The sequence below is a fragment of the Ixodes scapularis genome, unplaced genomic scaffold (genome assembly GCF_016920785.2).
Source record: "Ixodes scapularis isolate PalLabHiFi unplaced genomic scaffold, ASM1692078v2 PGA_scaffold3__209_contigs__length_174095766, whole genome shotgun sequence".
Lineage (NCBI taxonomy): Eukaryota > Metazoa > Arthropoda > Arachnida > Ixodida > Ixodidae > Ixodes > Ixodes scapularis.
The window spans coordinates 106,249,725-106,357,534 of record NW_024609868.1 but is presented as its reverse complement, the minus strand read 5'-3'; the positions used below and the strand labels follow the sequence as shown (position 1 = coordinate 106,357,534).

Genomic DNA, 107,810 nt, shown 5'->3' with positions numbered 1-107,810 from the left:
GGTCAAAACTTAAAATCAAACTCGACGTTTAGTGATTTATACAGCGTTAGGTCGGTCTGCCAGTAGGGGCGACACTGGTTTACACTCTAGATGAGCAATTTCGCCAGTGCAGTACGACTGCTAACCTGAGGTCTTTAACGTGCTCACGCAGTAGTGATACACGATCGCACGCCGGTACGATTCTCATCCAGATCGAAACGGGCAGGGGTGGGGCTCGAACCCAGGATCCCTGGGTTCTGCAGCGCGAGTTTTCGCTCCATGCGCGTCAAGCTGGGTGTACGCTTTAGCCCACTTAGTGTTTCACATAGCATAGTTTTGTCTTGGCATTGGCAAATTTAAGGGCACGCCGAAGCGCCAAAAAAGTTACAACTAACCCTGTTCACAATTTTATCATCATTTTGATTCGATGTCGACTTTTCATTAAACGTAAAGCCGAGGTATTTATAATGGTATACAAATTTTATATTTTATTTCCGTTCGCAGGGTAATTAACATGCAGGGAATTTTTCCCATGTTTTGGTAATTGTTGGTGTTTTCTCATAACTTATTTCATTTGCAATCGATTAGACAATTCTTCAATCTGCAGTAGGGCATATTTAAGATTTATTTTATCCTAGGGGGACACTATTTCCGAATAAATCACACAGTAATCTGCAAAAAGCTTCGCTGGTACACGTATGTCTTTTGCGATATCATCCATAAATATAAGACAAAATGTTGACCAAGTACTGATCCTCGTGGTACCCTCAAGTGACAGGAAGGTGATTAGAGGATATACCATTAATTACGACGTGCGGAGTCCCTTCAGATAAGTAGGTAGCAGTTCAGTTTATTAGTTGGTCATTTTAAAAAGATAAATTGAAAAAGGCTCGAGGCGAAAGTTTGAGGAATGAAACTCAATCAAAACCTTTAGAAAAGTGTGGAAATATCACATATAGTTGTTCTCGCTCGTTTATTGTAGTAGCGAACGAGCGCACGACTTCTGTTAACTGGGTGACATTGGAGGGGGCTTTTCTGAAGCCGTGTTGGAATTCGACCAGAATATTATTTGTTTCGAGATATTCTGTCATATGCCCAAATATTATATGTTCAAGTAGATTGTAGCAGGTACTAGGTATGTTTATATTTCGTGTTTTTTTTTGCGATAGCCAGATTTATAAATAATGAATATTTTCTCTCTTTTACAATACATGGGTAAAACATTATATTCGAGAGAAACTGCAATATTATGTGTAAATATTTTGACATCCACCCTACATACCACCATCTCAGGGTTTACAAGATGTCGATTGATTACCAGCTCGCCTGCACTCTCTCACTGCGTAAAATCTTGTTAAGCAAACGGGGGGGGGGGGGGGGGGGGGGGGGGCAGGACTTTTGTTAGGGTCTAGGAGATTCAGTAATTTGAAAAATGTCGACTTTAAGATTTCACCATCTTGAATCCCAGGGGAGAGAATGTCTTCAAACTCGTGCAGCTGACTACTGTCTTTTGTGATACTGATTTACCAATACAATTTACCACATAAATCTTTGGCAAATACATAGTAAGTTAAAGTTTCTAAATGATTGGGTCCAAAGTTGCTTCCTCAATGTCATTCACCGCTGTACGCTCTAACCATTTGGAAAATCGTCAAACGGAGATCTAATATCCGAAAGAGTGTCGCTTAAAGAGACTTACGTCATTGGCGCTGTTCCTATGCATTATAATGTACGAGGTAGTCGGCGGAAAAAACTAGCCGCAGTTTTTCTCATCTCAAAAACCAATATGTTTATTGGCAGATGGCCAAGCTTTGTCACGATGTAGTCCTTGCGGTTGGGAAACCTTTTCAAAACGTACAATTGCCGGAGTAATACCTCTGTTTTACGAAGACATAAGAGGCCTTAAAAAAAATCCTTACAGAATCTGCGAACCCACACAGGTTGATGGGAACGCGTAAAGTGGAAGTCGCGAGCTGATCTGCCGAAACTTGGAACGACATTCACGAACACCTTAGCATCCGTTAAGTCAGATTATAAAACTGTTGCACGCGAAAAATCTGTTTTCAGCTGAGTTTCGCACATGACGCTGACGTAGATGGCTAAGTGCAGAAGGCAGACATGAAACAACTCTTTACGCTAAGCTACAGGTGTGCACAGGGTAAGTGGGAAGGGGGGGGGGGGCAGTGGGGGCATTGACTTTCCTAAGTGTAATGACCAAGGTTTCATTTTTCTTGTCTATGCTTATTTTGGGATTCGTTCTGCTGATCCCTGAAAAATATTTTCGATAGCTACACCGGCGTTTCATCGGTTACAACAAAGAATGGAAGCTTTTTTTGGGAGGTACTTTGTTCCCACTTTTTCTTTCCGCAAGATAAAAAGACTCTTTCCAAAGGTCAGAGCCGTCTTGTGGCAGTCCCAAAAGCTCCAATATTGTCACTCTAATGGCGGTGATAGGAGAGCATGCTCGGCTTGCACCCTCAATTTCGTGAATTGAGGGTGATGTAAAAGGACCAACATCTTTTCTCATTTCTGCTCTATGTTTTGAACGCGTTTGCTTCCGGCATGGAGAAGCTGTGTAGTGCCGCCATTAAATCGTCGGGTTTGGCTTTGCACAGGGTGGGTAAACGGACTTTCGGGAACAGTCTATATGGCCTCAATCCCTAGCCGGCTACAACGTTATTTTTTAATCTTTGGTTACATGTCAACGCCTAAATTTACTTTACCTCAAAGGCTATATACTACGTTCACCTTAAGGCCCGTTCACACAGTTGCGTTCGGAGCGACCACTACGCTTACGAACGAATGCAACCGGTTGGGACGACGAGTTACCATAGCAACGAAGCGCCAAACGGTCGTTTTGTTTTGGTTCGTTCGCAACGCAAGGAGTTGAGCCGGGCTCAACTTTTTTGTTACGTTAAGGAACGACGGGAGTGACAGACCAATCGCAGGTCGAGGAGCTCGATCGCGCGCGTTGCATGCCGGTCGTCCCAGGCTCCTTCTATTTGCAAACATGGCGTCGGTGGTGATCGTCGAGATGGACGGCGTGGTGGACGCTCATCGTTCCCCGTAAAAGCACTATCCTTGACTGTAAATTTTCGTCGTGGGTCGTTATGATAACCCAGCACGTACTAGAAGGGAAGATTCACCTACTCGTGCGGCGATCTCGTGGCGGCACTCCAAGACAGCAGAAACGCCCGTGCCGTCGTGTTTGCTTACTTCGACTACAGTGGTGCTTTCTTAGCATATGTGTCCTCGAACATCGACCGGATTTCTTTTTTGGAGCATTCCATGCTTGTGCTCAAGTTCAAGGTATTACTGGTGCGTACCGTATAAAGGATGCGAGTTTTCATACGTTTTCATCACCCGAGAAAGGTGAATAGTGTAAACAATCCTGAACGCTCGCAACCGTGTATCTGATCACAAAATTATATTTCTGCATCGCTATATCGCTGCGAAAATTACATCGTCTTTTATGATCGTAGAAAAGGCGTGTGGCGAGATTTGTACTGTTGGCAAAGTCGTGTATTAAAGTCGTGATCGTGCAAGACGGCGTACTGCATCGTTTCCGTTTTCTAATGCGCTACCCTGCAAGCGTATCCTGAAAACAAAAACAAAAAACGTTTAGGTCATTGTAGACGGTCTGTCTATTTTCTGTTACGCAAGTGAGTGGCAGAGCGTCCCTTTCTTTTTAGAGGCACCGCTGAAATAGCTGGCGGTGGCGGGGAGGCGGTCGCCGTGCTGCCGACCCGCTGCGCTTGTGGCAGTGGTTGCAGGAGTGTACGCCCGGCGCAGAGCGGTCGTTCCGGTCGCTCTGGTCACAACAGACGCAGTCGTGGATAACGAGTTTGTTGCAGATGTCAGAGCCAGCTTTTACACAGATATTGTAGGCGCACAGCGGATCTTCGTGTCTGTTCGCCGTAGTCGAAACCTCCGGCTGCTCCGGTGAGGAGTCTGAGGACCTCGTGTCGGGTAGGAAACCGTCCGCCATGTTGGTAAGCGTAGTTGGGTTGCTTACTATTGGCTAGGAGCAAGAGCTGAAGCTTGTTTCTCATTGGCTATTGGTTCGTGTGGTTGCATGCGGTTGCATGTGTGTGTGCACGTCGCGCACAGTTGTCGTTGAAGTCGCAGCGGTTGCATTCGTTCGTAAGCATAGTGGTCGCTCCGAACGCAAGTGTGTGAACGGGCCTTTACGTCCAGAGACAGCCGACGCTACGTGCTGATGGGACGTATCAGACAGAGTGAAAATCGCACCATCAAGGACTTCGACATGTTTCTGTACGTATTCTACAACGGCTGCTCGATCTGAAACACAAACTTGCGGTCAGCCAAATGCGTCGCAAACGGTTAGACGTGCCTAGTACCCCGGGCGACCACCGCGGCGCTGCCGGTCGATGACAGCTAAACAATGTCAGCTGCCGGGGTGGTTGCGCTCTCAGGGGTCAATCACCGGCATTGGTTGGTTTGTTTCGTATCACCGGCTCTGGTTAGTTTGTTCCGCAATATCTCTCCGCGCATCATTAGGAAGTTTTAGTTGACCGTTTTGGCTCTCCCGCTACGCTATCCGTAATCTGCTAGGACTTCCGCTATATGTCCCGTAGCGGAGCCACGTTTTCGTGTATTCGTAGTGCGTTTGCAATCCTCTCAATCTGCTACCGGATTATAGCGTTGCGAGAATCTAACACGACACCACAATCGTATCTTTCAGACACTAAAGCTTACGTGAAATAATTTTTTATAGAGGAATGCTGTGTAATCGCCTACTAATGTCGTTATCTTTATCTAGATATGATATTTATTTCTTAGTTGATTAAAGTTCCCAACTGTGCTTCTTTTATAATTAAACGCAACTGATAGTCAAGCAAACCAAAGCGATCTAATCTAAGTGAAGCCAGACAAGCGGTAAGAAGCCGTCCCTCGGACGCCGCCGGCGTGTTTTGAACGTGCCTCTCGTTATTGAGCGCCGCAGAGTCTTCTCCGGCCCACCGGTTCTGTGGAATCTCAGCTGCCGTGAGATCGAGGACACTTAATTGTTACTCTAAGAACTTTCTAGCCGATGGTTGAAGTCTGAGCGCGCCTTGCTGGATATAGACCGGCTAGAGGACGAAGTGTTTAGGAGCATGTTTAGGTTCCGGAAGGAACATACCGGAGAGCTTTACCGTGCTCTTCTGATGGCGGAGACCATCACGTCGGCGAAAGGGGTCAATGTTGAGAGCGAAGAAGTCTTGTATTACCAGTGTCAGACAACGTCACAAAAAGGTCTTTTCCTCTAAAGGTGCTTTCCACTAAAGGCCTTTTCTCTCAAGAAGATGCTGCCACACGACCGAGAAAATTACACTTACCAGTGATGTTTACTAATTTGGGGGTGACTAGTAACAGAGAAAAACGAAAGTATAAATATTATTACAATATCTAATAAGGTGGTGAACTGGGCGAGTTGGTTGACGTTATACATGATCGGGAAAACAGACAAGAAAACGCGGTCTACGAAGAAGAACAAACATGACAAGACATTGCTGCTCTCGCAACTGAATAATTTTAATGAAGGAAACAAATACAATGAGTCAGGTAGTAAACGGGTAGCAATCTAAATTACTGATACGCTTCACGTTGACCGAGTGCGGGCCTTTGCTTGTGTGCAATATTTTAAGATACTGTTTGTTTTTTTTTGCCTTTTTTTCCTTCACTGAAATTCTTCAGCTCCGAGTACAGCACTGTCATAGCACGTTTGCTCTCAGTAGTCCGCGTTTTCTGTGCTGTTTTCCACATTACCCTACATTACAATAATATGTTTATTTTTGTAAAGTTATTTATTTGTTACATTCAATTGTTAGAAAAAGTTTTAAACGCGTAGTATGTAAAAAAGATAAGTTACCAGTCAACCATAATCAGTCCATAATCGCTTAATTTTTTTTTTTTTTAGTATCAACAAGGGCATATATATGATAGTTCTCTTCTGTTCTTCAAATCAGGCGTCGCCGACGCGCAGCCGCTGGAGTAGTATCTCGGAGCATTTGGGTGTATTGCAGGGGTATACCTATGATAGGGAGATCATACTCCTCAAGAGGTGAAAACGGTACACCAATGAAAATGGTAGGGGGAGGGAAAGGGAAAGAAGGGGGCAAAGCGAGGAATGCAGAAGCTCTGCTATTATTCAGTTCACGATGAAGGACACTTTTCTAGGGCTTTTTATTGAGTAGCTGAGTACACAAGTGCCTTTCTCATCCAATCTGCAAAACATAAGCATGCCAAATATTCTAATAATATAAGAAATCGCCCTGTACACGTCTGTGCGAACAAAACTCGTTGGCAAGTGCAGCCACAGAAGCTAAAAGTAGTACTCTGTTGGAGAAAGCTAACTTAAAGTTTTAGTTTCTGATATACCGTCACAAGTAATAATTTTGCTTTTCTTACACTTACCTGGTTTGTGACTTTGTAAGCAAGTTCCCACGAAAACGGGACATTCGGTTATAGTCAGGCAAACTGACAGGACGGTAGAAATGAATCTCTAAAACAGAAATTTTCCGTCCAAAACAAAACGTCTGGTCACGCTAACCTAGGAATTCTTTTCGGGGAAAAGGGTTGGGGGGGGGGGGGGGGGAGGGGGATGCATTTTTAATGTTGGCTACCCTTGTTTTTATAATGTGGAGCACATTGCAGACATCATTTATTTATTTATTTAAAGAGGGAGGGGAAGAGGAGTCGTTGAACATGGTGACTATCCGTCTGAGCAGGCACAGGTGGGATAAGTCTCTTTGGTGCCACAGTGCTGGTGCTTCATGTCTCGGACAAGCTCTTAGTTGTAATCGAAGCCTCGAAGAGTACAGAGAAAGTATGTATTGAAATTATCTAGCAGCGGTACACACAGGTTTTTCCAACAAAATATGCTGATAAAAATCAGTAAAACTAAGCTGTCCCAGACACTGGGACAGAGTAGGGTTTCAGGGTCATCACCCGTGGGCAGTGAACATGAACTGAGCCCCATGCTTGTACCCTTCAAACTTTGAAATTTCTGGACGGCATCGAGAAGCTAAAACCTCTGCTTGGACAATACTAGCTCCTAGCAACGTCTCTTAATTGCAAGCACCAGTATGTGACAGAGCACATGGAACTATGATAAAATATGTGCCATAATCTAGGGTCACACCACACATAGTCTCCGTCAAAATATTCTTTGGGTTAACAGGGGGGGGGGGGGGGGGGCGGAGGGTGCAAGTTTGAAAAGGGCGGTCAGTGAAGTTGCCCAAAAATGAGCTACTAAAAAGTCTCTTGCTGTCATCACAGACTTCTCATAGCGTTCTGCGGCACGTGTTGGCAACTAAAAGCTATGGTGATTCTGCTTCACTTGGCATATTTATGAAATTTATCTGGAACCTCTTTGAAGTACAGAAGCAGTGTCCCAATTTAAATACCGTAAACACTCGATGGTTGTTAATGAGAAACTTTTGAGTGGAACTGTATTACCACTGAGTGGAAGCATTGTGTAGCCTCACATTGATTACTCCTTGTATTTTCCCTGTAGGTATAGTGTAATCCTGCTGGCCATCGTTGATCATCTATATGCGTTTCGGTATATGAGCGAGGGCTCACCGAAGAGGTGCCACGACTCCCCCGTTTACCGCCATTCAAGGCTGTCTGAACTTCTCAGCGGGCTCCAGGTACAGACACCAATGGTCGTGAATGGGACTGCTGTGCCACCCATCGTGCTGTGCGACCAGGAGTTTCCGTTCAGTCAAAACCCGATAAAGTCGTTCCCCCATGACACGGTTCTGACACTATCACAAGCGGGCTTTAATTACTACTTTTAAAGGCTAGACGCGTTATAAAGAATGCCTTCGGCCGAATGGAGGCAAGATTTCGTTGTATTATGAAGAGAACTGACGCAAAAATAGAAAATGTGAACACTCTCGTCCGTACCTTCTGTGTCCTACACAACATCTGTGAGCGGTTGAATGACCCCGTGAACCCGCAAAGCCTGAAGTACACGCTTCAGAAAATAAGGAAGGTATGTACCAACCAGCCAGCCCATACTACAACTGTGGAGGAGCCGAGCGGCCCCGCTGTGCGTGCAACTCTAGTTAATTACTTCGCCACACACTCAGAACTTGGTTTCCGTCAGTAACGGGTGATCTCCCATCACTTTAAGCAACCCAGCTGCTGTAAAAAAGAACATGTTGTAAAGACTCCAATCTGTAACACGTAGACTTTAGTGCATGCCTTGCGTCATGAACACTACTCAGAAAAGTTTGGCTCCCTAATACACATTAGTAATGACCCTCTTTTTCTGGTACACTGGGCAATGTAAACATTGCCTCTACAACCAGTGTCTGCTAATATGTTAAAAACATGCATATACCCAGGCAGCACAAGGTGTTGGTCTAATATTGGAAGAAAGAGTAAAGGCAAAACAAGGTCCAATGATGGTCCACTTCAGCCCATCTGCTCCCAATAATGTCTATGCCATTATATAGAATCTTCAGTGATGGCCCAGCTTCTCCAATGACCAACCAATATTGGAAGCACATTGGCATAAAATGGGCAATCTTGGCCTGTCAGTTCCATTAGCTTGCGAATATTGGATGAACACTGGCAAAACATGGGCAACGTTGTTCTGTTCTGTTCAACTGTCATGTTCTTACGTATAATGGGGTATTTATTGGACTGCTAACTTTGTAGTGCGTTTGACACTGGTAAGCTGAAGAGGGAGGCCAGCGGTTGGACTCGTTAGATCTTCCCAAAACCTACAAAAAAAGTACACTGAAATTTTTTTGTGTATTTCTACACTTCGTGTTACCTTAAGGCTGATGTCCCACGGAGGTCATCCCACAAATGACCCCGAGAGGTCATCCCACAAATGACCCCCAGAGGTCTTGATCAAGCTTAAAATTTGACCCCTAGAAGGCGACACCGCTCCTTGTGGCAGTGTGGCCGAATATCTCTGGTGTGGCAAGTTGCACGTTCACCGCGTGCTCTTGCCCACGCCACGCGGTGCCAGTGCAGCCTGCACTCCTTTTCAGCTTCAGTCCAGACACAGCCGATGCTACAAGCGCAAGCTCCGGGCTTTCAGCGTTTCTACCAAACACGCGCGCTCGTGCAATGGAAGCACTGTTCAGGGCCATATGCTCGTGCTTGTAGCATCGGCTGAATCTGGACCTAAGCTGAAACAAAGCATAGTTTGCTCGGCTGCTAAACAAAACAAGCTAGGCCAGGCAGGTTATCTATTAGCGGCGAGATGTTTTGGTGGCGCCCTCCTATGGTTCCCCTTTGTGACGTCATTACCTTGCAAAGAACAAGTTCGATGGTGTTTGTAAATAGCACGGTGGAAGCCTGAAATCATAGCGCTCTCAAAGCAACACTGCCAACACCGTCGAAATTAAAGCTCTTTCATTCCTCTTATTTCCGTCGATGGTATACCCTTTCCGACGTCATAGTCAGCTTTTGAGCCAATCGTGGTAGGCCGACCACAGCGACGCTTTCGGTCGCGCACGTCGCTAATTGGAGGATACCAAGCTGGGTGACTTTTATTCTCTAATACGGGCTTCTGATCCGTGGTGCACTAATTTATACGTGCTTCTGTGCAAGACATCACGAAGTGCGAAAATGATATTTCGTCTTAACTTGCTAATTTTTTATAAATAAAAAAATATAAAGAAAATACTTGGCATAAGCATTTAGCTTGCCCTCTCTTTCAAGACACAGGTTGACTACGACGTCTACTAGAAGCGTAGTGACGCTTGGCGATTGACTTATCTGATCAATACGATAGCAATTGAAAAGCGACTAGATATTACACAATACTGCTGCAATGAACAAAACGTTAGGGCTCAAACTAAGTGGGGAGGGTTGCACATATTTTAAGACAAAACTTCGAGACTGGAGGAAAAACGAAGTACTTCGTCTGTTCTGTCGTCCTTTGTTTTTTTTCTTAGTCCTAAGGTTTTCTTAAAAACTTCGGTTTCGCAGGAAGGTGCCGCATAGTGGTGAAATTAAAGTGCCTACACCAAAATTGTGACTGCGGACAACTGTACTTCTTGAGGTGCAGGCCAAGTTAGGTAGTTTGAGTATATCGTTCCGATATCTCCGATAAGTATCGGAGATACGTATTTTAATAAATAAAATTAAAATTAATTTAAAATAAAAAAAACGACTTAGGGAGGGTTTCGCCCATGCGCCGCCCTTTTCATAGCGCACTCCGCGGGGAAGGGGTTTATTAGAGCCTTTACCTGAGCCTTAGATTTGAGCCACTATATGACTAGCTGTTTGTTGCCTTACCGTGAGGCCCAGTCACTGCAGTTTGGACATTACACTCTCCGCAAGTTTTTCACGAGTAAAGTAATTTTAAAACTGAAAATATCAAATTCCCGCACGATCGCAGACAAAGCAGAACGGGCGCGATTGGAATACGGGAACATTAAAAAATGCCTGTTTGTTTATCTTGGAGTGAAGGGTAAGGAATTTCCGTTGGTCGTTGCTCTGATATGTAGTTCAATATTTGCACGTTTCATGGTGTGGGAACATAGCAGGCAGCATTGAATAGCTTATTTATAGGAACTGAGCGTCTTCGAGAACTTGTTTGTGACCATTGTGACGCACTTCTCGCTTTTTGTTTTCGCAAGGCTAGCTGTGATTCACTACAAGAACGAGGAAAAAGAGCGAAGAAATATTTGAGACAAGAATCCAATGCGTCAGGGGCAGAATCAACACCCCTTTTACTGAACTGCGCAACCTCGAATTCCATACACCTTTCAAAAGATGGCGCAAGCGCGCATCGTCTGCAAACACATAAGTCTCTTTTAATATTTAGGACAATAAGTATGCTTTAAAAAAATTACAATCATATAAAGTCATTTAAATTAAGACCAGAAGAGCTCTAATTGAAGAATCGTTGTTTAAATAGCTGTCCTCTTTCCTGAAACCTGTTTCTTGCTTACAGGGTGCAGCTTGAAAATAATCCCGTGATTTAAAACTATTTTAAACAAATTTGAATATGAATTCAACGAAACCAGCCTTAGAGAGAACCAGCACAATACCTTTAGCATACAATTAAAACAAAATGAGATGAGATGCCATAACGCTATCGGCAAAAACTCAGAACGCGTGAGGGAAATTGTTTCAGATTTTATCACAATACAGTGGTGTTTAAAAAATGTTAATATGTTTACCAGAAGCATGCCCTTAAATGAAACTGCTGCATTTTGATGTGAAACTGAGTTACCACACTTCAAAATCGCATAAAAAATTCGCTTTTTGAATAAATATTAAAAACAAACATTGTCAGTGTACTAATTAAGAAAAAAACGTAAGTACAAAACCGTACGTCTTTTTCATCTATCCAATAAAAAAATAAGAACGCGATTTGAATGTCTTACAAGTCTAGAAACTTGGAATACGTAGAGGTATGACTGGAAATATCAAAACTAGCCCCTTTTTTTCCTCTATTAATGTGCGTTAAGTTTGGAAAAATGCATGTCACATTCTGCACTGAGACAGTGATAATAAATTTGCCATTTATTTTCAAGAAAAGAAAACGAAATACGTGGCACGCGCACGGACGCAACGTTTGCACCGTAAAAAGGAGCGTTAGCACAGCTACCACCAGTAACATGGTTGGTGCCGTTGGGACCGCCGCCTTAAGCCCAGACACAGCCGATGCTACGAGCTGATGCGACCGATCAGATAGAGTTAAAAGGCCACCATCATGGCCTTCGCCCTCTTTCTGTGTCTATTATATTATCGCGTAACAAATCACGAACAAAAAGGCCCAGTGACTTGCGCTTTTGACGCTGCTTTATTAGTCTCATTAGCTCATAGCGTCGGCTGTGTCTGGACTTAAGCTTAAACAAGGTATATGCGTCTATTCAATGATTATTATACTCATTCCACATACCTTCAAAATTTTGCCTGTCTTTTCCCCATGCGAAAAGTCCTACTTTAAGAAAACCCCAACGCCTGCGCCCTTTACTTTGTCCCCATGTCGAAAACCGCTGCTGCCAAAAATACCCTGTACCATCAATTAATAAATAAAAAAACTAACGCAAAAAAAACGTGCATTAGTTTCCAATGCGAAAGCATTAACTATCCCATGGAGTGAATTTGCGTTATCAGCTTTTGAAGCCGCGCCAAACGGCGCCTAAATCCCCCTGTCCCATGGGCGAAGGCTGTCTTCTGTAGGAGCCATTCCATTGGCTTGCGCGCGGCGTAGTTCCAAGGAACGCCACCCTACAGAAAAGCCCTCTCCGATGCGGCGCAGCGGCCCGGCCGCGTATTGTTAACGCGCAGGCGATACACACCCTAGCAACGGCACTCACGCCGGATTGGCTGGCTCGTGGAAATTGATGCTGCAGCCGTCAACATAGACAGCGGTCACGAGTTTCCGAAGTGGACCCGGGTTTGATCCACAGAGTGGGCTTACTTTTTTTTTTCTTTAATATTTGAATTTGTCCAGGCATTTGGCGATATTAACGACAATACTTTTTTACGATTAACACTGAAAAAAAAAAATCACGAATGTTCTCGACGAAACTTTGCTGGACTAAATGGTATGGAGACTCTATTTCCGGGAAACAGAGGGGCTTGGGTTGCGGATGAAAGCCGCGAAGCGGCGTGTACGGGGGGCTAAGTGGATTAATCGTTTTTTTTAATTAGCAGCCGCATACTGTCGCCGCGAAGTGGCGTGAAAGCAGGCCGGAAGGGGGGGGGGGGATTAGCGCGCTCCCGATTGATACACCCGCCGTCCGAATTCGATATTTAAGTTTCCGTACGTGTCCGAGGAGTCAATCTGGCGTCAGCGTCGCTGCTGAGGCGTCTATCGCCTGCGCTATAAAAATATGCCGGCCCCGGCCAACGATAAGCGGGAACGGCCGGCCGCAGAGCCAGTAGAGCCCGCCCGGGCAGACTCCGGAAGGGCTACGCGGCCGAGCTCAGCGCGGCGCGCAACTTGCAGGAATTCGCTACGTATACGAATGATTTCGCATTCGAAACTGAATTTGTGCATAATTGACGCGACACCAAGTCAGGTGACGTCATTTTCCCCGCTACATTTAGCGGGGAAACTGAATTGGTGTTGAGTTCACACGACATAACTTTTCCCGCTAAATTTAACGCAGTTACGCCGACGCCGACGTCAATAAAGTTGGAAACGGGCGCCTAAGAGCAGCACTCTAAAAGCGATGAGTTTTTACGAGACGACAATAATCGAGTTCCAAGCCCAAGATTAGGCTAACTACCGAACGGAAGTAGTCTGGCTTCCAAGCTAATTGTTACTCTCGTTAGGATTAATCATAACCTATTAAATATATCTGAAAATATGGCACACAAAAGTGAGTGTTTAATCAATAAAAATTGGGACCGACATTTAGCTTGAAGGTCCTCTAATGCGTGAAATGCTGTGAAACACCCGGAAAGCAACGTCACCTAGGGTTATCTCGGAGGGGCTGCTAGGAGGGCAAGGGGTGGAGAGGGGAAGGGAAAGAGGAAAGGAGAGGGGAGAAAGAGGGGGTGAGGGAATTGGGGTGTCGCGTGACGAATAGTTTCATGCTAAACTTAGCGAGGAGACTGAGAGCAGGACAGGTCGCGTGACATCGGTTTCTCCCGCTAAATTTGCATGGGAAACCGGATTGGTTTTTAGGGCGCAAAACGGGTATTTTACCTTTAAATTTAGCGGCTAACTAAATTGGTGTATGGGGTAGGTGACGTCAATTTCCCACCTAAGTTAGCGGGGAAACTGAATTGATATTTTGGGAACAAGACGTGAATTTTACTACTCAATTTAGCGGGGAAGCAGAGTGGACGAATAGGCCACGTACCGACAATCTCACCAAAGTGTATATATAGGTCACGCGACGCCCCTTCCCTTTAAATTTAGTGAAAAATGCACGGACAGACGGATAGACGGACGGACAGACAAAATTTTTGGAATTAAGGGCAGCGCTCACAAACATTTCCTGCTAAAAAAGAAAAAAAAAAGTTATATAGGGTAGTATATATATCGAACTCTATGGTACCCTCGCCGGGGCCCCATAAAGGGGGCGGGGGTTAACATATGAAATCAAGTTACATCTGTTTAATTTCATTTCGAACATATATAAAAAAAAAGACGAGATTGAGACGAGTGCCGTCTTCACGACGTATTTATCACGCTCGGCGGACATGAAATCACGGAATAATCCTCATGGTAAGCTGGCTGATAGGGTAAATCCGTTAATTAACTTTTTAGTTATTGATTTTTTGTGGTTACGTCGAAATTACTACTAGAGGCGTGGCCCCTTGAAATACTTTGGAAAAAACTAACCCGTTTTTTAGATATTAATTTGTAAATTTTCAAGTTATTTGGCCCGATTAACATACTGCACCCAAAAAGAGCACCGCAAGCCCTGTCCACAACGACGCTTAGAGTAGTAACGTAGTTGCTTTAGTTACGTCGTCTCTTGTGTCATTGGCGCACCCACCAAAGACGCGCTGCCGAGACAGTGACGACTAGGTGACTTGTGAGCAACTGAAAAAAAAAAAAAAATCCGCCTGGTCCTGGTTAGCTCAGTTGTAAATAGCCGTCCTTTTACAATAAAAAAAAATGTCCTGGTTAGCTCAGTCGGTAGAGCGCTCCCCTGGGAATGGAGATGTCCCTGGTTCGATACCAGTACCAGGCGGATTTTTTCGGTCGTGCACCAGTGCGCAAGCTGTGTTTGGAAATTTGTGTTTGTCCTTTGTCGTCCTTGTTCCCCTTCTCCAGCGATTATTTTCGGTAGGTCGTTGATCAAATAATACTTAGAAAAACTATTACATTTTCGCAACTTTATAATTGGTTTGACCTCAAGTTGTAATTTCCGTCAATACTGCTATTGCAATTAACATACCAATAGAACCAATATTTAAAGAGTTAATCAACAAATTGTGTTAATTAGGTAACTTACCATGATGATTATTCCCTGGGCAAATGTCCACCGAGCCTAGAATACACATAGAACACGGCATTCGTCTAACTCTCACCTTATTTTTTAAAGTATATATATATATATATATATATATATATATATATATATATATATATATATATATATATATATATATATATAAAGTAATGAAGTCGCACTTCGAAACGTTGGACGTTTCGGCCTGACTCAGGCCGAAACGTCGACTCACTGAATGCTTTAAAACTCCAACAACGTTTCGAAGTGCGACTTCATTACTTTATAGTCTTCGGCATCCTACGCTATATTTTCTCTCTCTCTCTCTCTATATATATATATATGCTTGTTGGAATCAAAGTCGAACACCCGTATATGATTGCTCAATACTTGCGATTAACAAAACAACTCACTGAAGAACGAGAAGCAAATAGTTTTAAACAAAAAAAAAATATGTCACGTGGTGCAGTACGTTAAAGCTGAAGTATCTGTAGTTTTGATAACTTTGGCCCTCATGTATAAGTTGATGAACAAAATCGCTCGCACTATGATGGGAGAGTTCAGAAGACTATATAGCGGGAAGAGAACAAGCAGTGCTCGGAAAAACGGTGAGACGTGAAGACCAGAGTCAACTGTGGGGAGCGCGGTCCCAAAAGACGCTAAGTTCGCGCTACACTCCTGCTAGAGCGCTATCTTCAACATGGGTTTATTTCAGAGACGCGGTCGAGGTGCCCTCGAGGCGCAATCGGGGCACAATATGCTTACGAGGTTCATTTTTGCAACATAACCGCGTCGTAGGACACCATCTATGCTGTGTTACAAATGGCTTTTCCCCGGTTACTACGATTAAGGGGCGAAGGGTTTTGTTGTAGTATGTACTACCAGCCCAACAACATGCATTGCTGATATGTCTTTCATTTGTTTAACACTCAAACCTCCAACATTGTTTTCGCATTTTATGCTGTGAGAAAGATATTGGGCAACCTCAAAATTAGACCATGTCCGCAAATTGGAGAAGGCACTCTCATGTCAAATTCGTTGCTTTAAACGCGTAGATAGTACTGCGAAGAAAATCGAATAAACAATAAAAAGAACAAAAACAAAGGTATCAAAATGCCATCTACGTTTCTTAATCTGTAGAATATGCTCGACTACGTGTTTTTTTTTCTGTTCAGAATTCGTTTTTATTGCGAGATTGATCTGCAGATTTAGTATGGAAGTAAAAGACTTAGAAAACGGCGCATTTCAATATTTTATTTACCTAAATAGAAAGACATATATGCCGTGTTGTATTTTGAATTTAAGAACACCAACAACAATAGAAACAACAAAACAACAAACTCAACAACGACAGCAAATAAAACAGACCAGAACATCATGTCTATTGGAAAATAAGCATAAATGACAAGATATATCACCAGATGAGGTATTGCTCCGATTACAAATAAAGGCACAAAAAGACGCGACACGAGAAAAAAAAACACTAAAATTAGAAGGCTTTACGATTCGTACACCGAGAAAGCATTACATGAATTACGGCATCTTTTGGAATATTTTGTATGATATTTTGACTTGAGAAGTTTTTTTATGCACACGTGCCACAGGACTTGAACAATATTCCTCTTTACTTTCTCGCTTTCATGAACGACTTAATGTACTACATTAAATACTCTCAGGTACTTATGTTTGCAGACGTTTGTACTTTTCTGCGGGGCGATGTTCGTCCAGTACAATGGTGCAGTTCAAACAGCCTTCTTTTTTAACCACCATAAAACTGAAGACCTGTTACTGTCAAAAACGTTTCGAACTTTATTCGTTCTCTATGCTCTAAGAAATAAAACCATGATTGCATTCCGACCACACTGGTGGGGAGTCTAGAGATTTTTGTGAACGTTTAAATTATATTCGCTCCGATATAAGAATTATTAATATCTACTCTGTAAGCCTGTCTTCACCTACGCTAGAAATGATATCCGCGAACTATAACACTTAGTCTTCATTGTTGTTGTTTGAGTCTGTACCCCATGTGAGACACTACTCATAAGCACTCGAGACTAGAATTCGCATCTGCTGCATGGGACTTCATTTCTGTTTCAGGACGTGAAAGCATTAAACACTTAGAAAAGCGTTTTCTGCACATCATCTACGGCAGACATTTTGACAACATTATTATTATGATCACAATTATGGACACAAGTTAAGCGAATTCGAAACTAACAGTAAAGCGGAGAGCTGGTCAAAAATTGAGTTCGTGAAAACAGTGGCCGAGATTGTCTAATCGGTTAAGACGTCCACCCGGATAGGCGAAGGTTGCGGCTTCGAAACCCGCTCCGGGCTCCAAATTTTTGCCAGCTCTTTTTGCCTTTCCCTGCGTCTAACTTTAATGTATAACCAATCACTCTCTCCCCTCTTCGTTTATATATATATATTATATTATATTATATATATATATATATATATATATATATATATATATATATATATATATTTATTTATTAATTTATTTATTTATAGGTGTGTGCGTCTGGAATGTTAGGTACTGGAGTAAGTTATATGACTGTTCGTTCAGTAGCCGCACTTGTTTTGTGTTGACTTTCGAATCTTAGCAACGATATCCAGAAATGACTTAGGAATTTCACATAGACCTTCATAGCGAGTTAATACCGCATTTCGCAAAGTATGAATTAGCCCCTGGCAACGTCAAGCTGCTTCTCTCCACTTTTTGTCTAGGTCTAGGTGCACCTTTGGCCTCAAGGCCTTAAACAAAACGATTGATTGATTAAGTTAATAATGTTTAACACGCACTTTACACACCTATAAAATTTTTGAAGATTAATTACTGCAATAAAACCGTTATTTACCACACTGAGGGAACTTCGATATAGGTAAATGCACTTAACCTTCACAATGGTTTACAAGCAATTTCTTTAATTTTTTTTTCATTTGTGCCTTTGAAGTTTAGGTCTTTAAAGCCCATTCGGGATGTACACCATCCTTAGCCCGAGGCATATCAAACGAATTTACACTATCTACAGAAGATAGCACTCTCGGCGCATATTTTACTTATGGACGGAAACATGAAAATAAAAGTCACCTAGACAAAAGTCACCTAGAGAAGCTTGTGAGACAAGCTATGTAAAGAACATAAAAGTAACGACCAAAATACATCACAGCTAACCAAACTTGTTTATCATTCTTTTAAAATAGCGAGTTTAGCTATGAAGCATCGCTATAAGGTATAAGCACACAAGAACTTAACACAATCTTGGTTTTATATGTAAGCAAAAATGGTGGCTTGTGGCATCCGGTATTGAAATTATACTTTACTACCATTGGTAACTTGTAATGGAGTCTATAGCTCACATAACCAAGATTAAACTACAGTTGACATCATCTAACCAAACACTTGTTCCTAAAATGTGCTTACACATCACATAGTTTTAAAGATGAAATATGGATGTAAATACTAGTGAGCACATTCCTTAACAAATCTAATAAACCCTAAGCATGATCAGTTTAATGATGAACACTCAATTTAGTTTCGCGCAGTAAATACTAAAGCTGGCGTGCAGCTTACCTGCAGGAAGACCAGTGTAAGTCTGGCTCGTATTTTAGAAAATACTTCAGCAAACAACCTTGGCGGATTCAAAATCGGGCTACAAATAGCACATTGTCTACACTGAATAGAGTACGAAGGTTTCCAGCACGTCACATTAAAACATTTCAATGACTGCCTACATTTCCGTACCACAAAGCTACAGGCGATCAAAATATTAAATATTATACAATCAGAATAGGACTCATAATACACACTTATGTATACGGAGTGTTTAATTTTAATTCGAGCACATTATTACAAACAACATTATAAAGGGTGCATTAATGCAGTTTGTGCAGGTGAGTTATCTGACCAGCGGGACATTACCTAGGCGGATAATTTTTACGGGAAGTAGAAGAATCAACTAAAAGTTTTAAATGAACTTTTTAGGTAGCAAAAATAAACATAGGGTTTTATTTTATTTATTTATTTTGAAATACTTCCAGTTTCCATTCAAAACATTTGTAGGGTGGTTACAAGGTAAAATACAAGTTACGTAGTTTGTAGTCCAATTAGAAACTTGCTGAGCGTCATCGTAAACCACTAAATCAGTCTGTAGTAGATAAATAATTGGGGTTGTGTAGATATTTGTACAGCGTGTAGTTGGTCAGCCATTTCAGAGTTGTGACGAGTCACTCGTTGTAGATGAGCAATTTAGCCAGTGCAGTACAACCGCTAGACTGGGGTCTCTAACGTGCACCACACAATGGTGATACACGACCGCACTCCGGTACGATGCTCATCCAGGTTGAACCCAGGATCCCTGGGTTCTGCAGCGCGAGCTTTCGCTCCATGTGCTCCGAGCTGGTGTGCGCTAGCCCACTCGGCCACCGATACCCCTCTGAGTAAAATCACTTGAAGCACATGGGAAGCGAGTGGGCACCAAAATTAGCCATTCATATAGCAGGCGTATAGGTGGGGGTGGGTAGATGCGGTGTGTTTGATTATGAGCCGAGTTTCCCCACCTCCAGCTTTGCGCCTGATGCGCGAGTGGTACATTTGGTGCACCATCGCGTTTCCCGCGTGGTTCAAGTCATTCTAAAATAGACTGATTTAGTGGTTTTCGTTGACGCTCAGAAAGTTTCTAGTTGACATGATATGTCTATTTTCATTTATTAAAAAGGCTTTTGAGAAATTTTAGGGAATTATTTGACGTGTGAAAAATAACCTCCTTCATAATGTCCGCGTGGTGGTATAACTCACCTGCGCAAAACGCATTGATGCACTCTTCATTAAGTTTTTTACTGAATATTTTTGAATTAAAATCAAATACTCTGTGTATGAAGCATGCAGGAAAGAGAGCCCAGCATTTCGTTGGAACATTGCCAACAAACCACTTTGTGACATTTGTCTCCGGTGTACCACCAAAGGCGAAGGAACATCACATTTGCAGACGCTTTACATACTTTTTTGCACCACAGTCACATTATATCACATCGCTGTCCACACTAAAATAACCGCGGCTCTCATATTGCCAGTGTCTGTGACAGTGCGCCATTGGAATGTTCTTGAATGCCGTCAAAAGCACCACAATATGTGCCTTGAGTTAATCCTGTAATGCCGTAGGAATGCCCTTGGAATGTCCGTGAATATCCTTGCAATACCCTTGCAATGCCATTAGAGTAGGTACGCTTGTTCTCTGTTATCTCAAAACACAAATCAATGACAACAGCACGAAAGTTTGTTCCCGGAATTTCAAAGACTCCAAACAAAGAGAAGTCATCGCTGTTGGAGGAGAGTCATCTCCTTCAACCCTTTCTTTTTCGTTCTTAACCGGAGAAAAATTCTTGTCATCTGCACCCCGTTGTCATAGGTGTTTCATTCGCAACGGCCTGCGCCTCAATGAAGAGAGCTTTCGAGCATATTTTAGCGATTTTCAATGCGTAATAAACCTGAATGAGTCGCAAATTTAGAGTCGCATATCTTGCAATATCGGTTTGTTACGAGAATTACATGAAGTGAAACAGTTTTGAAGTTCGGCCACCCTGAAATTACCAATATAAACGAATACCTTTGTTATATTTGATACAAATATTGAAAGTTGAATAAATAATTAGAAAAGGACAGCAACGATACGCCTTGAACTTATTGTCAGCCCGGAAACATAACCTAACTGCGAAAACGGAGTTCTCGTGAATCTATAGATTCCTTTTACTAACTTTTTTAATATGTAAACCTTATCTTGGCACGCACTGTTTAACACCCAATTTAAAAATACAACAAAACACAGTAGTCGTTTCGCTTCGAACAAAGGGGGGGGGGGGGGGGGGGGAGAATCTCATTTTTTACCTTAGAAACTAAGTCTTTACCAAGACCAGCATACAAATAAAAGCCCCCAAGCACTAAACCTAATTGTGATTTGGTAAGACCATCACAAATGAGATGTAACGTCGAGTGAGGCGGCCCCAGTGAGTTCAGCTGCGGTGAAAAACGGAACTCTCCAAGAAACTAAATCTTTGCTTCGTAGCCTCCGCGTCGAGTGAAGTCATCCCTCACTTGCGGCCCAGAAGGGCCTTCTCGAGCGCCAGTACGGGAGCCTCGAAGAGCAAGGACAGCACGAAGGAAATGCCGTAACTGAGAGTCACGTTGCCTAGGGTGAAGTAAGTCTGCAAGAAACAGAACAAAAATAGTCTTCACCGGCAAGAAACACATAATCGAGTGTGGTACTCAAAGCAAAAACTATGAATCAACTCATATACGCATCGCGGAACTTCAAGGCGATGGCACTCACAATGAAGATGGGCAAGTGAGAAGTTTCACTCTTTATAAAGACTGAATTCGGCGGATTCTCGTGCCTAAAAGGTATCAGCTCGCGTATAAAAATAAGGTTGTTTATAGATCTGTTTAATATTGAAAAAGAATAATAGCCCAGTTTGGAAGGAAATCAGCCGAGCGACACAATCAAGCCGCTTTGGTGAACGAGTCAACTACGCCTGAGGGCTTCACCAACCCAGAAGTATGTTAAATGGAAATAAAGTATTTTGTCGTTTTAGAAAAGCAATAACCCTGCATGCAGATAGGTTAGGTTTGTAGCGTGTGCGCCTCCGCCAGCGCAAAAAGTGGGTGGGTTGAACAGAAGCGCGTTCGTTGCCCAAGACGTTCGCTTCACCGCCCTAAGATCCCTTTGGATCGTCCCATAAGGCGGTGTCGTAGGATTTTCGGTAGAGACTGACTCACGAGTAGGAACGGTGAGAAGTCGAACGCTTCTTCGCGTGAACCGTAGAAGATCGCCATAACGACGGGATGGATGATGTAGGCGGAATACGTCAGTCTGCTCAGGGGCATCAAGGCACCGAACGAGAGCAGCTTGGTTACCACTCCTGCAGAAAGTTGAGGCGAACCGAAAGTTAACAGAAACCAACTGTTATTGACATCAAAATCATTATAATATTATTATTTATATTCTGTTTTTCCCCGAAAACCCATTGGTGTATCAGCAATAAAGATTGGCATCGCTGTACAACGGCAAGAAACGAAGAAAAAAACATTAAACATCCTTAGTTACTGAGAGTTGTTATAAAAGTATAATTAGGAACATTTCCTGCACAAATAATCTTTGGCCGTTTGAGATGTCATACGGATTAAGACTCAAAAGGCAGCGCTGTACGGGGTGTCAAGTGACAATAAAGAGCAACACAGATGATCAAGTGACAATCACGATAACATTAGGGATAACAAGATAATTTTAATGTGCCTAGAGATAGTTGCTTTCACTTTTACCTGCTAAAGTTACTGCCTTACGCCTATATTTTGACATTGAATATGCACATATGCGCGGGAGTCATAAATATACATTGAAGGCTTTACTAGGAAACGGCTAATGCTTTGGATGGTGAATGGACAGGAGCGGAGGGGATCCAATGCTAATGCCAGATAAATAAATCTTTGGACACTGAATTATGTAAAAAAAACCATGCAATTAACCTTCATTTATATATTTATTTATTTAATTTAGTTTTATTTTATTATACGTGCTCAAAATAACCATGCAGGTCTCTTCTTTGGTGCACAAATATATAAATATGAACAGAAAAAGAAAAAGAAAACAATATTGCAGGTTTCAAACACTTTAACTTGGAAAAATCTTGGGCGCGTGTTAGAACCGAGTTATGGCTTTTGTCACCCTCACCAATGTCTGAGATGCTTAGAATCATAATCTGTGTTTTTCCTTGGAATTGCGTGCATTAGCTAACTCTTTCGAGGTTGTAGCCAGCAGTAACAAAAATCATATTTTTACACAAGCACCGAGTCTGCGAAAGGGCGTGCGCCATTAAATTGCAAGAGCTTGTTTGCCATGGCTTGAGTTGCTCCCTCTCTCCTCTTTCATCCCTTTCTCCCTCTTTCTCCCCCTCTATCTCTTTCCCTCTCCCTCTTTCTCTTTTTCTGTCACTCTCCCTCTCTTTCTCTTGCTCTTTTTATGAAATCCAGGCTCTTTACACAGAGCAATCGACCACAGCGCTCGCGTTAGCAAACTGACCTCCGTATCCGGCGACGGACGCGATCACGATCCAAGAGAGGCCGGCGGCCCACAGGGTGCGACTGAGAGCTCCATACACGACTGCCCAGCCCAAGGATGGCAGTGCCTGGCCCGTATTGGCGGGCCACATGGCGTAAAGCACGCCGAGCATCACGAACCCGCACAGCGACCAGCCCAGCCACACGTACGCCTTCAAGAGAAAATGACCACCTTCAGCAGGGATGCAGCCTGTCCACTGCAGGGACCTTTTAGAAAAGCCACTCTATTTTTTAGTAATTGATTAACTTGAAGGAAAATTTCAGCTTTAGAAACTAGGAACACACAAAAAAGGCATGGGAGTCCAATTCACCGCAAAGCATACAAAAAAGTCCATTACTCCGATGTACGGAATAATCCTGACAGATGATAAACCCAGACAAAAGCAATTTCACTTAAAATTATTTCTTGTGCCGGAAACGGACCACAAGAAACGAGTTCACTCTTAGGAAATACCACTTTTCTAAGTAAGAGCGCAATTATCTCTCCACGTACACCGCGGAATGTGCACGCGTGGGCATTTTTGGATGAGATATGACGACAGACAAAATTACAGCAACGGGAGGTGCTACAATAATGGGTTGGAATGTTTCCTACTTTACACGAGCATACTGGCAGTGACCCAAGTATACTATAGCACGCAACGCCGGTGATCCAAAGCCTTTCTTGTCAAAGAAAAACGAGAGAAAAACCCAGTCATGCTCAGTAGTTGTTTGCACAATCAACACTAGAGAAAGATGCGGCACTGCTGGCACTTTGACCCTCCCAATGGCCCAAAACACATCTAGCTACGTCTCTTGCACTAGAAATCAAAATAAAAAGCCGATTCTCCTAGTGAACTTTGAAGACCCGTAAATTCCAGTCTTTGAACATTCACGGGGCTAGCGAGCATAGAGCGAACGTTGCCCGGTGGCACTCAATGCAGCGAACGAAGCTGCTCCGCTTGTTGGCGGTTCCGCTGCTTGTAAGCAAAGTAGGTTTAGAGGGGAAAAAAAAGAAAAGCCCAGGGCAAGGCAAGCATACACATATAAGTATAATGCGATCAAGTACCCTTACCGTGGACTAACAGCGAAGGATACCCCTAAGTACGTAGGATGAACATTTTACACGTCTTGAGGAGATACGCATCTCCATCGCAGCTCCGGTTCATCATAGGAAACGTCCAAGTCACTTCTCATCCGTTCACCAACTTTTGAAAAACTCGAAACAAGACTTGTAACAACACCGCGTTTGTCTGATATTATAACTTTCTCAGTGCTGTTGCCTAACGTGGCACGATCACTTGCCTGCTGCAGGAAGGGTGCGTAATGGCGCGTTTACACGTGCGGATTTGAGGGCGGATCTGTGCAGGCAGAAGGTGGATAAAATAGGGAGGGCCAAATCGTCTTGTCGCTTCTGGAAAATCCGGAATATGGGTCCCCGACTGATCCGGCTTTTGCGTCAGCGACAAGTTTATATCGCCATTGAGCTCACATTTTCCGCTAGCGCGTATCCGCCCGCGAATCCGCAAGTGTAAACGCGCCATGAAAGACGAAAATAAAATTTAGGAGTAACCGGTCATGCGAATTGGTGTTCAGTCATCGAGCACTCAGCTTTCCGCGATCGTTCCACGCGCTACGCCACTCTTCACAATTCAGTGGAGTCACGCGGCGACCACTCCGCCGGCTTCAGATTTCCCAAGCGGCACACAATGAAATTCGTGTCAATTTGCTAATTTGCAATCCGCTTAGAGAACGGGGGCCGAGACAACATCTGTTATACTTTGTTTCCGCTCAAGTCCAGAAACAGCCGACACTTCGAGCTACTGGGACCAAGCAAACATCGTCAAAAGTGCTACTCGGTAGGCCTTTTCTGTGTATGATTGGTTCAGCGATGATAAAACACCGCCTCGGCTGCTCCGAGGCAAACCGCCAGTCTACGGATCCCCAGGTGGCGGGTTCGTATCCCTGCACGCAATAAGACGGAAGCTGATAGTGGAGAAGGCGCCGTGTAATCGAGCTTTCGGTTGCACGTCAAAAGTTCTCCAGGTGGTCCAGATTAATCCCCAGTCCTCCGCGGAGGCTTTAAGATTCCCCGTCGTTCGTTCGGCACGTACAAGACGCGTGGCAAACACTCAGATGGTACGCTTTTTGACACTCTCTGCATGGTCCCATCAGCTCGTAGCCTCGGATGTATCTGAACTTAAGCCGAAACGTAGCACAACATAGATCCCCGCAGTGCTGAAATTTCTACTTCACATATTGGATCCGACAGCGCGGGTGACAGATTGAACGCGATTACTGCGTCAGCGCTAAGCTTGGATACGTGCTCTCACTGATGGAAAACGAGCCCACGTTGAATGACCCGGCACTCAGGCCCAATTTATGCCCCGCTCCTCTAATCGCAGAAGTCAAAAATGCCGTGCTAAGGCCTTGTTCCGTTACATTTCAAGTCCTGCCGCAGCCGACGATCCGAAGAAGCAGGCGGCGCCAAAAGCGCATCCTGCAGGTGCTCGTTGTCTTTCCGGGCTTGCAACCACCGGTTAAACCAATCACGCACACAAAACAAAAAGCGGAGGATCGCGGTGCATTTACAGTGTGTGAACGGCTGAGTAGGTAACAGAGGTTTAGGGAACCGTTTTTTTTTTTTTCACATCCGACACGGTACGATATGCGCCCTCCGGTACTCACTGCCCATGCGTGAGTCTTCTGCGGTACCGCGTGCGCAGTTCGTACCGGAGGGCCCATTGTACCGTGTCGGATGGGCAAAAACAGCTCCCTAAAACTCCCTTTTAGAGAGTTTTAGTAAACCGTTCTTGTAGGTCCGATATGGTACGATGGGCCCTCCGGTACGAACTGCGCATGCGCGAGTGTTCAGCGTTTACGCATGCGCAGTTCGTACCGGAGGGCCCATCGCACTGTATCGGATGTTGAGAACCCTTCCCTAAAACTCTTTAATAGAGAGATTAGGGACCCATTTTCGCACATCCGATAAGGTACGATAAGCCGTCCGGTACGAACTGTGCATGTGAGTTTCTTCGGCAGTTGCGCATGCGGAGTACGTGCCGGAGGGCTCATCGTACCGTATCGTGTGTGACAAAACGGTTCCCTAAAACTCTCTAATAACAAACGCACAAATACGATAAGTGCCGTGGCGATGCTCTTTTGCCACTGCTTGATTGGCTCCATCGGATCGTGGCGTACGCATGCGGTCGCACTTCTACGATGGGCAAGTTTGTTTAATCTCTGCGCAGCTCGTGCGTGTGACAGCATAAAATGCTATTTTAACGTCCCTCCACATCTAAAAATGTTGCCCATCCGTGCATTTCCAGCTAAATTCAGCGGGGAAATTGACGTCACGTGACAGACACACCAATTGAGTCTCCCCGTCACGTGAACTATCCACCAATGTAATTTCCCCACTAAATTTGGCGGAAAATTTGACGTCACGTGACCCGACGTCACCTCGCCTTTTCTTTATGTATATTGTAAACTTTATATACGGTTTGAGTTCGTCAAATGTAAGCGCCTTATCGGGTGTCCCTCAAGGATCTGTCCTCGGTCCCCTTCTTTTTTTCGATATACATAAATGATTTAGCTGTGTATATTTCTAGTCGCGTCAGACTATATGCCGATGATTGCTGTGTCTACAGCGACATCCCATGTGAGGACGACTCTGAGCTTTTGAACAATGACCTTATCTCTATTTGATTGTGGTGCCAAACATGGAAGATGATTCTAAACTTTAACAAATGCAATCTAGTCAGGTTTACTAACAAATGACGATCTCTGCTGACAGAATATTTCGTTGGTCACGATCTTATCGGTTGCTCCAAAATATAAGCACTTCGGAGTTCTCTTTTCCAGCGAACTATACTGGAACACTCATGCTAATTATCTGTCCTCTAAGGCTAGCCGCACGTGAAACTTTCTCAAACGTAACTTTAGGAAGGCACCCACAAAACTCAAAGAAACTTTATATATGGCAAACGTGCGTCCGAATTTAGACTATGCTTGCACCACGTGCGATATTTACATCAAGACAAGTATAGATGAGCTCGAACGTAAACAGCGACGTGCAGCGCGGTTTGTGTCAGGCGATTATGATTTCTCGAAAAGCTCGTCTGTTATAGGTAATGAATTATGGTGGCGTTCGCTTGCAGACCGCTGAATGTATCTTAGACTGGCCTTATTTTATAACATATTTATTCACAATAATGGCATTGGTAAAGCACAGTACATAAAAGAACCAACCTATGCGTCTCCCCGTAGAGTTCACCCTATGAAAGTTCGCGAATACAGGTGCAGAATAAACATATTTAAGTATAGTTTTTTTTCCCCTGTGCAGTGCACGATTAGAGCAACTTACCAGCTGAAATCGTCTCTGCACCACATTTCTGATTTTTACAACCATACAAATTTTCTGTTAAATTAGTTATCTTTGTTTGCTGTTAACCTTTTGTTTATCGACTTTTCTTGGTGTTTCTGTTGTAAACTTGCTGTGGTGTTTATACATATTTTGGTGTTGTGATCATTGTGAATCATCCCGCATCACACAGCCCTCTGTTTCTCGACATGTACTTTGCATTTGTGTAAATTTTCTACTGTCTTCCCCCTTACAATAATGCCCTAGCAAGGGCGCTGTGCGTAACCGAATAAATAAATAAATAAATAAATTGATGCCACGCCACCTATACTAGACAAGACTGTTTTAACCAGTGTCTCATCTGCTCTACGGGCGCCACTGTGTTTGTTTATGCTGACGCCATGACAAAATAGAGGGGCTGGGCTTTTTTACAGACTCTTCTTTTTTTGTTTTTTTTTTAGAAACCAGTGCACATGTTGCCGAGCAAGAACATCAGAAATGCGTAGCCACGAAGCTCCAAGAACCGCACCAATGACAAGAGTGCCGCAAAAAGCAAAAATATTGTTTTATGCGCAACTTCTCCCGTCACAAGAGCCTGCGTTGGAGATTAATTTTCACACTTTCTATCTCAGGGGGCTAAAATTTCGGGCACTGGGGTCTATATAGCCTTCGAAACAACTTAAAATGATCATTTCTCAAATCCGTATTTCTTGCTATATGCAAACGCAAAGGTCGCTGGAAATTTTTTTTTTTTTTGGTTTGGCCTCCAGATGCGCCTAAAGTCCCTCGATAATTATTTTACAATTTACGACAACAAGAACAAACTACAAAGCACATTCGACTGTAATAAAATGGAGTCATTCAGTTCAAATTTCAGCTGCTCGCCACCATTCGCTTCCTAAAAAAAACCTGCCACGCCGTCGCGCAGTCGGCGTTTCAAAGAATGTCGCTACTTGTAGGAATCTCTTCTTAGGGACTTTAGATGCGATTACGTGTCTTTGTTTCCACGCCGATCTAAGCCAATGACTACGCACGAGGGACTGCCACGTCGTCGCGCGTTATCTGCGCGTTCTTCTTATTACCTGTTGATCGGCGTGCACATCCGTGCTTTCCGATGCGCGGGAGGCGCCTTTCGGAACACTTGATTTCCGTATCGTGAAGCAGAGTGTGCGGCCAGCAAGTTCGTCTACTCCTTGCGCCCCCGGTGCGTTTGTTTAGCCTCGGAATGCGCACGCGAGCCTTTGGTTCTCCAGGGTCTCAAGAACAAAGGCGAGGTCTTGACTGCGTCGTCATGGCGCGTTAACGGCGGGTTCTCTGTATTACCCTTCGATTGGCGTGCCCCCCCTTGCGTTCCGCTGCACGCCAAGGACTCATAATGGGATACTTGCTCACCGTACAGGAGCCCTAATCTGGACACTTGGCGAGAAAGTCGGCGAGAAATTTGGCGGCCGTGATTGGTCAATGCCGCACTTGACCTTGGCGCCGGCCTATCAGAGCCGCCGGATACCTCGCCGACTAGTTCGCACAGTGTCCAGATTAGGGCCCCAGATCTTTTAGGGCATTACCGAACACGACTGATCGGCGTCTCGAGATGCACCTTCGTTTGTTCTTCTCAGCTATCGCTCTAGTAAGGCTACACTAAGCGCCATCTTAATATGTTAAATGACTCTTAGTATGTCATTTCAGACGACAGCACGCACAGATATCAACTGTGCATGCCCAAGATGCGCGAGCGCACGCAATTCATCAGGTTTGACTAAACTGGGTGCATATTAAAAAAAAAAAAAAAAAACCTAATGGAGTTTTTTGTGTTTTTTTTACTTCGATAGTTGTTTTGTGTAGCTGGCATAACAAGGCGTAGTGTATTTTTCGCTATATTGCCAGCTCCTCGACAAAAATCGCCCTCCGCTCTCGGAATTCGATCCTAGGTTCACTGCGTGTGTAGCGGGCGTGTTACCACAGAGGCTAGCTTCCGCCCCAGGTTTGACAATCCTATCCATATACGGAATTTGTGGAAAAATAGAACATGCGCTTGTGAGCCCGTGTTGTGCCCCTATATAACCGCAGTTCCTGTGAAGTCGCGATGGAAAATACTTCCCCATTTTTTATTTAATTACAAATTTCATCGGTGTTAATTGTTGAAATTAAAAGCCCTGGCAAGGTGGCGCAGACTGCCGCCCGATTGAAAGTGTTCAGCCATATTCATCCATCCACTACCACGTCGTAGTAAGGCATGTGCATTACGTCATCTTTAGGGGATTCCAGAGAACGCCCAAGATGCAAACGCGCTGAAACTTGGCGAGAGCACGGCGCAAAGCAGCAGACGCGGGTGTCTAAGCGTAGTCGCCTTGCTATCGTCGCTGTTGTGCAACGCTGAAAGATGCGCTTGCGACAACATTAAGGAGTTTTAGGGAACTGTTTGCGCACATTCGGCACAGTAAGATGGGCCCTCCGGTCTGCGTAGATCGTCATGACTGCACCGTAAATCAAGACAGGACTGCACCTCTTTTTAAATTATTAAAAAAAAAAAAATAAGCCAAAACAAAGAGTATATTTGATTCGTCATCACATCCTTTTTATACAAGTTAAACGATTTCAGCTGGCTTTTTTTTATCAAGTCCTAACCAACGTGTACTGTACTAAACATATTTGAAAATTAGTCCGCTTTATTTGGAGTAGGAGGGGGTGGAACGGAGGCTGCCACCCAGAGTTAAGAAAATAGAACGCATTTCCTATATCCAACAAAACATTACTTTTCTTTGTTTTAAATTTTCACTACAAAAAAGTGAGCGTGATATAAATAAGGCGTGAGCATGGCTTGGTGGTTTTGGTATTTGCTGGAATCGTAGGCTTACCCTTTTGATGATGACGGCTCCCTGGGTGACGTGAATGAAATAGCCAACTAACATTCCAACCAGGAATGGCCCGATGCGACAATATGGCTTGATGTAGACGTCCCTCATGTAGTCGTTCATTTTTTCGATAGGCCTAGAAAAAAAAATTGCGTCGCTCAGTCTCAGTCTAACCTGCTGAACTCGTTTATTGAATTTAATACTTAATATAACACACGGTCCTATCTTTCCCAACGCTAGCGTGCCGTAACTATACGAAGCGTTCTTCCGAAGCATTTTTAGCGTCAGCGCCGAGCAGTGTTCACGTTCTCGCAAATGCCCTTCGCCTGCTCTATATTCACAAACAGGAGGAGATCGGCTAAAAAACTTTCATTTGGCTCGCCTCCGACGCTGGCTTGGTATCTCCGATAAAGCTTCGGCTTCTCGTTAGCCTTGGACGTGTACGAGCTGTAAAGCATGGCTAACGTAAACACCCCGGTGAAAAATCTTATATGTATGACATTTCTCGGTCAAATAAACGCATGTGATCAAATAATATCATATAAGAACATAAAATAACTCCATAAGAAAATATAAGAACTATATGATATTATATGAGAAGAGCTGAAAAACGTCTTGTGCAATTTTATATTGTTCTTATAAGGTTCTTGTGTGATCCTATGTCATCTTATTTAATCATTTCCGCTTATTGCACGAAGACATTTCTTATACATAGAAGAGTTTTCACTAGGGAATGCGCATGCTGGAGGCAGACCAATTATACTCCGTGTAGTGCGTCCCGACCTGTTCAGGAAGAGGGAAATGAGGAACGGGGAATCCCAGCCCTTCTCAACCGTTCCTCTTTTCCGCCCTCTTGAACAGGTTGGCATGCGCTCTCTCCCCCGCAGCTTTCGTCGTACTGCACGGTTTTAGTGAGACGGAGGATAGACAAGGCGCAATGCCGTCTTCATCTAGTAGGTCACTATTCATCAATGAAACGCTGGGCAGCCGTTGATGATAGCAGTGTAGCCATATCGGCGTCTCTAGGCACCGTCACTACGTTTGGCCGTACGGGCCGAAAGTTTGTTTTCCTGGGTTTGTCCCCCTCGTGTTGACTGTAGCGTAATTTGAAGTGTGCCAATGAAAGGCCTGCTACATTTACCCTTTCCTTTTTGTTCCTGTGAATTTCCCATTTTTCTCCCTCTGGCACATTTTTTTTTTATCTTCCCCAGAATTAGTCTGATGGTTATTTTTTCAAGGTTTCTTTTAGTGTCATTTTTGTGAGTAGTAACATTTTGTACCATTCCTCAAGTACGGCAAGGAAATTCATTTTAATTTTGTTTTCAGCCTCTTTCATCTTTTTTCTCTAAGAGGAATCGGGTTCTTGGCTCAAACAACCGGAGATGCAGAGCGAGTCTCTAAAAAGTACAACCATACTGACTGTGGCATTTATTTTCTGTCTAAATAAGAAATCACTCATTGTTAACCTAAGTGTGGAGGCTTGTTCCTTTCTTTTAATTGCTCACAGCTGCGTAATATATATTTTCGATAACGCTCTGGAAGTTGAATAAGGTGCACTCTTCGTCTCACCGGACAAAGATTTGCATATAGGGGGGGAGGCGGTAGTAGCTAATTGTTGGTCACCCACTGTACGCCTCCGGAACTAGCACGCATGAGCAGCAGAGAAACGAGCACATGCCGGAACCATGCCGGAACCATGCCGGTTCTATGCAAGTAATGCACTTGAAGGTTGGTAAATCCCCTAGTTTATTTTCCCTTCCCACAAAAAACAATAAAAGTCGTTCCTTTAAAACAAAATCTTCAAACATTTAACATTGTCAGAATCCAAATACCAAGTGGTTGTCAGCTTTTTCTCTGATAAGAATAATAAAAACCAAACAGTCATGTTAAGTCTGTGGGAGCCACTTCACCTGCAACTTTCCAGCAGATAATGTTTTTTTTTTTTTTTTTTTTACACTGACAGTTGAGAAAACTTTTTTACTTTGTGCATTCAACTGTTTGAACAGTGATAAATGTTAGTGATTTATGAGCTTACACGATGGCACTTATGTACGGGAAGGCAGGGTAATCGTTGAGGGCCGTAAGGACAGCGGTGGTCGCCACTGAGGCCAGGAAAAGTACAGAGGCCAGTCCTACTGCCCATCGAGGTCTCCTGAAAGAAAAATACAAGAGAGATGGTAAACCTCTTGTTCTAAGACACTACGCAGTAGTTGCGGTAATAGAAGTGGCATAGATGGTATGGTATTTTAATAATTCAGCTTGCTCCAATTGGGGTGTGAAGTAGTTTTAACGGTAGATAAACTACTAACATTTGATTTTTCTGCCCTTTATTGGCTTAAAATACATTAGCCTTCAAGCGAACAGGTGGGCTATGTATTGCATATAACAACAAAGTAAAAAATATAGTTTGCTGTGGACATTGTGCTCGACTATCTTATAAAAAAAAAAAAATCAGGCTGTTTTGTTTTTTTAATGAGAAAACAACCTAATTTATGAAGGTATTATTGTGAGACACAAGTTTTTATTAGTTCGTGCCGCAATGTCGTTGCCACTACGTTCCAAATGCCAAGTTTCCCTTTCAGCAACCACTAAAAAGAAGAAAAAATATTGTTTGCAAGTCTCATAGTAAATATTGATAAATTAAAAAAATTGCACGGCATCACAATCTGTGCTAGGAGAAGGTTGCCTAATCCCTGTTTGTGTGACTCAACATTCCGTGGTGTCAAAATGCCAGGTCACCCAGTCTTTGGTAGAGAAGGGCTGGCCATATATTGCTCTCGGCGAAACCTACCCTCTTTTCTACTCCTCCAAGAGTGGCATCGCGCATTACAAACCACATATATGACAAGTTGGTCCGCATTTTAGTCCCCATCGCGGGCTCGCTGTGTATAGTCTGCAGGGTTTCTATAGTGACAGAATATTTTAGTAGCTTCAAGGAGATGAAATCCCAAATGTTGTATCTCTGGGAACTCTCACAATAGCGCCGAACTGATAAATCCGGCGTCAGTTCACGAGACCAGGAAATTCTCTTCAGTTTCAGATGGGTCGTCCCCGTGATGTATTTGACAAGGTGAAATAATTGTCTCCGCAGTTTCCAAATACCTTATTTGTGCTAAAACAGATACAGGCACCAGGATCGTCATCTGCTTCATGAAATATCGGACATCTGAAAAAACCCTTCGTTTTTACTATTTTTGTCTACATCAGCAAAAGCTAAGCTCCTGTTTTGGGGGAGTAGTACCTCGCAATGTGTACTTTACCCGCGGCATTACGTCAGGGCTCGACCGCAAGCAACGTGTTGCCCTTTGGTACATAAAAATGGTATCGCAATAACTTAATTCTAGCAGCAGGGCATGGCTCTTGAAGCTCAAGCTATAGACTACAATTCTTTTACTTTTAAGCTCGCGGCCATATTTTTCCGACTGGGACGCCGCCCGGCCGGCATTTCGTGTGGACTTCGGTTTAGTAGTCATTTCGCTGTTTTCGCTGGCGTTAACATGGTGTTAAAACCACACACGACAAAAAGACAAACGGCACGCCGAAAGAAATAAATCAGGCTATGCGCACTGCGGCGTACCACCTAGACTTTCGTAATCCCCTGCGCCTCAAGCGTCGCCCCGTGTTGAGAGAAGAGCGCCGCTCGTGTGTGTCAGCGAGTCCCCCAAAGAATCTGGTTATGCAGTAATCACATGCGCCACTTTTTCGTCATCCCGCACCAAAGATTTTCTTCGGCAAGGGCTCTTCGCCGCACACGTTGTTCAAGTGAGGGGAAGCCAACCTCGCACTATTCATTAGTCTTACCTGTAGAGTAGGTATATGATGATCGGCGAAATAAGATAGAATTGAAAATCTACTGCAGAAAACCAGGTGTGGTTCAAACACTGAAACAAAACAAAAAAAGAATGATTACGTCACCTGGTTACTTAGCATGCCTACCACGCAAGTTGGGATATGTGACTGCTTACGATAAAGTCTATAATGTATGCGGCAAGCAAGTTCGCTTGCATCCCGCGCACCTCGTGTGTTCTTTTACCCCCCCCCCCCTCCCCTTATTAGATCCACGTGCGTTTGTCCCCCCCCCCCCCCCCTCAACCAATGACGGCGTGAGCTCGGCTGTTTCGCCAGTGCGCGTTCTCTAGGCGTTATCTGTGTTGCCATTTGGTTGGTGGGCACCTCTTTGCATTACGATGCACCAAAGACGCATATTAGAACACTCGCAGTATAATAATTTTACATTAGAAAGGCTTTCCTTCTCTAAGTTTTTGAAGGATTATAGCGGTGTGGTAAAAACAATATATTTTCAAGACCAATTCAATGTGATGATATACACTGCTGTCTGCCGTCACCCTTGCGCGAAAAAACGAACATCGGGAAAACACTTCAAGTAGGTCTACTACGCGGTCAGGGAGACTGCACCTAACGGTGTCGGAGCTGGGTACTGAGCTCGGTGACGAATCGAACCCTACTCACCATCTGCGGTGTGTGAATGAAGTTCTGCAGGTAAACGAGGTTGATCCACCAGTTTGCCTTGCACGTCTCGTCGTACGTCGAGATTGTTTCCCTCCACCGTGGCCCGTCGCCGAAATAAGGGAGCAGCGTGGCACAAACAGCGACCACGATCATCATGAGTGGAGTCATCCTGTCGGGAGAGTAAGACAGAGAGTAAAGATGAAGAACAAATAAAAATGACGAAGTTGAACGTGAGCACATTGGTCGCAATCGGACGTTGCTGAGAATATAAATACAAGGACGGACAAAAATACACATCGTTTATGTAGAAAAATCTGTTCTCCGTCTTTATGTTTACACTTTAAGTATTTTTATATGAAACAATTGGTCACACGCTTGTTGTTTTGACATTATTTATTTATAACTCCCAGTCTATTAATATGTATACATTTTTAAAGAGCACAACAAAGCGCGGAAGTCAACAGAATCTCGAAGCAAGGGCTCAAAAACGAACCTGCTAATAAGCCTCTCAACAGCAGTACATTTGCCGCAAATGCACTTAGCTACAACGTTAGCTTTATCAGGACTAAAGGGATTAGCCCCGTTACAGCTGAGGCTCTTCGTGAACTATCTTTAATTTTATTGTTTGCCAGAGGGTCTCTCTTTGAGGCGTGTATTCTCTTGATCTATAAATTTATAAACGTACCTTCATAAAATTCCCGGTCCCGTCAAGCATGTAGCCTATCGGTGGTATTGTAACATTTATCTCATTCCATCAGTAATGCTCACTCGTCGGCACATTTTAATTATATTCATATCTCTACATATTTACAGCTATGCGTATATAACGTGAGCTTTAATAGTCGACCAAACTTATTGAATCATTAAGAGAAAAAAAAACGACCCTTCAGGGTGACATTCCTCAAAATACCCATCTAACTATTTCAAATTGTCTCGCTAAAAGCTTACCATAAAACCATCTTACTTCACAAAACAAAATTATTTCAATTATGCGTTAATATCCTAACATTGAATTTGAGCATATAAAGACTGAATATAAAAACCTAATATTATAAGTAGTGCTATTGTTTGTGAAGGCACATTAAGCCTGTACACGTGTCCTTTCTAAACCTGCTCTAATGAGCATTTTTCAAAGTGTCAATAACGTAAAGCCTCCAACTGTTTTTTCCTCTGAGAGAGGTAGATTGGCACACAACCAAAACGTTTACATATTGCGATTATTTGAGCAGCGACATGACGATCTGCCTTTGAAATTTCGCGGTTATACAGGGTGTCACAACAGAACATTTACGCGGTCTTTTTTACCACAGAAATAAACTAGGCATCGCCGAACGCTCATTCTCCGCCCAAAGGTAGAGCTAGAGGTCACAACCAGATGCCAAAGTTTCAGCCCGATCCGATAACTTAATCAAAAGTTATAAGTGATTTTCTGAAAGTTTCAATGGGAAAAGGGAGCCCATTTTTGCCCGTTTTCGGTTTCTGGTGCCATAGAGCCCCACGTGTTTGAAAACTCCGTCGGCCACCATTTTTCCATTGAAATTTACAGAAAATCACTTATAACTTTTGATTAAGTTATCGGATCGGGCTGAAACTTTGGCATCTGGCTGTGACCTCCAGCGCTACCTTTGGGCGGAGAATGAGAGTTCGGCGACACTTAGCTTATTTTTGCGGTAAAAATACCGTGTAAATTTTATTTTGTGACACCCTGTAGATCAATGCCGAAAAGGCAAATAGAGCTGTTGCAGTCGCCTGGAGTATTGGAAGTGTATCGCACGAAAAGGTTCATTGGCCATACGTAGATAAAATCAGTACCCCTCCTATACTTAAGACCATGTCACACGCGAGTGCCACAATGCCCGCTTAGAGACTGTATTTGTATGCATCCCTGCTGAGAGGTGGCGCTGCATCTCAGCTGTTCTGCTCGTGGTTCTGGTTCTGCTTTGTGCGAGGGCGTTCTCAGCTCACGTTCACTCAAAGCGGGAGCGGCGTTCCCGTGAGCTGTAAGCATTTTCCAGAGTAGCGTATAGTTCCTTTTTGATATCAATTGTGTCCGACTGATATAAGCAAACATTTGTAAGGTAACACGATGATTTACTGTTGCGTACCGGTTTGTAAATCATAACGGGGAAAAGCGATGTGTGTGTTAGCTTCCACTAATTCCCCGCCACCGCGATAGGGGACAAATGTATGAAGGCCATTATTCGCAAAGGTTATTATCTCTTTTCTTTTATTTAGCTGAGACTGGGGCGAGAAACCTAGAAAACATCAAACGTAGAAGAGAAAAAATAATTGCGCGAAGATCAAACGACGTGACACAATTAGACAGCGACAGCAATGTCGTGATGTGTTTGCCAGCTAAATTTAGCGTGGAAACTGAATTGATGCACAGGTCGCGTGATTAACTTTTTTCGCTAAATTTAACGAGGAGCCAAAATTCGTTTGTAGGTCCCGTGACGTCAGATTAGGTGACATCAATTCTCCCTCCAAATTTAGCGGGGAAACTGAATTGGTTCATAGGTCACATGACATCCATTTTCACGCTAAATTTAGCAAATGAACAATAAGTGAATAGGTCACGTGACGTAAATTTTTTCTGCTAAATTTAGCAGATGAACTGAATAAGTGATTAGCTCACGTGATGTAACTTTTTTCTGCTAAATTTAGCGGAAAACCTGAATTTTTCTGTAGGTCCCATGACGTCTTGTCACGTGATATCAATTTTCCCGCCAAACTTAGCGGGGTAACTGAATTGACAGGTACGTACTGCGACGCTGTAGCCCGAGCGAGTGCACGCCGATGTAGCGGTTGTGCTTGTTTGTGCGGTTCCTTAGGACCCAGGTCAACATAACGAGTCTTTTTGATATCGGAACGACGATGCGTGTGTAGCTGTGAGGCACGAAAATGGAAAAGCAGCCAAATGCGATCCCGTGTTCTGTGTGAGTGCACTCAATCGACGGGGGCTTCGGAGGAACGACTCGCCGGTAGCCACTCGCCGATCACCCACAGTGTGAACGTCGGTGGTCGCTTGTCGCACGTCGCTCGCGCGACTGTCGCTAGTCGCCAGTGTGAACGCGCCTGGCAGCGACTTTACTTTCAAATTTCCTACAGTGCATGAAATGCGTTATAGCCTATAGGGAATTGGCGAGGCAATTGATGTGTCGCGTTATGTGTATTTTCCCGATAAATATAGCAAAGAAACTGTGTTGTTGTTTAGGCCAGGTGACGTCAAGTCGCGGGACGCCGATTTTTCCCGCTACATTTAGCGGGGAAACTGGATTGATGTCTAGGTCACAAGATGTTAATTTTCCCGCGTAATTTAGCGGCTAACTGAATTGTTGTGTAGGTCACGTTGCGTGAATTTCCCGCTAAATTTGGCGGGGAAACTGAATTAATGTTCTGGCCATAAGGCGTAAATTTCCCGCTCAATTTGGCGGGGAAACTGAATTAATGTTCTGGCCATAAGGCGTAAATTTTCCGCTCAATTTGGCATGGAATCTTAGTAGACATATAGGTCGCGTGCCGTCAATTTTCCTAAGCTACGTAGGACACGTGACGCCACTTTTACGCCAGATCTAGCGGGGAAACTGAATTGGTGTATAGATCACGTGGCGTAAATATTTTCACTTAATTTAGCGAGAAAACTGAATCGGTCTTTATATCCCGTAACGTCAGGTCACGTGACACCAATTTTCCCGCAAAGTTTAGCTGAGAAACTGAATTCGTGTATAGGTCTCGCGGCATCTTAATTGCCCCGCTACACTTAGCGGGATACGCACAGACGGAGGGAAAACAGTTTGGGTCGGGGTAGCGTAAAAGAGCATTTCATACACAAAAAAAAAGAGGTGACAGGTAAACAAATATTTTTTTTTCCTTTTTACGGGGTGTATTGAGAGCAGTGTCCTTCACTACATGGATTCGGGTTAAAGAATGGGCAACATAAAACATATATAAGTTGGGACCGCGCCGAACGCGCACAAGTCCATCGCCCCAAAGTACAGGGTGTCACAAAAACAAAATTGCAGTTTTTTTTTTTTCTTTTTTTGAAAAAATAAATTAGGCATCGCCGAACGCTCATTCTCCGCCCAAAAGGTACCGCTAGAGGGAGGTCACAACCAGATGCCAAAGTTTCAGCCCGATCCGATACCTTATTCAAAAGTTATGATTTTCTGAAAATTTCAATGCGAAAATGGCGGACGACGGAGTTCTCGAATACATGGGGCTCTATGGCACCAGAAACCAAAAACTGGCAAAAATGGGCTCCATTTTCTGATTGAAATTTTCAGAAAATCACTTATAACTTTTGAATAAGGTATCGGATCGGGCTGAAACTTTGGCATCTGGTTGTGACCTCTAGCTCTACCTTTGGGCGGAAAATGAGCGTTCGGCGATGCCTAGTTTATTTTTGCAGTAAAAAAAAAAAAAAAAAAAAAAGAAAGAAACAAGGCTGTTATTATAGAGAAGGTCGTGGGTAAAATAATCCTTCATATCAAAACCAAAAATGGAAAAGATTGCCACGCGAGGTTCTGGCTCAAGGATTTTCTATAAACTTCCCCCTGGAATCTTCAAGGTCTTCTCGACCCTTAAATAACCACCTCCCAAAAATATAATCCTTTCTATTTTCCTTTGCGATTCGCGAACGAATATGTAAAGAACATAACAAATTTGCTTACGCGACTCAACCCCAATATCTCGCGCGTAAGAGGCAGATATAGCCACCGGAGACGAGCGTTTAGAGGCTTCCGCCAGAAATATCCCCATGACGTCACAGGGAACTCGCGAGGTTTCTTGTGTCTCGTGTGCGCACCGCAAGTAGGCTGTCCTCCTTGCAGCGACAGAAAGAAACACACACAAAAAAGGCGGGGCCGTGTGTCTGCGGTGCTTCGCGGAAGACTAGGTCAAAACGTGATCACCAGTGCTTGTCCTCTATAAATAATCGCGTCTTGTTATTCAGAGCAAAACATCGCTCCCTCTCCCTCATCCGGAGTCTCTTTCGCACAGATTAGTTCAGCACGTCACCACCACTGTTAAAGGGGTTATGGCACGGCAGAAATAAAATGAGATAACAATACTGCTAGATCCAATGTATGTTCACATTTTTTTTTTTAATATGGCAGGATAGTTGCCCGGGTAAATCGATTCTTGTGCGGGACACTCGGATCCACCACATACAGGAAGGCTGTCGTGTTTAGTGGGTCTGTGACGTCATACACCCAACGCACGGCGTCCCATTTCACACACACGCAGACTTGGCTCTCTTGGCGTCTCGCTCTTCAGCTTCCTCGTGTTCCTACCAGGCTTAGGTAGCACGGGGACTCAAGATGCTCAAGTCTATGTCATCGCTCGCTTCTTCGGAGTTTTCGACACTTATCGCAGTAGCGATGACAGTGATTGTTATCGAGAGATGCTGGAAGCTTGTCGTTTTGATTTCCATTTTCTGGCGACTACCTCCAGCGACGACGATAGGATGGTCACAGACAAACTCGCCGTCATCCGCGACGATCTCACACGTGCATGCAGGGTGGAGGATCAAAGGGCAAAGGAGCCAGAGCGACAGTAGACTCTCAGAAATTGCGGTGTATTGGATATGCCCCTTGTCCAATATGTAACACAACAAAACAACAATTTGACGTTCAGTTCATCGACGTTGTAACGACGATACCAATTTTCACGAGCGGCTTGATATCCGAGCGATACAACTTATTAAAATAGCTAATGTACGCTAATGCACGAGTAGCTCGAGGACGCTTTTCATGTCATGCATCCACAGATAAATCGTCATCCCTGAATGCGTGAATTAGGCGATCCATAGTCGCTAACGACCTTTCTATACTATTTCCTTCTGTCAATATTTTTAATGCTTAGATGCCTTACGCACTTTCATAGTCCCTCTCAAAATTTTCGAATATCTTCTTGGGGAATGCAGAGAGACACCCGTGTTTGAGCTACTCAACTGTGGACGGAATACTGAGTGATCATAAGTCGCAGCTCTCAAAACTTTTTTGGAGTACGTTAGCAATAGAGTTATACTGTGTCATGCATAGGTTTTAGGGTTTGATAAAACAAAAAGGATATCACCTAAACATCCAGACTAGCAGACGACACGGAAGTGCAATGTGGCGCAACGAGCGCCGGAGGAGAGTTATCTTGGCGTCAGCGTACATGACAGTTTCCCGAGGGACGTGACAGGCGGCTATTAGAGTACCGCGCGCAACGGGGAGCTCCGTTTCAGTTCACATTGGCCGCGATAGTATATTCCATTTGAAGCATAATCTACCAGTTTACTTTTTGTGCCATAATCACTTTAAGGTATCTCCTCTCTCCTTCGCTCCTTCCTACCGTGAGGCGTTGCAAAAGAAGTGGCACATCCAGCGAGTGCCTCGTCCCGCGACCCGAACGTGAGCGCGATAAGGAGAGGATTAGGGCACATGTAGCGTCTCACTGTCCCGCGACCGCAAATGCCTACGATGAGAAGAAAGGGAGGTCATATCTACCTCACGCTCCTGTGAACACGTTTTGAAATGACGTTTGGAATATTTCTCCCGAAGCAGACATGTGCGTGACGCGATACTTGCACTTAGATGCCTTTTTTTTTTTTGTCACGAAGTAAATACCTATTTACTTTTTGACAGATCAAGCGATTTCACGTATTCGCAATATATTTTTTTAAGTAGCGAGCAACGACATTCGGTTACTTCTGGAGGGAAACGTGCACTACACATGTATTCCCAACGTGGTGCTCACCCCAGCTGGCGGAAGTAAGAAATGGAGCACAAAAAGGTATCTGCGAGGTTTGTCAGTATCGTCACGGTTGTCCCCGAATAAACGGGTTAGAAGCAAGGAATTATTGCAGGCGACAAATATTGGAAGCGGCTACTGACTCATAAAAGTGACATATTTAAAGTAAGGAAAAAATAACGCGTTAATTTTAAGCTGACTTAACGCATCTCCTTTGAATCACAGAAACGAGTAACGTACTTATTACTTTTCTGAGTAACGAGTGACATGGTAAAGCAACGTGACGTTGTAAACAAAACAGGCCATCAGGGCATTCGGGTTAGACAACTAGTGTTGGATAGTGAAATGTCACCGTCTATAGCGTCTAATATAAAAGGGGAGGAGGGGACGTTTGGAAGATTACGCTTGAAACATTCGCTAATGCATTTTTCGACAACACATTAAATTGCGGTAGCTTTTTTACTTTGTCTGCACAAAGGTGGAAGAAGGGAGAGGTATGTCGGAACAAATGGGGTCGAAACTCCACTCGGACTTCGCGCGTCTTCCGGCGGTGCACTGTGGGGTTGGGGATCGGCACGCAGGAGTGGTCGCGTGCCATGTGGCATTGAAAATGTGTGCGCGGATAAGGACGGTTGCTCGAGACAGCGTATTGCTGCGCCATCACACGGTATTTGTAAAAAAATGGAGAGCCAACCTTGGAGATTCTTGCTCCATGGAGAGGTGGTGCCGTTCAGACACATCCATCTTTTTTCAACATGGTCTGCACCATGACAGGGGTATTTATGGACGGTGGATACTTTTTTGGAATGTGTGCTATTGGTCTTTTCGCATATAACGTAGGTAAAAAGGAGGAGTTAATCGCGCGCGCTTATTTGGATATCATAAAAAATATATTGCACATATAATTTTATATTATAACACTTAAAATCTTACTTTGGAATCTAAGTTCCACCCTCAGTGTAGCACTTTCCTAGTGGGTGTTAATCTATTTAGCTAGTGCCACCTCAAATCAGCTTGTATATATCTTCTACCTTTGTCTAGCACCAAATAACATTGTCCACTCTGCTATACCTTATAGTATTATTTCGCTTTAATTTGTATAATTTTTGTCAGTGAGTAAACCTCATTTTTGTATTCAACTTGTCTTATGAAAGTACAAAATCAAACATAATAATAGCAATTATTATGGATAATAATAGCGCGGTTATTCATGTATGTGACACAACTTAATATTTCCTTTTCACTCTTATACACGGATATTTGATGGGTAGGAACACACACACAAAAAAGGCCTATTCCCACCAGCCGTCACCTTAAATCAAATCAATAAAAGAAACGTACATACTTCCCTTATTTAAACTCGCTAAGGCGTATTTAGGAGAAAAATTCGGCAGAAAACGTATTATTCTTTTACTAATCTTTGTGTCCACCCCGCAGAACAAAACAATTCTTGCCGTGCACAATATATCGACGCTCTTGTAAGCATCGTAAGAAGTTGAGAATGTACCAAAAGCACTTACCTCCAGTACCGATGCGTGTAGAAGGTAAACCAGTTTACTTTTCCTCCTCCAGACACCATGGCCTTCAACGTCACGTACACGACGAGAACGCCACTGCAGAACGGAGGTAGAGGATTTGAGTTAGCTTTCATCATGTTAATCCCCTCCCCCTCCTTCCCTCCCTCCCCTCCCCCCCCCCCAAAAAAAAAGAAGAAAGAAAAATAGCAATTGATTATTTTATTAAGTTGTTTGGTATTGTTTCAAGAATTTTAAAGGTTTTATGAAACGATATTGGGTTGGAATGTTCATCACTTGGTCCTAGTGTGGCCCAATATATTGGCACGGACCTCCACTGATTCAGACGCTTCTTGGTCGCGGTTAAATTGAGAGGATAAAAAGGGACTATTTCCTTCAATCTTGCCTTCGCAAAGCTTGATGACATAATGTGCGGTCGAAACCACCTGCCTTACGACAGTCGAAAGCGGCTCATGGATTGGACACGAGAATTGCCCGAGCACTCGACTTCAGCTCGTAACAATCAATGCCACGGCGGACACTCGGGCGCTAATACATTTGTTTCATAGTCACGTTTAAGGCCTTCAAAACAAACTCCTTCGGACAATCGGCGAACCGGCTCGCGATCTCTGCTCTGCGCGTGCCAAACTGCTGCGCCGTTTCGCCGATTCCTAAGAGCAGTTCGTTCTGAATGCCTTCAACGTCTCCAGAAAGTAGGTGTTTAGGTGAATACCGACTACCTATAATTATTATATTCTCCTTGAGCCGCTATGCGGTTTCCAAGTCTCAGAATAATTTACTTCTGTTTCTTCCAAGTTAGCATGCACATACATATACTGACAACTTAAGGAACGCAGGGCCTCCCATGTCTTGAGCCTCTCATTACTGTTTCTCAGCCAATGAGAACGCAGCAATACGCGGCAAAAACACTAAAAAAAAATGGCTAAAAAAATGCGAACAAAATGAGTTACGTTTTTTCGTGTGTTTTTTGTTTTGTTTCTTAAGCTGGCAGTGACAACGAAGATGAATGAATGCACGCGACCGAGAATATTAACGATGCATGAGAATGCTTCACACTCTAGGTTGTGAAATAAGTCTATGTCTACAGTAATAGAAGGCAGGTGTGTTTTTACACGTTGAAGCTGAAGCAGTCTGTCAGTTTATTAAACATTCCATACAGTATTTCGTTTTGGAATATATTTACTATAAAATATGATCTATTTCGAAGCTTCTTTTCTTTTAAGTTAAAGGGGCTACGACTCTATGACAACCAACCTGATAAAAAAGAAAGTATCCACTGTGAAGGTGCCGTTGGCCAAACCTTGGCTAAGAATGTCTGTTGGCACAATCTTGAGATCGTTCGCGTTTCCTGAGAAGTGAAGAAAAGCGACACATGACATTCAGATATTTCCTCACATATAATCGCCTGAAAAAAAAAGAAGAAAAAAAATGTTTGCAATTACAGTTTTGGGCGCCATTCATTAGAGCGGAGACACCTTAAACTATTTTCATCAATATACTCTTCCCACTTAATAACCATTTTCGATGTGTGGGAGACTATTCTTTCTTGAATGTTCGTCAAGGGTACTGGCCCCCAAAAGTACATAGAATAACATTTAACCCGTTCAGCAATTTTATATGTAACTTTGTTTTCGCAGATATGCAGAATCATCTGTTCTAACGGAGGCGCAGGCTAAGCGTCTCACATCTCAAATATAGAAGACTTTACTGTTACATTGAGCTTACTATATGTGAGCCAGGTGGACGCAAATGAGTAAGAGTGTCCCAAAATGATCCAGCCCATGCTGAAGAATTTTAGGCCGTGAAAAATCTGGATGGATTCCTTCTGCGTCCCGCCCGTGCTCAAGAGCTTGCTTCCATTCGCCCTCAGCGAGAACGAGACCAGAACGTGGCCGAGCTGGCTTCCTGCATTAGAAGCAGAACAAGACACCCAAAGTCAATTGTGTCTTCCCAGAAAGCCGCAGTCATTAGGTGAAAATAAATCTTGAAAGAAACAATGAGCTTTGGCGTACTAGCTTGTGAATATTTTTTTAGAAAATGTGAAAAATCCCATTCGCATGCTACTCAGTATGATATAGGGCTCAAGGATCATAATATAAATACAAAGAACTCTAACAGAACTGGATAACGGAAGTCGGCAAGGAACTGTTAGGGGTTACCGAAAGTGTATCGCGAATTCACTGCCAAATTTAGCGGGAAAATTGAATTGGTGTATGCTCATTCACCACTTGGGGTTTCCCCGCGAACAGCGAACGCAACTGCACATAGCACCCAAATTTCACAATTTACGTGTCTTCGTTTTAAAACACCGCCATCTTACTTGCCATGTACATTATTAGAGGGATGTATTGATTATAATTTATAAAAGACACAATTTAGCCTGGTATCGTATATGTTAAAACATAAAAACAGAGAAAACGAGTGAGATGTTTACGAAAGTCTCCATGGCTACGTTTACATGGATGCGACAGCAGCGCATCGGATCCAGTTAGCGAATCGGATCCACTTCAACCACTGTGTTTACATGGGTTCGGACCGACCAGTGGCGGCACCTCGTGTCAAAGGATCACAACGCAAACCTCGTGACCTTCCGATCGTTTCCGAGGTTTCCGGTTTGCCAAGCGGCATGCAACGCAACGCTCACGCTTGACCCCTCGCTCGAGCACTCGATTCGATCCGCTAGCGTATACGTGGAGAGTCTCGATTCGGATTAACCATCTCAAACCACCCCGTTTAGTGGATCGGATTGGATCGGATCCAATCCGATCCCAGCTGTTTACATGGACCGATTCGACTCGCTAACTGGATCCGATGCGCTGCAGTCACATCCATGTAAACGAAGCCTATAGCGCACTCCCATCATTGCTAAATGGGATCATGTGGTATCTCCTTGTTTTGCATTTTTAATTATTTATGTTCAAGCAGCGCAGGTACATTCTAGTTTGTAGTTTATTTTATGCTCGCTAAACATACTACGGGGCGCGTCCATTGCACTCACGTTTGTGTTCTCCGTCGTCTACAAGCCCCTCGTTGGAGGCCATGGTAATGTTGACACTCTGGGAGGACGTTGGCCTTTTCCAAGTCCCCTTGGAAGCACTCAGCAGGTCGTACGTCGTGCCCACAGCCGCCAGCATCACGAAGAGAAGAATAACTCCACTGTGAGGTTAAGGACGGTGCAGGTTATTAATCACAGCATTCTATGCCGGCGATGCATCCAAATATTCAGGAGCAAAAACAAAGTACGTCGCGGAAGCCGCTCAAAGGTCCTCGGTTCAATAGAACCTATTCGCTCGGCTTGAAGCAATGCTTCACAGGAGGTGAAATCACCTTCTGATCATGACTGCTATGGTCAAGGAACACCGAACGAATAAGACACAAGTGGAACGAGGGACAACGTACACTTTCTTTCAACTAGCATAAGCACAATAAAGCCTCAGCGATCTTGTTTGTATTCACACTTAACAGTAAAAAACGGAAAGAAAAAGACACACGAAAAGAGTTAGAGAGGAAAAAGATACATGAAAAGAAAAAAATAATATCTTGAAAATTAAAAAAAAAAGAATGAGAAGATTAAAAGAAAGAATGAATTGGAAGGTAAAACCTGCTTCTACAACACACCTTTCCAAAAAAAAAAAAAAAAACGCTCCTAGGCCTTTGCCATGTTGCTGACGCCGATGCGTCAGCAACAAAACAAGCAAAAAAACCCTATTAAATAGAAAAAAAGTTTAATATTACTAAAAGCAAAAAATCGCAGACATTGAGTTATTTCTTATTGATTAATACGCTGATAACTTTTTCAAAAGGAAATAGACTGTTTCAAAATCTGTGTTTTTTTTTTTGTTTTTTTTTAATAAACGCTCCTGGTTGGTTTGGTCAGTGCTACCACAACCTAGTGCCCCATGCTATGCTCGAAAACTCAAAAGTGCTGTCCTCTGCTTCTTAAAGTACTAATATTTGCAACATTATATATAGCTAACTTGCTCAATAAATACATCATCATATTTGAAAATAAACTAGGACCAGTAAATACGGCTACTGGTCCTGTTACAAAAAAAAAAAAGAAACTGCCGTCATATGCCTTCCTGTTCGCACAGTGCTCTAAGGTAACTGATAATGAATTAGGGTGGCGATGCAGGCGAGTTGATTAATGACTTAAGAAATTCGGAACAGCGCACAAAAAAGACGAGGACAACGAGAGTAGAGCACAGGACGAGCGCTGATACTGTCCATAAGGTAATTGGCGCATCATGCATTTTTATCTGCTTTTTTTTTCGTGATGGCAAGGCCTGCCTGCTTGTCTACGTTAAGGCTGAAGATGTATACGAGGTGTGACGCACCGATATACTTTCGTGACGACATCTATTCGGCGAGAAAACGAAACTATTATGGCAGGATTCCTCAGCTTATAAGACAACTCTGAAACGGAATTTCGTCCGTGTCGACGTCAAACAATATATGGCTTAAATTACGAGGAATTTCTTACTGTGAATGAACATCAAAACGGCTCTCTTTTGCTAAATCTTCGAGGAGTTTATTCGCATTGCAGTCCGGTGCCGGTAGTCCTACGGCGATATGAAAGTGCAGGAGGAGTAAGAAGTGCTTGCTCACGTGACAGCCATGGCGGCCTCATCCGAGCTATAGGCACCACTAGGAACTGAGCATGTGGAGTCGACCGCACTGGCACCCTCCACCAACATCTGCACAGCTGGGGAAGAATCGAGAGGTGTGTAATGATTACCTTGCACCAAGTTTGATCTTCCATCTTGAAATGTTTAGAACCAAAACAGCGCTATAGCCTAATTCCTTGTCAGTAGACCCGGAGTCATCTAGGCCGCGAGAGCTTGATTGATGGACGGAGATTGGTACCGCCCAAGACAGGGCCATTTAAAGGACGACCTTGAAAATATTTTAAAGCCAGGCTAAGCAACACCTCGTAGATAGCAAGGCCGCAGTGCAGGAGTTTTACGTCACCTAAGGTGGGCCAGCGCGGGTCACTGACCACACACTAGTGCTGCGGCAGCGTTCTGCTGGGACTGAAGTTCAATGGGAAACAAACAAGAGGCTCAGCTGAACACTGGTGCAGCGGTTGTTTCTAATGTGTGACCCGTGCTGGTCCCGTGCTGGCCTCCGGTTCGTGACGTAGAAATTCAAGCACTAAGGCCTTTAGTAAAAGAGCCGGTGGGGTGAAAATCTTTCGCCACACTTTTTCCTCGACCTTTTTCCATTGGTTAGGTGACAGTAAATATCCCTTCAGTGGCTAGTCCTAGTGGAGGAGTTTTCTACAAGGAATGAATAGGGTTATCACCATGAGTGTGCGAATAAAGCCAGTAATCGAGCAGCGTATAGTCGTTCCTAAATTCAACCGTGTAAATAGTGCCGTTGTTTGGTAGTTATTCCTTGAGCTGGCGGACGCTGTGGATGGTTTGATTCGATCCGCTCCGCGCTCACCCCGAACTAACTTTTGCCACCATTGGGCGAGGAGAAACAAAGACGGAAAGTACAAAATATGACGAGAAAATCTTGATTATTAAGGATAAATACTTTACTAGGGGACTAGATCTTACTCCGTAAAAATTCAATAGCTTTGGCGCCGACAGCTTTTGTACTGAAGGAACTGTTGGCCGCACGCAACTTCGCTGCTTTCCCTTTTTAACTAAAAGGGGCGGCTGCCACCCCCTACCGTCGTGCACAACTTTCGACACAACGAAGACAGCCGTCTCTGTTGTCCTTTCAAATTCGGTATACAGGTGCGTCGACGGGAACCCTCCCTAGTCGCAGCGCGAAAGCGCGACAGCGTGGACGGCGTCGAAGCGGGCTGACCCCACCGATAGGGTATGGTTTGGTGCTGTACGCGCGCTCTCTAATGCAAATGAGGGGAGTAGAATGTATTTTCCTAGTAAATTATTTTAATTACCGATAAATAGTAACTTCGTTTTTATCATCTTCGCGACGACCGACGTCCGTGATTGCGTCTACCTGCGGAGAGACAAGGTTCCGAGTGGGCTTTAAAATCTGACACATATGAGTGCCAGAACTACGTTTGTACTGTAACAATTCCGATCAATAAAGAACACAAAGAAGGAGCGGTGCCATAAGGAACAAAACAATGCTGGTGAGAGAACACGTGACCGTCGATGGTATTGCCCCCTCACCTTGACCGACCAGACTGGTAATGTCTTCGGAGGAGCAGGTTGACGGTACGCACAATCCGAACCTGAGGTTCTGGCCGCTGGCGAGCACCTGCTGCCATATGTACTCCGGGATCCCCTGTAAAAGAGACATTGGTTCACTTTTTTTGTTTTGTTAAAAAGCCTCTCATATGATTAAAAGCTCCCAGCATCGGCTGCATAGGCTCCTAATGTAACGGTTGATAGGAATGAGGTACGCCATGTCAGCGGATGTCGACAGAACATACATAGAACGAAAGTTCCATACGGAGAGTACAAATGTTTAGTTAATAAATATGTTTAGATGTAGGAAGGCTACTTGAAAAAAAAAAAATAACAAGAGTTCTCACTGGTGTCATATTTTCCCTCTCGTTCTAATATCTCACCAGGGCCGCAGCAACAGACCACCGTTATGTCACAAAGCCCGTAACTGGTACATATATTGCATCACCTCCCCCCCCCCCCCCCCTCCAAATATCAGCTGCAAGATGGCTGCGCTCACTGAAACAAAGTAAAAAGTGGAAGTGCGTCGTGTTATGAGGTCTTAGCGACTAAAGGGCACTTCACCAGCAGAAATTCATCGTCAACTTCTTCAGGTCAACGGTACAAATGGCATGCCACGGAAGCATGACAAAAATAGCAAAAACATAAAATAAAAAAAACGCCTGAGTACACCGAGCCAACAGCACGCGTGCGTTGTAATGGCGCGTCCAGTGGGAGGTATAGAAGCATTATCCCTAGAACCACAAAGTAACACCTAGTAATGTTCATATTTTCGGAGCATTGAGGAAGCACCAAGGTCTTAAAGCTGGCCAAATTACATTACTTATTTCCTTCACGCATACTATTTAAATGTCATTTAAATACACTACAAAGCACCACAAAGTAAACTTAATTAAATCCAATTACAAATTACTGAAGAAAAGCAATGACATTACTTTTCAATTGCATTTTATGTGGGAAACTTCTGTGAACTCTCATCCTGCGCTTATACCTAATCATCTCTTGAATGGTACATTCTGACCAGTGAAGCGAATGCGGTGTTTGTTCGTAGTATCTGGGAATACAATCCGCTCCAGCGCACCTATAGTTCTTGTGAAGGCTCTTTGATTTGATGGCACCTTTACGCAGCCAGCAATGTCCTCTTGCTTTACTGCAGGGGTGACCAAACCGCGGCTCGCGAGCCGAATGTGGCTTTTTGCTGGTCCATGTGCGGCTCGCGGATCCCTCGTAAGGGGACACCCCCCCCCCCCCCCCCCTCCTTTTCGCCCGTTTTCCGCGTTTTCCCAGGCAAAAAAAGAAAAAAAGAAAGGATTTCAGAATAAAGCACACTGCAGCTTGGAGTTTGACAGCCTTATACTCCCATACGTACAGTCGTACAGCCTTCCTTGTGCCCCCATACGTACAGTCAGACTCTGAACAAAAATTAAATTTGCGCCCTCCCCCCCCCCCCCCCCCCCCCCCCCGCGGCTCTTGCAAGTTCCCTGGTTTTGTTTTCGGCTCCTAGGCCAGGCCAGCCTGGCCACCCCTGCTATACTGTGTTAACTTTTGAACCCTGAACTCTCTTCAACACTGTAACTTGTGCTCATAAAGAAGGGGCGATGATAAAACTTATGGCAGGAGCCCCATCAAGAAAGAAGCTTCAGAATGGTTTCGGGAACCAAAATTCTTGTATCAATTTGCTATTTCTTTTTTTTTTTCCCCTCCGGAGAATATTATTGTCTGTGTGAGTGTTCGCGCTGACTATTCCGGGCATATAATAACCACTTATACTTATTCTTCAAGGTGTGCCTTTCCAGTATCCGATTCTTGTTTTTTGTTTTGTTTTCCCCTCCTACAAGTCCCTGGGAGCAGTATCATTAAAAACAATTACCCTTCATTTTTGTAGTTGCATAAAATATGCCTAAAGTCAGAAAGTAATTAAGGAATTTAAATAAAATGACTGCCCAAAAACAATTAATTATATTACTGAATTACCTACGCGAAAAAGGTAATACATTACAGTATTCATTACTGCCAAAATTAATTCATTTATTGTAATTCCATGTTTAATTTTATTATTGCCACCTCCGCTGGGTGGTAGGCGTCTCACAAGCGATACTGAAGTTCAGCAAGCTGTGTTGCCGTGGTTTCGGGGTCTTGACGCAGACTTCTTCCTCGCCTGCATCTATGCCTTGGCGTACCGTTTGAACAAATGTTTGGACAATGGCGTTGACTATGTTAACAAGTAATGTGTACCAGTGCTATACTAATGTTGATTTGCATATCTGCTTGCGGAATAAAGTTTGTCCATGAGAGTGCTCGATACATTACTTTTTGAATTAGCATTACATCTCCACGTTAAAGGCGCAGTTTAAAAAAAATTGGGTCGAATAGACCCTTTTGATTCATGCGCACAATGTATGGTCGGTGACAGTTTAAGGGCACCAGGGGAAACTTCTCCCACACCCTGCCCTTTTCACTTTAGCAGAGCAAACGCCGAAAAGGAGGTCGCATTCTCTCCAGCATTGGCTGCACTAAAGTGGAAAGGGGTGGGAGAAGCTTTTAATTCACTCTTAACTTGTCAGTGACTATACTTAATAGCCACTGTGGCAATTATCCGAGTCTGCTATGGTTCGGGTACGTGTCTAAGGGTGTATTAGGCACGAGGGTTGCGTCATCATTCGGCGTAAACTCGGCTCGGCTCGTATCAAAAACGAGTACTGCGTGAGCGCTCGGCCAGGACTCAAATCTAATTACACGCTTCGTGCCCAAGCAATGGCGACCGCCAATGTTGCTCACTGAATTAAAAAAAAAAAGCGTATTGCAGTCGGATCTGGCTCTGAAATTCGACCACCAAAAGCTCTCCAGAATAAATTGAGACAAGAAGCCGCATTCGTGGATTTCTAATGTTGAGGCTACCGAAGGGCATGCAATATACTAGAGCAGGGGGTCGGTAACCGGGTGCCCGTGAGGCAGTTTTATGACACCAGAAATTTACCCCCCTCCCCATCCGTTCCCTTACCCTTCCCTTCTGCCGCTTCCTTAGTCAGACTCGGGGACCACAGGGCAATTTCGGCCTCAAATGGGCGGGCTGGGTAGTATCGCGTAGCAAATGTATCGCGATAATATATACTTTCGGGTAACTCTCTTTGTGCATGGGGATACATTAAAATTGTATTTGTATCTCATTAGTGAAATGCATTTACAGTTTGTCGCCTGCACTGCGATAGTCTGCCAAGCTGATAGGTATCTGGTTAAACACATTGTTGAAAATAAACTACGTTTTTACGATAAGCTACAACCACTTTTTAGATCGATGGGTCTCAAGCTTTGTAACATGAACCCGGTACTTAACCAGGAGGAAATCATTAAACGAAACCACGATATATTGCGAACAGTCACTAAAAGGCGAGCACTGCGATTGGAGTTTCTTGTATGTATGTATCTGTATTTTGTGATACGTCTTCTCCGTTTCTACAGAAACATAGCAAGGATATCCCGTTACGTCAAAAGCAAATGTCTCTGTGTATTTCGTCCTTAAAATACATCTATCTCAGTGCATTTTTTTAGGAAATACTTTTTTGAGTATCGCTGCCCAGTCCTGAAATGGGGAAAGACAGGAACAAGGAGCACTTCCATTTGGCGTTGGCTGGTACTTGGGAAGAGAACGTCTTCACTCCCTGTTTGCATTATTTTTTGTACCTCCCCTTCTGTTCCCCGACCTGCTAGTGGGCGCCGCCATTTTGGTGCTTGGTGCCGAGCAGCCGCAACTGTCGATCGTCGCAATTCAGAAATGCGATTTCCTCAGCTTTTGATTCGGTGTTAGAACGCTCAGGTGATATCGTTTTGCTCTGTCGCAAACTGTTGCATTTCTAGGAAACAGAAACTTGTTTTCTGCGATTTCAGACAGTTTTAAATAATTGGTAATTATGATTTTAAGCACCAAGATGGCTGCAGTGTCGTTACTCTGAAGCGTTGCTTATTTAGTGGCTCTAGTCTCGATTGGACGGCCAAAACCGACCCAAGAAATATGCAGTCACTACTGACCTTGGGTGGCGTCTTTTGTGCTTTTTCCAGGCTGACCGTCGACAGACAGTAGCGGCTGGAAAATTGTTCAGGACGGGACACATTACGTGCAGGTGAGCGGCTGTCGGGGAGCGCTCTCAAGCACTCGGTATGGAATCCCAGGAAAGTCAGACTCCCTGTTAGGATGCCACTTTCCACTTTTCCTGTGCTGTCCCACACTGGAAAGAAAGAACGAATGTTAACAAGAAATTTTTTTTTTAAAGTGCAAGCGAGATGTTGTATATTCAACATGACGGTAAACTTTCAATTCAAACAAGCAGCTGAATTTCGTAAGTTTTCGCTTCTCATTTTGTTTCTGTATCGCTTATTGTTTGTGGTCTCTTTTTTACTTGTATTGGGGGGCAACCATTATGATCATGCTGAAAGAAGGTTTCTTAGGTTATTCTAGCATTAAAGATTTACGTGATCAATGGAGATGCCAAGAAGCCACAGTGAATGAGAGGTAGGTGAAACATTGGTAGCTTGTTTTTTATTTTTAAAATCCATAGGTGTTTTAGTATATTAGGAAAAAAATATTATGTTGCCAAAGCAGCACTAAAACCCCGTAAATTTTGCACAAGGGAAAAAGCAGGAATATGGCAGCTAGAATCAAAACATTTGTTAAAGAGCTCCGCTAGCAACGGTCCCCTCTGAAACAAAATGCGTGGGCTCAAGTCGAACTCGCGTGGACAGAGAATGTGCCCAGGTGATTCCCATGGTCACGTCACGCGGCCAAGTGGTCATCATGACGTAATCACATTATTACATGACCAGGTCACGTGACGTCACCTTGTTACGTGATTCCGTGATGTCCCGTGACCGTGTGGTCTCAAATTCACGATCCTTTATTGATGCTACGGCTCATATTCGAATAGCCCCCCCCCCCCCCTTTTCACTATTGAAGCCAGCATACGTGCTTTTTCCCTTAAAGATAGTCCTGCGAGAAAGTAGACAGCGCGCTGAGAACGAGCCGTATTTGCGTCACCCAAGAATTGTGTGCGCTTCGTAAATGACAATACTCAGCCTCCAAATGCTGCATATTGTACAATTGAGACACTAAAGAAATCAAATTAAACTATTCCCTCCCGCCGTTCTCTTCTGCACACCATAGACCTCGCCCCATCGAATATTCAACCGATTAAAACTTTAAAAGCGTTTTTACAATTTAGGATGGAAGCACATCACCTGCGATGTTAATCAATCTGTCAAAGATAAATGCACCTGCACAAAAAAAGAAAAACGAAAAAGAAAAACAATCAAGAAGCCATTGCTCTGTCGTCAACAGAGAAATCGACTAACTTCATTATTTTGTACCTATCATATTATAGTTAAAATCTGAACGCCCCTCGCAAAAATTATGTAACTAATTGAATGAACGTTGATACAGCCGGAAAGGAGGGTATACTACAAGACAGTTCTCTTTCAGTAAGCCATACTCCCGAAAACGTTTTCTTGCACTTCATTTCCAGCCTTGAGTTTCCAGGCTTTATGCAATACAATCTTGTTCACTAAACGCAAAAAAAAAAAAAAAAAACTTTTTTTTTAAATTTTTTAATCCTACTCTGACACTTTTGAGAGAGAGAGCAGTTTTCTGCACCTTCAATACTTCGTCTTGTTGCGTCCTTATCTACTGCTTGAGGTTAAGAAAAGTAGGACGAGCTCACCCAGTAAAGCTCTACACTTTTTCCACTTCAGCAGAGGACGCTAGAGAGGAGGCGAGTGCACTCACCTTTTCTGTCACGTTCGTTCTCCTAAAGTAGAAAGTGTAGATGAGCTTGCAGGATGAACTTGTCCTGCTTTCCTTAACTGACATCAGAGTATAATAATACGTTTGAATTGTGAGCCGTGATGATTCCCTGGGGACAAGATACCATATCTAAATTATTTATACACGCAAGAAATATTAAGCCGCCTAAAGAAATTGACCGCTTGTGAGTACCATGCTGCACATTTAATTTTGGAAAGTTATGTAAGTGTGGCATATTGATGCCGTTTAACCGAATCGTTTTTATTCGTTTTTGGCTAATTCCAGGAGTGCTGTATTTTGTTCTGAGCTTTTCAGGCCTAGGTGCCTAGAGTTCTTTAACATCGAAAGGCATTCGGCGTTTATGTAGTATAAATTATCTAGTGCGCGTTTCATCCCAGGCAAAAAACCTGTATCTGGGGGCCTCTTCGGTGTTTACCATTGCTTTTGAACCGTTGCATTATAGTCCAAACTGAAGACATCCGTAAAGCACTACCAAAGGTCGTTAGATTGATCTTTTTATGGTGACCAAGATGATGAAAACAGCGGAACGCGGAAGAAGTGATAGTCAAATGGCTAAGTGGTCTAGTTGGTACATGTTTAACTGAAAAAAAAAAACGCCTAAAATACGTGAATACTAGAATGTAAAACGTCAGTTGTTTACGAACTATCCATGACTTGCGGTAGAGCGTACGTTTGGCGAACCGGGAGGTGTCTAAAGGAGAGGGTACGAGGGTGCGCGAGCATGACCTATATGTCAGAAGCTCCCAATCGTTGCAGTCTTGCCATTCATTGCGATAGGTTCCTCTGTGCGCATAATCTTAAAAGTGCAAAAATTGCAGGAAAAAAAATTCGAGAGTTTTCTAGGTCTACTGCACAAGAATAAAGTGCGAGGATACCTATGTAAGTGCACCCATCGGTCTACTTAACCGAGGAAGAGTTGCTTTTCATGTATCGGGAGCCTGATTGCGTGCATGAATAGTGAGTGCGTTTTCAAAAAAACGTTCACTCGTAAGTATCGTTTGGTCCTGTCCCTTTTTTTTCGTGTCCATGTACTTTTTGAAGCGCTTTTTCAGTGAAGGTGATCGTCACCTTCAATTTTTGGGAAATGATAACGCACTTCTGCAGAGACATATCTAATCAGCAGGAAGACTTGCTAGGTAGGGGCTATTGTTAGATTGTTTTCTTGACCAGCAAGTTATGACATATTTTTCTGAAACTTAAGCATGGGAGCGGACAGGGTTGTTAAACTCGACAAACACAAATGTTTTTAGCGTTATGACAGAGTGGGAGGAGGAGCCCAAAGATTGCCGCAAAGTTTTCTTTTCTCACAAATCCACAGATCTGTTTCCCTTCGTTACGTTTTAATATTGAAGTGTCGAAAAATCTCTAGTACTCCTTAAAGGGGACCGTAAAACGATTCTGAAATCGAATTTCATCCACCGATCGTCGTAAAAGCTGTGAAAAAGACACAAAAACAGAAAAATAGGGAGCCAAAAAAATTCTTTGCTATAGAACTTTTAAAAGAAAACTGGACTCTTTTGCGCATTCTTTATTTCGAAAGCTCTCTGCCTTTTCACTGCGATGCATCCGCTGAGTCGCAGCACGTCAGCCAATTCCACGTCGCCTATTGGGTAAGAGCCTACCTCACCAGCACCGCGATCGCAAACCATAAATAGCCGGCGAATGTTTCCTAAAAGTTTTGTTAAATAATACTCAGATCCACATTTTGTTGCATAATTAGAGATGTGACGAAAATTGCCAAATTTGATAATGCTGAGAGCCAAGCGCCATCTATCGTGTGGTAAACGAAGCAACTACAGTAGGGCCGACAGCGTCGCTCAGTTGCTTTGTCGCGATGACCAACGAACGTTTATTTTTCTACGTGCTCTTCTCTCGCGTCCCGACTTCAAGCAGCAAGAAAAAAGTACTTGAAACAGACCACGACGAACAAGAACGCTGGATCCGCAAACGCCCGAGAAGAGCTACAACGGCGACGAATCCACTGACGCCTAGCAAGCGAGCTCGGCAGATAGGCCTAGCAGGCACTCCGACTCGGCGCACCGTTGCTTCAACGGTACTTGGCCAAGACCGTCTGCCCACGACCGGCTGGCGTGCTGAATGGAATATTCCCGCGCGACCCTTGTGGACCCTTCCCATATTATAGTTTGATCGCTGATCTCAATTTTAGATTAAGAGGTGAGGTCAATCTCTTTCCCTTGTTTTCCGAGGCAGTGTTGACGAACACTGTCGTTGAAAAGAGACTCTCGTCGATTCTATCGTCTTGTTTTGTGTGATATAGAGCTCAAATAAACGCCGTATGGATTACATTCGTAACACAGTATGTACACTTTGTGATTAGTATGCCATTTTTATTCTGACACGACTGCACGTTACTGTCGAGCTATAACAGTTCGTGCAATGCCGGTCCAACCTTCCTTTGCCGAGTGTCACGTCAGTATCGAGCTGCAATCGTAAAAGATCGGTCCCGAAGCGCTTACCAACAGCGCGAATATAGCACTTTCATCAAACGCGCGCGTGCGCTCCGAGTGTGAACAGATATTTACGTGGCTCTTGCTGACACTCTCGTAGTTCAAACCTATCTTTTTTTTAACGTCGGCTCGCTCCTGCATCTCCGAAGCCGCGAAAAACGCCGCGGCAATTTGTTTCCATCTACGTCGCTTTGCGAACGACTGACACGGGCCGCCTTTTACCAACAATGACAGTTGGGTTGCCTTCTGGAGTCTTCATCGGAAAACTCGCCGCACTTCCCAACAGGCATACCGGCGTATGGGACTAGTCCCATGCTGTCGCTGTAGCGCAACATATCTCATTGAATCTAGCTCAGCTGCGATGTGTCCATGGCTATCGCGGCGATGAGAGGCGCCGATTCAGGAAATACGTCGGTAAAATCAGCGCCATGAGCTCAGTAAAACCTACCGGCGCACTCCCAACTCGCCGCCGCTAAAGCTCCCATTCTCCCATAGCCGGGAGAACTTCCGGTTCCTGTGCCAGGGTACGTCACGACCGTCAAAATTACGCCGCAACTTGTTTTGCGGTTAGTTGGAGAGAAAGAAAAAGTCGATATGTCATTATTTTTTGTGTAGAAGTTAATAAACCTAAAAGAAAACGGATGCCTGTTTGGCATTCAGTGAACATTGGCGGTTTAATGTAAAGGTTATCTGGGCAAAAGTAAAAAGGTCATTTCATGGTCCCATCCACACGAAGGAGAACTCCGCTGGCGGATGTCCTGACGCCAGCAATCCGGGAAGCTCCATCCTCGGCTCTAGCATCCACACGGACAGCGGGGAGCCGTGAAAGATATCAGTGTTACCTGCCGAATCGAGCGGTCACACTATCGACAACAACGCTCGGATCATGCTGAAGAGAGCGTGCGCGCCGTGGTCGAGAGTAGAAAAATGGAGACGCAGATGAAGCGGCTCTATGTCGTTATGGCTGCAGCGCTGCTAGAAATGGATGACGACGACATTCCACCTAGTAAAAGAAGGTTCTGGGTGAAAAATTGGATGGAGAGGAAAGAATTTGGTTTACAGAACCAGTTGTACGAAGAGCTGCTAGAAAGCGACTCTGTGGAGTATCGAAGACTCCTTCGGGAATGGGCGTCGATTTTTACGGTCCACTTTAGATCGAGCCTGGTGACTTGAACCACCATATATATGTACATATCTTCAATTTTTTTTTGTTTATAAGGATTACAGAATAATATCATTAAACTCCTTACCAAAAAAAATCGTATTTTTCGCCGAATGCGATAGCTGTAGCACGGTCGCGCAGTACGGGCGGAATGGTGCCGTCCCGTACCAGAGGACTAAGTGGCAAGTGGTCAATTGTCGTATCCGTCGTGGTTGGCGTCGTCGATGCCACTGACGACCGCCACCAGTGATCCGTGAAGTAAGCGAGTAAGCGCGGAGTAAGTTACTAAAACCATTTAAAATCATGCGTAGCAATTGGATACTGCCAAAGTGGGATTTCGCATAACGCGTGGAATGTTTAAAAACAAGTCTTTCAAGCAGACGACACAAAAATTTTCCCTTCGTCGCGCCACTCTTTGCGGGACACCAGGGCTGCCCTCTTCGCTCTCTTCGAGTGGCACGGCCGACGGGAAGTCCCAACTACCCTTCCCTCTCGCCAAGAGATAAGAGAACCTACAAGGACGAAATCTCCGCAGTGTCGCCCATAAAGCTATCGCCTTTAAAAGGAGATAACAGAAGTCACACCTTTCTAGCCGTTCTACACCTTTCTTCTGAACCAATGGCGTACTCATGAGGTCAAGGAGGGGAGGTCGGAGAGGGAAGCCCCCCCCCCCCCCCCCAAGCTTTAGTAGACCACCCAAAGTAGTCTACTAGGGCTAATAGCGTTTATTTTGAAATTGTATTAAAGAGGCACAAAATGACAAGTTTTTCTTCGTAAGAAAGTTTTTCACAATGAAATTGTTAATATTTTGTGCACTTTTAACAAAAATAAAATATCATTCTAATGTTGTTATATTTCTTATTGCGCTTCGAATTCTTTGAGAAATAAGAAGTCAAAATTATGCAATTTTTGTGCGGCAACTAAATATAACAATAATCCTCCATTTAAAAAAATATTAAATCGACAGACCTTTTAAAATCATTGATTACAAATGTGCAAAAACATATCGTGTTATCTTGCTTTAAAGGGATACTACAAAAAAATTTCGGCGCTTATTTGTTGGTCTATATATGTTCAAAGGAGCAGTATCACATCGAACACACCAATAACTTGTTAAAAAAGTCACTAAAAGGAATTTTAAAACGAATTAAACGATTAGCAATGAGCACCTGGTGGATGTCGCTAACGCTTCGCTTCTAATGCCCGTCTAGGAACCTTGGCAGATGGTGACGACGTTTGTCTCGCCTCCGGCCACCACCAGAGAAGTGGAAGGAGGAACTCCCCACTCCCCGAGAATCTCTTTGTGACTCCCAGAAGTCGCTATTGTCCCTATACAAGATTATAGAAGATTAACCCGTCACTCAAAATTAGTACAAAAACAGCCGCTTCGGTGACTGGAACGACTAGGCCATCCTCTCGACGTGAGCCTCGCCCGTGGCCTCGCCGCAGCCTTGCTCGTCCCGAGACGAACTACGTCACGATTGCGTTGGATGTCACGTGCTCTCCGCTGACTCCTTCCTCTCCGAGCGCTTGCCAGAGTGGGCCGTTTAAAAGAAAAATACAGCCAGCAGGCTCAAAATACAAACCTGCGATTGTCATTTACGAATATTGTGGATCATATTCAACTTATTTTTGAACCCGACGGGTATATTTCAAATTTCGTTGAAGTATCCCTTTAAGGGGGTTTTGGAGACACAGGGACGCGCCCTTAGGCCGTTGGGAGTACGAACTGTATACAAACCCAGCAGTACAATTGCCGACGTTATCTCGAAGCCAAAAGACCCGACCCCCTCAAAGAAAGAAAGGGGCGTGACCTACCAGGTGCAGTGCAAATAATGTGATGCTTCCTACATTGGAAAGACGGGACAAAAAAGGAAAACAGGACTAAAAGAACACGCACGGGATGCCGCCGATTCCACGAACCCAACCCGCTTCAAATCCGAACTCGTCGACCACGCTTGGACGTCAGGGCGCCGATTTGACTTTGACAAGGCATCGACCTTGGCGAGCGAGAAAAGGTGGGGACGGACAAAGCTGCTGGAATCTTGGTTCATCCAGACGCGGAAGTGACTCATCGCTGGTACCCTGGGCCTAAGCCGGATATGTACACAAACTTTATGCCTAAATAGCCGAATTTTTCGTGCGACTCTCATTTGCTCTTTGCGTTACTGAATATGCCTCCCGCATGGGTGACGAAACGTTAAACTAAATTAATTTTGTTGTGTCAAGCCGTTTTTGTTATTACAGTTATCAAGAAATATCTGTACAAACAAAATATCCTAGACTATCGAAACAACAACCGAAAACAAAAAAAAAATTTGCTCAAGGCTTGAGCCTCGAGTACTACAAATAATTCAATTATAATAATTAAGAAAAGCACAGTTTACGCAAAACTGCAAATAATATGCCTAGAAGGGTCTATCTAGGTATCTGCGCAAAACCCAGACCCTACGTCGCAGCGAGGTCGAATTCTTTATACCATCTCAAGAACACTTTTACGTTTTAATCTGTTTACCGTTGTCCCCAACGGTAAACACGAAGCCGCATTTCATTTTTTTTTTCATTTTACTGTTTCTGCTGTTTTACTCTTTTTTTCTTTTCTTTTTTTGGTTTAGGACGCCCCACCATTTGTTGCAACTGGGTATATTTTTAGAACGTTCGCAATATTTTACAGCGATATTGATCTTCGGGCAGCATTTACACAAATAAAGACGCAAAAAATAGTTGAATGTTCAAGTTGCCTAGTCCTGGAACAAGAACATGCCAGAAAATAAAAATGAACCAAATCGCAGCATTCAGGGAGCCAAGCATGTTCAAGGACATATTCACCGATCAGTCAAGTTATTGACGATCTTAGATAAAACACGAGGTGTTTGGCTCTCCAGATGGATGCCGTTTTGCATCCAGAAAAGCCCGACCTTGACGTAGTCTTATCGTGTTTTCGAGGCACTCATCAAGTATTGATATTTGCGCTGCCGCTTTCTGACCCATTTTTTTTTTGCCCGTATCAGTAAGGGAGCAAACGTACAAACGAGCAAGCCCATATCAGCAAGGGAGCAAACGTACAAACGAACACAAACAAGCACGATACAAATTCAGCCTTCAAACATCACTGTTTATCGTAGTGTGTGTGCTCCCCGAACTTAAAGCTGCCCTGAGGAGGGTTTTGAGATCGCCAAAACATGCCGATGACTCACGGTACGGGTTCTAAGAATCCTTGAAAATCATAATCCATAACGATGAGCGGAGATTTAAAGGGAAGGGTGGAGAGAGAGGAGGCATTGAACATGGTGACTATCCCCTTTGATAGGTACAGGTGGGAGAAGTCTCTTTGGTGCCACAAGGCGTGTGCTTCATGTGTCGGACAAGCTCTTAGTTGTAATCGAAGCCTCCAAACGTGCAGAGAAGTTATGTGTTGGAATGATCTAGCAGTGGTACACAGAGGTGTTTCCGACAAGAAATGCAGTTCAAAATCATCAAAATGAACTGACCTGTCCCTCATATTGGGACAGAGTAGGGTTTCAGGGTCATCCCGAACCCGTGCGGGACCCTGTGCCGTATGAGTGACATGTGGTCAGTGACCATGAATTGAGCCCCATGCCCTTGTACCCTTCAAACGTAAATTTTTCTGGACAGCATCGAGAAGCTAAAACCTCCGCTCGGACCATATACTAGCTCCTAGCAATGTCTCGTAAAGGGACACTGACAGGCTTTTTATGGTTGCCGAGATTTTTAGTTGTATGTGACATATGAAAGCCCAACTGCCCAGAACAGAATTTGCGGCTCGAAATTCGGTTTCTTTCCAACCAAAATCGCCGATCCAGAACTGGCCGGTTTGAGTCGCGCTCACTCTTTTCTGTGGTCACGGGGCCATTTTCTAAGGTTTCGACGCGACCACCAAATTTAATCAAAGTCGTAGGCTATTGAAGGCACACAGTCAATATTAAAAATAAAAAAATAAAATATGAAACCCATTTTTTGTGGCTTCCAAAAAGCTGCAAATACGTTGACTTAAAAAAAAAAAAACAAAAAAAAAAACAGATAGAAGTGACAACCGGAAGCATTCTGTGCGTTCACTGCATAATTCTCAATATGACGTCGTTTCGCGTATCGTGGGACTAGCGGATGCAGCGGACGACGGGCGTTGGACCTCTACTTTAGAACTGTCGTTCACGGTACCGGCGAATTCTGCCTTCATTCGAAAGGAAAATTTTGGACCGATCAAAAGAACTGATATTCATCCCGTACGACACGCCCGACCAGCTACCCGATTGCACGAAGACATCGCCGAGCCGTCATCCTTTCTCGTGGCTGAAGACATCGCTCGGACAAACGTCAAACACGAAGTGCGTACATCGAGTTGAATACGCACGAGTACGGTTTCTTTACTTGGTGCGAATGTGGCCAATGCGTGGTGCTGCCCGACTTCAAGCCGGGAATGCATGTACTGAAGGAAAATCGGCAGCTCTTCAAATCTTGGAAGTATTCTTTTCGGAGCCGATCACGGGAATTCACCACGGCACTCGGGCACTCACTACTAATTGCCACCAGTTAAATGCACAAAAACTCATCTTGAAGTACAGAACAGCAAGCGGAACAAACATACCTGCAAAGAAAACGCACGGCGAACGAACGCATTTCGTCTGCTACGTGCAAAAAAAAACGAAAAAAAAAAAACGCACGGTCGGGTGTAGCCACGTAACTTCCGCCCCTCCACTCTCTCCTCCCCACCTCTCCGTGCAGTGCGGGAGTTTCGGCTTCGGTTTCGAGCAGTTGCGTTTTTTGGCTTTATTAAAAATATACATGACTACGTAGAAAAATATTAATTGGGTAGTATTCCGACACCAAAATAAATCACCTGACAAAAAAAAAGGAAAAGAAAAGTTTGGCGGGTGTCAGTGTCCCTTCGGGTGTGTTCCAAATCTCACCCCAATGAATCTGAGTTACTCCGGCGGGTCGTGTCACGTGACAACACAGATTGAAAAGTGCTGGACGCGGGTAGGTTTTGGAACGCCAAGGTACAAAACCCTTACCCTGGAGTAAGATCGTGTAAATTTTGGAACACAGCCTTTAACGTGCATGCGGAGCGCAAGTTCGTCTGCTTCTTTTGCAGGGGTTGTGGTGACGTCAGAAAGACGCCGAGCTATGATTGGCTCTGGTTGGAAGATGGTGGGTAGACCTCAAAGCAAGCTATCTTAAGGTCTATCCACTATCTTTCCAATCGGAGTCACTCAGAGTTCGGAGTCTTTCTGACGTCACCACAAGCCCTGCAAAAGAAGCAGATGAACTTGCGCTACTCTTTCCGCCTGTGCATCGAAAGTGGTCTATGAAGCTGCCACAAACGGCGTCAGAAAAGCCGGAGTTTCGTGCTGTCGGATGTCGCGATCCTGGCGGTTGGTAATAAAAGCTCCAGCGACAAAATAAGTGTGCAGTCCTGCGTTAATCCATAGGGAAGTCGTGAAGTCACACCGATAGGTGCGACGGGTCACCGCGAAGTCCTCGTTGGGCATCGGCGTCGCACTCACGCACCATGGAGAGCGTGGAAAAAAGAAAATCGTTCGGAACAAAATAAAAACTTGACCATTTTATTCCGAACGCTCTTGTTTCCTTTCTGTTCCGGAGCGAGGGAAAGCTGCGTCTCTCGGCACGAGATTTTGGCGCTGACACTGTTACAACGGCACTTTGTTATAGACGGGATTCTTAACGCCGTGGCGTAGCTGGGTGGTAACGCTTCCACTTCGCACACAGCGGGCGATCCTTTTAAAGGATTTGTCCATATCGTCGACGCACGCCGTACATCGCCAACCAAAAAACAAGGACAACCATTACAACCGATGCAACGCCTGCAACGTCAACCACTGAAGTTATTTCGAGTAGTGCGAAGAGACCATAACAGCTATCGCCGTAAAACACGAGCGAACGCGAGTGTTGCTGTCACCGCGACGTTCCAATTTCTGATTGCCGATGCTGTCAAACTGGAAGGCAACCTGCGGCAGGATAGTCTTCTACCACATTCACCACTGCTGCTGTCATACCGCGAGGATTGGGGCCAGGCGACAGCAGGACACTTTTATGACGCCATCAGGCAGATATCGAGGCGCGGTAAACGCATCAGTCGGAGACGCGTTGCAGGTACAGAAGGGCTTCTGGCCGGTGCCGTTTTGAGCGTTCGCGTGTATGGCGCCTGCTTTGCTCTCTTTCTGAAGCCACGAACTAGTGATGCAAAACTGTCGATAGTACTATCGATATTATCGCGAGTGGAAGCCAAATTTAACAATCGACAGTGAAAAAACTATCAATACTGCTAGCGATTGTCGATTACCATAAAACTATCGATTCTACTATCGATGGTAGAGGGAGTTTCCGAGAAACGAGAACCGTGTTTTTTGGTCCGGGTTAAAAAAAACTACGCATCGCTGAAAGCGACATTGCTGTGAAAATGTGACTCTGGTTGTTAGGATATAACGGGGAAGTGAGAAGATGACGTTACCTTGATCAAAAGACAATTAAAAAAATGCAATTCCTCTATGAGCTGATGTTCTCTTGAGCATAGTATTGTTAAAACAAGAAATAACACCGTGGGAGCTCGTAGCATCCATTTCGGTGAAAAACAAATTTCTCAGCAAGAAAGAGAATATTGTTTTGTTTTTCCTCTGACAAGTGTTTTTCGCTGAAATAGATACTACAGGCGCCCACAGTCTCATTTCTTGTTTTGACAATAATAGGCAATGCTGGACATCGGCTCATAAAGAAATTTCGTTTTTCTGAGTCATCTTTTGATCCAGGTAACGTCATGCTGTGAAACATTCGCGTTCTATCCCAACCGCTAGCGTAATATTCTCACGGAGTTAGAGTTTTCTGCGATGCTTAGTTTATTCATCCGACCCGAAAAATACGGCTTTCGTTTCTCGGGATCTCTCTGTATATTATCGATACTTCTATGGATAGTAAACCATCGAAACTACTGTCGATAGTATAATATTGATAGTCGGCTATCTTAAATCTGTCGATATACGGCTATCGTGAAACCCAATAGCAGACTATCAGTAGACGACTATCGTTCAAATGTTTACAGTTGAATAACAAGAAACTTTTGATATCCGACTATCGTAACGCTATCGCTGGGGTTTTATGGGGTGACGGACGAAGGGCGTACAGGAAATGTCGTGCAGCTCGGAGAAAAACCCAACTGCAATTAAGGACTTCCGCATAATTATCGAGGAACAATATAAAACCAAGAATAAAACAATCACCAAAACGGTAGAACTCCTCCTTAGAAACTAATGACCATAAACTAGTAAATATATATTGTATACAATTGAAAATTATGAATAAAATATATCCATTGATAGGTTGTCGCAGTTTGTTTGCGGTTTTAGATTGCTTTTATTGAGCTCATGCAATCAGAAAAAAAATGAATATATTTGTCGCCCTGATTAGTGAACTCTATGTGTGTTGCAACGTGCATAAATCTCGAACCCTGCTTGAATATAATGTTGGCGATGGTGATCGAATGCGAAATTATGAGAACACGGCTTAACCCGTACAAAAAAAAAAAGTGGCGTGTAGCGTTTTTCCCAAACAAACGGGTTGCGAGAAAGAAAGGAAACAATATTGTCTTTCTGATTCACAAGCCTTTTTTAATGAAATAATGCCTCATCGCCAACAATATCGTTACTGGAACACGAAAAATTCCCCCTTTATCATTAATTTCTGATATAATTAACGTAATATTCCCAAACGTATTGTATTTGAAGAATGGAAAAAAAATACAGCATTAGTAACTATGTTTTCTTGGTATAAGAGTTTTATCTGGTCACGTTCAATCTCGAGTCTGCACAACAAACTATGCGGTGTATTTATTAGGGAGTTTTAGAATAACGTACGCAATTTTAGCGCACGCTAGCGCTAAATTTAGCGCTTGTATTAGCGCACGCGACGCAGGAGAGTTTTAGAATAGCGTTTCTCCGCCGCGACGCAAAAGCCCAAGCATCTCGCGCTTGCGACGCCACTAAGATACAGTAAAAAATTTTATTTCACACACGAAATGGTGTAACTTTAGAAAAAAAACGAGTTTTTTGGTCCAGAGTAGCATTTTAATTTGTTTAAACATGAGAACGCGACGCGAGCGGTTGACCGGTCGTGTCCACTTGCGTCGCCTCGGCAAGAGAGGTCTCGTGTACTGACTGACCTTCGCATATCGTTCGTTCGCCGTGAAATGTTCGCGCGTCGCAAGCATCAAGTTGCCGGTGATCACTGCCAAACCGAGTACAATGTCGTCCCGTATTGAAAATTGCAGTCGCGAGGATGCCGCCGACGTCGAACTCACGACGCCGCCAAAACAGCCGCCGACATAATCCTGGAAGCCGCCATTTTTTTTAACTGTGCTCGTCTTGGCTTTAGCCAACTTCTCATCACGAACCCTCCTTGGAGAAGCGCAAAGACTCTTTGCGTACGCACGCTATTTCCGAGAAATAGCGCGCGCTAAAATTGCGCACGCAAAGCGCAAAACCTAGTTTGCGTTCGGAGCATGCGCAGTGGCGACGACGCTATTCTTTGCGTGCGCAAAGCTTTAGCGTGCGCTATTCTAAAACTCCCTATTGAATATATTTATCAGATTATGTGACAGCTTCTGGATTTTCAAGATTATTTGATACCGGAAAGGTAAATATTTTCCCAACCAACGTTATGAAACACTGCCAAAATCGGACTGAACAAAACGTTGCAACGTATCATTGCACACAAGCCCACGTGCTTTCGTCAAAAGCGAATGTCCGAATTTCGGGAATTCGCTATAAATGGTCCTCAGGAAAAAAAGAAAACGCATGATCCCCAGCAGAGTGTCATTGTCACTTCTCAATGGTCAAGATTATTAAAAGGGATATGTGTTAGTTGAATAATAAAGGAAACACGAGCGTGAAACAAAAGTGTGAAAATCGTGATGCTTCAGCCAACGACACGAGAGCGCCGGCTGAAGAGCGCGCGACAAAGAGCCGCGACAGCAGAGAGCACGACAGGAGAGCACAGCGACACGGGGTCGTGTCGTTAGAGCACAAATCTCGAGAGCGCTGAACAGCAGTCACTAAGGTGCCTTTTCTTGTGGCAGAACGTTCAAGTGTCAAATTCCCTTTTGTAGCAGCTGGGTTGTTATACAATGGATTATCTTTTACGCTACAGCCAGCACTACACGATACACAATCTGTTTTTTTATTTAGCTCCATCAAATTTTCAAAAAAAAGGAAACGTGAGATAGAGTAATTTAAGCCTTGGGGAAGTGATAATGGCCATGGCGGCCTCTAGAAAAAGGTGAAATTAGGTAATTAGTTAGCTAATAGACCGATCTCAACAGCCAGTTTGACTACGCCACCGCTGCCGCAATGCATCGAGGGAACTTTAGTCTTTCTGCGCGTGCGACAACCTGGCTGGAGCTCTGTGCGTGCAGGGTACGAACAGTCTCGTGCACTGCCGATTGCCTCTTGTGAACTAAAGTTATGGCTGCCTCGCGCATGCGTCGAATGCTTGGTGAGATCGGTCTATTAACTAAAATGTTTTAACTAACTTCTTAATTTTTTTACTTGAGGGCACATATCTACAACATCGCAAACAGTGTGTCTCAATAAATCGTAATACCTCATCTTTGCAACTATTGAAGTCTGGTATTCCGCAGGGCAGCATACTTGGCCCACTTCTGTTCAATGTGTACATAAATGACATCGTCAACATTTGTCAACACTCACGTTTTATAATGTATGCAGATGATTCTAGTATTTTTATTTCTGCGACGAATATCGATGAACTGATTATTAAAGGTAATGTTATCTTAGAAAAGTTTCTCTTATGGTCAGAAAAAAATGGCCTCGAAATAAATACAACGAAAACAAAAGCGATTGTTTTTAGACCTGTAAATAAACATATTGATGCTAGTTATGCTCTTAAGATTGGAAACAAGAAAATTGAAATAGTAAGTCATCATAAAACGCTAGGCATAATTTTTTCAGAGTTTATGCAATGTGATCATCATATAGAATTTCTAACTCACAAACTGGCAAAGGTAGCTGGCATCATCGGTCACTGTCGCTCTCTTTTGCCTACAAAAGTTAAGATTCAAATTTATCATGCTCTGTTCGGCTCACAAATCAACTACTGCCATTTAGTTTGGGGCACAACGATCAAAAGTAATGTTAACAAACTAATACCTCTTCAGAAAAAAATTATTCGTTTCATTGCTAATGTTCCGTACGACACACATGCTGAACCATTATATTTGAGCTACAATATCATGAAAGTTTCTTGTATTTATGACTATCGTTTGTTATTTTCTTACGCCCTTTCAACTTTGGAGTTTATTGCTTTTTTGTCACAGCTAGCAAACCTGACTGAGCGTGAATCACTCTTCGATGTTCGTCGTAGAGAATTCTGGAAGGTTCCCCATTTCCGTACAAATTATGCACTGCAGTCGCTTGCTCATAATCTACCTACATTGCTTAACAACATTGTAATGAACCGCATCGATATTCATTGTATAACTAAGAAAACATTGCGTACTTTTTTGTGTTGTTAAATTAAGAAAAAAAAATGTTCTCTAATGTCGGTGATTTTAAAATTTTTATTGGAACATTTTAAATTGTTTGATTTGAATATTGTAAGAAATATTTAGGATTGTTTAAATATGATTGTGTTCCCTGTACATGCAAGGGCACCGGACCCAGTCAAGCTAGCTTCTGTTAGCTTTTTGTCCGGTGTCCTCGGCATAATGTTGCTGAAATAAAGTTCAAAGTTCAAAGTATTCAGAGAATTGAAGCTCGACATCAATATAATATAAACCTGCCATCAACGTTTGGTTAAAAAATTTGTAGTAGGTGTTACGAGGTCAAGAAATGCCACTTTGGTACACGGCGTCGAACCGAAACTAAACGAGAAGGAGCATCGGTAAAGTAATCGCTCCGCCCTTCCGGCCCCCGTGGATCGTTGTTATCGCAGCCAGCTTCGCCTAAGCAAGTGGAGCCGGCCGCGATAATAACAAATTACATGCCCGAAAGGGCGGAGCGAAAACTTTACCGGTGCTCTTTCTCGCTTAGTTTCGGTTTGACGCCGTGTGCCAAAGTGAAATTTCTTGACCCCGTAGCACCTACCACAAATTTTTTAATCAAATTTTGATGGCAGGGGTAGACCATATTGAGGTTGAGCTTCAATTCTCTAAATACATTATGTGCTCTCAAGAGAAAAATTAAAAAAAAAGTTAGTTAAAATATTTTAGTTAATGAGCAAACTAATTACCTAATTTCACCTTTTTTCTAGACGCCACCATGGCCATTAACACTTCCCCACGACTTAAATTACTCTATCACGTTCCCTTTTTTTATTATATATATCTGCGAAACAAATATTTGTTTCTGGAGGACAAAAATGCCAAGTTGAATTGTCTTGAGGCCAAATGTAGAAACCAATTTCAAAAATGAGCACTCTATACGCGGCAGCGATGACAACTGCGCAGTAATGTATTAAGTTAGGCTAGATAACCTGTACCCAGTATATTAGTTAAATTGTGGGACTGCAGACCGCTGCGTTCAACACGCTTGTGCCACTTTCCCCAGCTGAAGCTGTGTACTCAGCCTATTAAAAGTATTCACTGGATGCCGTATTCCAGAGCGATGTTTAGAGCGCATGCTCACCACAAAGTGACGTTAATAAGCTGCTAAAACAAGCAATCGTAATGGTGCGGAATGCACGTCGCAAAAGAACAGTGGAAGTTCGCTGTCATCGCGCAGTCATCAGTTGCGCAGACAGGTATGGCCGCAAGTGAACACTGCCCATTAAATGACACCATGCAGTCGCTCCAACTGCGGCTCCGATTGGTGTCAACATTTCAGATCCGTGAAAACGTGTGTGTGAAGACCCCAATATCGATCATTCCCAAGGCACGTACTTATGCTCTCGTGACACGCGCTCTAATGACAATACCTCTCATGTCGCAGCGCCCTCCTGTCGCGCGCTCTTCCGTCGGCGCTCTAGTGTAAAGGGTTCTCGTGTTATTCTGCCTCCAGCAACACCGGCAGGTGCTGTTGAAACTCACTGGCCACGCTGTTCGTTCATCCGGGAATCAGCCTCGTGGCTTTAACGCAGAGTCATTGATCTCGGCAGCCCACGTACACCAACCTCGCGTTCTGAGCTTACAACGGCGGCAATCAGGTGAATCAACTTTTAAGGAAAGGGGCAACACGTCAACGCACTCAGCTTTAGGGGAAGGAAAAACGACAAAAAACACAAGCCACGCCTCGATCTGTACAAAACCCTACGGCTGTTAACCGCGGATGGTACGTCAATGCAAAGTTTCGCAAATTATCCAGTCAAACGCCCTCCTAAAAAAAAAGAGGGGGGTGAGCGATTGCGTTCTTGCGAAACGCTTGTGCGAGCAGCTTCCATAACCTTCACTTTTTTCACGGACGTCCGCCAGAAAGAAATTGCGTCAACAGAGGTCTTTTACCCCGAGTGTGGAGAGCTAGCAATATTATTCAAGGCCGATGCGCAAACGCTCTTTGTACACGCGTCCACGGAGCAAACGTCCCCGTATTGGCAGGAAAAGAAGAAAAAAAAAAGAAAAAGAAAACAAAAGCCCGCGCGACAATATGACGTGGTGATTTCCTCCCGCCAATTCTACATGGCGCATAGCCAGGTTTCGAGTGAACCAAAACCTGCCCCTTACTAGGCAGTTAATCTCTCTACACGACGTTTTCATCGCGGCACGTCGCCAGCGTTCGGCCAAAGAAAAGACGGAACTCGAAATCTGAAAGACCGTAGTACATAGGCTATCAACGTCGTTGACTCGGAGGTCAGAGTACGCCTGCGAACCAAAGGTCGTCAGCATTAGGTCGTATAACTTGTTATTCTTCCATCTCCCACTCAAAAATTATATACCTTTACCGCGTCACTCGTTTAAATAAGAATTTTAGGTTTGTTTACGTACCTTGAAGTCAAGGCACTAGTAAGATGTAACCATATGGGACTTCTTTGAAGTCACTTCTGGTCTGCTCTCTCTAGGGCCACATGCTCTGAAACTTGCCCATTGACGAAGTCAAATAAACTTCATGGCGGGGCAAGCTATTTTCAAAACAAGCGCTTTTTTGCAGATATCTTAGATGGCAACCAGTTAATGACGCTCAAGTATATACATTGTTGACAGGCTTCATATGACAGTACTGCAAAACGTTTGGAGCACTATATATCGCGTGTTTCCTAGGACCAGGTAGTGCTGATTCCGTATCATGGGTTACCGCACCGCAAACTTTGCGTGTACCAATAGTAAATCACGTGGAGAGGTTAAATTAATTTATTAAAACATAATTATTATATTTCGGTCCTACAAGGTCTCGACCTGTGTTTTTGGGTGTTCTTTCCCTGTAAACTGGTTTCTGCTTGAACGTTTTTTTCCTTTTTGTTTTTCTTGTGACTTTTTTTTATTTCAGAATTTTTCACTTCAGGGTTTTTGTACTGAGTTTTTCTCCTAAAAACGTATGGCCTGAAGGCTTTTTTTTTCTTCAGAAACTTTACTTTTTTTTATTATTCTTAAGCGTTTCTTCTGTAAATTTTTATCCTGCAATCTTGATACTTAAATTGTATAAAAGCGCCGAAAACAATAAGGACGAAGAAGGTGTAAGACAAACAGAAGGCGCTTTTAGACCTTTTCAGACCATGAACCAATTTGTGCTTGTCGTTTGTCTTACTTCGACTTCGTCCTTGTTGTCTTCGACGCTTTTACACTTTTTAAAGCCATGAAACAACCGGCCCAAATAATCCCCTTGCTGGAGTTTGCTCCATAGTGTTTTGTTCCAGATTGCTTTGCTCGAGATGGGGCCTTGTTCTAGAATGTCTTGCTTCTGAGAGTTTCACTGACGAAAGATTTACAGCTTCGAGTTTTACTCCTGAGAGTTTTGCTCTCGGAAGCTTTTCTTTTATAATATTTACTCCAGACGTTTCGTTTTTCTCTTTTTTCTTTTTTTCCTCAGAGTGCCTTTTTGCAGAATGTCTTGCTCCTGTAACTTACTTTCGGAAAGAGTTTTCCTTGAACCTTTCTTTTCTCATATAAACGTTTGAACGAGCTTTCTATTCACGATTTCCTAAAGAGTTTTATTTTATATGAGATTTTCTTCTGAAAGCGTATTTCCTGAGAAGTCTATCCTGAAAGATTTATTGTGAAAACTTCCTTTTGAAGCTTGGCTCCTGGGAGTTTGGCCTCCAGGAGTTTCGTTTTTGAGTTTGTTCACTACAAACAGAATTAACACAGTCACGCACTGTAATGCACGTACGTAGGTGTGCCCAATATTTGGCAATCAGCCTCTTTTTGGAAGCCGCATTATCAAGTCCATGTTTGTCAGAGGTTATGTTACGCGCAAATTACGTAATCATCAAAAACAAGCACATGAGGAAGACATACCTATTCTCCGCACTTTAAAAACGAAGGAAAGTCACGCAGAATTAAGCCATTTTAATCCTACAACCCACAAAATAGAAGACAAAAACCCCCAGCGGAACCTTCATTTTATAGATGGGGCAACTGTATGACATCTACCAGCACTATGACGCCAAAATTACGAAGCGTTCCTAGGTTTGTACAGATAGGAATGCACTTCCGGCCAGCTCTGCTAGCTTATGCAGCACCGGGTTCTGGTACTGAGAACAAAGTTCCTTTCGCAGAGCTCCCGGTCACTTGCAACCGGTTACTTATTCCGAACATGCGTGTATAATTCAACGGACCGAGACTAGGATTTCCTCGTTAAAAAATACCCGGAAAGATTTTTTTCCGCGCTCTTTTTATCTGCGGAAAAAACAACCGGTACAACTGTCGCAATTCTTTCCACGCTTGGTTACGTATGTTTTCACTTCACCACCTACCATCATCTAAGCAACACGGTCTCTCGGTCAATCGTGCTTAGAGGGCGATTGCGTCACTGCACCCCTTGATTAGCTGGACCAATTAAAGTGTACAAGCGCGTGACGTCACTATTGCGTAGATTAGGTTTGACCAACTCGGCGCAGAAGCGAATTGTGGCACCTCGCCTTTCAGTGTGTAATGCCTTCGCTGCACGATGTTGAGTTAAGGATGCGACGGGGTATACTCGTATAAGCAATGCAAGCCGAGAGAGCGACTCGGAGAGGAGCACGAAATATTCAGGCGTGTCACGCTTGCAAGCGAAGCCTCGGACGCCCGTCCACGACCTTCAATGCTTCCTCACTTAGAACGGAGTTCGCTTCCCTTTCCTCCGCCGAAGAAATTTCCTCGTTGTCAACCTTGGCGCGGAGCCACGGATAATCTCCAGTTTCTAGTGGGACGAGAAGAAGCAATCTGTGAGGCGCCGAGACAAGACGAATCCCTTGAACACTGGTTCAGCTTTAAGTTTCATATTCGTGCAATTATAAAAATAAACACAAGACGCACTTTTCTTCTTTTTCTTACAGCAAGGGTTGTAAAATCGGATGATGCAGGTCGTTCGTTGCTGATATCATCAAATGCTTGGAAATGAAAACCCCTAAAACAAGCCGCGGTTTCTTCAGAAGTTCGTCATGAGTTCGCTGATCGAAATACGGCCACGCTGTCACAAAGCCACGCCAGCTTCTTTAACGTGACTCCTAATAAACCGCACGTGTTGGGGAGAACCACACACATGAGCGTCGCGCAGCGCCCGCTAGATGACCGCAATTGCGGTGACGTCGCAACGCACCGTATGAGACTCTCGCTGCATCCATTAAAGAGCCTCGATGTGCATAAAATATATGAATGGGTAACTTTCCGAGAAAACATTGGCGACGGCTCCTTCAAGTAAGGTGCCGACCGGGCCGTAAGATAAGTAAGGATACATTAGAGTTCGTTGAGTAGTCACAGCTATCGCTGCGATGCACCGTGGATTCAGTCAGGACTGGTCACTTTTATTCAAAGCTTAAAAAGCGTGAACTGAAACACGGACGAAATAAGAAACACGCACGACAGGGACAAGCTCTAGTTTCAAGTTATGTTATTGAACAAACATTCACTCAGCTAGGGTGTCGTTCACCATACCGATAAGCCAAGAACTGAAAACATATTTTAACCTTTCATGAAGCCACCTAAAAAAACATTTCATTATTCAGCAGAAAAATGGACGGCATGCTTCCAACCTTTCGGAACGAGGACAAGCGGACAAGGGGAGAGGTTTCGTTGTGATAAAGGAATCCCCTTTTTTATGACAAAACTTTTGCGGCTATCGAAAAAAAACATTTCAGACTGTCATTTTCATTACTGAGAAGCATGATGGTACTACGCTCAGGTAGCTCAAAGATTTAAACGTTGATAGCGTTAAGAAAGCACATACCAAGGCGGATAGTTGTTTTTTAAGGTCTTCTTCACCGGGTAAAACTCACAAACCTAACTGTTCATTAAGGGCTATTGTTTCTCAAATCTGTTCTTGACACGTTCAGGTCAACCGCTATCTACAGCGTCCTCTAAGCGTGCTTACCAGTGACGACACTTTTCTCGCTCGAAGCTCCAGTGAAATTGTGCAAGAGCTGATGACAGGCTTCAAGGGTGCGAACACGGCATCTTCTGTTGACGTGAAAGGATTGTATTTCTCAGTTCTTCACCGTGGTATTGTCGGCGCTCTTCGCAATAACGTAGAAGAGTCAGGAAAGTTTCGGTTTCAGAATTCTACCGGAATCGAGTGACCAATTTTTAGATTGGATTTTTGTTCGCAGTCAACGGTTGTCAGTTTTAATGGACAGCCAGTGGGCACGGCGGTGAAGCTGGGATGATGCGACTCACGAATCCGTTCGTTTATGTCATCCAAGTCTCGCTGATCGGTTCCTTTTTGGTGCCTTCGTATGCTGGGACGGATTCCAACACCAGCTGCACTGACGTCGAGCCAACGCAAGTGACATTGCTCTGGCAAGCACCTTCACCTCGTGGAAATGACGCATCAACCAAGCAAGCGGCCTTCCTATCGACGAGCATCTGCGAAGCACCAGTGTCAGCAATGACAGGAGGGCGGCACCGGCCGCACACTATACCTTCAAGCGACAATCGAGCGCGCGCCATTAGGCACGGCGGTGAAGCTGGGATGATGCGACTCACGAATCCGTTCGTTTATGTCATCCAGGTAAGATAGGAACACCTTGAACGTACATATCGTAGCAACAACTCGTGTTTATTCATTGTGCCGTGCCCACGGTTAGTGCTTGCATTTCTGTCTCTTTGCTCTGACATTATTAGTATATTGCTGTCCGAGTGTGGGGATATCAAGTCGAACCCGAGACCGACCATGGATGAAATCTTTATGCAGATACAGTCGGTGGCCCGCGATATGAAGAATATAAAGAAAGTAAGTCCAAAACAAAACAGATCACTGTCTGAAACAAATGTAAAACTAGCCTCGATTGAGCAGAACATCGACACCATGCCGGTCACGGTACGAGAATACCAAGAAAAGATTACATCCCTGGAAAAAACTGTTGATGGGCTGCTCATCAAGGTTGACGATTTTGAAGATAGAAGCAGTCGCAATAATTTGATTGTGTACGGGGTGAAAGAAGCTGTAAAAGAGGCAGACTTGTACCGTACGCATTACAAGTAATCAAATTACTTGTAATCGATTACTTTTTGGGGTAATTTTGTAATCAGTTTATTACTTTTATTAGGCAGTAATCACAAGAGTAATCTGATTACTTTTTGAAGTAATGAAATTACTTGTAACCGTTACAATTTGTCCACGGACCCCCCCCCCCCCGGGCACACGCCTTTTTTTATGAAATGACAAAAATAAAATTTGCTTCTTTTTTTTTTTCGAACGGAAAACAGAAAGATTTTTGCGGAGCTGTAGGAAACGAGTTCAATCTCTTTCTATGTACAGTTTCTGTGGAATGTCCGTTTTTTTTTTTTTTCGAGCTGGGACTGGGAGTGGGAAGCCCCAGGGAAGCCACAGTGCGTCACGAAGGCCATTCAAGGCGAAGTTTGAGGAAGCAGAATGTAGCTTTGTGAGTCCTTCGTTTAAACTAGCCCCCTCACGCACACACATACAGAGAAATAAAAAAAAAATTAAAAAAATCCTGCTTAGGGGCAACGACCACAAAGAGGGAGCCAGTTTTTCTTCTTCAATACTTGTGCAAATGTGAAATATAGGTTGGAAGTAGTTCATTGTTATGAGCGCTAAAGATGTGTCTTCACACAATAAAGTAATCGGAAAAGTAACGATTACTTCTCTAAGTAATGTCCAATTACTTTTGCCGTCGAGTAATCAAGTAATCTAATCGAATACTTTTTAGCCAAGAGTAATAGTAATTGTAATCGATTACTTTTTTTTAGTAACGTGTACAAGACTGAAAAGAGGACAGCGCGTCGCTGGAAAATTTTGTTTGCCAATCCATATTTACAAATACTCTGTCCGTTCGTGATGTGGCTATGGAAAGAATTCACAGACCAGGCAGGAAAACTGATAACAAATGCCGACCCATTATTCTGACGTTGCTGAATGGCAGAGATAAAGACGAAATTCTTAAGAGCGAGCTGCAGGCATCTAAAGGGTACACCTTTCAGCATATCGGAAGATTTCTCGCCTAGAGTGCAACACACATGGAAAAAGCTGTGGGATAGCACGACTGACCAAAGAAAAAGGGGAGATAAGGTGTTCTTTTCATTTGAGAAAGTAAAGATAAACGGCGAAATTTTTATTTGGGATGAGTCTGCTAATATGAGGGTGCCTTTGCGGAGGCCCTGACGGGAGCATCAGCTAGCCCCAGAGGCTGGCCCATCCGTAAGTGTGATTTCTGCAAACCCAAGTAAACCGCCATGCACTTCAACTCCCCTCCTAATCTTGAATGTCATGGCAAGAAGTGTTGTAAATAAAGATTTCGAGTTAGAAGGTATTTTAATGTGTTATCATCCGGACTTCGGTATTATCACCGAAACATGGTTACATCACAATATATCGGATGACGAAGTAATTCCTGACAATTATGACATTGTTGGGAAAGATCGGGGTTTTAAGGGAGGGGGGGGGGTAGCCATTGTAATCAGAAAAGGTATTGTATTTTCTGTGATAGAAGATTCTAGTGACGCCGAAATAGTTTGGATTAATCATAATTCCCGTTCTTCTGAGCTGTTAGTAGGTGCCATGTATCGGGCCACCAAATGCAAGTATCGAACATATGTATGCACTTCATAGCTTTCTCTCTCAGCAATCTAAACACTTTTTCGAACATTATTCTCGGCGGGGATTTTAACCTACCAAGCATCGATTGGGATACGATGAGCTCAACAACCGACTGCTGTCATTCCGAGACATTCCTTGACACATCGTTTGCTTATAATCTCACACAAATAGTACACGGACCCGCTAGAGTGACTAAAGAAGTCAGTTCAGTTCTTGATCTTATTGTTGTATCCCAGAAAATGACTCTGTCTGGAAATCTTTGCGAGAACGTACGGGAAATATCAGACCATCATATGATTTGGCTAAAGTGGTCCTCTATTCCGCGCCCAAACGTGCAAGCGTCTGTTAGAGAGTTTTGAGATTTTAGCAGGGCGCAGGACGTGGACATTCTGGACTTACTAGACTAATCTTACAATGAATTTGTTAACATGGGGGGGGGGGGGGGAGAGTAACGAAAGCGATGTGAATATAAACGACCTATGGGATTTTTTTAAAGCAATTAGCACTTACCTGCATCAACAAATTTGTGCCTCTCCGCAAAAGGACAATACGCAGGGAGAGTCCGTAAATAAGTAGAGAAATACTGCAGTTAAAACTTCGAGTTAAGCATATCTGTAAAAAAAGAAAAAAAAAGTGCAAAAGTGCCGGTTTTGACGTTTAGAAGACAGCTGCGGTCGATGATAAAAAATGCCAGATACCGTTTTTTTTTAATGTGACGATGGACAACGTTTTACGAAGCGACCCTCAGAAATTTTGGTGCTATCTATCTCCTGGAAAACGTATTGTAAATAAAATATAAAGATAAACGACAAGGAAATATCTGATAATTACTCTATCTCGAAGGCATTCGATGATTATTTTAGTTCGGTATTTACGAAACACGATAGTAGTATAACTACGCTTGAACCTAACCAGCTGACCATCCCTGATGCTGCCTTGTCTGAGGCAGGCATACTTGAGGCGCTCCTATCGTTAAATGCCAAGAAAGCGTGCGGGCCATATGGTATACCAAATATATTTTTATATCGCTTTGCCGAGTGGTGCGTGAAATTTCTACACATAATATACAACCGTAAACTAAACCAAGGAAGAGTTCCACAGGAATGGAAGACAGCGAAAGTTGTTCCAGTTTACAAAACCGGGGACAAACTAAGTGTTACAAACTATCGCCCAATCTCCCTGTTGCTCGAGTGGGAAGATACTGGAACATCTACTTTTTAAACACCTACCTATGCACCTCGAGGACAATGTTTTTTCGTGTAAAGAACAGCACGGCTTTCGTCGAGGCCTATCGACAGTGACTCAGTCGTTTCATACTGTGAATCTATTTGCAGCGGTTATGAATAGAGGGTGACCAACTGACGTCATTTTTTTAGACTTTGCGAAAGCTTTTGATTGTGTCTCGCATGCAAAGCTGCTTTACAAATTAAGACAGTTGCTTAGGAATGAAAATGTTCTACGATGGTTGGACTCTTACTTATCTCAAAGTCAACAATTCGCTCACATAGACGATGTTCCATCCCCCAAAGTTCCAGTTTTATCAGGAGTGCCGCAAGGCTCTCTACTCGGCCCGTTGCTATGTTTGGTATTCATAAATAACCTGACAACATGTCTGCCTATTCAGTGCCGACTTTTCGCTGACGATTGTGTCCTGTTTTCAGAAATAGGTAGTATTGAAAACCAAGAAATACTTAACAACTATCTTGTTTCTATTTATGACTGGTGTTGTAACTGGCAAATGACACTGAAGTGTAAAAAGTGTGTGCAGATGACTATTATACAGAAAAACAAAAGAAAAAACCTAGGCCTTTTTTATACTCCGTGAACGGTGTTCCCTTGGAAGCTGTTAGAGAATACAGGTATCTCGGTATTGTCAATAGGGAGTTTTAGAATAACGTTCGCAATTTTAGCGCACGTTAGCGCTAAATTTAGCGCTTGCATTAGCGCACGCTACGCAAGAGAGTTTTAGAATAGCGTTTCTCTGTTGCGACGCAAAAGCCCAAGCACCTCGCGCTTGCGACGCCACCAAGATACAGTAACAATTTTTATTTCACGAACGAAATGCTGTAACTTTAGAAAAAAGCCAGTTTTTTGGTCCAGAGTAGCATTTTAGATTTGTTTAAACATAAGAATGCGACGCGAGCGGTTGACCGGTCGTGTCCACTTGCGTCGCCTCGGCAAGAGAGGTCTCGTGTGCTGACCTTCGCACATCGTACCTTCGCCGAGAAATGTTCGCGCGTCGCAAGCATCAAGTTGCCGGTGATTGTTGCCCAACCGAGTACAATGTCGTCCCGTATTGAAAATCGCAGTCGCGAGGATGCCGCCGACGTCGCACTCACAACGCCGCCAAAGCAGCCGCCGACATAATCCTGGAAGCCGCCATTTTTTTTTCAACTCTGCTCGTCTTGGCTTTAGCTAACTTGTCATCACGAATCCTCCTTGGAGAAGCGCAAAGCCTCCTTGCGTACGCACGATATTTCTGAGAAATAGCGTACGCAAAGCGCAAAACCTGATTTGCGTTCGGAGCATGCGCAGTGCGACGACGCTCTTCTTTGCGTACGCAAAGCTTTAGCGTGCGCTAATCTAAAACTCCCTATTGCGTCAGATCTAACGTGGTACGTGCACGTAAACTACATAGTTGCCAGAGCGTCGCAGAAAATAGACAGTTTTAGTATAGCGTTGCTGGCTCTTACGTACGCAATACGCAATAGTATAGCGTACGCTAAAAATGACCTGCTCAGACCGAATTTAGTCGTGCGTTACGTTTTCGAGTGAACACCGCGCATGATCTTGGTTAGATTTACTAGAGCTGCAGAATTCTGCGTGCTTATAGAGCAACCATGCTCCTGGAAAGAAATATTGAAAATGAAAACGTGTCCAATGATTTTATTTCAAATTAAACCAAGCCGCAGCTGCCTCGTCAAGCGCGCTTTTCTGCGGGGTACAGAGGCTACGAGTAAAGGCCGGTTCAGACACTTGCGTTTGAGTGCGTTTGACTGCGTTGCGTCGAGAACCGAAAGCGAGTCACCGGCACATCTGTGCTTCGTGTGAAGCGTGCAATCCAATTCAAAGAATCATCTTAGCACGCGATATAAGTAGCAGGGATGTCCTGGTTTCTCGCTGCCGCAACGCAGTCAAACGCAGTCAAACGCAGCTGTCTGAACCAGGCTTAAGAGTGCGTAGCCAAATTCGATCACGGAGCCTCCGTCAAATTTCCCTTTGAAACGGCACCTTTTATCAATGCTATCGCGGAATGAAATTCATGACCTACTGATGTCCAGTACATAGCGAGAACTTCAGCGATTTCTTTTAGAGTCGCTCGTCCGTCGGCGATGAACTGTGCGAATAGGCTTAGCGTTGAGCAGATCGCAGCGTTGACGCACATTCCAAGCGGCGAACATTTTCACTGTGCACTCCTTCAGCTGCACGGCGATTTGATTCGACCGCCGTAGGTCCCGGAAAGAATTGCCGAGCTGAACACCACGCAATTTCACGTAACACAGAACTTCGAAAACACCACGTCGCCTTTGCTGCGCCAGTCGAGGTAACCGCCATCTTGAAACTGGCGCTCTCGTTGGGTCCGAGATCTCTCGAGAACGTCCCGCAGAGCCCGCTAGCCCGCCACGCAAAATCCCCAGCGTTGCGTGCGTACGCAATACGCTAGCTCTTCTATTGCGTTCTGCGCACGCGCACTCCCGACCCGCAATTTTATTGCGTACGCAAGGCTTTAGCGTACGATCCACTAAAACTATCTAATGTGGTTTTTAAGAAGAAAACTAACCTACTGTACACCCAAAACAAAGTTAACAGCATACACAACTTTAATTAGGCCACTACTAGAATACGCTGACTTGGTGTGGGACCCATACACAGCAAAAAAACATACAGCAACTAGAACGAGTTCAGACCACCCAAAGCATTGCGTTTTGTTTATAATCGTTACGACAGGCTGACTTCCGTCTCTCAACTGTATACACTGTCAAGCATACCCCAACTCAAAGCACGCGGGAAAATTAATCGCCTTAAGTTTCTTTATAACATAGTTAATGGCAGCGCTATACTTCCATTCGAAAAATACATGCAATACAATACATCCAGACAGACACGCAGCAAAGGACAAGAAAACCATTATAGTGCGACAATCTAAAACGGACTCTTTTAAACACTCCTTCATACCGCGGACTGTTCATGAATGGATTAAATTACCTCTAATCTTATTAATCAGCTCACATCTTCTTGTTTTGTCGCGGCAGTTACTAATCATTTATTGTCAAAGAATACTTTTGCTTTTTGTGTCTTGAATCTCTTCGACTGTTGCTGAGGTTTTTCTTCGTTATTTGTACGCTTTTGTCACTTTGCGTTGTATTGCCGATTTAGCTTATTGTTGTTATGTTATTCTTTGTGTGTCTACATTGTACAGTGTACGTGTTGTGCCGTGCTCACCTTTCCTTGGACACCGTCTAGTTGTCTGGCAATATTTCCACATAAGCATAAAAGTTCGATGTTCACAGGGATGGTATTTCTATTGGGTGTTTGGTACCATCAATATTCTGTTAAACGTTTCTTCCTGGCGTGGACAAGCGAAATTCTAAAGGTTTGGTTAGAATGAATGTGGTGAAAGTTTTCCGATATGTGGACGACTTCCTTGTTACTTTGCAGGATACTTCTGAACTTAGTTTCGACAGTGCTGTCAGAGAAACCGTTCTTTTTATTTGCCTTACGGGTAGACTACAACAAGTAACGATGGGAATCGCCTACGGATAATTGTATACAGTTATTTTATCGGCAACTCTTTTCTTCAATGTTTATTTGTGCTGGAGCAACAATCCACGTTAAACAAAAGCCTCTTTCCGTTCAGCCGTTTCCACTCAAAATAAGTTAAACGATAGATTGCGTCCTTATGCCAACGCACTGCTATCACATGAGCTGCCACCATAGACTGTCAGACAGATTTTATCTTCAGGGTGAGCGTTTAAAGAAAGCTGGTTACCCGTCTTACCTACTTTCTAATGCTTGTGAAAACCAAAGAGAAAGGATGCCAGTGCAAGTGGTGCCCTATATAAACGTCGCACAATGGAAAAAAAGTAGCTGTCAGGCACAAAGTCATAATGTGGCTTCAGCCCTTTGCTTACTCTTTAAGATTTTTTCGGCCTTATCGAGAAATAAACATGTCCCATATTCGAAGAAACACGCCACAAGATACCCCGATTCTGTTACAAAGGGGGTTTACGAGATTGCCTTGAGTTGTGGCCGTGTTTATATCGGAAAGACGGGTGTTTGTTTTAATGATAAGGCGAAAGAGCACAGACTCGTTGTACATAGACGTTGTGGAGGCATCTTTCGGAGCATTTTAAGTGTTGAGGTTGCAAACCGCTTCTAGATTCGACAAAGTTTCTGAAAAAAAGCGAATGAAAAGGCCAAGAGGACGAATTCGTAAACGGAGCGAATGAAAAGATGGAGTCTACCCTTTCGCTGAATAAGAAAATCTCTTGTCTAGATGGCTTCGTATAAGAATGCAGATATGTTATTGGTGGATAAATCAAAAGTCGAATTGGACGTTTTAAGTGATTTATACAGCGTAAGGTCGGTCTGCCAGGATGGCGTGACACTGATTTACACTGTAGGTGAGCAATTTTGCCAGTGTAGTAAGACTGCTAGCCTGGGGTCTTTAACGTGCTCACGCAGTAGGGATACACGACCGCACATCGGATCGATGATCATCCAGATCGAAACGGGCAGGGATGGGGCTCGAACCTAGGATCCCTGGGTTCTGCAGCGCGAGCTTTTGCTCCACGCGCGTCGAGCTGGTTGTACGCTTTAGCTCACTCGCCATCGATTCCGATTAGGGTATAGCTTATTTCCAGGTATGGCGAATGGCAGACTGGTTCAGTGAACGTTTCTTTTATAACATCAGTTTTAAGTATCGCCTGTCTCTTTCGCAAATGTTTTTTTTTTTTTATTTCGTCCACGTTTCAGTTTTTGTTTTAATTATTTGAATAAAATGAACCAACGAGACCCCACCAAAGTTTTATTTGACCTCTCTTATTAATCGATAAAAACGTGTAAAAAAAAAGACATTAGCTAACGCACCAAAGGGTTTTGGGCTTCGTTTGAGATGCAGGCGTATTTCAAATAACGTAAAAAAACGGCCGGGCCGGTGACTTTAGAGGACGAGTACAAAAAAAAAAAAAAATAGAACCAGTGTGCCTGGATCTACAAGGCGAGTTTTCGCTCTGCGTTGTGTAGAACAAAAGCATTAAGCCACCGTGTCTCTCATTCCTCAAATACAGTATTGTGAACATACAGGTCATGCAACAGGTGTATTGAAGCCGGTAAAAAAAAATTATTTTGCGCTATTTATTTCTATGCGAGGTTACAAAAACCGATATGTTTCATCACGACCTCTGTACATTTAGCATCGGTCAGCGAGAATGCCTGGAGTGCTGGAGACATATTTATTGTGTTCTGTTATTCCCAAAAATGGTTACATATGGGTAGGGCTCCGTGTTTTCGGATAAATCCGAAAAACTCTGAAAAGCACGCGCCGGTAAATTTTTTGTCAATTTTCGGATTTATCCGATAAACTCCAAATTGTTATGTGCCCATGGCACCCATTCTCCCCTCCCCTTTTTTTCACAAAAAAAAAAAAGAAGTATTTGTTTTTCTTTTCCTTTCTTTTTACAATTTGAGTAGCGCAGGATCAACGGTCCTGGAAAAAAGACACCATAATTATCTTTCAAGCCTCGGACCGTTGTCAAAAGGGGGTCTTACGGCTTTTCTCGTCAAGGTTGGTTCAGGGAATCAGGTCATCGCACCATTCGTGTCACGACAAAAACCACTCTTTTGGGCCATGGGATTTGGGTTGTAAAGAAAGGAGAGGGTATGTTTCTGGGAGTAACAGTGAAAACTATGGACCATATAGATTGTATAAAATACGGAAGAGGGGCAGTTGAAACTTTTCTATTACACCGTTAACCACTCCACCTCGCACGGCCGCGGGATAGATTGATGGGATGACTACGAGCTTCCTTGCGGCTACCTCCGGCAGTTTATTGATTTTAAGGTATCGACGTTTATTGAAGCCACACTTGTGTGCGACTTTTGTCGTGGGACAAATTAGTTTTGCCAATGACACCAACGCAAAATTCAACTGAAGAAGTCTTAATTGATACAAGCGCGTTTTATTTTTGTATCTGGCACACGTTTACATCCGGTTATCATTTTTGTTTTTTAATAAGAAACACTGCGAAATTAATCTCCGAATTTCGGAGAATTGGGGATTTACGAAAAATAAACTCCGATAAACACCGAATTTTCGCTAAAAATAAACTCCAAAAAACACCCGCCGAATTTCACGAAAAATAAACTCCGAAAACACGTAGCCCTACATATAGGATTTGAAATGAAATCGCAATAAACAATGACAAAACACATTAAAAGTTGACCGTCGTCACGATAATATAGTGTTATATCGTATAAAATGAAGTTCTCATAAACAAACCAATCACAGCCTCAAGAAACATCTTACCCTGAAGAAGGAATCTTAATTTTAATGATGGCTACATTTATCTGGCTAAACGAAACATTGCCCTGTATTGGGGGGTGAGGACAAAGTGGAACCAAAGAGTTCTGTCGGTCATTTTAAGGTTGACACGACAGATGTTATCCAACGAAATGCGTAGTTGGTCTAGTTGGTTCATTGCGTTATAAAAGCGCCAAAACGACAGTAAGGATTGACGACAACACGAACCGCCTTGTGTTGTCGTCAATCCTTACTTTTCCTGATTTCGGCGCTTTTAGTTTGAGATGGTATTCCTACGCTTAATCGTCACGCTGCTATTTGCAACCCCAACACCCTATAGATGGCAGGGTGGTACTCGCAATCTGGCGGAAGAGACAGCGATAGATTCTACAGGATTTCTCGTGCGCCTACTCGCTGACGCTGGTCAGTGTGCTAAAATGAAATGTTAGGCTCCAAATACGAGGCGGTCAGGGCAGAAGCATATCACAGGTCACGAAGGTGTTGGCGCGCATTGAAAATTAACACGTGGATTCTTAAAAGTCGCGGAGCAGAACCAAACAATTCCTATTTTACCGCACTCGCTATTGTTTTTTTTTAAATCTTGATGATGTACGAAGACGCCAACCAGAACCATGCGGTCCCAGCAGAATCAAGGCCGAGAATCCCAGCCACCGCCGTCGCCGTCGTCCCCACTTCTCTAGTTTTTTGTTCGTCCGCTGGAGTTGCAAATAGCTTCACGGGAATAGGAAATTCACTGAGACCCCAGTGGAGCTAAACATGGGATTTTCCTAAATTGTGAACCTTGGCTATGCAATCGCTGGGGGCCTTTCTAGGCACCAGGCGCGGAGTGAACACACACGGAACCGGCAATCTCGGAGGCCATGATCTCATCCAAGCGATGAAGGAATATTTCGTTAGGTCGGTCTGCGTTCCACTGACGACCGAAACGCTGTCATTCATGTTTCTCTTACCAACGACAGTACTTGAAGAATATCTGCCGGCCGAAAGTTATAAAATCGTGCTTCATGCGAACCTCGTTGAACTCGGTTAAAGTTCAACAAGGTTCGACTTGTTCGAACTTCAAACGCGAAGTTCGACAAACGTTTCACTGAAGTTCGACTCTTCTGCGCATGCGCGAGTGTCTGAAGCTGATACCAGATGAACCAGGAAAGGTGCATTATTTATTGAATACATTGTGTCACGGTTTCACTTTATTAAATTAACTAGACCATTAAACATATACATATTAGTTTTTATATTGTGTAAACATTTGTAGCAATTCTGAACGCATGATGAACTTGAAAAAAAAGTTCGGTTTTCGAAATATATATATATATATATATATATATATATATATATATATATATATATATATATATATATATATATATATATATATATATATATATATATATATATATATATATATATATATATACAAGGATGCGCAAAATACATGCAAATATGTATCGAAATACAAATACAAAATACTTAGTCAAAATTGTATTTAATTACAAATCTAATTACGTTTCAAAAAAAAGCATTTAAGTACAAGATACAAATACAACCAAATGTATTTGGTCTCCTCCAAATACTTTTACAAATACATTCCTCAAAATTTGCGTCAGCGACTTCAGGCACCTGCAACGGGTTCCTGGGTATCTCATTTTAATTTTGCATCGCACACTCGGAAGTTAGTGTGCGAGGCTCTAGTAACGTAATAGAAATATAATTAAAAAAATGTAATCAGCTTGGACTTAATAGGGGAAAAAAGTACAGAGCTTCAAGCAGCTTTTTTTGTCGATTACATTTTGATATAGACCAACAAAGAACCGAGACGAACAAGCACTAGCTAGAGAATTTTTTATTGTTGCAACTCGCACCAGTTACAAAAACCTGGAAGACCTGCGCATTTAGAATGTTCCAGGCAAAAATATGGATGGAAATCAGGCTGGGGAGCATCACAAGTTGTCACAGGCACTTATTTAGCCAGTCTGCCAGTGAACGTCAATTTCGTCACTATTCTTGCCCTGGACTAGCACCGTAATCACAGTCACTAAACGCTTGTGCTTGATTGAGAGACACTGCATTCGGTGCAGAACGTAGTTTTCTCCTGTTCTGAACACGTCTTAGAATGAGCAAAATGAGTCGTGACAATAAATTTGAGGGATGTATTTTCGCCCACAAAATTGTATTTAATTACAATTGTATTTGAAACACCCACGTTTTAGTATTTAAATACACACGCCAAATACATTACCCAATTTGTAATTAAATGCAAATGCAAAATACGCAAAGTATTTGAAATACTGCCCATCCCTATATATATATATATATATATATATATATATATATATATATATATATGTATATATATATATATATATATGCTACCGATTGGACGTATCAAGACGCCATACCGATCCGAGTTATCAAGACGTCTCGGACAAACAAGTCCCTATCATGGTTTTCAAGGGAGCTTACGTCGTAAGCTAAAACATAAGCTTTATTATCACCGTCTTTTTTAAAAATCTGGACTGCTTAAATGGTGCGCCAAATTTAGTCAGTGTCGTGCGTTGGCATAGTGGCTTTTCCAAAAAGATGAAAGCATGCATACCGCTGAACTTGAGCTCGATATACATACGAAGCCAGGAAGCCGTTTGGAAGTATATACCACCAAACACAAAGCGAAATCAGAATGCGATGCCAATAAGAGATGATACTGATTGAACATGCGATCGAAGTAAAATTTCCGAAATGTTTGTAGTGCATTTTAAATTCCTTTTTTTGTCTGCGACAGTCACTGAGGGCAGCACGACGTGCCAAGGCACATCATATTTTCTTTCTTTTATCCCATTTGACGTACTTGAAATTACGAAAAGCATTTTAAGATAAAACTTAAGCTGTCTTGTCTTACAGATTCCACTCTCACTTTTATTGTGAAAAGGTGTGCGGAAAATTTGTATCCTGTTTTGTTACAAAGATTTAATTTATCTCTTCGTTCAAGGATATAGCCGTGTACCTGGAAAACCGCCTACGGTGTTTCGATTCGTGAATCAGGCGATCCTAGAATTGTAAACAACTACCGTCCCGTTTCATTTCTGTGCAGTTTTCCTATGGTTTTTGAGATTGTAATACACAAACATGTGTAAAGTTATTTTACCCTAAACATAAACGCCGTGCAATACGGATTTTGGAAGGGCAGGTCGGCTGAATCTAATCTGTGCAATATTTCAGATTATACTGTTCTATTTGTTCGCGACTGCAATACATTTTGATATGACGAAGGCACTCGATAAGGTTGATCCAAATACACTTCTAATTAAACTAGATTAGTGTCCTACGTATACTGCCATTGGTTTGAAAAAATATATCTCAGGTCGTAGCAATTATGTTCCTGTGTCAGGGCGCATGTTCGACCATACTTCGTCGCCCTCGTGAGTGCCCAAAGAAAGCCCCCCCCCCCCCCCCCCCCCTTAACCTCTGTCCACTTCTATTCTTGATTTCTGTGAACGACATCTCTCATAGCGTGAAGAACTCTGCAGTATTATGATTTGCCGACGATATAAAACTGTTTCGCTGTGTTCGTTCATACCGGAGTAGAAACTTCTTCAGGATGACGCGTTGGCAATTTCAAGGTGGTGTTGATTAACTATTGCTTAATTAGCAAAAGACAAAAAAAAATAATGCATCTAAGTAGAAATCTTGATTGTGAACGGAAGTATCGATTCGTCACTTTTCTTAAGTACTGTTTGTTTCCATGATCCCTTGCGGTCTAGTCAGTCTCAGAGCCCGCTCTACCACTTCACTTTATGTGATACATCACCCTTAAAAAGAATACAATTAGAATATAATAAGCTCGATTAATCTGCTATAAACATTTTTAGTGGCATGACAACTTTTCCCCAGACTTGAGTCGATAATTTATGTATAATTTTGGATTATGTGACTGTCTGCATTTCATTTTCAGTGACAAACTGTGCACCACTACTTAGGCCATCTGCTGCTTGTGGACCCAATAAAATAAAGATCATTATTGTCTTCCCACCAATTTCCCGTGGCACGCGTCTGGAGCGCGTTCGCGGAGGAAGTGTTGTCGACACTTGTACGACACGCGAAGAGGGAATGTTATCGCGGCGCCACACTTTGGCCAAGGCTTTCACACGCAAGAGAGCTGGTCGATAACAGTCGGAGAATGTCCGCGATAACGACGGAACTCGCGTCATTCGTCCAAGGCGAGGTCCCGAAATATGCGTAGAATTCAATCATAGCGTGCTAATCAGTGTTTAGATAAACTGAATGGGGACTGGAAGGTATTCAGTATCATGTATATCATGCAATTCACGGAATTTGCGTACTCGTGCCAGAGTCTTCCAATCGATGCTTCCAGGAAACGGGTCGCGCATGGTTCGAGGAAACACTCATTGCGGTCTAGAAAGAAAGGTGTACAGTTTAACTTTCCTGAAAGACACAAGACAACGATTCCGGGCGAGCAGTAACGAATTCCTAGCGAACGTCTAAACACAAAAAAACGATAAAAAAAATTATTATTGCACTGGAACTATGAAGACGTCGTTCGTTTCACATGCCCATTATCCCTAGGCACGTCGCGTTTCTCGGATTGTATTATGGGCTTCTTCATTCGCTAGGGTTCTTTTTTTATTTTGCTGTGAGTGACTATCTCCGTGCTCTTGTGTTCTGTAGCAAAATGAACACACACATTTCTTAGAGAGTGAGCTGGTAAGCGTTGCTACACGCGCGTTGCTATTCTCAACAAAGCTGCGTTTTAGCGATGAATAAATGTGTCACTGAGTATTATACGCAAGCGAGTTGTAAAACAATTAAAATACCACTGTTATCTGGGATAGAGTGAAAATCAAGGTTCTTTTATATAAATCACACTAGATTTACTATACAATAACTTATATCAAAACATTTTGGAAGAAAAAAAATAATAAAAAAATCCCTGAGGTGCTTAAATGTCATTTATTTTTTATGTGATGATTCCTTTTTCGAGCTACGGTGATTTAAAGCATATTAATACCCTATTAAAAACAAGATCAGATTTATTTGACTTTTTTGTGAAAATAAGTGATTTTTTTCTACCCTGACTGTACTACACAACGTCCGTAGATCGATGTCAATTGTATATATCTATAATAAACCTTTAGCTGTGTTCGGAGTTTTGTGTCTCTCCGTCCTTTTTCGTTCCCTCGCTCCAGGGTTACCACGTCAGTTGACAAAGCTTCCTAGAACGCCTGGCGCCTTTTTTTTTTTTTTTTTTCGTGTGGCTTCCGCTCGGTGGCGCTTGCTACACCATCCACCTAGAGTTCCTGCATATAGCTACCTACGGTAGCAGAGTTGTGCATTCAGCCTCGGCGGATGGCCGTAGCGCCGGCTTTTCCGCACGCCCTGGATGCTTTGCTCCTCACGCCCTGGATGCTTTGCTCCCCAGCCCCCTACGTACAGATACGACGGAAACGGGGAAACGTCGAATGCGCATTCCCTGCAGTTGAAATGGGATTCCTGCGTAATTTCTAATGGTGAACATTAAGCGTGCGCGTAAGTTTGCGCAAAATGATCGTCGTTCCAAGAAATGGCCTTCGTCTCCCGTGAGAGTGGCGGCCCTATAGGATGACTATTCGTCCATTAATTGCTCGAGTGCTGGTAACACTGAAGGACTGTTTTTAGAACGACGCTTTTCTGCGGAGTTTGTCAGCTAATAGGTTTAAGAACGTCGGTACCGCACGCTCGACAATCACCACGAAGCTGAGGTTAGCATATAAGGCCCTCAATTTCTGCGTGGAACGTCCAAATGAATTGCCACCACAGATTGACGTTGTTGAAGGCGTGCATTATTTTGTGTATGTACCATTCGATTATTTACAAATCCACAGCTCAGAGTGCCATTTCCGCGGCCCAGCATGAGTGTGTTTGTCATCCTTGATAAGCAGACCGACCAGGCGTTGTACGTAAGGACAATGAAAATAGTACGGGGCAGAAGATGGCCATTAGAATGACCTCGCCTTTTGCGGAATTGAACTTGAGCACCGAAACTATTTATATATATACAGTTGTTTCTTAAGCTTAACAGATTCGCTTAAAACAAAGAAGTGAAAGTTAGACTTGTGCGGTTTCTGCAAATGATTTATACGGCCAGGGGGACGTAGTATACGGGGCTAATCGTAACGATCGTCAGGTTACTTAATTCAGATTCGTTAATTAACTTTTCGAGTAATAAAATAGACATATGGTTCCCATTAGACACTTGCTGAGCGTCATCGAAAACCACTAACTCAGTCATTTTCAGATGGACTTTGAGGACGTGAGAAGCGTAGTAGTGCACTAAAGTTACAACTTGTGGAGCAGGTACGAGGCTGGCGGTTGCGGAAGGTGAGTGTATAATGCCCACAATTTCTGCGTGAAACGTCTTAATGCATTGTCAGTCCAAATTGACATCACAGACGACGCGAATTCGTGCATATGCACAATTTAATTGTTTGCAAAATCCACAGTCTAGCGTGCCATCTTCACGGCCCAACATGAGCGCGTATTGGTCAGCCTCGAAAAGCGAGACCCTGTTCTGTACGGCCTTTTATTTTTCGTGTTTCCGGTCTCATTACGGTGCAGTTGAAAAGGCGAGTTTTGCCTCGGCGTTCGTCCGGCAACTCGCGTTTTCCGGTTTCGTCACAGGAAGGCGATACCCCAAGCGGTTACGCGCTAGCCATATAGCACTTTCTGTGTTTAGAGGTAAGACACTTGTGCCAAGTTGTTTTTGCATAAAGAACACATTACACTGAGTATTTGGGCTGTTGGTCTGAAGCAAATGTTCAGTGTGTGACACGCTGACATCAGGTGCTACTCTAGATAACGCCTCGACTTCATCCAGGGAAATGAGAAGTTACTTCAAACAACACTGGTCAAAGAAACGTGAGAAAAAAATTAAAAAAAAAGACTCGCATATATGTTTTCTCGGAAATGTTAACAACAATAAAAAAACAAAAGCAAAAGAGAAACAGAGAGGAAGAAGTGACACGTGCTTTACTCTCACCGTCGGTTTCATCACTTTTATCGGCGCCGTCGAGGCGGCAAAGCGACGCTTCCGCAATGAGACACAAATGTTCTGGCTGTTAGAGCACGCGATTTACGGTAAGTCATGAGGGAAAACCACCCTGTCGACGATTTGTGCCGCCTCAACGCACTTGGACAGGGGTGGAGCCGCAAAGGTTTCGAAAGCATTACGTCTGCAAAAGTCTCGCACAGCGCCGCAGGTGCACGGGCGCGCACTCGCAATGACACAGAGCGCACTCTCCGTTTCTGAATGTAGAACAGCTGCATTCAGAGGCGGCGTTTTGTGTCAATGAACGCTCCGGATTCGACCTCAACGTTAGTTAGCTAGAGTTGCCTCACAGGCGCTTTAATATCTTCTATACACTCATATTTATGGATGTGCACCTCTAACTATTCTTGAAACCGATCAAGTAGTCGGTTAGTCAATTCAATGGGGAGGCTAAGAGAATCGTTAAGTACTGCTTTATTGCAAATATAACAGCAGACACTTGGTGAAGAAATTGCTGGGAATCCTAGAGGCTTAGCAATCCTCATTTCTCATTCGTTCGCTACCGATTTCTCATTCGTTAGCGGTTAGTGCTCGGGAAACTGGGATACCGAACACAATTCAAGTAATAGGGCATACCTTTTAGCAAGAAGCTAATCAGAAGATAAAGCCATGCTCTTGGATAAGTGTGTTTAAGTACAGGTAGTCAGGTACCTTTTTACCCGATCAATCGGCGCAGGAATTATCAGGCGGTTACGGCATGCACAGAGTCATCGGTAGGGTAGGGTCATGGATTAATTCAACAGCCTAACAAAAAATCGCTTTTTTATACGTCAGCGAGTGGATAGTTTAATGCGCTCAATGGCTTATCAAAATGGCCATACCGCGCCAAACAACAGCTAAAAATGGGATTTGCGCCGAATGATATTTACTTCTAACAAAGTTTGCGAAACTCCTTCGGTTCTTTGGATGCATTTCGTTTCTATAGTTGACTGGCGTCGAATACAATAGAAATAAATAAAATGTTCATTTAACTGGCCCCATATTTTAGCGAACCTCGTACCTTGTCGCAACGATGCCGCGCTTGCGCGCGTTTCTGGGGTCCTCGTAGGACACCTTAACGCGCGTCTGTATGCCCTATAAACCTTTCCGGCGCTGATCAGAGAGGCGAACGCGCCGAGTCACTGAGCTCTGGACGTATGCGCGTATAATTTGCAGGAAAGAACTACAATGTATGCTCTGAATGTAATGTACTGTCCAGTAAATATAGATGGCAGCGCTCAGAAGACGATTTGGGGAATAGTCTATACCGGTAGAAACCCAGGGAGAGGAGGACACACACGGGGACATCAAAATACTGAGCCCGGGTTGGAATGATTAGTGGCTAGACGAAAAGCTAGCTCCTTTTTCTCTTCTCGCTCTTCCAACGCGCTGCGTTCGGCAGTCGAACGCGTTCGAAGAGTGAGTAGAGACAGAGGCAGCTACTTTTGCGCCTACCCACTAATCATTCCAACCAGGGCTCAGTATTTTGATACTCCCACGTGCCTCCTCCTCTCCCTGGGTTTCTACCCGTATAGGTCAAAGACGGCCCACCATTTTTTTGGCGAGCCCCATTTCCCCACTGCTCTGTACCGCAAGGAGAAACGGTACTAAGAGAAATAAGGCGCCTGGAACAGACCCACCACATTAGCGACGCTTTACTGTAGCAACACCTCAGTCATATTGGTGCGTAGAATCAATGTTGACAGTAGTGACCGCTTCTTTCCAACGTGCCTGACGGAACATGCAAAACATATTTTCAGAAATAAAAGTTACTGCGCAATCGAGCCGATAAACAATCAGAGGGAAAAAGTCTTGAGAGTAGGGGAAAAAAAATAGTAAACACGCTATTCTTAAGGTGACACATTTCGGCAACTGAGGTGTGGCGTTGGAGCCGCTAAGGTATCATTTCGGAACAGATGGATGGAAGGAACGGTAAATGTGCGAGCGCGCATAAGGGTCCGCACTGGCGTTTCATGTTAAGACGAGTACGAAATTTTCGTAGCGTTTTGGAACCAATGATGGTGCATTAAGCAGAGAGTATTTTGTGAACCTGTTACAAAATTTTATTGAACACAAACTACTACTGCCTTTTGGTAATTGAAGAACGCTTCGGAAGTCGCACTCCCGAAGTTTGGAATTAAAGATCCGCCGAAAACTCAATGCGTATGCATGGACCGTTCCCTGTCTTTGGTGTGGTTGGCTGGACGCCCTATACAACGGTATTAGACACAAACTAACACCGCCTTTTGATAACTGAAGAACACTTCCAAAATACCGCAACGAAGTTTTAAGAGTGTAACTCCACATAATTTGACGCCTGTGGTTCCGCAGGCTTAACACTCACCCAGCATTATTCGCTTTATCACCCGAGAACCTTTCTGGCAAAATTAGCGAAAACACTTGGTTTTTAGCGTTTCCACTGTCAGCAGTCAAAATTAGCGAAAACACTTGCTTTTTAGCGTTTCCACTGTCAGCAGTCTCATGTTTATGTTTCTATATGTGCCGTCATGGTGTCCGTGACGACGTATTGTCACAGGACGTCTGAATGTCACGTGACGTTACAGTGTTACGTGACGTCATGGCATCACGTGATTCATGATGACACCTGACGTCATTAAGTCGCGTGGCGTCACCGCGCAACTTAACTTCACATAAAAATGTCACGTCATATTTTCACCTGACGCCAGTACACAGGTGACGTGATGCGCGACGTGACTTCTGATTCGTGTCAAGCGGCGTGACGTCAGCAGCGTGACGTCAATGGTTGATATTTTGGCGGAGTGCCGAAAATGGCGCGCGTCGATATGGAGCGCGGTCAACTGTGCGAAACCCGCGAGCTGTCCACTAACTGCTATCACAGTAAAAACGTGACAACACAACACCGTCTCAAACTCAGCTGCAAAACTTCTTTTCACGCGTCCTCTCTATGCAAGCCACAACTCCTCAAACAACGCTAAAGCCAACATCATCGTCCCCACCCCTCCACCTCACCACCTGTCTGTGAGTGGGGTTGACGGTTCCTGTCGTCAGCGTTGTTTAATAAGTTGTGCTCATATAAAGAAAACATCCAAAAATAAATTTTGCAGCCGAGTTTCGAGAAAGTTTTTTGTTGTCCCGTTTTTTATCCCTAGTCCCAAGGTTTTTTTTTATTCCCTCACTATTAGACGTTTTTCGCCATTTTCTAAGCAGTTAGGCATAGATCCATGCGACACTGAAACGATTCCCTGACACCGTTTACTTAAAACTAAAAAATTCGCTAAATATTCGAATCATCGTCGTGGCGGCGTCGGACAATGGAAGAAAGAAGTGCGGATACCCTGAGCGTACATTTTTGGTGAATCTACACAGGACCACTGTATAACTCCAAACATGAGACGCGCGCGATGTCCGTCACTTCATCCTGCAGAAGCATTCAGAGAACCAAAAGGGGTCGTGTCATCCGCAAGGTGACAGAAACTGCAGCGCAGTCGAAGCGGTTTAGCGTTGGCTGTCGAATAATTATCGTATATAAAGCAGTAGGAAGCTCGACGTGTTCCGCATGTGGGGCATGGAGCGTCGATACATCCGTATTTACGATGAGTCGAGAAGGCCCGCGCGATTGTTTATATGGATTATTCCAAGCGTAGGCAAGAAACGCACGAAAGGAACAACGCTCCGACTGCTTCGCTTTCGATTTTGTCGGTGGCAGGCTATTGTGATTCTGGGATACGGATGCATTATCGGCGCATCATACCGCGGACTTCCCTGGGCTGAAATAGAAAGACGAGACGTGAGGCATTCGTTGTCTTAAATTACGAGACTTTCCTAAAGTCAGAAAGACCGGAATAATCAGGATTCGAAATGTGAGCTCGTTCTTTTAGAGCTACTTTTCGGAACGGAAATATGCTTGGAAGAGTAAAATGAGCTAGAAACACAGAGATGGTCCCTGCATGGACGGTGATATGGATACATGGGTTGCACCTGACGTCATTCAAAGAGCACTCCGATGACCACCAGAGAAAAGTGAAAGAAGGAGCTCCCCTCTTATCAGGACCCCCTTTTGTGTCTTCCTGATTTGCACAGGCGTCGCTATTCTCCTCCCAGACGATTATAGAAGATAAACCCGTCACTCAACATTCTTACAAAAGCAGCTTCCTTCTCTTCCTCTTACATGATGGTCAAAAGTATGCGATGTGACGTCAGTGCAACCCATGTGTATTAAGTGATTTTAATGCAAATATTTTCTCGTTTTCGATTTATAAGGTTCGTACCTAATTTCCGGTGTTCATAGTACATAAGTCGTATGTGAAGGTCCCGCTCCACGCGCGAACTATGGCAGGAGTCAGCGGAACGTTAGCTTGCGCAGTTTAGGACAAAGACAAGCAGTTCGTTGTTCCGTCCCCGGTTGGGGCCGACGGGCTTCATCACAGCCACACGGGAATATTAATTGCGAGGGTGGTTGCGATGCTGTGCCGGATATTGCTACAGTTTGTCGATATTATAGATTGACAAATCGGTGCCTGCGAACAAGAATATCCACGTGCTTACTGAGAGTACCAGCGTGCTGGTTAAGCGATGACGTGGTGCTCGTATCTAGCCCGTCGCCTACGTTCCACTGCTGCGTTTTTGAAATCACGGGTGCATTACGGCAAGTCGAAAAGCATTGTCCGTCCCCCCCCCCCCCCCTCCCCCATGTTTTTTTTTTTTTGTTTTGTTTTTTTACAGTTACGTCAGGTACCTGGGTCGTTATCCTCATGCTTTGATGAACCTCGGATACGTCGAGGATAAAACTTGGTAAAAGTTTATTTATAATTTAATGGTCTCCTGAAGTGCTTGGGCCCTGAATTGACTAAGACTACGAGCAATGCCACAGTGATCTGCGAGCTGTGAACTTCCGACCCAGCTTTTAATACGTTCGTTATACCTTACCAATAGTTGTTTCTAATTATGGACAGTAGTGCCCTTAGTGCGCTTTGATTTTTGTTTGTTGGGTGTGCGGGAGCTGCCTCGTTTCATGTTAACTGCATGCAAAACCAACTTTTCAAGACTGAGACACGGGAGCTGGACATTCTTGCCATACATAGCAGTACGAGCGTTCTTCAAGGCAACGATTTGACATGGTTTAAAGTGGAGTGTTAGAAGAGACCCGTTGCAGCTAGATTTCAGCACTTGCTGAAATCTAGATGCATAAGAGTGACGGCACAAGTTCCTGGTATTGATAAAGACATTTAGCATAAAACTAGCGATAGCTACTTCGGGCACGGTAGCGCTAAGTGCGCTATCTCGAGATCATGCTTGGAAGGCACGGTCCGAGTTCCCAGTAGCACTAGGCGGGACGCTCTGCAGAAATGTGTCAAAGATCTTTCTAGCGTCGCGTTACCGCCAGATCATTGCTGCTAACACATTGGCGTAACCACCCTTGGAACGCATACCACGAAGACAACATTTTTTTTTTTTTACAGTCGTCATCTTATACAGTGCCGTTTTATTCTGTCAGAGTAGTTAACCTTAGCTACGGCTCAAACGTTTTCTTCGCAGTCTGTTGTCGGCGCAATTCCCGCATAGTAGTAATGATGCAGGTGGGTAACGAACTGATAATGCTCTTTAATAGAGAATTTTATCAAGTCTTTCTAATGCCTGTTATATTGATCTGGTCTCTCGCTTCGTTGCAGGCTTCGAAAGCGCAGCGCAAACTCTTGATACCGACATTGTTCTACATAAACACGTCATTCTAGAATTTTCTGATTAGTGTGGCACACACATGCCAACGCTACTGAACCGTTTCTTTTTTTTTTTGCTCTTTTTCGGAAAAGTTTACACCCTTATGATAATTAATGTTCCTTACTCTCATGCGCGCCATATTATATCAGACTAGAATGACCCTCAACGAGACGCGATCCCGCGTGAGAGCTCGGTTTCTGTTCGGCTAAAGTCACTGCACCTGCAGGCACGACACGCATTCTAAAATCTTCTGGTTGTGTCGAGTCAGTACTGCGAGGCTTTTAGTACAACCGGACACACACTTGGTGCATTGTTACATTCAGTGACACCAACCCCAACACGCGCGGTGAGATGAGCATCGCCGGCGCACCGTAAGTAGTCGGCCACGTGCAAACACGTGTAGAAAGTAAACGCTAATCAAGGCCGGCGGACTGCAGGTTTGCATGAACGTAAAAGTTGAGTTCGAGTCAGTGGCACAATCGCAGCTCTGAAAATTGTCATGCAACACTGTCCCAGATGTAAATAACTGTGCTTCAGAAAGAAGGGGTCTGAGAATGCCACCCTTGAATGGACAAAAATAGCTGTCAACACGAATGTGCATGACCTCGAACTAGATAGTGAGATCGATTAGTTTGCGTTGTATACGAGATATGGGTCACTAGTTAGACGGGGGTTTCACGAATGTGGAGCGCTTTCAGACTGCTCGAAATCCACGAGTGAAGTTTTTCTATTTGCTCCGTGAACGACTTTTTCTTCCAAATGCTCAGCGATACACAGCACCAGACTCACTCGCAACCACAACACTACTCACGTGACAACAAACAGAGCCCCGATCGTACGCGCGCTGCGCGGGCAGGGTCCAGACTTTTTATTTTGCATTTCCCGAAGAAGTCGACTGGCCCCAACGATAGTGCGGCAGCGAAGAGCGACGTAAAAAGCTGCCCTAGCGGCCGGGCAGGCCGGCGCACTCACATCCCTGACCTAGATCGGCGCCGCGTCATTGAAACCCCCAAAGGGGCGGCAGCAAGGCGCAAAACAACTCTCCCTTTCGCCTCGCACGCGCTTGTGCGCGTCTATGTCCAATCGATCGAAGCACTCCGTCCACGCGCCACGAACAGCATGCAGTACTCACTTTGGAGCGCCCAGGGTGTCCCCGACCGGAGCTGAGTCAAGTAGAACGCCGTGTGATTCCGGCACGTCGCGCTCACGTTGGTGCCGGGAGACGAGACTGCTTCTCGCACTCGCGACAGGACGTCCAGTGGCTCGGCAGGGCACCGTTCCACCCGGGAAAGGCAGAGTAGCAGGAGAAGCTTTGCAGTGGCAAACACCGATGTCCTCGTCGTCCGTGACATGACCGTGAATCTTTGGAACTCGTGAGTGGACGGACGATGTGACGGATGCTTTTCTCAGGAGCTGTCGCTATAGTGGGCTGCTGCCGTCGCTCCCAATGAACGATCTTGCGGCATGTCGAATTGGCTTATATAAGGGGTCGCCGCCGGGTGCGGTGAACTTTGCGACAAGGACGACTCGGATCGGGCGATTTCACTCGGATGGGTGCCAATGAACGTCACTCTGTTTCCGCGTCGAAACATTAATGTGACAAAAAAAGACAGAAATAATAAAAAGCGAGGTGGGTGGCTGGTCGTTTGCCGCTCATGAAAGAAAGTAGGAGCACGCGATTCTCGACGAGTACGACGCACGCGTGGGGAGAGGGAGAGGGCCTGGTCCCGTACACCTTTTCATCTCGCGCGCTCTTGCCATTTTCTCTCGGAAGGAGGGGGTGGGACGGAGTGGGGGAGGGCATGTGTGACGCGAAACGCTTCTCGCCCTCTCTGTGGCCGCGCGCGTCCTTGTCGCCGTCGGAATGATCGCCTTGTGTCGAGTGTGCGGGCCAGGCGTTCCGGGGAAGCTTTTCCGAGCGCGTGTAGCACAGTCCCTGTACGCAGCGGCATGACTCTTCCTGCTGCTGTCGCGGTGACAGCGACGTCAGTGCACTGCTCTGGATATGCACGGATTTATGTGAGGGGGCGCGCCCGGCGATGTTGGGGGCGTTGACCCGGTGTTATTGTTTTCGACTAATTTTTTTTTTTTTTTTATATTGTAAGCGGGATATGCCACGCTCAACTTTTGTTTTTGTTCCTGTCACGTAACACGCGGAGCAAAGCGTTCCGTACGTCCCTCCTACAATTCAGGGATATAAAGTTTGCTAAATGTAATTTTTTTTTTTGTTATTGAAATTCGATCAGCGTTTTTTGCACCAAGATTCAACCTAAAAATTGCGTTTACACACAAGAAATATCCTCTGCTCAGTAACCTTCAAGTTGAGGCGTTTCTGTAAAATATTACTTTCAACACGACAGCTATGTCGTGTTGGCTATGTTCGATAAATGTTTCGTTTCTTTTGAGAAGAAACGGAACTGACGGGGGGGAAGTGACGATATCGCGCCTTATTGGCTATCGGCTCAAATGACGAAAGTACCCTCCTTCGTCATTTGATACTCTAAACAATCAGACGCGATATCGTCACTTCCGTTTCTTTTTAGGCGAAACGAAACATTTGTCGAACATAGCCCCCCTGGTCTTCTTTTTTGGAAGGAATGAAGTCCCACAGGGTTCTATTAACGTTGGTTTGGTTGCAGAGTGTAAAAACTGGTATCACAAGTTTGCACTCCAGCCCCGGTATGAACGAGGGCTGGCTTGTTCAATGCTGTCATCTACATACCTATTTATTTATTTATTTATTTATTCAATACCCGCAGCGCCTTCTAATATTACAGCCGGGGGGGGGGGGGGGGGGGGGGATTACATACGCCACACCGATAATCGGATTCTGCGCGCTGTCATCATTGTATCCTGGGCTGTTGAAGGCGTCCCGAGTGTGCGCAGTAGCTCTTTTTCAGGAAATATGAGACTCCAGAGCTCATTGACTAAGCATTTTTCGCAGTGGTGATAAGCGCTGGAAAGGTCTAAAGAAGCTCATGCGCACATTTTTTGCGATAGAACTATTTTAACCTATTATGAACCCGGAAGAGGATTCTTTACTGGGGGTACATTTAGATCTCTTACCAAAATTTACAAATTATTTTTACTTACGGTGAATAACCAGGATGAACATGCTTCTTATTTTAAAGAGTTATGTTTGCCATTATGGGCGTAAGTGCCACTTCGTGTGAGCCTACAACAGGCACTTCCGGCATCAGCTTGAGAGAGGCTTTGTTATGTACTTAAATAATTCGTATGAAGCTTTAAGGCGCTCGTCAAGGTCAGGTGGTTCAATGGTCGAGCATGCCCGAACCGCAGTCGAAGTCACGAACACACACAGCGGCGTGCACATATATTAAAGTTCAAGTCACTGGGCCGACCCCGTATATGATTGGTTTAAAAATGATAGAACAGATACGTAAATATTACGAACACCATGACGTAGTACTTTAACGCTGTTTGATTGGCTCTATTAGATTGCAGCGTCTGCTGCGTTCAGACTTAATATGAAACAATGCATAAAGGTCAAGTCATTCCAAATGTTGTGCCGGAACGAATGACCGATATAATTTTAGCGGACTACTATTTTCATAACTTAAAACGAAATGTATGGATGACGACGAGACCAGTACTGAAACGGATATCACGATTCTGCAATCAGCTTCGAAGCAAGTCGGTAGAACGAGGTCAGCTGATGCTCAAGCCAGACTGCACGCAACATATACAATGGCAGGCAACATATATATATATATATATATATATATATATATATATATATATATATATATATATATATATATATATATATATATATATATATATATATATATATATATATATATATATATATATATATATATATGTGTGTGTGCTCCACATGGGGGGAAACGTGGGCTGGGGCAGCTCCTGCAAAACCCTCGTGGGTCCCTTCCAGTTATGTGAGAGCAAAGTTAACGTAGTTTTGGGCCAAGCGAGGGCTGGTCCACTTGGCCTGCCGACACAGTACCCCTGTGGTTCCCATTTTGGCTGCGCGTGTAATACCCCCGTGTGCAGTGGCGTAAGCGGGGACCGGGGGGGGGGGGGGCTTAGGGGACGAACCTTTTTTCCCCCAACCCCCCCCCCCCCCCCCCCCGAATCGCCTAAGCCAAAGCTTCCCTCCCCCCTTCCCGGTGCCCGCAATGGGCCCGCTCGCTACCATGCTCACGCAGTCGGTCTTGCACGGGCACGGAGCAAAGGGGGAGCGCGGACTATCTCCAACTTATATGCTTTCGGGAAAAGTGTTTGTTTGCTAGAAAATGGTCAGATAAATAAAATAGTCAATATTTTTTCATTCATGGTTATTTGATGGGATGCGGAACTCGATTTTAGATATATAGAGAACGGATATTTCGAAACGTTTCTGGGGTGAAGGATGGCAATTTCAAGCAAAGTATAACAAATCATCCTCACTGAAATACATAGTTAAATCAAACTAAAGCGGACATAATAAAACGCAGACATGGTGATAACATAAAACAAGCTCAGTGAGGTGAGGAATATTAAATGAATTGTAAAAACAATTGCACTGTAAGCAACGGGTGGCGCTGCGCTCCCGCACACATTGTGTATTGATCAGAATTACGTGCTTTCGACTAGAAATTACCGCGAATAAAGAAACAACTGTGACTAGCTATTTAAGAAATCAATTTACAGGCTCTCTTGATCATTTCATTTATACCAAGCGCCTACATATTAAGATGCAGTCACCTGCGTTTGCAGCAAACATTATCCAGGGTGTCCACCGTTTCAAACGCACTAGACCGAGCAGTCGCTCATTCGAAGTGGACCCTCTCGGGTATGTTTCTAACCGTCGTATAGTAAAGAGAACGAGCGCTCAGCATCCGGCGTTGTTTCGCGCAGAGGCGCTAGGATCTTGAGGGGACGAAAGACGTTTGGGAATAGGGCCTCCGGACAGAGGGCGACCACGTGTAGCGCAGACGTGACGGGTGTTTCACGTTTCTCTCTCTTTCATTGGACGCTTAGGATTTCCCTATTTTTGGCGAAGTTTCCCTAACTTCGTGAAATTTCCCTCCATCGAGACGCCCGTTTCAATGGTCACTCACGGATGCGATGAAGTCCGTCTTGCTTTCTGCTGTGCATGTCGAGGTGGCAACCGATGCAATTCGTTATTAGATTAATCTTTTCGTTGCACGGAACATCAGAAACTCCGAAGAGCCTTCATATTCTCACTACGCAAAGGCGCAAGGGCATTCAAGTTTGTTTTCACGTTTAGCGTAAAATATGCGTGTTTGTGTGTGATGTCATTTCTCCGAGTGACGGAACGATGAGTTCGGATTGACGACTTCTCATCGCCCCGAGGATATGCCGCGGCTGCCTTTGGACCACACTGCAAGGTAAAGCGACCTAGCAAAAATAAGACTATATTCCTTCAGCATCTAGTTCTGTAGCAAAAATTTGTTATTCCTTTAATAAATAATATATTTCGGTTTTGTGATTGTTCAGGGCTTGTGCGTGGATGGTTGCTTTAATTTTTCAGTGTATAATTTTTTTTTTTTTTTGCTGCTTAATTTTTTGTCACAGTATAGCCTGCCGGTAACAGCCAGGCATCGCCAGTAGAGTGAGAGTTCGAGGTTTATACCCTGCCTCGGTGAAATTCGTCAGAAGGTGAACGAACATTACACCTCCCCTCCCCCCCCCCTCCCCCCCCCCCAAAAAAAAAAAAAAATCGTGGCTGCACCACTGCTTGTGGCAGAGTCAGCAAAGGTGGCCTCCAAGGGGGCATTCCCAGCTTGTGCTGCCCGTGCATTGCCCTTTTGGTCCGACCTCGGCTATACGGGGGCAAGGTTAGTATTGAAGTGGGCTACAAGGGGAAAAAGCGTGGGCATGACAAGCTTGGACTATTTGTGCAACTTCTAAAATAATACTTTCCGCTAATATCAAGAACATTTAGTGCTCGTTCCGAAAATTGAGCATAGGAGATCGGCTTATTTTGATGCTAAATCATCCATGACTAAAATTTTAAGTCTAAAAGAAAAAAATTTGGTTTGCAAAACTTGATTGCTAACTTACTACTCAGCATGTATGTAGAGAGGGCCGTTTTACAATGGAGCGGTAATATTCTTTGCGCATTCCAAACACGCTTGCCGGGATGTCGTTATCTCTTCTAAAACTCGGTTTCTGTAGCCTGCTCAACCTGGCCACGTATCCTAATCACCTGTCCCAAATAATTTTAAATGAAAACGTGCGCAGTTTCTTGTTCCTTTTCGTACAATTGAAATGCCCCGTTTCGATGATCTTGCTCAAGACGTTTTATTGATGTACAAACATTTATCAAACTAGTGCCACTTTTTCCAGTAGGCATGCGGGAGAAGTGATGCGTGTTCAAGTAGGGATGCGCTGGAATATCCCACACCGTAGGGAAATGATCAAATAACGCCTAACGCGATGACGTTTCCGGGAGACCTCTTTGGGCTGCGTATGCTCTACCGTGTGCCCCACGAGGGAGCCCTATATCGTCTGCGTACCTTAGCCCACTATGGGCCTCACGAGGAGGGTGTCCAAGTAGACCTACTGGGGGTTCCAAAGGGGGATCCCTCGTGGGCTGACCAGGTGGGTCCCCCGAAGCAGCCCAGCTTCACTTAGGCTCGACTTGCAAAATTGACGTCGGAACGGTGGGACATACAAGGGCTGCCCAAGTGGAACCCACGTCGGCCACCCTTTCAGAGCCCACTTTGTGCTACATAGGGTTTATCAAAGGTTCGTTCTTTCTGAGTACCTTAGGCTTTTTGCCTACCGCTCAATCTCGGGTTCTATATTACATACTCGGCAATAAGGTCGACGAGATCGCTGACCATCGCGATGGTCGAGCATCAAGTGCAAGCGCGAGTCTCAGAAGTCGCGAATGTCCACGATCTGGTCGACTTTATCCGTAGTGTCTAACTTAAGTACCTGATCGCTGTAAATACTTGATAGTTGCGCTCGTGTAGAGAAATCAAGCGGTTGTGGGTCATGGAACTCAGCCAATAGTGGGCACTCTGGCACAAAAATGGAGTTGAACTTGTCGCCACAGCGCGTTACCAGTGTTATCGCCGTTGCCCAAATCGTATTTTCTGTTTCACCATAAAAGCCTGAAAACAAAGTTTGAGACCTAATATTTGTAATCCACCTCATCATGGCTATGAGCGAAGCCGAACCTGCAAACTTTAAGATAAGACTTCAAAAGACACATATACTGCGAAAGTCACAGTGAAAGATAGATTTATCTTTTACGTGTCTTCGAAGGTGGTTTTGCGCAGGTCTCTATTTCGTGTTCCTTGCTTTCTTAACCACAATATCCGAGAGTTGCTCGTGTTATAAGTTAAGTCCGCGTTTTTAAAGGGGGAATGCCGTCGGTATAGATATGTTATAATATTTGAGGAACTAAATTTATAGACATAATTTGCCATCTAGCAAACCCGCATCTTCCTGGAAGTTGACACCTTCGTGTCCAGTTAAAAAAAAAATCCTTCTGCATGCAGTATAAGAATGCTCACAACTTTGCCAGATTTATTTTGACGGTGCCACATTTTTGTATATTCTAACTCGTGTATTTTAGCTTTTGACGTTCTCAATATAACAAACCTAACTCGATATTTTTTTTTTACGTTATTGAGTGAAGGAACATTGAAAGTATTTCAACTGTGAAATTTTGTCTACGCTGGATTTCGATTATATTATTGGGAAATATTTAACCTGTGTCTCTAACACGTTTTCAAAGCAACTGGCGCTTGCGAAGAATTATGGGGAAGGCTGGTATCGACAACAGAGTACGTCGTCACACTCAGAGATCAATATGCCGCGGAGACTGGTTTGTGAAATATCTTCACTCCGCGGCAGATGCGAAACGCGGCCTCGGTCTCTCAACGCGCAGACGGGGAGGTCGACAACCCCCGCGTACACAGCATAACACAAAGGCTTCCGGTTGAATGAACCAGCGAAAGGGTGTAGTTGTACAGTTGGCTAGCCCGACGTATTGCTCGGAAAAATCGTCGGATTCTCGGTGTATTGGGAAATTGCGTACCTAAGAGAGAAACAAAAACGTAAAAAGTGATTTTTCTTAAGGGGAAGCGCCTACAAAGTTTGGTCATAGGCGAAAAAGAAAAATACACACACATCACAAGCTATTGTTAGAGAAAAACGTTTTGAGGTGGCGTATTTTCTCCGATATGCGTGCGCGTTCCACAGACGCCGAGAACAGAGATAATCTCTTTTCTGTTTTTTTTTTTTTCTTTTGTTTTTGTAATTCGATGCTGTTGACCGCGAGGTGAGTGGACGATGGGGCGAATGGCATGAGGTGTACGAACGATTTCGTCCGAAAGTGAGATATCCGAAAACGAACGTATTTTCATTTTCCCTTGGAAGCTCAAGTGGCCCGAAGGACGGACATTCGCGAACAGTGAACTTGAATTGTTTTGTGTTTTCGTTTCTTCTTCTTTCAATCGATCAGTTTTATATTTGAAGTCTCGCTCGTGATTAGGGGGTTGCCGCCATCCAGTAGGGAAATTCCTAGTTTAACTATACGTCGCGCCGAGCTTATTGTCCTTAAGAAGATGACAAGTTTTAAGCTGGAGTCACACTGATCGTACATAATACAAGCGACACGGCTTTCCCTGCTAACACGAAACACAAAGTTATCTCTGCGGACACGCATCAGGTATAATTGAATCATGTTTTCCTTTTACACATATGGGCTTAAAATGGGTATGCAGGCAGTGTTTGTATAACCAATATAACACCACCTTCAGACATGGAAGAAAGACGCCATGGAGAATGACTTCAGGCTGTCTTTCGTATGACGTATTAGTAGTTGAACCGCGGGTTAAAGGGACGTATTTAAGTATAATTACGATGCCATTGTTCGTACCCGAGGAACAACAACCCTACAAAACAGTTCATCTGGCTTAGACATTCCGTCAAATGAAATGTCTAAGCCGGCACTTCTTCTACAATATGCAGTTTTACCCTCTTCGGCGGCGGAGAGGGGAGGGGGACAAAGGACACTGCAATTCTTCGTTCCAGATTAGATCCGCAATATAACCTGATGGAACCAATAAAACAGCGTTCATAGCGCAAGTCACTGTACTTTCCCTGTACTTCATTAGCTCAGCGATTGCAGAATACGTACAGAAACATGACTAACACCATGTTGGGATGTTGGTGAACTTTAGACGCTGTGTGTTTGGGGAAACGGAACAAATGGTCCCGGAATAAATGGTCCTGAAATAAATGGTCCCGGAACAAATGGTCCCGGATCTAATGGTCCCAAGTACAAACTAGGAAAAAATTGTCCCGGATAAATATTGCCAATATCGGTTTCACGTTTACGAATAAATCCGATAAAATCCTATAACACTTGCTGGTAAAACATTTTACGGTTTCCAGTTTATACGAAAAGCTCCGAATTTCGATGCTGCCGGTTGCACGAACTCATCCGCTTTTTATATTTTTCTGGGAATCTCAGAAATATTTTTGCGCCGATTTTTTTTTTTTCTTATTTGAACATTTGTGCTACAAGCGTCATAAGATAATATATTTTCAGCCCATATAAAAAAGAAAAGTTAGGTAGCTTTTCTACGACAATAATCAAATGGGACTTGCTTATACAAATATACTGTTCAAAAATACTGCTATATAAAAAAAGATGATCACAAACAAATGCGAGGCATGTAACCGGGGATTCAGCAGCATAGTGGGCATAGCCATCCAACTGTATGGAAGGCGATCGACGCTCTACGGGCGGAAGCTTTATCTGTCTCCGT

General features: G+C 43.9%; 1 protein-coding gene across 1 annotated transcript; it reads right to left on the bottom strand.

Moving 5' to 3' along the window:
• Positions 1–20,913: 20,913 nt before the first annotated feature.
• Positions 20,914–99,611, bottom strand: LOC8043167 (nose resistant to fluoxetine protein 6). Its single transcript, XM_029994870.4, has 15 exons — positions 99,164–99,611; positions 53,123–53,319; positions 49,079–49,193; positions 47,535–47,631; positions 45,925–46,082; positions 44,652–44,831; positions 44,181–44,274; positions 42,912–43,004; positions 34,657–34,825; positions 33,988–34,067; positions 32,222–32,338; positions 30,190–30,322; positions 22,955–23,144; positions 21,655–21,797; positions 20,914–21,083 (listed from the first exon to the last, which is right to left on the bottom strand). Exons 1-15 carry the CDS (start codon positions 99,381–99,383, stop codon positions 20,970–20,972), a joined length of 2,100 nt encoding a protein of 699 aa, XP_029850730.3. The 5' UTR covers positions 99,384–99,611; the 3' UTR covers positions 20,914–20,969.
• Positions 99,612–107,810: the final 8,199 nt, after the last annotated feature.

Coding starts and splice junctions, on each gene's coding strand:
- LOC8043167 (XM_029994870.4), bottom strand. CDS start 99,383: ATGTCACGGACGACGAGGACATCGGTGTTTGCCACTGCAAAGCTTCTC. Junction 53,320..99,163: donor GACACCCTGGGCGCTCCAAA/GTGAGTACTGCA, acceptor CTTTCTTTCCAG/TGTGGGACAGCACAGGAAAA. Junction 30,323..32,221: donor CCGTACATAAGTGCCATCGT/GTAAGCTCATAA, acceptor TTTTTTTTCTAG/GCCTATCGAAAAAATGAACG.